The following is a 117,244-nucleotide window of genomic DNA, read 5'->3' as shown; positions in this document are numbered from 1 at the left end:
TATCTTTTCCTAGGAGATATTTCCTGTCTGTTTCCTTCTCTGAAATTATATATTTCTATTGGCCACACCCTCCTGACACTTTCAGTTTGCTCAGTGAGAATTGCCTGCCTCAAACTATCCATTTCTATCTGTTATTTCCAAAGCATAGGCAGTTTTCTGATTGCAATGTCCATCTTCCATTCAGAACACAATGCTCACTGTGGAAAATGTACCCCAATGTAGTGGGTCAGCACAAGTTATATGGATATACTCTATGTCACAAACTCATGGCTTATTCACTAGTTAAGTCTTACCATGGCTTCTGAAGAACCCCTTCTTGTGAAAGTTTAAGTGGGACTGATTAAATGCATATGCATTGTAGTATTACCCCCTCCACACACTTTGGGGTGAAGTTCACCTAATTTGATTAGCAAAAAGGAGGAAATTATTACTATGATGTCATCACTGGAGACAGTTGGTAAAATAACATCACAGAAAGCAGGTTCAGCAGTTAAAGCAACATCATTGGAGACGGGTGAAAATAATGGAAGAGCTGATGAAATAACCATTGCAAAGACTCTAAAAATTGCATTCTCCCTAGGCAGCAAAAAATGACGGGGAAAAACATCCAAACTGGGACTGCCAAAAATGTCTTGGCATTCATACATTGCCACGATGCCCTTCAAAATTAAATCAGGAAAAACTGTTCTTTTTCGTGTTTGTGATGCAGCATGAATCATCAGCCTTATTCTTTGTTTAAAAAATTAAATGAAAACTCAGAGAAGATAAAAAGCTCTGAATAGAGGAGAGAAAATGGTATTTGTGCCCCACTCTGAGGATTTTGAGAGAGGTATTATTTCAGGGTGGTGGTGGCTGTTGTTTTTTAAACACTTTTTAGGTATAACTTCTCCATTATCTAATTTTTTTTTCTCCTGATCTCGTCTTCCAATGTATCAGTCTGTCAGCAACAACAGCTTCCTCCAGAGTTACACCCGAAGAGAAATCCAGTAACATTAGCCCTTTCAAAAGGCACTGGCCTGATGCCACATTTTATTTGAGGGCTGTAGCTTAGTTGTTTGGGACAGTAATTGACTGATGAGTACATTAGTTTCTGTATTGTTTTTAAAGAGATCAATGTTTCTGTCTTATGGAACCCATAATGACTGACCTCAGGAATTGTTTTATGAAGGTCTTTTTCTGTTGAAAGGAGGCAAAAATAGAGGTTACTGACTGACTTTTTAGATTAAAAGATGTTTTACCATAGGGAATGACAATTTATCTCCAACAGGAATAGTAACTTCTTAAGATACTATCTACACTACAGTTGAAAGACATTTGTGCCCTCATTTGGCTACAACACAGATCCATTGTATAGTAGTCACAACGCATCCAAAGCATTTACTTGTTTACAGAACATCTCCACTAAAAATTGCAATGGTTAACATATTTCTGTAATATCAAGTTAGGTTTATGTGGTACTTGAGATAAATTCTTCTGAACACTGACTAACTTCTAAATTGATTCCAGAACATTGGGAGAGAGAGAGAAGCAGAGAAGAGGAGGAAAATGACAGCGGGATATGCAAAATAAGGCTCAGGTTATTTGGGCAGTACAATTGCAGTGCTCTAGGTCCTAAGTTTTGGTTTGTTCAGGGTTTCTTAATTTTCTTTGATCCACAACCCCCTTCTGACAACAAAAATTAATACATAATCCCAGGAGGGGGACCTGAAGCCTGACTCTGCCAGTTTCTCACTGTCCCAGGTCAGCAAGTCAAAGCCCCAGAGCCACGTAGAGATCAAAGCTGAAGCCTAAGGGCTGCAGCCCTAGCCAGAGGACGTGAGCTTGCTGCCCAGGGCTTTGAATTCTGGGCACTGGGGCTTGGGCTGCCTGACGACTCTATTAAAATGGGGTCCTGACCCACAGTATAAGAACCACTAGTTTAGTATAACTTTTAAAATTGCTTAAAGGGACATAATTAGATAATAAATTGAGAGATTGTGGAAAAAAGTAAATATTGGGGCAAGAGGTTGCATGCCATACAGGACTGAGAAGGTTGTTCGTATCTTCAAAGCTATCATCTTTGAAAAATCATGGAAGTCAGGAGAGATTCCAGAAGACTGGAAAAGGGTAAATCTAGTGCCTATCTATAAAAAGGGAAATAAGGACAACCCAGGAAACTACAGACCAGTCAGTTTAATTTCTATGCCAGGGAAGATAAAGGAGCAAGTAATTAAGGAATTCATCTGCAAACATTTGGGCTATATCTAAACTGCCCCCTCTTGTGCAGGAGAATATGCAAATGAGGAAAAGCAGTGAATATTGCAGTGCCTCATTTGCACAGTTAATAAGCCACCATTTTGCGCAAGGAGCTTTTGCGCAAAAAGGAGCAGTCTACATGGCTCCTTTTTGAGCAAAAACCCGCTCCTGCACAAGAGCCATTCTTCCTGAAAAAAAGCGGCAGAACGGCTTATCCATAACAAGTCTTGTAGATAAAGGAGAAGCGGTGGACGTGGTATACTTGACTTTAGTAAGGCATTTGACACCGTCCCGCATGACTTTCTTATCCATAAACTAGGGAAATACAACCTAGATGGGGCTACTATAAAGAGGGTGCATAACTGGCTGGATAACCATTTTCAGAGAGTAGTTATTAACAGTTCACAATCATGCTGGAAGGGCATAAGAAGTGGGGTTCTGCAGGGATCTGTTTTGCAGACGGTTCTGTTCAATATCTTCATCAATGATTTACATGATGGCATAGATATTATGATTGTTAAGTTTGCAGATACCACCAACCTGGTGGGGATTGCAAGTGCTTTGGAGCATAGGGTCAAAATTCAAAATGATCTGAACAAACTAGAGAAATGGTCTGAGGTAAACAGGATGAAGTTTAATAAGGACCAATGCAAAGTGCTCCACTTAGGAAGGAACAATCAGTTTCACACATACAGAATGGGAAGTGATTGGCTAGGAAGGAGCACTGCTGAAAGGAATGTAGAGGTCATAGTGGATAAGTTAAACATGAGTCAGCGTGATACTGTGGCAAAAAAGCAAACAATTCTGAGATGCATTAACAGGATCTGGGTGCTGGTGCATCCTTGCGCTGGTGACCGGGGACTTTTTCTAGTAGTTTCTGCCACGCCATGCATGCGCCACTGTGCCCTCTAGTGCCGTTGGAGTCTGTTGGACATGTGTGCGGTGCGGCCACCTCCATTCCTTCTCTACCCAACTTGAGATAGCAACTTGAAGTAGGCTCTAAGCAGGGGAAGAAGGGAGGGTAGTGGAACATCCACGGGGACACATCTCGAAGAACCACCAGTACTGCAGAAGGTGAGTAACTCCTCCTTCTTCGAGTGGTCCCCGTGGGTGCTCCACTCTGGGTGACTACAGAGTGGTTGTCGACTCGTGGAGGTGGGTTTGGAGCCGCGTGGTAGTCACTGTAGATAGAACTGCGTGTCCAACTGCCATAGAGGAGTGTGGCACATGGGTGGCGCTGGCACTGGGCACACGGCGTAGGGTGCACCCCTGGGTGCACAGCGCAAGGCCTGTGCCGGCACCAGGCATACTGTGTATGGGCAGGCCCTGCCCCCAGGCGCACAGCACATGGGTGATACTGGCTCCTGGGCGTGCGGCTCCGGAGCAGCGCCGGTCCTGGGAGTGCAGCGCATGTGTGGCACCAGCACTGGGCACGCAGCGTATGGGTGGCCCAGCCCCTGGGTGCCCTGCGCGTGAGTGGCCCTGCCCCCGGCAACCTCAAAAGGTTGGGGACCACTGCCTTAAGCACACTTAATACAAGGCACCTTGTTAAGAGCAACATTAATTACTGTTATATTGCTGTCTGGCCATTCACAAAGTTGTTTTTCAAAGCTTCTGATTTGCAATGGCCCTATATGTGCTCTCCTGATGTCTGGCTGCTCATGAGTAGTCGCTGGGTGCTGTGTTTTCACCCCTCTACCCAGGCAGAACATTTTTTCCCTTACTTTCACAGATACTATGGACCACACAGCAGGCTGCCAGAACAATAGGAATGTTGCTTTCCCTGCAGTGTAACTTAGTCAAACTGCAAAACCTTTTCTTTAAGCGTCCAAAAGCACCTTCTGCACTTGCTCAGCCTGTAGTTGAACTGCTCCCTACTGTGTACGTCATGCACCTTTCCTGATCATCCCATTTTTACCATATAATTATAAAATAGATGATTTGGAACATGAATATTGTACCCACATTTCATGACATGCCGTCATTCTGTATGAATTTTTTTTGCTTGTACTGAATTCGCTAGTGTTTTTATGTACCGTGTTTTAAAATTAAGAAAACATCTAGATGAGCTGATGTACCCTATAGAAGACCTCTGCATACCCCCAAGGCTACATGTACTCCTGGTGGATAACCACTGATACAAGCCAAGGCCATAGAATTTCCCCAAAATAATTCCTAGACTGGATTTTTTTTTCCTAAAAGATCTAATTTTGATTTAAAAAGTCAGTAATGGAGAATCCACCATAACTGTTGGTAAGTAGTTCCAATGCTTAATTACTCTCACTGTTAAAAACTGATGCCTTATCTCCATGCATGATGCCATGAGTGCTGCAGGTTATTGGTATTAGTTCCAGCTGAACATCCAGTTTGATGGTCTCTAACCCATCTTTCAAAAATACTGGGATGCTTTCCTAACAGCGCTAATGTTATAATAACAATACTGCTTTTCAGTTGACAAGTATGCATATCTCTTACGTGTGCTTTGGATTGGAAGCCATGTTACTGTGAAAAACTAAGTGACTAGAACCTTTCATAATTTTTTCATGGAGGCAGAGGAAGGGAGATTGAAATTTTATTTCATGGTTCAGGCAGGTTGCAAAGTGAAATTGCTTTCCTGTTGCCACTTTGAAAACCAAAATGCATCTCTTCTTTGGGCTTCAGTTCTCCCGTCTGAAGCCAAGAGTGCTATGGCGGTAGCCTCAGACAATATTTAAGGAAACATTTCTAGGAGTCTCAACTCAGCCTCTAGCTTCATCCATGTAGATCAGCAAGTTTAATAAACTCATTTACAGACACAGCCTTTGAGAGTGAAAATGGTATTTGTAACCATATTCAGAGGCTGGCCTAGAAGACACGTGGGAAAGTATTTGTTTTGGTATAAGAAGTTCTAAAAAGAGAAGGCAACGAGATAAGTATCAAGCAGATATTCTTCGCACACGCATAGTGCTTAAGCATAAACGTTCCTTATCCATCTTGGAATTCTGCTTCTTTGAAGAGATCATCTCACAGGATTCTGTATCAAACCACCAGGAAGAGACCAGCCCGTGCCTCTCAAGACCCAAGAGAAAGAACACTGGTCAGATGGCATCATTAAGGAAGGGAAAAGAGGAAGTGACTCACCTTGTGCAGTAACGATGGTTCCTCGAGATGCGTGTCCCTATGGATACTCCACTGTGGGTGTACAGGGGCCCCTATGCCTCTAATCGGCGATTTTTGGTAACAGTGCCTATTAAGCCCACACATGTTCTCTCCCTCCCTAGTGATGTACCTCAAGGCTAACTAGCACTGCATGGGGAAAAGCGTCTCACTTCCTTCTCTACTGCAGAGCCCTATATAGAACTCCAAAGTAGAGGGGAAAAGAGCAGGTTGTGGAGTACCCACAGGGACACTCCTCCCTTACCCCACCCCCGCAGAACTCTTGTTACTGCACAGGGTAACTTGCTTTTCTTTTTTAAGTAGTGTCCCTATGGTGCTCCATTATAGGTGACTCCAAGCAGTACTCGCCACTGGAGGCTGGGACTTCGGAGTGGAGCCTGTTACTACATAGACTACTATGGAGTTGAAGATGGGGCTGAATCCTCCGTGATCACATAACGATCTGAGTGTATGTGGGCAGAGGCCCAGGGCACTGCTCCATAGGTTACTGCAGGCCTGCACAACATGCGGCCCACAGGGGCTTATTGTGCGGCCCGAGCTGACTACGGGTGGCGAAGCCCCATCCGATCTGCCAGGCGGGCAGAGGAGTGGAGCGCCACTGGGGAGAAGGAAGTGCGGTGATTCTTGCTGCTGGGCTGCCTGCGTGCAGCTCCAGGGCAAGGAGGCAGGGCACGATCCAGAGGGTGGGATGCTGGCAGATGCCAGGATGCTGGTATGACGTGGCGTCATGATGTCACGGTCAGCAACTGCCGGATTAAAAAAGGCTCCGGCAGCCCCACAAACTCGAAGGCAGAAGCCAGGTAGGGGAAGGGGAAGGGGCTTGTGCTGAGAGGAGGGAGGCAGGTCAGGAGAAAGGGGAAGGCACCAAGGGGGCAGGAGAGACAAATGCCAGGGGGCCAAGTGGAGACACGCATGTTTTTTTTTTTTTTGCTGGATAAAAATTTTTAGCCCGCATGTTCGGTATTTTTTGGGAGAGCATCACTACTTGCGGCCTGCAGCTGTTTTCTTTGGAGTAATATGGCCCTCGCTGCTTTCCGAGTTGTGCAGGCCTGGGTTACTGAGATAGGAATATTTGTGAGGAATGTAACCAAGGTAGAAACTGACCTCATGGAGTGCTTCCAATCAGAGTCCATATGCACACTGTGCCCTTTGATAATGATTCATGCACCCAGAGACCCATTTGGATAGTCTGAGCCAATATTGCAGAGCTTTGGGATCTTTCTGTGAATACAAGGAAGAGTTTAAGGGGTTTCATAACTTCCTTAGTCTTCTACAAGTAGAATGCTAGTGGTCTTCTAACACCGGGGTTGGCAGCCTTTCAGAAGAGGCACGCCAAGATTTAACTCATTCATTTCTATTTATGGATCTGCATGCGGAGGGAAGGAGGGGTGAGGAGAGGGCAGGAGCAGGCTATGTACCGTGAACATATTTTCTGAACTGGCTGCAGCTAGGGAAGATGGTTTAAAATTATTAAACAGATTAAGTGTTTTAACTTTCTCATGCTAGTTTATCAAAATTCATTTTAAATAAAGAAAAATATTAATTTATGTCCAACACAAAAAGTTTCAATTTTTTTCTTTATTTATAGCAGAGGTGGGGAACTTTTTTGGGTCGGGGGCCACTGACCCACAGAAAAAAAAAATCAGTTGAGGACCACACAAGTGAGAAGCAAAAAAACTCCCTAAACCCCCAACCTTCACTGATGTGGCCCCCAACTGAGACACCTCACTCCTCTAGCCCTCCAGCCTCACGGGGTGAAGGGAAGGGACAGGGAGAACTGCACTGCTGTTCCCTCCGCCCCCCTCCCACAGGAGAGGAGAACAGAGCTCAGCCCCCACCCCATGCAACAGGGAGCCTGCGCAGTTGCGAGGCTGCAGCGCTAGCTCTGGCTTCCTGCTCAGAGGGCTGTGTCTGTGTGGAGAGAGAGGGGAAAGCCCCGACCTTCCCCACTCAACCCAGCTCGCGGTGGAGAGCAGCAGAGTGAGCAGCTCCATGTTCTGCCACCCCCCCCAAAGGGATTGGGAGGGACGGGGGGGGGGGGGGGAAGAGAGAGAAAGCAGCAGTGCACAAAGTGCACCTGCTGAGCCTGAGTGCACCTCACGCTGCAGTGCCCCAGCCCGTCTCTATGCAGCCCCTCCTAGGGCTGAAGCGACAGCTTAAACGTATTGAGGTCTGGGAACAGCTCTGTCGGGTTTTGCCTTAGACCTGACTGTGCCCTCCCCCCAGCAGCAGCTGCTGCTGTAACACCTGGAGATCGAGGAGGAGGCAGCACAGCCAACTAGGGCCCCATGTGGCAGAGGCAGTCCTGTGGGGGGGAAGAAAGGGGCTGTACTGTGCACAGTGATGGGGCAGCCACATTGGGTGGCAGGGGCTTGCTGGAATGCAAATAATGCTCTGGACTCTGGAAATGGTGCGCCACCGGAAGCTGCCCTGCCTGTCTGCCAGCAAAGTGTCCAGAGTGCCTACATTCTCTGTCTGTGTGTGGGGGGGAAGGCAGGGATGCCGTTGCTTCTGCGTCGCACTAGCGTGAGCCTATCCTATCCCGGGGAGAGGAAATAGCAACGCATAAAGCCAGGGTGAGCCAGTGTTCCCCACCCACCAGATCAGGTGAGGAAGCTCGCATGCCAGTGAAAATTATGTACTGTAGGTTGCTGACCCCTGTTCATAGTATATATAGGTTGCTGACCCATATATAGTATATGTAGAATGGTCCTCCTATCGTTGTGAAGAGGAAAAACAGGGAGATTAATCTATTGATTCATACGAAAAAAGCAGACAGTAGGGAGAAACTGGAAATATGGCCCTAGAGTTAATTTGTCTTCAAAAAGGAATTGACCATCTCTCGTACATGTGACTATGTACACATGTACAAGAGAGCAAATAGCCATGGACTCAAAGAAAGGTCGAGTCCAAGCCCTGAGAACTAGGTTAAGATCTCAGGCTGGAGCAGGTGGTGTCAAATGTTGGAAGGGATTCCCGGTGCCTTTAAGGAACGTACACATCAGCAGTACTGAGTATTTGTCTACCTGGTTGTGGAAGGATGAAGAATGTTTTCACAGCAGGATGCACCTTTATGGAGTTGAGTGAGTTTTGACCTCTTGAGGTCTAAAATGTAGTGTAAAATCAGAGGGAGGGAAGATGAGATTGGGTCTATGTTTAGATTAACAACAACTTGAAATAATTTTCATTTTGTGGGTAAGTATATTGAGCGTGGAATTGGTAGAGGAGGAACAGAAGGGTTTACAGGCACCTGTGTCACGTAAAGGAGTCAGACTTGTGTTGGCCAAAAGGTGCAGTCAGAATAACTCCCACTTTTGTTGAATTATCAACTGGGCCTGTGCCAGAAGAGGAAACTGGGAGAAGGCATACAAGAGGTTACTGTGCCATGGGAGGATGAGGGCACTTCCCCATGAATGTTTCCCCAGGCCAGGCCTCGGGCAGCAATGAGGGACATTGCTTGTTCTAGTAAACAAAGAAGAGATCTGTAGATAAAGTTACCCAGAGGGTGAATATACGGCAAGGAACATTCGAGTTCAATTCCCATTTGGGGTCGTGACAGAAATTCTGACTGTTGGTTGTCATGCTCTGAATCTCTGGCAGATAGATAGCTGGGATAAATACGTTGTGAGGGATGCACCATTTCCACAGTCTGAGTGCTTCCTTGAAGAGCAAGGGCGACCTGTCACTCTTGGGGATTTATGTAAAATGTATGTAATTTTAAGTCCATCAAGACCTTCACATGGGTGTTCTTGATGTAAGGCAGAAAGTGCTACAGGCATCCCTACCATCAGTTAGTTCTGAAAAAGTAACACGTAGGATCACTTCTGCAGAAAGCTATTTGCCCTGGACCTTGTGGTTGTGGTGGTGAATTCCCCAGCCTGTTAGGAAGGCATCTGTCCCAAGACGGTGACTCTGTGCACTGCATTGCAGGTGGAGTTGGGAACTGCAGTCACTGTACTGGGGTTAGTGCTCCAGTTCAATGAGAACTACGGTGAATAACCTGGGCAGAGCAGTCTTTACTGATAATGGTCTTGCCCTAAGGTAAAATGTTGGAAATCATTGGCTGTTAAGTGTGACCATCTGCATCTTCCCCTATTTGTCTAATACCCTAAGATCTAGAGTGGGAATTCAATCTCCTTTCATTTTGAGGATCAGGAAATAAGAGTAGACCCCTTGCTCCTGAGTTGCAGCAGGAACAACAAATGATATATTTCCTGATGAAATAGGTTCTCATGAGAAGAGTCCCTAAAGGGGGACAAGGAAGGAAGGTTGTAGTGGGTAAGGAACATGAATAGTGTAACTTTCTGAAATAATTCCCAGGATCCATCTGTCAGAGGTGATGCAGTTGCTGGGAAATAGAACCAGGTGATATCTGAGGGGTCTGACAGGTGAGCGAATGGCAGCTGACGTCGTAAGATACCAGGTTCTCAACCAACCTATGAAAAGTGCTTAGAATAGGTAGTTTGAGAAGTAGCAGATTGGGATGCAGACTGCTTCCCCTTTTGAGCCCTGGTCCTCTAACCATATAGCTCATAACAGAGCGGCTAGTGGGTATTGTGTGGCTGAGAAGTATATCTCCTTTATTGACTTGCCGTTTAGATGCCTAGGGAGTGTAATGTGATCCAGGAATCCAGGACTGGGGAGGAGAATCTGTCTACTCTGTGAAAGAGTCTGTCTACTACAACAATCTGGGCAACCCAGAAAGATGTAGTCCAGAGGCCTGCTTCAGTACCAGTCATGAAAAAGCAGGTAGGCCATTGTATCAGCTATATAGAATGCTGCCAGTAGCATCAATCTGGTTATTAACTGATCCTCTTTAAGAATGGCCTGAAATTGTTACCAAAAATCTCCTATTAGAGGCCTAGTGGTGCACATACACTCATAGTGGAGCACCACAGGAACACTACTTGAAGGAGTCTTGTGCTGTCTAGAGCTCACTGTGGAGAAACAAGATCCAATAGCTGAGGAATCTGTGATAAGTGTTATTTTCACTTTACATTAGGACATGTGTCAGAGAGGTTGACTTGCCCAAGGTGATACTGAGTGAAGGTCTCTAAAAATAAAACCCAGGGCACCCCGACTCCCAGGTCAAGGCTCATTCTACCACAACTGCCCCTTTAAAAAAGGTCACTTAAAAAAATCAGATAAAGTAGCAGTTTGTTTTAAAATTGGCATCTCTGATGGGATTTTCAGGATTGGTCAGTGTTGGCCTAACACAGTGCTGGGCAATCTGAGGCTTGCAGGCACATGCAGCCCAATGGGGCTTCATGTTCGGCTCATGAACCTTCTGGCTGTCCCCCTTGTACCTTGTGCCCTAGGACACCAAAGCCCTGCACTTCCCACACCTCCACCTCCTTCCCAGAACTTTTGGGGGAGCCACAAATCGCCTGATTTGCGCTCCGTCCCAGCTCCTCCTCCTCCCTCACAGAGCTGGAACAGGGTCAGCAGCTGGGGAATGGGGAGCAGACAGAGGCTACAGGTGGAATCCCAGTAAGCCACAGGCTATAGCAGCCCACTGGGGTGAAGGAGTCACTCATGCGGCTCACCCACTACTCATGGTTGCCCATCTCTAGCCAAACGTGTCTGTTAAATCAATAAGCGTTTTATCACCGATGTCAATGGAAGCAAAACTCAGCCCCTGGTGAGTGTTTTGAAAAGCCTTGGCCATACTATTACAGCAAGGGTCAAACCGATCGCTTCTTCCTTCATAATTTGCATGATTGGATCTACAATATACAGAGGAGGCTGCTTCTCCAAATTTCAGCCTCCTGCTTCTTCTGTATTTCAGCTCCAGCTGTGCATAGCAAAGGAGGGATCAACTGCTTTGATCCAACTGGATTGTTCCTCATTTGAAGACTCTTTATTTGGAATTTTAGCTTATACTATTTCTCTTACATGCTTATTAAGAGACTACTAGCTTACAACTGTGTTGCAACCAATCCCAGATGAAGAGGACACTGTTTCAAGTGCTAATGACATCTGCGCTAAATATAATATAATTTTCTTACCTTCTTCTGTCCAGTACACTAAGAGTGCTGAACTTTCAAAAAGCTTTTATGCTTTATTTGCTGATTTCCTTAATTCTATGTCTTTTTGAAATATTTGGCATTGTTTTCTCAAACCACAATTATTTCCTTTGGCTGCTTTTCCTCGATGAGTTATCACTGATATCCATGGTAGTTCTGCAGTATAATGCACTACTTCAGATTCTCCAGGTCAAATTCTGATCTTAATTACACTAGTAAAAAGCCAAATCAACCACAGTATATTACTTTGTGTTTATAGCCTGCAAGTCCTCCAACAATTATACACATCACACGAGGGATGTAAAAGTTTAACCGTTTAAACAGTTAATTTATGTGGCAGAGTCAATCCCACTCCTGGGCCCCTAGCCCCTGGTCAGGCCTCTGTCCCACAATTTAGGAGTCACAGTATAAGATTCACTCACCTTGTTTTGATGTTTGGCATCTCCCTGCAGCCTTTAACAGGGCTGCTGCTACTCTACTTGGCTCCTCCTGTCTCCTTATCAGGTTTCTTTCTCCACACTCTAAACCTCTCCTTCACTCTACAAACTCATCAATGCTCCAAACTCCTTCCCAACACTCCCTCTCCTCCACCCTCAGGGAGGGTTTTTAAAAAAGGCCTCTCGACAGCCCCAATCAGCTTCACCTGGACCTTAATTGATTTGCAGCCACCCTGTCTCAGCTGCCCCTAATTAGCCAGGATTGCTGCCTCTTTCTGCCTCTCTCCCCTTCCACCAAGACCTTTAACCTGCTCTATCCCACCTGCCCTGTCACACTAATAAGCATCAGTTTATCAGTTTCCATTACAGTTAAAACTCCTATTCTCCAGGAGTGGGCCCAGCAGTGGGGAGCCGGCCTTGCTGCATGCTGCGGAGCCTGTCAGAAGCAAGCCTGGCAGCCACTGCTGGGCCCACTCCTGGAGAATAGGCTTCACTGACAGCTCTGCAGTACAGAGCTTATATATAAACTTTACGCATGTGGCAGGCTCTGCAGCGTAACTGCTAGGATTTTTAGCCGTGATTCAGTTACATTTTTAAATGACTTTTTACATCCCTATACCACACCCCCTTCTCGCTGATAAACCTCATGGATTTTCCTCAGTGTGACTACACTAAAAGTGCTAGAACAGCACAGCTGCTGCAGTAGTGTAGACACTACAGCAATGGAAGAGGCTCTTCTGTTACCTTAATCAATCCACAACTTTGAGAGGCAGTGAGTAGATAAGCTTTTGGTGTCTACTTCACCAGGTCTTAGCTCTCCCCCAGCACCTTGTATCCCTCCCTTCATGTCTGCACACTGCATCTGTGGCCCTATGGAGTTGTAAGAGCTTCTAGTCAAGCTCCAGTGCTTGGCACTGGCCAAGATAGCCCTCTGTCACACCAGGAGGAAGCAGGCAGCAGAGGAGGAGAGGGAAGAATGGGGCACATTCTGTTCTGAGGCTATGGAGTCTATTTCTGGTCCCTTATCCCAATGGCTCTCAATCTTTCCAGACTACTGTACCCTTTTCAGCAGTTTGATTTGTCTTGTAGCCATGTAGTTAAAATGTAGCCTTATGCAATGTAATATGCCTTAATGTGTTCTGCCAGCCACCCATTCTGACTAGCAGAAAGAAACAGCTTAGTGCTGATGGTAAAGATGCATTTGACAGGCTGTTTGTATCTGTTATTGACGTTCAGGCAGGAACAGACCAGAAGGGTCCTTACGACTTACTATAACCACTCCTTTGACCCTTAGGACTGCTTTCTTCTTGCAAGTACTCCCAACGTGTAAAAACAACAAACCCCATCAAAACCAGGGTAGGGCAAAACCCCCAAAAAAATCAGCAGAAGACTAATGTTGCAAGGTGGCATTTTACAACATCATGCAGCAAAACTCAGACTTGTATAAGAATGAACTGCTATAAAAGATGGGGAGTCTTGTCATGTGACTTTGGGTTAATCCTGCCAAGCAATAGCCTCAGATTCGCAACTGACAGAACACAGATCTGCCACTCAGACTAGTCCAAGCCACAGATTGGTAACTGTAACAACTTTGGCAGGACCGTGTGTGTTGTGTATGTATATGCTAATTTCCACATTATATTTTCAATAAATGCGGTGTACTGCCTTTTCCCCTGAAAAAGGTCCCGTACGCTTCTTATAAGCATAACAGTCTTGCATACCTCCAAGTTTCACCTCGCACAAACTACTTGCTTACAAAAGTTAGAACAAAAATACAAAAGTGAACTATTAGTGGAAAATGACTTACTTTCTCATTTTTACCATATAATTATAAAATATGTGGATTGGAATATAAATATCATACTTACATCTCAGTGTAGCCTGTTGTAAAACTAGGAAATATCTAGATTAGTTGATGTATCCCATGGAAGATCTCTGTCTTGTCAGGGGTACACATACTCTTGGTTGAAATCCACTGCCTTATCAGATCACTCTTCTGGGGAGCGTCCACTGACTCCTTCGACACCTTTGAGGAGTAGCGGTTGCTGTCAGGGGTTCTTTGCTCTGTGTCCTCCTCTGGATCCTTGATTTTCAACCTTTGACATCACTCCTGTACTTCATTAGTTATCCCCAGTATACAGTTGCATCTTCAGTCCAATGGCCATCCCTTTGGTTGAGGGGGTGGATCTAGACATGCCTGTCCCACCACCCACAAATAGTACCAGGACTTAGGTGTCATCTTAATGTCATCACATAAGATATGAAATTTTTCACACCACTGTACAATGTAGTTAAGCCAACCTAACTTTGTAGTGTAGAATAGCCCTGTGTTCATTCCAAAGAGCCATTCTATTGATGCTTGGATGGGAAGATGTGGGAGAAAATATACATGCTTCATAATAACTATTTACATAGATTAATAAGTGAGATTTCCATCGTGCGTTCTCATTGAAAATGGTGGTCATATGATAACCCTTCAGCATTAGATTCCACTGTGGATCAATCTTTCATATTGAATACTGACAGTGATTAATTTGTAATGAAAGATGTCAGGGCTTAACCAATTATTTTACTATCATTACTGATGCAACAAATTCAGACGTGCTGGGGCTAAGAACAGTAAAGCCAAGAAGTGTCAGGGACCAGCCCTGGCAAAAATTAAGCCCTGAATACCATACTCATAATGAAAAAGCAGTGATAGATTTCTGCTCACTTACACAATAGAGCCCTCAGGGCCTAGACTAGATCTACTTGTAATTAAATGATGTATTCAACTCAGTCTCAATTTTTAATCTATGAAGAATGGATCCTCTTTCTTCCATTTGCACTTTCACATTTTAATCATCATCAGTCCCAGATCTGCATGGGATTGCTTATGGTTTCAGACATCCTTAATCCCAAAAGCAGGTGAGGCACAAGAGAGAAAAGACGAATGTATCCATGCAAACAACTAACTTGGAACAGCTGAATGGGAACTAAGAATTTTTCCATCTCTCCTTTCCTCAAACATGTTCAGAGCCTGGCAAGAGAAATGAGCACATTTGAGAGGGCACCAAGTTAAAACTATGAATATTTGGAAATAATGCATGAAAAACAAATAAGCACATTGCTGAATATGCCTCTTACAGCAAACTAATGAGGAATTAATTACTCTTTCAGGGCTTCTCTAATGTTTTAAAGACAGTGGTGCGCAACCTGTTTTCACTCGCGAATCCCATGGGGGTTGCCAAATCTGGTGGGGAAAAAAAAGAGAAGAAACAGCCCCTTTAATTGTCAGGCCACAGCCGCTCTCCTGCCACTCTCCCCACCCCTGCTGCATGTACGTCAGACGCCAAGCCAAGAAGCCAGGAAAAGTGGCCAGCTGGATCCAAGTGTTGCAACCCCCAGGAAGGCAGCCGCAACCCCCAAGGGGATAGTGACACGTGGGTTGCATACCGCTGTTTTAAATGATAAACTTTTTATAATTAGAGGTCTTCCCTATTGCAGGTAGTGAGATTAATCAATGTTTATATACAGAAAAATTAATTAGGCCTTATCTTTACAAAAAATGAGTTTGTAAAAGGGATATTCCTTACTTAACACGACAGTTATGGCAGAATCAAAAAAGCCATGACCAAGAGCAATGGTAAATGCTCCTTCAAGGGTAGCTTTTTTGTGTGCACCTGTTTTGTTTTTAAAGCGCTCAGTGTCAAAAGTTACAGGTAAGTCAACCAAGTGGTGATAGAAAAGACAATCATCCACACATCCCAAGATTCTCCATCTCACTAGCAATACAAAGAAACACTCCTTCACATTTTTCTTTTTCTAAACTTAACCCTCATCTCCCCAAGGTTTGCACTGTGGCTGACTGAACAGGCTGAATAAGCCTCTGTTCTGGAGTCTCTTTACCTCACTCTCTAATCAGCTGTGTATCTAGTGAAATGTCCTGTGGCTCTCACAGCTAAGAAAAACAGCATTAGCTTGAAGGCCCCACAAGAGGAGAATCTGCATTAGTGTTTATGCAGCTTTTCATGTCTAATTGCTTTTCTCTGGAACCTTATATCGATTATGAGCAAGATTTCCAACAGCAAAATAGGCCATTCCCACCCTTTCCCCTCCTTCAACGAGTCACTGAAAGATGGGGAGACATAGAAGGTTCCTTGTGAATGTGTATCACCATTTATTTTAGTTCAAGAGTCAGGAACTGAACAGAGGACACTGTCAGCGAAAAAACAAAAGAAAACTTTTTTTTACAGGCTTAATTTTAAAACACTGCGGTTTCAAATCCTTTTTAAAAAGGAAATTCAAGTATCGTAAGCAGGGGGCAGTAATACAAAAATGTTTTGTGGTTTTTTTTTTGTTCGTTTTTCAGTTTTTTTTTAAAAAATGTAATTCTACATTTCCTGCACCCTTTTTGCTTTGGTAAGGCCAAGCCATGGATACAAACTGGTATGCAACATAAAAATGACCCCACCCCAAATTACAGGCTCCAAGAATAAAAGGATCTGCCCTCCGGAGACAAACTAACGGCTCAGAACTGTCACTTAGCATACTATGTCTCCGGCTTTAAAAGAATTTATTTATTTATTTTAAGTCCTGGCATTCCCAAACACCTCCTTGGTAGCAGCTGTTTCAACATGTTCTATCATAAGGCTTTTCAAAAATACCAGAGCATCAAGATTCTATTTAACACAAAGAAAAGGGACATCTCAAAGAACTTAAAATTCTTGTGTCAAAAATTTTTTAAATTATTATTCTTGTGTCATCTAACACCAATTAAAAAACAAATATGCGAATATGTATAATATAAAAATACCATCCCAAGATTAACACTTTGTTGCAGGCACAATTATCTCACAGAATATGTTTTCTTGGGGAGACGGGAAGGACGATTTTCACTGGGGAGTTTTGTTTGTGTTTGCATTACAAACAAACAAACAAAAAAAGACAGCAGTGCAGGTGGGGGAAAGGGGAAGTTATTTTAGCAGCAAAGTGTCCAAGGTTTTAACCACAATCAAATTAATTAATATCTGACTGTAAAAAATAAAGTTGAAGGGATGCTGCCCTGATCTGTTCATTTTTGCTAAAATAATTCAGCTGTAAAAACCCCTAATTGTGACACATTGAAGGACATTGTTTTGTAACATTAGAAACTTCCAATTTGTCCTCCACACTATTGACCACTGTTATCACTTAAATATATGTACAAGAATTAAGCTGCTTTTCTTCTCGTCCACATGCTTCTGGTCACTACTACATGGCGGTGGGCACCCTGAATGCTAATCCCATCTCCATCTTCCAATGGATTATATGCACCATCATCACTACACCAATCCATGCCCTGCTCTTCTCATTGACCTTGACGTGCACTGCAAAGGAGTTTTTAATGGTCAGTGTTCTGCTTGTCTCTCATCCAGGCTTGAATTTGCTCTTTCAGTTCTGGCACTAGGAATGAAGAGAGAAAAAACCCCCACTTAAATGGTTAATGCACTATTAGTGAAGTTACAGAAATGTTCAACTGAGAAACCACTATGGGACAAGTAGTGCTGTCTTTTGGTTAGGACAGAGAATGAAGAGGGAACCCCTGAGTTCTGTTTTCTGTGCACGAAATGGATTTGCCATGTGGCTTCAGGCAAATCACTTAATCTCTCTACAACGTGAACATAATATTCACCTGCCATTAGGATGCATTAGTCTAAGTGGTAGGAGCTCTAGACTCATTCAGATAAAGAAGGGGAAAATACAAGGACTGACGTATGGAATAAAATCTAGAATTTTCGGATTGACTTGGGGCCCACACAGAGTGGGGAGGGCAGAACAGGACTGCTGCTCTATCCAGACTCTGACACAACCCTTTCAGAAGCCCGAGAGATACTTCAGGGCACATCCCTCCATCAACACAGCAAAGACAGAGCTACCTGGTTCTAGCATGTTTTCTGTCAGTGTCTGCCGATTGAAGGGGTCAGTGGAGGAGTTTAGCAGGTGTCGCAGGATGATTGATCTGTCCATGATTGTTCCAGATGGTAGCCTCACTGGGTCCGTCATAAGAGTGTCCATGAGTGGATCTGAAGAGACAGAAAAAGCTTATGTCATTAAATTAAAGAAACAGAAGAAAAAAATAAATTCTTTCCTGATACCTCATAGCACACAAATGACCTGGAGAATCTTTATGGATCACTGAGGACCAGATACATTACTGAAATGACACAAGGCACCTCAAAGGGAGGAAAAAGCAGCCCTCTTATATGTCTTCTGCCAACTGATCCAGAATTGCAGTGAAGGTAGCATCAGATTAGCTCTCATACAGGTGGGCAACTGCTGCTGGAAATGAGGAATTGCTGGGATTACGGCTTCCCTAATGCAGAACTGGTCATTCACTTAAACTTCGGAAGAAGAAGTATAACGTTCAAGCATTTCATTAGGCTCTGAGATCTTGTATGGCTTTATAACCCACATCATAGACAGTGCTTGGTCCTACCATGAGGGCAGGGGACTGGACTCGATGACCTCTCGAGGTCCCTTCCAGTTCTATGATTCTATGTTTGCAAAGCTGGTCTAAACAAACACATGGCTAGATATGGACAATGCAGTCCCTGAACAACTTTGCTCTCTTCACTCGAACCCGAACTGTTTCACTCAACTGGTGGAAGATTCAGGACCCAAGAGAACACTAGGCTGTTTCCATTAGAAATCACAAGTCTAAATAACACATACCTTATACATATTTTAAGCAATGGCACTCCCCCACAAAAATTAATATAAAAAAATCAACCTGCCTCTGAATTCATCTGGAGCATCGCTATAATCGATTTCTGCACGGGCATTCTTGGCAACAATTTCCTCCACTTTCTCTGCCAGCAGCTTGAATTTTTCTATTGCTATTGTGGACTTGATTCCAGCCTTCCTCATCTTTGAAATAACCTCCTCAAATAGGTCTTTGCTGTAGGACCTCTGCAAGCAAGCAAAATAAGGTGAAAATATGAACTAGTGACAACGTTGCTCAGCTATAGCATATTTTATCGAAGGCTTAATTAAGCTGCGACACTAATGTGAAGCAGGCAAGAGGTATACAGAAATCACTTCACTGAGCACTGAAACAGCCAACTCTGGGGTGGAGTGCTGTAGCTGCATCAGTGTGCATCTATGTAGGATAGGAAATGAAGAGCACTATACCCAATTGGAGTTGCATCAGAGTTTATGGAGGCTGAATTTAATTGTCAAAGTTGGAGTAACCGCCCTTAGATTTGTGACAAGGACCACAAACACAAGTGGTATATTTTGTATTTCTTCTAAAAGGACAGCAGCTGCACAGGTTCCTCTACTGCCTCTTTTGCAGGGAAGAATGTCAACTACTGAATCACCATCGCTATCACCCAATCATTTCTTTCAGATATCCTTCCAATAACTGAATCATCCCAACCCTGATTTGCTTGGGAGATGATCATGGCACAAGGGGATGCAGATGCAGAGAGTTTCAGAATCCCATATTGGTTTATTTAGCACTGCACAAATGAATCCCACTATTGTCCCTCTGCCCGGTAAGGGTCAAGTGGCATAGTTCCCTTAGGAACACATCCCTGAAAAGCTCCCCTCTATCTTGCACTTGAAAGAGACTGACTGTTCCAGTGTAACCAAAATGTTACGATCCAGCTCTTTCATATCAGCAGTTGGATCTTCCCCCTTTCCCGAGTAAGAAGGAATAGCAGTGCCCAAACTTCCCAACCTGCCTTGAAATCGTGACGTAACTGCTTAGGACAGGGTCATCCTTTTTCACAAGGCACAGAAATGAATTGGCACATATTGATGGAAACATCACCCACAGTAGGGCTTCTCTGAATTATTAACTGCTATAAATATCGTCCAGAGTAGTTTGATGCCAGGCAAGTGTTGAGAAGTGGGAATCATGACAATACTGGGGAAATCTAGAAAACAAGGAGCACAGCACAGAGGCTCTAACCCACCCACCAGCAGGATACTAATAATCAGGTGCATTGGAAAACAAAAATAGTGAATTCACCATCTAAAAATGGGCAAGCAATTGCTATTGGGGATAGGCTGATGATTTGTTCACCTCTGTGACTAAATGGAAGACAATTCAGGGAAATCTCCTTCTTCTGTCCTTTAACGGCAAAAACAACAACTGCAGCAAAAAACAGCTACTGAAAAAATTAGCAAGATGTCTCAGTGAGGAAGCTGGTACCTGCTGGAAGCCTGCCAGATCGATGCACCATGCAGCACGCTGCAGGAACAGCAGCACTCTGCGTCTAGAACTGTGCAGCGATACCAGCGACAGGCAGAGCATGTACTTTCCAGCTTCAACTGACTTACGCATCAGCTTAATCAGAATTTAAGAATAAAGCGATATACAAGAACTTTGCAAACTGCTTATGTATTGGAGATTATAAAGCCACCCATGCTTATCTTCCGAGAGCTGGGTTTTGACATAACCCTTGTAAAGTTTATTTGTAGCATTTCAAATCCCTCTTAATAAATACCTATTTAAACGACACAGTATGAGACTTAGTAAAGCAACAAATAATTTAAAATACTGGGTTTTACAAGTTCATTTTCTCTAAATGTTCCAAATATAATAGTAATTCTCTAATCTGTATTGTAGATCTCACTGAAGCATTGTATTCAGTGCTCAGGACACTGTGCCCACTCAAACATCATGCCAATCTGGAGGGGAGAACACAACAATGGCACTGTACCTTGTGCCTGCCAAAAGGTCTTTACATTTTTTCTACTACATGCTCAGATTTGCATATCAGAGATCCATCAAAATTAGAGCTGTCAACCGATGTGCGTTAATGCCCGCGATTAACACAGGGAAGGATTAACGCATTAATTTTTTAACCCATTAATCACAGGCATTAATGCTGCACTGCTCCTTTGAAGTGCCACTCCAGCACTTCAAAGGGGCAGCGCATTAGGAGCCAAGAATCAGCTGGAGTGCCCAGCTGATCCCCAGCTCCACGTTGCGCTGCCCCTTTGAAGTGCTGGTTCAGAGTTTCAAAGGGGCAGCGTTGCATGGAGCCTGGGGTCAGCTGGGCACTCTAGCTAATCCCTGGCTCCTAATGTGCTGCCCCTTTCAGGCGCCGCTCTGGTGCTTCAAAGGGGCCACGCTGCACAGAGCCTAGGGTCACAGCTGGGGACTCCAGCAGGCCCCAAGATCCCGTGGTATTGCCCGTTGGAAATGCCGGGGTGGCCTTTCTAAGGGGCAGCTGCACTGAGCCTGGGGTCAGCTGAGGACTCCAGCTGATCCTGGGCTTCTGCAGCGCTGCCCCTTTGAAACTTCGCCACAGCATTTCAAAGGGGGCAGTGCACGCGATTAATGGTTGATAGCCCTAATCAAAATGCTTTAGAACATCTCTGCCATACACAAGCAACATTTTAGAACATACTTTTTACCCACTTGTTATTAAAGCATCAATAGGGGGCTGCGCCCTGCTCACCAATCCCTCTCTCCCTGGCTACTTTCATGGCCAGAGAGCCTAATGACATCATTCTGTCACAGGGCAGGATAAAACGTTGTTATATAGATATAGATATATAGAGAGAGAGATGTGTTTTCTTGGATTTTCGTTCCTGTCATTGCCAATTATCAAGACACTAGTCACTCTTCCCCCCCCCACCTTTTTTTCCCCCTTATGAAAGGCCTCTGTGTGTTATCCAACATTAACCGATTTGTACTAGATATTACAACTCAAATGCTCCACTGCAATGTGGAGACAAACTAAAACAAGCATACTGGTGTGGGAACTGGCATAATGTTGGAGACACTGTCCATTTATACAGAGCTAACAAAAGGCATCTTTTTACCAACATTACTGACACCACGCAAGATCAGCAGAATGGAAAAAGTTTAAAAATCTAATTTACTTCTCTATTTATGCTGTTTGTTTCCTGTATTTCTCAGCCTAGTCAAAGGAGGGGGCGGAGGAATTAACCAAGCTAGTTTCACAGTTCTTCAGATTGGAGATGTAAACACGGGCATAAGGAAATATTCCTCTTTTCATCAAAATTCTAAACAGCCATGGATACATTTCCATTGTTCTTTGGATTCTGAAAACTTGGTTCTGTACGAAACTGAACACTGGGCCAACATCTGTCTTTTCTACTCTCAACAACAGAAGGAAACAAGGTGACAGATGAGACATAGCTCACGTATATGCATGTGTACACATGCGCAGAGGGTCAGAATCACTCTTGTGCCTTGGTTTCCCCTCTGTAAAGTGGTGATGCTAGCATTACTTCTACCATCTCATAGGGAGGCTCTGCAGGTAACACTTAATGTTTGTAAAATGCTCTGCATATGTAAAGCGCTACAACTATTTATATAGCACTATCGGTTTGCAAAGCACTTTATAAACATGCCTGTCTAAAAGGAGCAGCGAGTGCCAAAGCAGAGATTAATCATGAAAAATAAACTGAAGATGCATTAGAAGGAAGTTGGCTGACAGTGCACAGATAGTGAGAGAGCTTTTCCAGGAGTGATACTGCAAAGCTCTGCCAGTTCTGTTTGTCTATGCCAGCACCATACCCACCTCTCTTTCTGGCGCTCACCTGGTCGTCAGCAATTGCTTTAGCAAAACGAGCACAATCTAGCTGCAGGTAAATATCAGTCAGTTGGTCCAATAGCTTCTTTGGTTCAAATCCATATTTTTCAGGGTTTTCTACTTTCAGGTCACGGCACTTGGGACCACACAATTGTTGAAGGTTAAAGTTCAGCATAGCAGCCAGTCGTGGTCCAAGTTCCTAGAAGGCCAAAATAAAGTACAAATGAAAAGAGGAGGCACTAGGGAAGGGATTGCACTTTAGGTCCAAATGCATCAGGCTCTAAGGGTTTTTTCTTTAGGAAGATTGCCACTGATTTCATAAGTTTCACACAGTGAACCTTTCCTCACTGCTATCTCCAAACTTATATCCACAACTCCGGAGGTGAGCATTTGAAGTAGGAAACAATTCAACATGTGCCCAAGGACACAGATTTTAAAAAAGTATAGGCAATATTACTCCTAGAGGGGTTTCTGCTGGTGCCAACGTGAAAACTTGACACACCTATGTTCCTCTTCAGATTGCAACAATCATGGTGACTTTTCTTGGGCTGGAAAGACAGAAATAGTCTCCACAAAGGTAGATCCTAGAATGCCCTTCCTACCATCCAATCTTGACATCATTGCAACATGCCTGTTATAATCCAGACACAAAGAGAATCCGGGACATGTCTAAAAGCACCATTAATATCTCAAAGACTAAGGAAATGCCTTTTATTGCACCAAATCATTGCTATGTACACTTAAAATTCAATTTCAATACACTGTGGATAACATTACAGCTTACCTCCAAGATTATTATTATTTTTTTTTTTTTTACTGGATAAAGACAGCCAACCTGTGGAGTAAAGAAGCTGGAAACCAGCCGGGCAATTAGGAATACAAGAGAAAAACAGTTTATACTTACAGGTCTGAGGAAAGGCTTCTGAACCTGTTTGGTAAGGATATGAAACATATCAACAGTTTCTGTTGCCAGGGCAAGATACGAGCGAGACACACGCTCATCCTGAGCAAGCTGAGACTGCCGAGCCTGTTGCTGGTCCTAGAAAATTAACATTCCACAATTACAATTCCTTATAACTCCCTACTCAATAGTTAAACAGACATGTGCTAGGTATGTCAAAGTGTATTTGAGTACGCAATTAACCAATAAGCCTGGGCTTATGGGTTATCTTACAGACTACAGACATTCCTTTCCCCTCCCCGGCTGCCTCTGTATCAGATCCACTGAGCCACCTGCACCCCAAGCCCAGTGCTGCTACCTCTGATAGAGAGGCAGCAGCATGGAGGTCAGGGGCGGCGGGGGAAGGGAAGAGAGGCAGGAGGCAGTACACTGAGGAAAACAGCATTCAAGCTAGCTCCCTGCACTTAATTGGCTCACACGAGGCTGTCTGTCTCCCCCCTGCACCATGCTGCTGCCTCTGTATGGAATGCCACAGTGTGGGGAGGCAGGTAGGGGCTGGTTTGAGTGGGGAGCTGGTTTTTAAACCAGCTCTCTTTGTGGACCAGCTCCCATCTGTCACTACAGCCTCTGATACAGAAGCAGCAGTGTGGAATGGCAAGAGACTCCCCGGGAGTGCACTGGAGGCTGGTCCTGCCTCCAGAGACCATAGAATTGTTGTGTGATAATATGTTGTGCAGTTACACAACTATTCAATTAATCACTATCTAACATCCCTAACATGAGCCTAACAATCTTTTTGCAGGGAGTAGTGACAGCCTGTGGTTCAAGTTATAAGACACAGCTCTTTTATTGTAGATATAGCTCCCCTTCACGAGCATGTCCTAGACAAAAGTCTGGTGTGGTGGAGTGATATAAAAGCGGACAGTATAAGGACTGCAAAATGCTCTATCAATCCAAAAAATGACTGCACAAATGGTGTTGCAGGGCTCCCATGTTTAGTGTGTCTCACCTATTCCGTCACCAGTTTGATCAACATACAGTTAAAAGGATGGATTGGCCTTCCCCTCCACTACAAATACCAGCACTACCGAGTCACTGTTGGAGCTGAGAGTCAGTCTGGGTTCTCTCTGCCTTGTTCATTAACACAAGAAATAAAGCTTCTAAAATTGGGACAATTCTATAGATGTGTCAGTTCAGTCTGCTGCGTAATGGTTCTGCCATGCTAACAGGAGTAAGCTGCCAAAGGATTCAGAAGAGCAAACCTACTGACTACACAAAATGTGACTGGGCAACAACATGGCAAATGAAATTTAATGTGGATAAAGTAATGCACATTGCAAAAAATAACCCCAACTATACATACAATATGATGGGGGCTAATTTAGCTACATCTAATCAGGAAAGAGATCTTGGAGTCATCATGGCTAGTTCTTTGAAGATGTCCACGCAGTGTGCAGAGGCAGTCAAAAAAGCAAACAGGATGTTAGGAATCATTAAAAAGGGGACAGAGAATAAGATGAAGAATATCTTATTGCCTTTATATAAATCCATGGTACGCCCACATCTGGAATACTGCGTACAGATGTGGTCTCCTCATCTCAAAAAAGATATACTGGCATTAGAAAAGGTTCAGAGAAAGGCAACTAAAATGATTAGGGGTTTGGAACGGGTCCCATATGAGGAGAGATTAAAGAGACTGGGACTTTTCATCTTGGAAAAGAGGAGACTAAGGGGGGATATGATAGAGGTCTATAAAATCATGAGTGGTGTGGACAAAGTGAATAAGTTATTTACTTGTTCCCATAATATAAGAACTAGGGGCCACGAAATGAAATTAATGGGGAGGAGGTTTAAAACGAATAAAAGGAAGTTCTCCTTCACACAGCGCTCAGTCAATCTGTGGAATGCCTTGCTTGAGGAGGTTGTGAAAGCTAGGACTATAACAGGGTTTAAAAGAGAACTAGATAAATTAATGGAGGTTAGGGCCATAAATTAGCCAGTATGGATAAGGAATGGTGTCCCTAGCCTGTTTGTCAGAGGGTGGAGATGGATGGCAGGAGAGACATTGTTTGATCATTACCTGTTCGATTCATTCCCTCTGGGGTACCTGGCATTGGCCACTGTTGGCAGACAGGGTACTGGGCTGGATGGACCTTTGGTCTGACCCAGTATGACCATTGTTATGTTCTTATGTACACACATGAAGCAGAAGCAGTGAAGTAAAAATGTGATTTTTTGAGAGAGTCACTTTGCTGACCAGAACTGCATTCTAAAACTTTTTTTTCTAAATTACTTTTGTGGGTTCCTGGAAATCCAAACATCTTTCAAAGATAAATCACAGAGAGTAAACATGGATGACTTACTGCGCATCTTTCAGCTCTGAACAAATAGCAGCAAGCTCCTATAAGACTGTCAAGTGTCAAGGTCATACGGTTTATCTAGCTTTGAAACAGGACTCTCAACCTCTGTATCAAAACTTAAAGATCTCCAAAACTTATATTAAAACTAGATTTGACAAAAGTGCTGGAGAATACATGACAGAAAACCATTCTACCCTAACTGGGAGTGGACAGGAGGACATAAACAGGACTTTTCTAATTCTAATTCCATACACATTGTATGGTAGAATGTTATCTACAATTACACACTCAGAAGAACTCCAATCATTAACTTTTAGCTTATCAATATGGAATATATATGTTCCTCACATGGGGAGCTACATTAGCTGACAACAAATGTGAGGCTGATACAAGGGATGTAAAGGTTTAACCAGTAAGACTCACCCTTAATGGGTAAAGGCTTACTGGTCAGGTTTAACTGGTAGGGCTGGAGCAGCTCCCTACCTGTTGCGGGCAGGGGCCCAAATCCTCGACCCCCTTCCTGTCCCCATAACCGCTCCCAGATCCAGCACCCCAATCCCCTACCCCAAAGGGCCTGCTGTAGACCCGGGTTGCTCCAGTGCAGCCCCTGCCTGTGGTGGGCCTAAGTGCCCCCGCAGGCAGGGGCTGCTCTGGCCAGGATGTTGGAGTAGCCCCTGTTTGCAGAGCACCCTGTCCTGTTGCAGGTAGGGGCTGCTCTGGCTGGGTAGGAGCAGCCCCGGCCTCTGGAGGAAGCGGGAACATTACAGCTCGGTGGCACGTGGGGGGGCCGCTTCAGCTAGCTGAGTAGGAGCGGCCACTCCGCTGGCCCTCCTTTAATCGGTTAACTGGTTAAATAATGTTTAACCAGTTAGCTGATTAAACAGGATTTTACATCTCAAGGTGATACTAAGTATGTGAAGTCCAGAAAGAAAGTTTGGTCTAAAATGAGGAACAGTGAGAATCGGACTTTGAGACCTTCACCAGCCAGGGAGCTGTCCCTTCTTGCCAGGGCCTAGATCAGCCTCAGCTGATCCCAAAGCATGAGAGAGTTCTAAATGTTAATTCTCTACAGCAAGCCTGGGCAAAATACAGCCTGTGGACCAAATGCAGCCCGCCATGTCACTGGATCCGGCCTGCAGACACTGCAGGGAGCCACTTGTCTTTCCCTACCCACACACTGCTCAAACGTGGCTGCAGGGCTGTTTCACTTTAAAAACTGAGCCCGGAGGGAAGCGGGGGAAGCTTTAGGAGCTGCTCCCACTTCTAGCACAATCCCATTGGCCAGCTTCTGGCCAGAAACTGGCCAGTGGGAGCTGTCTGTTTCAATAACAGGCAGCCAGGAAGCACAAGGGGCTTGTAGTTATTCACAGGGCACATGGCTGCAGCCTGTGCAGGGGAAGGGAAGGCAGGGAGGCTAATTCAGGAACGGGCTGCTGGCTGGTAAGTCTCCCAGTCCCTCCTTTCCCCAACCCTCTGCTCCCCACTCCTGCCCCCCCATAGGGTTGCAAGATGGTTTCAGAAAAGAAAAAAAAATACAGAAAAAAGACCCCCAAGAGTTAAGAAAAACAAAACAAAACCCAAAACAAACCACCAAACCACAACAGCGAAGCCCCTTTAAGAATTGCATAGTGAGGCTTTTTGTCCCTAACACGCTGCCAGTGGTCGCCCACCATCTTGCCTCCCTGCGCCAGGCCGGACAGCTCCTCGGTAAGCACTAAGGTTGCCCAGGCTGCCTCTGTATTGAAGCAGCCTAGGATTTTTGCCTCCTGGCCGGGGAAACAATCAGACAGTACCAGACATTGTAGGTGTCTGGTATTTTCTGAATTTTTTTTTTTTTTTTTTTTTTTTTTTTACTAGACAGGAGGCAAAAATACCGAATTGTCCGGTTCAATACCGGACACCTGGCAACCCTACCCCCCTATTCCACATACCCAAATCCTCTGGCCCCTTTCTGCCCCCATACTCCCTCCCAGATCTGGCACCCCAATCCCCTGCCCCATACCACAGTTCCCTCCTGCCCTAGCTCACAACCCAAATCCCTGCATCCCCTCCTATATACCAATTCACTGCCCTAAGTCACAATCCAACCCCCTGCACCCAGTCCAGTGCCCCAGGTCACAACTGCTTCCTTCACCCAAACTCCCTCCCTTACCCCAAGCTCCCTTCTGCACCCAACCTCCATCCCAGACCCCACACCTATAATGGAAGAGTGCAGCCCTCAACCATTTTCCAAATTCTTGGAGTGGCCGCCCATCAAAAATTATTGCCCACCCCTGCTCTACAGGGTGCTGTGTAGGAGCCACTTCTAAATGGAAACTAAGATGAAGTAATTTTAATCAACACTAATGTTATAAAAATAGCACAAGAGATGACCAAGAAATGGTCTTCATTTCTGAACCCATCAGCTTTTACATTATCTTTGTAATGTTTACATACTAAAGTTGCACTCTTTACAGTCCCTTTGTGTACCATTGTTCATATTTTAGAGCTATTGCTTTATAAACAGATAATAACGCTGCTAACTGCAGCTGTCAGTTTAATATTTGGTAAATCTTCCAGCAGGGAATTTTACCATGCACCTATCAATGGACTGGACACTAATTTAAAAGGTATTTTCTATCTTGTTTAAACATACTAAATTTGTATTTTACCGTGATAAACATTATAGACATTAACATGCCTGCAATTAGATAATCCATTACAACTACAGAGTGGAACTTCAACCTGCTTCACATGCACACACATTCAGCTACCTAAGCACCAAAGAATACAACAAGACAAAGTATTTCTCCAGCTGTATGTTAAGTGACTCCCAGGACAACTGTATGTAGTCATTTACTGTCCCAGTATATTTTAAGTTTATCCATGACTATTTCAGAAGAGAATAATCCAGGTGCCTACTTTACATTGGGCTTTTAATGTTCTATTCTTTGCCACCACTGTTTGCACTGTAAGGAATATTCACTTCCAAGATTTGTACTGATGTGTTGAGAGCCAGCTGTCCACATTCCAGGTACATAAAAGTTTTAGGGCAGCTAACATTTATCTGTATCTAATCAATGAGAAGTTCTGTGGGCCCTTAAAGACTAGCAAGTTTATAAGGGCATAAGCTTTCCTGGGCTGCAGCTCACTTCAGATGCATGAAGTGAAAACTTCAATTGGCAGGGATTTATACAGAGATGAGAGTGTTATGAAGCTAATTCAATCAGGGTGGATATGAGGTCCACTTCCAGGAGTTGATAAGATGAGAATACCTAAAAAAAGCTTTCACTGCATGCATCTGAGAAAGTGAACTATAGGCCATGAAAACGTATGCCCCTAATAAACTTGTTAGTCTTTAAGGTGCCACAGGATTCCCTGTTGCTGAAACAGTCTAAAACGGCTACTTCTCTGAAACTTATCTGAACTGAGAGGAGGAAATAACACTGTAGAGAAAATACAGAGTTTAGAACATTCTCCTCTGAAAGGAACTTGGCAAAATAGATCTTCCTTTTTTATTTAGCTTTTTCATTTCAGACTATTTTTGAAATCAATAACCTCAATATAAAAATATCTGACACTGGTGGCTGAATCCGGACAATTATGGTATAATGACATTCAATCCCGGAATTTATTCTCTTCCTTTCCATGCCAAAGCCTGCTTCAACCTCAATACCTTAAGAAAACAGATGGTCTTTGCTGGGACAGTTCTTTGAAGTGAACTCAGCTGGTGGGCATCTCCCAGAACTTTCCCTCAATTTCTCCACTTAACATTTTAAATTCACAATCTCTTAAAAGCCTTATACATTCTCTCCCCAACGCTAGCCCTGATGTAGCTCTGCAGACTGGGTTCTCTTTCAGGAAGTAACGCCAGAAATTACCCTGGCCATGGAAGCAGCAAGCAACACTGCCCCCAGGGGCTGCGCTTTAGAGCAGCAATTTGGTTCTACCCTTAACCAAAGAAAGCGTAGCACAAAAGAAAGCATAGCACAAAAAAGGAAGGGGCACTGTGGGGGGAAAAAACCCCATGCTCACCCTAGGCAACAGGTCCCACTGTTCTTTGTTCTTCATCTCTTCTTGAACTTCATGGATACGTTTTAGGGATTCCAGACTCTCATCCAGCAAAAAAGTTGTGTCATTTATCAGCATGTTGATATAGCGAACAAATTGCTTTCCAGAGCTGGAAAACATTGAAGTGCATTTATCATGGCACAGTACAGCAGGAGCATTCAGTCCAGTATGCGGCTCTTAATCTAGAGCACCAGTAACATTCCCTCTTCATATCACAATTTGAATAATTAATTCCTCCACTTCACATGCCTTCACAGTCCAGAGCCCACACACTCCCTACATTCCTGTGTTCAGAGTGGTTGTAGAGGAAAGGCCTAATTATATAAACTATGACTGGTCAAAAGCAGTATCTCCCTTTTCCTGACAGTAATGGCAAAGTGAGAGCCCAACAACACTAGAACAAAATGAGAGAAAATCTCTCTTTAATGAATAAAGCAGCTTTTGCTGGCCAATAATCGAATCATTGTCAAATATCTAAGAACTCACAGGAGAGGCCCAAATAAAGGTTACCAGGGATTGGAAATGGAATCTGGGACAGACTAGCAGGTGGAGTAGAAGAATGAAAGGGATAATTCCTATCTGCACACTTGGACTATAACACAGAATAGACATTAACAAGTGGAAATGAACTTAAGTATGCTCAGAAAAACACACTGAGGTTCCCAACTAGGATCCTCATGAGGAGCCCAGGAAAACGCTCACAAGAAACAGAGCAACTGCTAACAAAGACTAAAGGCAAAGCATTTCCACAGTATTTTTTGGCACAACAATGGCCAAGGCAGGGGGAAGAGTGAAGCTGTTCCCTCCTTCCCTCCACCATAACAGAGAAGCAAATATGCACAGAAACACAGGCAGGCATATTTGAAAATAAAGATTGGAGGAGTTTTCCTTTTGCAACTCCAGGACTGGTACATTTTTTTTTCTTGTTCTGAAGCTAAATATCTTTGAGTAATCTGGCTCTTTGGCTATCTATCCTAGTTGGAGGGATCAGCCTCAGATCCTTATTCCAGTGGTCTTCACACTTCAGAAACCCAAAGCAAACATCTGGGACATTACCTGTAACATTTTCAACATTTTACTCACTTGAACTCTTCCATGAAAGTGCCATGATGAGCAATATTCTGCCAAAGGCTTTTGAAAATGGTGCTGATGTGGTAGCGGATTGTAAATTTGTCATAGAACTCACTGGTAGCTCCAGTGTGCTCAACATCTGAGAAGAAAGTAGAAGACCCCAGTAATAAAACTAGACCCCATCATCAACATTTCCTGCCAGTATGCTGTGCTCATTACAAGGAACCCATATACCACACTCCTTCCCAAACCTACCTGATCAGGTACAGCTGAAAGCTGAAAAATATTAAATCAAATACACGCAGCTGTAAAACTCCAACCTGGTTTCCATTTTAAAGGGGCCTTATTTTTCTGAATCAACCCTCCTTTCAAAGGAAAGCAAGTCTCACAATGCTGCATCTTTGATGGAGGAAAATACCTTATATCGGGGTGGGCAAAAGGGCTTCCACGGACTGGATACAGCCTGCGGAGGCCCTGCTGCTTCCCTGCCCCATGGCACACAATGCCTCCTCTCGTCCTGCCAGGAGCACATGGTGCTTTTAAGCACTGCACGCTGCTCACAGGGCGGGAACAGAGCAGAGGAAACTTTGCGTGCTCCCCCGCCCCTAGGCCCTGATTGACCTGGGGGTGGGAGAGCGTGGGAAGTCTCCTCCCAGCCAGGGGCACGGGCACCTAGTGGAAAGGGGTGGCGGGTGGGCAAAGATGCTCTCCCACGCCCAGATCAATCACAGTCTGGGGGTGGGGAACCCAGAAATATCCCGGCCCCGCTCCTTCTGTTCAAGGCCCCACCCTTTCCAGGGTGGCCCAGACCAAAAAATTTTCAGGTGGGCCCCACCAAAAATTATTGCCCTCCCCTGCCTTACATACTACTTTCAATCCATGTTAAAAACCCACACAGATGTTTGAGATGCTAAAGATAAATAACTTAAGTGAATAGAGGCCCCCCTAAAAAACTGGATTACTGAGTACAAAAAAAACTCTGCTACCTCAACATTATGCTGAATCAACCTGCTCCCCCTCCAAAATCAGGAAATTCTGTTCTTTCTACATCAACTATAATTCAAACCTCTTTCATATGTGTAGTAATATGATTTAAGAATATCCAAATATCTCAGTGTTTAATATTTATGCTCATCATCATAGCCCATGTAACATTAATAGCAATAATTAATTCTTTAGTGTACCTCATGGAGTCTCTGGTTCTTTTCCCTTTTTGAGGTACTGCTTTTAGTTTTGATTTTTTAGATTTTAATAATTTGTTTGGGGTTTTCATTTAGATTGATACAGTTTTTCAGGGGAAATAATATGGTTACTAAAGGCTGAAAACATGTGCAATTCAGTCAATAAACGCACACTAACTGGGAGATTATACCAGAGTAAGTGTAGCTGTACAAAAGTGACAGTCATGTTAACATAGAACTAGGCAGAAAGAGGTAGTAAAAAAATGAAATAAAGCAAGACAAAAGAAAACTGAAAAACAGATGAAGCCAGAATACTTAAAAGAATTAACTTTTGAGCATTTAAAATATTACCATATTGTATTAATGTAGGGTGTGGGTTGCGTTGTATGTGTTGTTGTTGTTTTTGTTTTTTAAGAAAGAAAAATAGCATGTGTGTGCATGCTTTCCTGACCTATTCAGTTTAACTTCTATATGTTCTACAACTCTGTGTGCCACATGGAATAAAGCCAGAAGACCATGATACAGCTGAAGCCGAGAGAGCTGAAAAGCAATTTAGACTCACTGGGTCCCCAGGATGTATGTTTGACAACCAAAAGGCAGGTAGGAGAGATGGGACATCAGAGTATACTGAAAAGGATTGACGACTTCCCGGGACAGAGCCCTAAAGGGCTATCCAAGGTTTACGTGGCTATTGGGATACTTACAAGCTCATGCACACAAAACAATTCAGCTTGAAGTATCCCCAAAAAACACACTTTCCTGCCTTGGAGTTGAAATCCCACTTCAGCAATGGCAGAGTCAGGCTACATACCACTCTTAACTATGCAAAGAAAGTCAGAAAGCAATAAGGGCAAGCATCATCTAAGCTCTGTACCAAAAACTGATCCTCATCTTTTTAGAACCTAAGCAGACTAACAGAGCCTCTTGCCTTGCAAAGTTTTCACCAGGCACTATGTCAATCAATACTGTGCTAACACAACTCACCTGTATAAAACTTCATCAGTGAGGGGACTAACAATTTAGTGGAGAGAGGATGATTCTCAATCATTTCAAAGAACTTCTGTGTCCGTGGTTGAACAGCTGGGTTTGTCATGAACATCACCTCCACCAGCTTTGCTACCAGATATGGGTTTCGGATGTAATTCTGGTTGCACAGCATCACAACAAGGAACATCGCAATGTCCTGAGTGCATGGCTCATAAAGCACCTGGGGAGAGTATCTAAAGATTGGGAGGAGGGGGAGGGGAAGAGAGCAAAACATGTAAAGGATGCAACTACCTATTTGTCAGACTCAGGTCAGACTACCTGTTAGAACTTGCAAAAGTTTAAGTCACTATGGAAACTAAATTCTGATTAAGTTACATTAGGCCATCTTGCCAATAATAGTTTCCTGGGACCACCTTTGAAGCACCATGTTTTATTGCACTTTGTACTGAGTTTGACATTACTCTCAAGTGCCACTTCAAGGGCACCTCCTAGGCATGCAGGGACAACTGCTGCCTTTTTTTGAAGCACCATGAGAAAGAGACAGCAGCTGGATGTGGGACTGAAGGAGGAAAATGACTGAGATAGCTTGAATTCTATGATCACCAGTGGACACCTCCCTCCCTCCTCCCCACTCTGAGGGAACAGCCATATTCAGCTTTAATGAGGTAAATCGTAGAAGTTAATATGACTCTGGCAAATGTACAAATTAAAATACATTTGTTGGTTTATTATTGTGTGATTTCCTATCTTTAATACTGCTCTAAAGATGGCTAATACCCCAGACCTTATTATACTATCTGGTTTTCTATTCCATTTTTAATAGTCTAGGAAACCATTTCCAATCCTAGAGGGCAGAGTCACTGGTGAGCCCTCTACAGATGATTCTAAGAGAGACATGGGCAGCAAAGGAGATTGTCTTATTCCAGCTCTGTCCCAATCTCCATGGCAAAACTGTTCTCAGGACTGTGGGGTAAAGCAGTAATTGGCTCCTTCAAAGCCATGTATAGCCTCATTTCTCTTTTCTGCAGTGACCAATAAAGGCAGCTCACACATAGCAGGCTGCATGCAACGGCAACAAGCCTGCCACAAGCTTCTCTTCTTGACTCTCATAGTGCACAGTTTTGTGCAACAGCAAACCAGCCCACTCCTACAAAGTCTGCAACCGATGCTTAGCCCAGCTGCCCAAGTTTGCATGCAGCCTTCTAGTTCAATGGATAGAGGGACAGAGATTCACAAAAGCAAGAAAAAAATTAGAAGAAATGAAAGATTAGATAACCCCTCACCCCCCCACCAAAGTAGGAAAAGACCACAGACAAAGGCTGTAAAAATCCACAACTAAAGCCAACTCTGGAGCTACCCTCAGATACACATGATGGGGAGGGATCCAATCTCTAGGCAACTGCTATTCACCATGGTTTGCTTCCCCTAACCCTTCTTTTTCTGGGGGGTTTTCCCTCCAGAGAAATCTCTGATCACAGAATATTTTCTTATCAGTCCTGCCTCTCCCCCCACTTTGCACTGGAACTGATATAGCTCAGAGTCCTGACTAGTATTCAGAGAAGGAAGCCCACAGACAATTACAAGAACACCATCTGTGACGTACGGCTGGGAAACATAATAGTTTGCCTCAAGCATAATTTTACTTACTGTACAATAAAAAATAAAAATTCAGCAACATCTTCCACATAAAACTCAGGCAGTGCTGCAAATACCTTCGGGACATCAGGATTTAAAGGCAGTATTATGCTGTGGAATAGAAAAGATAGTGACAGGGTTAAAAGAGAATAGTGGAATAGCAGGGGTAAGTAATATTTTCTGCATTCTCCTACGGAATTGCACAATGGCCCTTTACAGATATCTTCATAAATATTTAAAGTTTTAAAATCCAATCTCAGCCCTTCCAATTAGCAAAACATAACTTAGGCCTTTACAGCTGTAACCAGAATTACTACATAAATCAGTCTCAAAATAGTAATTCAATGACAAGAGCCAACTAGAATTGGAGTCCCAGTAGGCGGTAACATTGAAGTAGTGACAGCTGGTATCAGATATTTCAAATAGTGATTTAAACACCCAGCCCTGAAACTCACTTGGGGTAGGCAGGGTCGAGGATTCGAAGCAACAGCTGAATCACCATGCCATAAAAATTCAGACACCTCCTCAGAAAGTTTTCATCTAGCAAGCCAGCATCTGCGCAAGCCTTGCATCGTACCAGTTTCTGGAGGAAGAAGAGAAGATGCACAGAAAAAGCTAATCAAGGGCAAGATACAAGAAACACAAATTTATCTCAGCCACTCCACTCAATACTCCCAACAATTAAGACAATTCTGCCTCTCCCTCTGCACAAAATATTTTATTCTCCAAAGAACAGAACATTTAAAAAAATCCAATATATTAACAGAGATAGACAAGTACAATTCAACTAGATCCACAAGGACAAATCCGTCATTAACTTATAGTTAAGAAGAAATACTCTAACAGTGGTGAAAATGGGAGAGGGGAAATTGTCAAAGCTGTCTACACGATAGAGTAGAATATTCCCAACAATTTACCGTTGCAACAATTTAAGTATATTGATGTAATGAATTATTCCAGTGAATCCTCTTTAGAGAAATTTTAGGACTTAGAATCAGGTGTTCTGGAGTCCTAAACCCTGTTTAAATAGCAATTGCATTAGCCTATGAGCCAGTCACTCATCTTCTTTGCCACTATTTCTTCATCTGAGAAATGGAAACAGCAACACCTTAATTCCTCAGAAGTGCATTGCAAGGATTGATTTTTGTAACCTGCTTTTACATTTAAAATTGCTATACACGTGTTAAGAGTTCTCATCCTTTATTATATTGTACATGTTATATAGTGTTCTTAAGTCAACAGGTAGCAAGCTACACTGTAATATATTGTCAACAAACTTCCTATGTACCCAAGACATTTTCAAACTTATGAAAACATGGATGCTAGCACACCTTTTCCATTGGGGAAAAACCTACTACTAACACCACTACCCACAAATTGGTTGACAGAGCTGTTTTGTTGTATTCCTAACTAGTTACAAACCTTAAGTTGTGTTTTACAGCGTTTTAGCATTTCTCTATGTCTGGTTGCTAGAGGAGACTCCTTCCATTGACTTTCATTGTTTTTCAGATCTTCCACAGTCCTGTAAACCACATGAAATCACGGGTGACTACAGTAAAGGGAACATATGCTGACAGAAAGTAAAACATTTACTCTGCCTGATTTCAAATGACAATGGAAAGAAATTTGGGAAGAAAAAAAGTGAAATTACAAAAATTCATCATCTTAATAAAAACTGTCCCTCGCATTCACCATAAGTTACTCTAGCACCTTTTGAAATGAAAGACAAACATCTTCAAGGGCAAATGTCAGGATACATTAAATGCACTAGTTCAACAACTGATGAAACCATTAAGCAAACAAGAACCACAGCAAAAGATTATTACTGGAGGAACAGCGGGGAAAGGATTTTCTCTCTGGATACATTCATCATTATATCATTATATTTTAAATACTTGGTTTGTTCCAGATTCACAATCTCTATAAAAAGCAGAGTTAAAATCATGTCATTAAGAATGGTAATCCTGTATTAGAGTAAGGCTGATTGAGAATATCTAAAAGGCAGGCAAGCAAAAGCCGTATCTTATTCACTCCTACAAATAAGAGCAGAAAGAGGACGAAAAGTAGAAGCCGCTAGCTAGAGGAAGATGAGAATATCTAAAAGGCAGGCAAGCAAAAGCCGTATCTTATTCACTCCTACAAATAAGAGCAGAAAGAGGACGAAAAGTAGAAGCCGCTAGCTAGAGGAAGATGTGAAGTTTGTTACCAGGAATGGTTCAAAATACCATCTTTTCCTTTGTAGGACAGATACAAATGCACTCGCAGCACTATTCTATCAACCTCCTTCTAGAAAAGATTTTTCTTACCACACCTCTTCTCTCCTTCCCCATGCACAACCCCCAGTGTAATTCAAGCTTGTGGGGAAGGAGCACAAGCCATGGGAGAGTGGCTCATGCTCCCCCATTCAGTGTAATAAAAAGACTGAGTTTTACTCCCAACACCCTGGTCATAATCAACCTAGACCTAACGTGGGATAGAAGTTAAGTTCAATTACTAATGTCATGCAACCAGGCAAATTAAACAAACTATTCAAGTCTCATCATCTGGGCCAATTTTCCCTCTAATCTTTTCCATCCATGTGCAAATTTTTTCCGTCCATGTGAAGTACACATTTTTATGTGCATTGAGGCATGTACAAATGTGCAGTACCAGTAGAAACAAAAAAAACTTAGCTGTGGGTGTTCTGTTAATCAGCTGGGCAGCATTTGAATCTCTCCTAAGTGGCCACACAGGTGCACAGCTTACAAGGAATACTGATTTGGACTCATTTCATTTAAAAAGTAGCAATTGATTCATATGTTATGTTGTTCTAATCTTAATATACTTGATATTTTATGTTCTGCACTATTATGGTTCTATTTCCTACCTCCCCTGAATGTAAACTAGCCTGTCTCCACACTCTAGTGTCCATCTGCTGCAAATCGTTATCTGACCTTAATTCTTTCATTAGTGACATCAAAATATATGACCTGAATTTACAAAGGGATAAGTGTTTTGTGGCAAATGCTGAGCATGCATGGAAGTAACTAGTGATTGACTATATTCCAAAACAGCTACAAGAGTGATTCCTTTTTAAAATCCGGGACCTGTTTATTTGAAAATACTTGTATGTGTAAAACATGTGTTGACTGTTCACACAGAGATCTACAGTTTTCCTAGCCCTTTTCATGTGTACACTGTAAATAAATTTTAAACCCCTTCCAACAAATTTGCCATCTTAACATAAAACTTTTTTTTACTAAATGAATGCAATTATTAACAGTGCAAAAAACTGATGCCATGCAATCTGCTCTTATTTATTTTAATTGAGACATTTCCTTGAGGTTTAGAGATCCAACATCCATAAAAGTTTATTTGAATTCATTTCTGTAAGGAAAGAACAAAAGCACCTATGTGTCAGAGTCAGAACTTGAGCTTAAAAAAAATTATAAACCAATAGTTGAATTACATATGAGGTACCTTAGAATTCACTTAAATGAGAAGTCTTAGGTCTTTAAGTCATTAAATGTGGCACCTTAAAAGGCTACCCCTTTGAGACTAAGAATTTACTGTGGAAGCTTTTATATAATGAAGGAGATTGTTCAATATCCACTACCACCACAGTAGCCATGAAGACAAGATAAACATCTCTTTTACAAGGGGTTACACAATATCCCTGTCAGAGAAGATATAGAAGAAATGGTGGACGTGGTATACCTAGACTTTAGTAAAGCACTGGATAGTTTCACAGGACTCCCTTATTAATAAATTAGGGAAATACAACATAGAAGGGGCTGGTATAAGGGGGGTGTATAACTGGTTCAATAACCATTCTCAGAGAGTAGTTATTCATGGTTCACAGTCAGGTTCCACGGGGATTAATTTTGGGACCTGTTCTATTCAATATCTTCATCAACGATTTAGATAATGGCATAGAGAGTACAATTTTAAAGTCTGTGGATAATACCAAGCTGGCAGGGGTTGCAAGTGCTTTGGAGAATAGGGTCATAAATTCAAAATGATCTGGACAAACTGGAGAAACGGTTTGAAGTAAATAGGATGAAGTTCAGTAAGGACAAGCGCAAAGTACTCCACTTAGGAAGGAACTATGAATTTCACACATACAAAACGGGAAGGAGTACTACAGACAAGTATCTAGGGGTCATAATGGATCACAAGCTAAATATGAGTCAACTGTGTGACACTGTCACGGAGTGTGAGGGAGTCACTGGGCCCTGCACCCCCTTCTGCGGCCAGACATGTGTCTCAGCCAGTGAGTAGAAGAGAAGGTTTATTGGTTCTCAGGGACACAGGGTAGCTCAGACTTCTGGTTACAGGAATCAGGAACATTCAGTATAATCCATCTTGGGGATGGGGGAGCCCAGAGCCCCAGCTCTGGGCCCCTGTCCCAGCCCAGGAGGCCAGCTAGGCTCCCTTCTCCCGCAACCCGGCCAAAACTAACTCTCACCCACAGTCACTGCTCACAGCCCTCCAGGCTGCCCCATCCCCTCCTTTGTTCAGATTCCCTGGCAAAGTGTCACCTGACTGAATCCTCCACCAGGCTCAGATGTCAGGCTGGCTCGGGCCATTCCCTATGTGCCTCCCCTCAAGAGTTTTCTCCCAGAAATCCCATCCCTCGCTGGGCACCACACACACATTCACTGCAGAGCAGCACAGGACAGTAGGAATCACATAGAGCACAACAAAGCAAACAGCGAATGCAACAAGAGCGAACATCATGGCTACAAAAGTGAACACAGTCCCCACTGTTGCATAAAAAAGCAAACACCATTCTGGGATGCATTAACAGGAGTGTTGTGAGCAAGACTTGAGAACTAATTATTCCATTCTACTCTGCTTTGATTAGACCTCAACTGGAGTAGTGTGTCCAGTTCTAAGCACAACATTTCAGGAAAAATGTGGTCAAATTGGAGAAAGTCCAGAGAAAAGCCACACAAGTGAATAAAAGGTCTAGAAAACATGATGGGTGTGGGAAGACTGAAAGAACTAGGTTTGTTTAGTTTGGAAAAGAGAAGACGGAGTGGGAACATGATAATGGCTTTTTACATGAAGGAGAGAGGCTGTTACAAAGAGGAGGAAGAAAAATTATTCTCTTCAACCTCAGATGAAAGGACAAGATGTAATGGCTTAAATTACAGTAAGGGAAGTTTAAGTTGGACATTAGGAAAACAACTTCCTGTCAGGGTGGTTAAACACTGGAATAAACTGCCTAGGGAGGCTGCAGAATCTCCATCACTGGAAATATTTAAGATCAGGTTAGATAAACACCTGTCAGGGATGCTCAAGATGATGCTTGGTCCTGCCATGAGGGCAGGTGGACTGGACTGGACTTGATGACTTCAAGGTCCCTTCCCAGTTCTAGTATTCTATGATTCTATATGCTGCTTGTCAAAAAAATACTAAAATGACCCACATGTCAGAGACATGTGCACTAAGGATGTTAAATATCACGCAATTCACTAATTGAATAGTTGATGCATTTTTGCATCGACTATTTGACTAATTGATAGGGCAACACTGCCCCTTTGAAACGCTGCTGCAGTGTTTCACAGGGGCATCACCGCACAGCTGAGCCTGGGCTTTGTGCAGTGCTGCCACTTTGAAGTACTCCCTTCTTCCCCCCCCCCCCACTGCCTCTATTTGGTAGGCAGCAAGGGGGGGGAGGTGGGGAGAGACTAGTCCTTAACATCCCTAATGTGTACATTCCCCATTGCAATGCAGAAGACTTTAAGCACTAACATCACAAACCATATAATTATAATAATATAGTTATATTCATGGAGTTTACCATAAAACTATGCAACTCTGTATGCCCTAGGACAGTGGTTCCCAACCACCAGTCTGCAGATCAGTGGCAGGCCGCGGCACTCTGCCAGGCCATGTCCCCAGCTGCTAATGAGCCCCACCCTTATGCACATTAAAAATTTTCCTCCCACTGTGAGTGGTGTTGCGGAAGACCCCCATGTGCTGCTGCTGGAGCTGGGCCATGGCGAGGCTGTCTCTACTGGGGCAGCCTCACCAGGACTCTGGCTTCAGCTCTGGTGGCAGCCACAAGGCCCAGCCCTGTGGGGCTGATGGAGGGCAGCTGCCCTGTGTCCTTTCCATTGTAGGCAATGTGTTCGGAACCAAGGAGTGGAGCCTTCGCAGCCACGAGTGTCCTGGCCTTTATCAATATTACCAAACAGGATCAGGTTAGAGGCCCCGGGGGGCCCCCCTGCTGGCTCAGGCCTGCATCATATGTCTGGGGCGAGGTGCACATGGGCTGAGTGATCCTACATCTCTAGGCAGTGCAGAGCTAGGTGAGGGGGTGGGGCTAGTGATGGGTGGGTTCTAGGGGTGGGAAGCTCTAAGAGGCATGGGGCTGGCACTTGGAGGCTCTGTGAACAGGGCTAATAGTGGCTGGGGGCTGGCACGGGGGAGGCTCTGGTGGGGTTGGGTGCAGTGGGGCTCTGGAAACAGAAGACTGGCACTGGGGAGCTCTGGGGGCGGGAGGCTGGCTCTGGGGGGAGGGAGGTGGGCTTGGTGCAGGGGACTCTGATGTCAGTGGTTGGCACTGGGAAGTAGTGGAGAAGCTCTATGTATAAAGGATGGCACCAGGGGACTCTGGAGGCTGGGGCTTTTGGCAGATCGGTAACATGCTATATGAATATTTGCATATTCATTATGTAAATAATGAATATGAAAATATTACCAGCCCATCAAAAGTCTGTGAATGAGTTTTCCGATCAGTTATCAAAAAGGTTGGGAACCACGGCCCTAGGATGCTTTCAAGAACTACCTAGTGCTCTCTAGGACTAACCATAGAGCTTGAGTTCCGATCTAAAAACATCCTTTCCCCCAGTATTGTTTGAAGTCATGATGGAAGCCATTGCACATCAGCACAACAAGAACCTGCAGGTACAAAATACTCTGCATCAACTTTCAAAGCAGCAGACTGACCAATCAACAAAATTTCCAAACACTCCACAGCAGGGATTTACTTAAGTTGCAGTTTTAATTTCCATCAAAGTTGAAAGAACCATAATCATACATAAGGCGGCACCTACAATTGAAGATGGAAGGAAAAACTGAGGAACACATGCTAGGTAACTAACACAACTTCTGACCTGTTAAGCTCTCTGATGGCCCGCAGTCTACGGATGTAGCGGCGGCAGCTTGGCAGGATGGAGAGGTGATGGGCATGCAGGGTTAGGAAGAAGCATTCCGTTGGGAATTTTGGTTCAGAACAAGGAGACTGATCCCTGGCTACAAAAAAAAAAAAAAAAAAGAACAAAACAGGATGAAGGATAGTAAGCAAAAAGCCACCTGCATTAGTGCTCAGATTTTCAATAACTCGCACTTCTCTGCAGTCTTAAAACAAGCTATCAAAGCAAGAGCAAGTCACAAGCAAACATTTAGGACACTGACTAGTTGGTGATATCCCTAACACCAAATAAAAGGATAGAGATAAAATGTAGAAAATGCAAGCTCTGTACCAGCAATGAGCAACCAAGACTAGTGAGTGGGCTCCATGAGTGGCCTTCCATCAAAGTGGGCTGCCTGATTGCCAGTGATAGGCAACCTGCGGCCTGCAGCCCACTGGGGTTCCACCTGCAGCCCACACACTCCATTTCTGCCTCCTTCTCCCATGTGCCTCTCCACTGAGGTATTGGAGCCCTGCACTTTCTACTCCTCCCCCTCCCCCCCCAGCACTCGCAGAGTAAGGATGTTAAAGAGCGGTTATTTCACCAATTGTGTAGTCGATACAATTTGTATCAGCCACACAATTAGTCGATAAGAGGAGCCACTCTGCGGGCCTGGCTCGTGCCGGCTCTCGACTGCTGCAGCTCCACATTTTAAATACAGTAAGAGTCCAGCAGCTCTTACTACTTTTAAAATGCAGAGCTACAGTGCAGGAGGCTCTCAGAGCCAGTGTGAGCCAGGACCAAGCAGTCTCAGTTCACTCCATTCCAGGATAGTTGCACCTCTGTATTTTAAATGTAGTAAGAGCTTCTAGACTTTTACTACCTTTAAAATGTAGAGGTGCAGCTCTGTCCCGGACTGGAGTGAGCTGAGACTGCTCGGTCCTGGCTCGCATTGGGTCCAGCAGCCCGTTCATGGCTGCTAGAGCTGGCTGCAGACAGGGGCCAGCCCAGGCCACCACAGACTAGGGCTGCTTTGTGACAGCAGCCCCCATCTGCGGGGGGAGGGAGTCAGCAACACCAGCTCCTTTTAAACCAGGTCTCTCCCCCCCGCCCTCCACTGGCTCCTGTTCCCCCCCACTGCCTCTCATTAGAGGCGGGGGGGGGGGGGGGAGGGGGGAAGCAAGTTGTCATGTACTTAATTCCACTTAGCCTTATCAGGCTGTTAAGTACTTGACAACTCGCTTACATCCCTATTTCAGAGCTCTACAAATCCACTGATTCAGGCTCCAAACCCGCTCCTGCCCCTCTCCCTCTCATGCCCCTCTCCCTCTCAGAGCATGAACAGTCATGAACAGCTGATTCGTGGTGTTCAAGGTCTGAGTGGAACAAGGAGGAGCAGGGATGGAGCATGAATCAGAGAATTCATGGCACTTCCAAAGTGCTGGGAGGGGGAATGATTAGGATGTGCAGGGCTATAGTGCTCCAGTGTGCGAGAGGTGCATGGGGGAGGGGGATATACAGCAGGTCTGCGGGCCGCAGGTGGAACCCCCAGTGGACCATACGAGGCCCCTGGGCCACAGGATGCCCTCCACTGCTCTGTACTCACGAAGTTCAGCCATCCAGCCTGTTACATCCTCCATTGTTGCTTTCACTCTTGTCTCATCCATTGGGACAGTGATTCGACATCTGGGATGGAATATATAGGTGGGATCAACTGTTTCTAGCTTGATCTTTGTGCTTAGCTGCTGCAGCACCCAGAGGAAGTTGAGCATAAAACCGTCCGTAGACACCATTCGATCATCAGTCTGCAAGATAAGGGACAAAAACTGAATGCTAGAAGATGCCAGCTTTGAAGAAAGCAGCAGGCAACAGACTGCTGCATTTAGTAGGCCAGGGATTCCAATATCCATTGCTAGAGCACAATGCATGGACAAACAAAAAAAAGCATCTGGACCCCTAAGGCTAACTAAAATGTGAACAACTCAACTATTAACAGTGTTTCCCTGCCCTGTATGTGTCCAACACCAGTCATTTTTATGAGCACTAAATATATATATTTAGAGGAGAGAAAAGAAAGGGAAAGGGTCTCAAGATGCTTCTTCAAAACTTTTTAGCATAGGGTCAGTCAGAAACAAGGAGGATTCATAAAGGAGCTAAGCTTCAGGTCTTAATTTTTACTATATGAGCAACATTTCCAGTATTTCTTTGTTTTAATTTTCAGAAAGCAGTTCTGCAGATAGGTTCAAAATGTTTGCATCAACGGAAAATGGGGACTTCAAGACACTAATGTCTCAAATGACGCACGTTTAAGATTCACTATCGGGTTATGCCAAAGCAAAAATCATCTGACCAACAGGCTTACTCAAATTTGCAACCGACACAAATAAAGTGAGTACTGGACAATTTATTAACTGGGGGACAGAACAGGTCTTAATTGCAGCTAGTTGGTGGAAGCTGCCAGAAAGAGCATACCTCAGTAAAAAGGCACAAACTTGAGCCAAGAAGGGTTGAATACAAACAAATTTAGGTATTTCAGTATTCAGAGAGGATTGAGCAAACAAAGCAAAATAGATTCTTTTAAGAAAAGATGTACAGAAAAGTAATATTGAAAGAATAACCTAGTCGGATTTCCTAGTTGCTTCAGGACCTAGAACATCTGTTGTCTTCTGTTAAAACTTCCACTGCATCAGCTGCCTAGAGCTATTTGTGCTAAATAGATCCATGAGTCAGAGGAAGAGAGTTCAGTCTTTACCTGCATCTGTGCTTTCTTCATGTTGGCATCAACAACAGCTGCCATGTAACTGAGAGCTGCCTCTCGAGTTTCACCATTCAGCAAAATACTGTGTAGAGTCTTAAACAGCTCTTGCTGAAATTTAAAAAGAAAATTATATCACCTGACAGCAAGATCATGAAAAAACAGCTGACACACATATACATATTCCAAAGCAGTACTACTCTGTTGTAGTCTTGCTGTAAAGAACACAGCTATTCCAGGTATGAAAAATATGTATATTACAGAAAAATATTATCTACCTATGATTATAGCTTAAAAATCACGGCCAGACTAGCACTATGGAAATGTCTTCTTTACTCAGCCATCCACAAGAATTGAACTTTGAGATAGACATTTGTGAGTCATCAATAGTTTGTGATTACACTTTTATGGCGCTATCATTAAATTCCTCCTGCTGGGTTCCCTCTCTGTCTTAATTTATTGTTTAGTGCCTGGGGTATATTTTATAAAACACTCTTGGTCAATGTTATGGAGAACCAACCAAAAATCCTCTGGCAGCAATTATGCATCAGGAGTCTTACCCTTGCAGATTCCAAGTAATGCTGCAATGACTGGCTAACAACGCGGGTGTTTTCAAGAGTAATGGCAGGCCCTGAGAAATATTTTTCAACCACTTTAGTCTGAAAGAAAAAAAAGCGGCAAGAAATACAAATGCACCTTTTGGGTTTATTTCCAGAAGAGAGACTGCAAACAGCCACACAGAATACTTACATCATCTTCAGCAAAGACAGAGAGACTGAAGAAAGCTCCAAGGTAAGAGAGTCTTTGCAACTCTCGCCCTGCACCTGGGCTTATAGGTTTAGGCAACCACAAGGGCAAAGATACGACCTAGAAAGGGGGGGGGGAGAGGGGGAAGAGGAAGGAAGAATAGGAAGACATTGACAGGACAGCCAAACCACTGACATTTTTCTACTTACACTGCCTTTTCCCATTATTTGCATTTCACCCTGTTGTGTTGATTCTCTATCATCCCATCAGCAAAATGATGAAGTCTGTAGTACATCAAAAAGCTAAGCAAGCAATCTTTATTTTAGGTCTCTCTCAACTTCAGTTATTTCTCTTCTCAAGGGGAGGCAACTCAATTTCTTCATGTACTTCTTCCTTGGACATACCTTAAGTATCGCTTACTATTAAATAATACTGTAATTCCCAAGAGCCCCCCAACTAGGATGAGGACCTGATTATAAAAGATACTCATAGTAAGAGTCGCTGGCTCGAATAACCTACTGAAGAAATCTAGATGGTCCATTAGGACTAGACTGGTATTGCCCAAAATATAAAGGATAAACCATGCCATCAGAAAGAACTGCAAGTAAATTAGAGAAGAGGTAATTCTAACAGATTAGACATGAGATCAGAAACCTTCCCTTCATGGCTTCCAATCCTACAAGCCACTAATTTTTTGTATTTCTTTGGGGGGGGGGGGGGGGGGGGGGGGGGGGGGGGGGGGGGGGGAAAAGACAATTCTTTGCGCTTCAGTTTCTTAACTGAATACCACCTACTAGGGATCTAAAATCTTATTTAATTGATTAATTGGCTGGGCTGGAGTGGCCCCATGCCATAGGCAGGGGCTGCTCCATCCCAGCCGTAGCAGCCCCTGCCTTCAACGTATCTGGCCTGTTGTGGACAGAGGCAGGACCTGTCCATGGCAGGCTCTATGAAGCTCAAACAGCCCCCCCTGCCTACAGCAGGCAGGGAGCTGCTCCAGGCCCCACCAGTTAATCCGTACACATCACCTGTTAACTACTGCCTACCTAAATTTTAAGTGTATTGTGAGACTAACTAATGTTAGCACAGTGTTTTGAAAACAAAAATGTTATGCAAATGCCAAGTATTATGCAGTAGTAATCAGTGAGTGAGTAAGTGAGGCCACTTACCAAATTGCATATAGGGTGCGTTTTCCCAAACTTGATTTCACACAGTTCACCTAATGCCTGTAAGAAAAACCCAACAGTTTGTTCAGTTGCAGTTCCCAGAGCACACTGGCTACCAATAAAAAGAGAAACCTACCAGAATGCTTAAGAAGCCTGGTAAGTCAATAGTAAAACATTCACTGACTACAAAGGGAACAGGATCTAAATGTGCTGACGCACACCGTGTAACTCTCTCAGCTTTTGTGTCTTTTTAAGTTGCCTCAAGAAAGCCAAATATCACACTTTAAAAAAAATTAGCTGTGCAAGTTATTTGCTTGTTCAATACATAATGATCCCATTGCTGGACTCCTAAACTGCCATACACAAGTCAGTAAGAGTAAAAAAAATAGGGCTATTGTTCTACACACCAAGGCCTTTGTCTTCTGTCCCAAAGCAGAACACTGTCAGATGAATGCAGAGGCCTGAAACAAAGAATCCTATCTACAGTCTATCTCAAGCTACACTGCAGAAAAGGAAATACAGCAGCTATAAAGGAAAATTCTGAAAATGCAAAATCATAAGATTTTACGTTTTCCACTTCTTGTATTATATGTTCTCAAACTTGAATTACAGTGTATCAAGTTAACTACTATTCCACTCTGTGCTGCTCCAGCAAGTGTTGTTAGCCTATGCTGCAGCTGACAGTTGAATTTCACAAGAGGTTTAATTATTTAAGATTGGGATAGCCTGAAGATAGGGGAACATGGAACAAGCTGAGAAAGTGTTATTTAAAAATGTGGATCAGTGAGATCAAATTTGTTTTGTTTTCAAAAGTCCCAAAGTGGCTTAAGCTAATTGGCAGAACTGCAAACTCAATTCAAATCTAAAGCAGTCTTCTTTCTGGTTTAAGCATCATCAGTAAAAGATCCTGCAATCTGATTTTATCTACAATACATGGGATAGAAGGGAATCCTGTTTGCTCTCTTGTATATGTATTTGGCTTAGCAATGTTGTCTACAGAAATGCAAGTTTGGGTTCTGGGGGTTAATCAGCAATGCTGCCTCAAACATGCTGGAATTGATCCATGGAGTAAAATAAGTGCTTTTTTAAAGTTAATTTTCAGTGGGTAGGCTGTCGTGAATTTCCTGCAGCAGATAGCCATGCATTGATTCATTTCGTTTACAGAATAATGGACATTAATTGGCTAAGCTGACAGCAATACAAAAACTAATACAAGTAAATAGCGGAAAGTATATTACATATTTAATTTTTTCCATTTCTGATCAGTTAAGATTTTTAACAAGTAAGGTATTTTTAAACACATTATGGGAACTAATGGGTAAGGCCACATCTCTCACCTGTGCCATCATCAAGATGAAAACATTTGGACCAACTGCTGCATAAAGTGTTCTGCATATTATGAGCCCTACAGATTCCACCCCATTATTACCCTTCATTAGTCATCTCAGAACGTTTTCAATGATCAACATGAGGTCAATGTTCAATAAGACATCTAAAGCAAGCCAATCAAGTTAATTTAAGTTACCCAGTATTTAATGCAGACTCTGTTCAAAGTATCTTAAAGCAAGAGCTGCTAAAAAGCATTTGTTCTTACCATAAGGGGGTATTTGAAATTGTCGCTATCAAGGGAGCACTCTTTTGAAGCAAGAGCCAGGCCTTGTAAGATAGGGATAAAGATCTGTAAAAACAAAAATACATTACTTGAAATATACTTCAAGAATGGGAAGCATTAAGACACAGGTGAAACCACAATCCCAGACACCATGAAATCCATGCTCACATCTAAAATACTAATACACCCGCATAAGGAAACAAAATAAAGTTTGTCCTTTTAGTTTACATACATTATTTCAAAAGAAACAGTCATGTTTAAGTTGAAAAAGAGTAGCAAACCTAGAAGCACAACCTGAATCCAGTTCCAGTGCTTTATGCATTAAGAAGTTCAGCCAACGAGACCACTTTTTTTTTTTAAACATGCGGAGAAGAGGCATCAGAATCTTCAATGCATCCATATATGGTGTAAATCGTAATCAACTTGATGTCTGTACAAGGGAATTCTCTAGCACCAACTAGTAAATATTCCAAATGTGGGAGCACTTGAAAAGTTTTCCTGGTTGCATTCTATCTTCTAAAGGACATGAACTTCCAAAATAGTCTAAAAGATTGTAGAATTGCAAACAACATGCTCATCTGGGCTTGGTCACAGTGCTAGGTGGAACACACACTACAGCTAATCAACTAAAGCTACAACAGGATTAGAAGTCTGATTTAGCAAATTCTCCAGAGGTTGAATTCATGTATAAAAATACAAGAGAGATTAGTGCCAAGAAGAAACGGTCTAGGGCTTTCTTTAACAACTTGATAGTCTAGCCTTGTAGTACTCTAGTGCAGTGTTTCCCAATTTTATTTGGCTGAGGAACCCTTTTCAGCTTTTCAAAATTTCAAGGAACCCCTAGGTTTGTCAAGCAAAAAAAAGGGGGGGGGGCAGGGGAGGAGAAAGGGACCCACCAATTCATGCAATTCACATTCCTTCCCCAAGACCCCCCCCCATCTCCCTTCTGTGAGGCCTCATCCGCTCTGTTCCCCTCCTCTCCATCACTTGCTATACCCAGCCCTTATACCTGTCTCAACCTAGTGAGAATGAGGTGTGGGGTGGGAATGAGGGATTTGGGTGTGGGAAGGGGTGAGAAGTACAAGCTCTAGGAGGGAATTTGGATGCGGGAGAAGGGGCTGTTGACTCAGGGAGGGGGTTCTAGGCTGGGGAGTGTTGGGTTCAAGTGGAAGATTGGGGTGCTGAGCAAGCCAGGGCTTGTGGATGTGAGGGTGCAGGAGCTTAGGCTGGATATGTGAGGGATTCAGGGCAAGGAGGCTGTGAGAATGATGGGCTCAGGATACAGATTTGTGATGTGTGGATGGTGGAGGAATATTGTGGCAGAAGACTGAGGATGTGGGGATGCAGGAGTGTGGGGATGTAACAGGCTCAGGACAGGGGGTTCCAGTGTATGATAGGCTCAGATTTGGGGTCAGGTGGTATAGGAGTGTTATGATGCTGCAGTGAAATGGGGGTTTGGTCCCAATTGGGGGCTTGTTGGCCTGGCTTCATTTTTAAATAAAATATGTCAAACTCAAAAGGTTTTAGCATTGTCTTTATATATGAGAGGGGTGAGGAACCTGTTTTGAGTCAAAGGTCACTGACCCACAGAAAATTCAGTTGGGGCCACACAAGTGAGATGCAAAAAAAAACAAAAAAAGCTCCTCCAAAAAACCCCAAGCCTCACTAATGTGGTCCCAAATGTGCTGGTGGGGGTAGGGGACAGCGTGCTAGTGGGTGCTGGGGCTGGGGAGAGGGTGCTGCTGGGTGGAAGGATGCTGGATCAGGTGGCAGGATGCTGGGGCAGGGTGCTAGGACAGGCAGGTGGCAGGGTGCTGGGGTCAGGGACATGGTCCTGCTGGGCACTAGGGTGACTGGCAGGGTGCTGGGACAAGGAACAGGGTACTGCTGGGTGCTAGCGTGGATGCGGGATGCTGGGGCCAGTGCCAAGGTGGTGCTGAGTCCTGGGGTGTAAGGCAAGGTGCTGGGGCCAGGGCGGTGCTAGGGTGGATGGCAGGGCTGCCAAGGAGCGGGATAGGGATAGGATGCAGGATCTGGGAGGGAGCTGGGGGGCAGAAGGGGACAAGGTCTGGGTGGTAGGTAGGGTACAGAAGCAGGCTAGATGAAGGGTATCTGGCTACGAGGGAGGGTGCTAGGAGGGGACTTGGGTAGGAGTTAGACCTCCCTGATCTGGCACCCTCTAGACCTGACTGGTCCCAGATGAGGAATTTTTGGACCAGGGGAGGTCATTTCAGGGCTCCTGGTTTCCCCCCACCCTTCCCCACTAGGGTTCTTTGCACCTCTATCCCCTGCAACCAAACTAAGCCGCCCACCCCTGCTGGTTCCCTGCACTTCCCCCAAAACCATCCCTCACAATCCAAGGGAGTGCAGCACCAGTTCCCTGCAGCCCCTCACAGCCCAGCTGAGCTGCCCATCTGTTCTGTATACCCTCCCCCATCCACCTCAGCTCAGCTGAGCCCTGCACTGGTTCCCTGCATGCCTCCCCCACAGCACAACTGATCCCCGTTTCCCTGCACCTCCTCCAATCCCCACAAAACTGCTGAGCCAAGAGCCAATTCCCTGTCCCTCCCTCCCCTTGAGTCTAGCCCCGGTTCCGGGCACCTCCCTCCGACTGCAGTCAAACCAAGCTCTGAGCTCCACACACACACACCCTCCACCCCACAGCCCAGCCCCCCAGACCTCTCCACTCTGCAACCCAGCTGAGCTCAATTTCTCTGCACCTTCCCCCAAACCATGTAGACATGCTGAGCCAGTGCTGATTCCCTGCCCCTGCCTTCCTCCCTCCCCTTGGCTGTGTCTACACTGGCACGATCTTGCGCCAAAGCGGCTGCTCTTGCGCAAAAATTTGCTGCCTGTCTACACTGGCCATGTGTTCTTGCGCAAGTACACTAACGTTCTCATGTACGAAATCAGGGCTTCTTCCGCAAGAACTACGATGCTCCCACTCAGGAATAAGCCCTTCTGAGCAACTATTCTTGCGCAAGAGGCCAGTGTAGATAGGCAACATGAATTTCTTGAGCAAGAAAGCCCTATGGCTAAAATGGCCATTGGCACTTTCTTGGGCAAGAGAGTGTCCACACTGCCATAGATGCTCTTGTGCAAAAGCACAGCTCGCACATAGAAGAGTGGATGTGTTTTTGCACAAGAAACAACCAGTGTAGACATAGCCTAAGAGTTTCCTCACATGAGCAAAATGAATTTTGTGTTGTGCACCAGTATTGAGTTCATGTGGATTGTTTGGATGTGCCACCCAAATTATTAATAAATATTTTTAAACCTCTACCTTTTCCCTCTGCTGCCCCGACTCCTCACCCTCCTCTGCTGTCCTGACTCCTGCTCTTCTCACTGTCCTTAACCCTCCTGCAACCTGCCCCCCTCCACCAGCCCTTCTCTCCTCCCTGTGCCCACTTCTCCAGTAGCCCCACTCTGATCATGTGAGCTACCCCTCCTCATCCCCTCTTCTAACACCTCCCTCTACATACCTGCCCTGCGTCTCTCCTCTGATGGTGGTCGTCCCTCCACTGGGCAGGTGTCTGCCCAGAATCCCCTGGCACCTGCACCTTCTCTTACCCCTGCACCCTCCTGGTGCCTCCCCCTTCCCTCACTTCCCCTGCCCCCTTTGCTCCATTTTTCCCTGATGCCCACCCCTCACCACCCTCTGCCCCCATTCCCTTCATGCCCCTGTGCCCTCTCACATGACTTGCTCCATCCCAGCCTTCCTCATGCCCACCCCTTCTTTCAAGCCTTCTCCCAACACCTCCCCTTACCCCTGTAGCCCCCAATGCACTTACCTTCTCCCCTCCCAGCATCACCCTGTCCCCCTGCCACTGATACCTCTCCTCCTGCCCTTTTCCTCATTGTCTGCGCTTGGCCCCCTGCCATTTGTCTCTCCTCCACCCCTGTCCCTTTGGTGCCTTCCCCTCCGCCTCCGCACAAGCACCTTCCTCTCCCAGCCCTTCCCCTTTCCATCTGCACAAGCCCCTTCCCTTCCCCCTCCCCCTCCCGTACCTTCTGCCTTCCACTTTGCAGGGCCGGAGTCTGCGCTCTGTCCCCGGACTCCGAACCCGCAACTCAGCCATGCGGTGCAACGCAGCGCCCAGCAAGTTTAAAATCCTGGGCTATGACGTTCTGTCATGTCTGGGCGTCTCTCCACCCACTGGTTTGAGCCTGTGGCGCAGGGCAGCAGCAGCCAGCGAGGGGGAGCTCAGGGAAGGTTGCGCATGGCAGGGACAGGTCCAGGGACGGGGGAGAGACGCTCTGGGGCCAGGCTGGGAGGACGCTCGCGCGCCGGGGGGGGGGGTCGGGGTCAGCTCCAGCTCCAGCTCCAAATATTGCGGGAGCATGGGCACCACAAGCCCACTGTGACCGCCTCGGGGGTGCGATCACCCCCTCCCATCCGGGAGGGGGGTTCAGCGAACACTGTCAACAGCCCTCGGTCTGTTGGTCCCGGAGTTTAGTCGATATTGGCGTCTTTGGGCACGATCACCCCACTCGGCCGAGTCCAGAGGATCTGCGAACCCAGGGGTCACCTGTCCCCTTCTGCGGGGCTTCTCCCCACGGTCTCCATTGGAGGTTCCCCCTCGCCGGCGTTGGAGCAACTTTCACCCCTGATGATGGCAGGGAGGGAGGAGGGGGACCCGGGCCCACCCTCTCCACTGGGTCCCAGCCCGGGGCCCTAAGCACAGGGGTCCGCTTGCTCCCTGTGCGATGGACGTGGGATGCCTTCCCGAAACGCGCCCACCCACGGGCGCAAAAGGGCCCTGCCCCAGGCTGCTTCCTCCCTCCTACGGACCCCGTTGCCCTGCCCGTGGGGTCCCCGTGGCCTACCGGTTCGGCCGCTCAGCACGGGAGGAGTCCGTTCTCCATCATAGGGTCCGGGTCTGGCGACAGCCCGTGGCTGCGGGTATCTTCGAACTCCCGGCTCTTGGGGTCCCCGTCGGGGGCTCCGGGCTTCCTGGAGGTGGCACTGCCCCCTCCCGAGCCCCCCGCTCTTCGGGAGCCAGCCTCCACAACCGCCCCCCCCTTCCTTGCTGGCGGGCCCTTTTTGAATGGCCCGCCGGAAGTGACATGCTCCCGCCGCACCCTGCCCCGCCCTCGGCAGACATGCGCCGCCTGACAGGCTGGCCACAGCTTGGCTTTGCAGCCGCGGAGGGAGTCTCCACAGCCGGCATCTGCCGCGTGCCGGCTCCCCCCAGCCGGGCGCCGCGGTAGAGGACCCCGCCTCTCCCTGTCCCCCTTCAGGCTCCTCAGTGCGGGCCGCTCTCGGCCCGTCACACCCACACAACTCACCGCCCATGCCTCAGCTGGCAAGCCGGCTCTCTCTCTCTCTTTTTCAGAGGGGGCGGGGGAGCGCCGGCTCCTCGCGGAACCGCTCATTGTGCTCCACAGAACCCCAGGGTTCCACGGAGCACTAATTGGGAAACACTGCTCTAGTGACCCATTTACCCGGAGTGAATAGCGATTATATACAGCAGCACAGTATTTTCATTATCATAACAGCCAAGCAGATTTTGTGCCTGAGTTGCCAAGTTTTTAATACAGTGATAGGCATAAACAAAACAGCACCAGTCACTGAGACTGTAAGGGAGGAAGTCAGAAGGGCGGAGATGATTAAACCAAGAAGCAACATCCACCCAATTACCAAGGCCCAATCAAACATTGATTAGTTTTTCCTTTTGGAATAAAAATTAAATATTGGTTTTACAAAATACAGGAGTGACCACTGGAACTCAAATAGAACGATAGTGGGTCTCTTGGAGAAAGATATAGAAATATCAACAACCATATTAGGGAACCTCCTTAACAACAAGGCTGTTCCTTAATCCACTTAGGGGCATGGTCCCAATCTTGATCTTAACTGTGTTCCAGAGCCATTCCATGACAGGGTATGTCTACATAGCAGCTAGTGTGCCTCCCAAACTGGGTAGACAGATATCATGCATCTCTGTTTGATCAACCATGCTAAAAATAGCCTCGACTGGTCACCCAAGTATAAGCCCACCCAATCCTTGGGTCTGAATTTGGGCAGTGATGAGTACAGTTAACACATGAGAGTCTACCCAGCAGTGTTGGATTAAGGGATAAAGATTATAACTACAGTTTAGGGCCTCACCATATGAGGAACATCTAAATTTAAAAAAAAAAAAAAAAAAAGGGAAAACTGACAATTCCAATTTTTATCAAAATCAGTTAATAAATAAAGGCGACATGGGGAAAAGAAGAGTCTCTCTCTAGACTTTTTTGTTCAAAAATGACAAATCTATGCACATCTGACTACATAAATACCCTTACCCTGCCCTTACCCTTCACTAATTGTTCACTATTGATAGGCAGGAAGCCAGGGCTGAGAAAAAAATATAATTGCACTTGTAAAGTATTTCCTATGAGTAAGTTTGCAATCAGTCTCCTGAGGCAGCATTTTGCTAGTCAGCTGCTACTGGTAAAATTCTGACTATGCCCTGATAACTTATTTAAATAAATCTTCTCACTGCTGATAAAACTGGAAAAATGTGAGATCAAAAATGGCAGTGCAACAAGGCAACCCTGTGCTAAACTTGGATGGGACTAGTCCTAGCAGTGACATCATAGTATCCCGTTGGTTGGTAATAGTTAATGGGCTGCAATATTTTGTTTACATCCTAGTACTCAGTCATATAGTGCCCTCACTCCTGTTAGTGTTAAGTGTTAGTATGTTCTTTCTTCTTTAGATCTATACATACACACAATTGTGTATTTCAGTGCATACACTGCTTTCTGCTTCACATACTATCCATGCTTCATGTGAATGAGTTTGTAGGTGAGAGTTTTATGGGAATGGGTTAAGCGGATCTTCAGAAGCATGAATTTGTGGTGGCTTCGCTCTTTCAGAAAACTTTGTATTTGGTTAAACTTTGTATTTCCCGAACAAAATTTATCAACTGTTTTTCATTTATTCATATGAAAAGGATAATTTTCCTTATTTGTGGTGAAAAAAAAAGTTACATATGTTCTCTTGTTTTCGTGTGAGCATATAGACGAAATAGCTCTAACTTTCACAGAAATATCCTGGTAAAATATCACAAGTTTTTGATATTGACCTATTAATAGAATATTACTTGTTGAATAGATATATAAGTCTCAATATTTATAATCTAAGGTTTCAATAAAAACTTTCCGCTGCTATTTCTGTTACCAATATTTTGTAATTCAGCATAACTCTCTGTAAAAACAGAAGAAATACATTTTTGGAAAAATATAACCTGCATAAAATTATGCAGATAAAAGGATATTTAAGCCACCAGGACCTTTATCAAATCATCCAAGATAGGATTCAGTTGGCATTCCCTACTATATAAATAATTTTTTGGCTTTTTTTTAGTCTGATGGTGTTTTAGTTAGATTATGATTCTATTTTTACAACTTTGCCTTTGCGTATATCCAAATATAAAGTCTTATGTTTATATATTCAGTGTCAGGATATATATTCAGCAAGGATAGGTAGGAATGGTATCCCTAGCCTCTGTTTCTCTGGAGGTGGGTAACAGGGGAGGGATCACATGAGGATTACCTGTTGTGATCCCTCCCTCTGGGGCATCTTGTATTGGCCACTGTTGGCAGACAGGATACTGAGCTAGATGGACCTTTGGTCTGACCCAGTATGGCCGTTCTTATGTCCTTTCTGTGAAAATAATAAACTCTTTTTAATTGTATGAGGCCTCTTACATTTGATATATTTTAGGTCTCAGAATATCCATAATCCTGTTCTCCAACCCAGGCTCCTAGCTACAGTGTATACATACCACGGTACCTCCGATACATTCTACATTCTAAGCACTCTGATAAGAAACCAACTAAGAGTTAACATGGATATTAAGTGACCATTTAATTGCAAAAATAGATATTTAATCTCAGATAGGAATGATAATATTCCTTCTGAACTCTTATTCAGAGGAGTATGTTAATTAAAAACAGAGGAGTTTGTAGTGATCAAATACTTCTTTCCACCAGCCAGTTCCTATTAGTGTGGATGCATTTGCCCCTCACTCAGACACATCGGTATAATTTTCAGGAGTTAAGACAGGATAAGAACTTCTTTAAATTTTCTAAACCTGTGGCATGCAAACTCTTCCTGTCATTCCCCTCCTTACCAATAACACAATCTGTTTGCGTCCACCCTCTGTTATGGGACAACTGAAACTTCCTTAGCAGCAGAACCTTGGCTGAAAGCAGAGCTGGTGGAGCACCTGGGCTTGCAAGCAGATTGGAACCTGGGGCTTAAAGTGTGGCACTCTCTCCGCAGGTCTATGGAAGCTGGCCCTAATAAAGGGGCCACTTCAAAAATTTCTGAAGTAGCCCCCGGGCCACCCTGGAAGGGGCAGGGTCTAAATGGAAAGGGGTGGGGCTACCCCACCCCCTGACCATGAGTGGTCTGGGGGTGGAGGAGTCCCTTTACCCCCCCTTCCCACTAGGCACCCATGCCCTGGAAGAGGCTTGGCACACTCCCCCACCCCCAGGCCAATCAAGGCCTGGGGGCAGGGAAGCACAGAAAGCCTCCCGCAGCCCTGCGAGGAGCACGTGGCACTCTAAAGTGCCGCGAGCTCCTCGCAGAGCCCAGGGCAGGGTGAAGAAAGCTTCACGCCGCTCCCAGGCCCTAATTGGCCTGGGGGCGGGAGAGCGCGAGAAGCCTCTTCTGCTCTCTCCCCCAGCCCTGTGAGCAGCGCTTCAAAGCGCCACGTGCTCCTGGCAGGGCAGGAGAAAGCTCTGCGTGCTCTCCACCCCCAGGGGGCTTTTGAAGCGTCACATGCTGTTTGCAGGGTCTGGGGAGCAGTAGGGCCTCTGCGGGCCGGATCCACCTGCTTGGCGGGCCTCACCCTGCCCACGTAGGCCCTTTTGCCCACCCCTGCCCTAACCCCACTGCGTACCTCTCCAAACGTTCCTCTCTGCACAGAACCACGTTCTAAAGATAGTAAAGTTTTTACAGCATTTGAATGCTGCTTTGCTGTAAGTCATGTCATAGCATGCTGGTGTGTGCTAATTAGAGCCAATAACAACCTGACATACTCTGGCATTAAATCGTCAGGTAGACATATGGCCTAGCAATTAAAGCACAAGACTCAGAATCAGGAGAAACTGATACCAATTTCTGTCTCTCCCACTGACCCACCCTGCTAGCTAGGTCAACTTTTTATTCTCTCTCAGCATCTCAATGTCTTTTATGGTATGTCTCAGCATCTCTCTGTTTTTACTCAATCTTTCATTACAGATGAAGACAAATAGCGGTTCCCTACGTTAGAGGGGTGTTGTGAGGCCTTAATGAATTAATGTTTGTAAAGTGGTTATAAACCCATGGGGTGATAGTGTTATAGATGCAAACTATTATATTAACTAGAAGATGCACCCAGTGTTCCTCAGGTCCTTAAATCAAAAAATGTTTGTTTTTCTTTATGTAAATCATTCCTCTGCGCTGGGCAATGAGGGGTTCAGTACACATGCTACCCCAAGGACAGAGGGCTACCACAACCCCTCTCTCTCTGTAGCAGCCAGAGAAGAAATGTCCCTCCATGGCTGCTGTGGCTCCAGCAGGTACAGATGGGGGAGCTGTACATATCCCCCAGCTGGGGCAGGTCCAGTTTGCCTGGTTCCTGCACTCCCCAGCCAGAGTGAGGAAAGCAGCAAAGGATAACAGTCAGCAATGTTCCCGTACAAATCGGGAGGTTGGGGGGGGTTTCGGTCTCCCCTGATCTTCCTAAAAGAGAGTGTGGGGGTGGGAGGCTCAAGGCTGGAGCAGTCCCGCATGGGGAGCAGAAGGGAAGGGGAGGACCCATTCAGCCCCTTTCACCTGCTAGTGATTCTGTCTCTTTCCTGTATGGTTTTGTGAGAAGCATTCCCATTCTAGGCACACCCCATTTTCCTGACACAATCAAACTTTGCTTTAAGTCATGGTAAGAGGAAGCTATATATTGAATTTGGTGGTCCCAGGTTTTACTATTTAGGAGTTCTAGAACAGACAGACAGATTCATAAATCTCAAATATATCATAGATCTACTCTGTCCTTGCAAGATGGACAAAAACTAACATTTCTAAATATGTGATTTAGGAAGTTCGCCATTTTATGGATCAGGGAAATGGATAGTATGATCAGGAAAGTGATAGTCGAAGACAAAGTCTTGCAATAGGATATTACTGTATGCAAAAGAATTCTGGTAGTATGCTTCCATGTTTCATAACAAGTGCTCCTTATTAAGGCATCTTCTTTACCCAACATTTTAGTATATAGATTTAAAAATGTGCTTACTTGCAGGAAAACTTCATACAGAGTTCAGTATTATCTTTGAATCCCTTTAACAAGTGAAATAAGAGAGATGGAAGACTCCCTCAGTTGCTTAAGTATTTGCCTCTCCCTGGAGCAATGGTTCTCAAATTGTGGTCTCAAAATGTGGTCAGAAGAACAAAGGGTTGGATAGCTACTCCCTTGGATAGTTCAGGCACTAAGGCCTAGTCTACACCACTGATCTAAGTTACTCAACTTCAGCTACATGAACAACATAGGTGAAGTCTTCAGAGCAGTAGCTGAAGTCAACATACTTAGATCTACTGAATGCATGGTCTTCACTGCCATGAGTTGATGGCAGATGCTCTCCCATTGACTCCGCCTATGCTTCTCATTCTCGTGGAGTGCCGGAGTTAACGGGAGAGCACTCGGTGGTCAATTTATTGAGCATAGATGTGATAAATCGACCCGCCCCCCCCCCAGATCAATCACTGTTGGTCACAGCTAGTGTAGACATACCCTAATTTGAAGAATATATTAATGCCTCCGACTTTAAAAAGCTTCTTACCTGTTTAAACATCTCTTCATCTTGGTGAGTTGTTCTCACCAATTCTTGGATAAAGCCAAATGGAAGATTCCTACACAGCATGTATGGTACCAACAGAGACTGCTGCTGCAAAGACCTTAATTCAAGACACACACAAAAAAAGGAAGGGGGGGATGTCTTTCAGAAAAAACAAGTGGCCTCACATTTACAGACACATCCAAATATGGAATGTTGTAACTGTGATACAATTACTTCTTTCAGAAGCAACTAACCAAATCTTGCCACGTCCTTGTCTAAAGGTAATCCTGCAGGGGATGTTGCTGCCAAAACCACATAGTGGTCTAACGTGGTTGGAAGAAAACGATAAACTTATTGGTTCTCCCCCCTACCATGATCTACTGAAAAGAGTATGTGTTTGGCCCATCCTACTGAAGCAACAGCATTAGGTTTGTTCCAATAATCTCAATCTGTTTATTTTTCCAACTTTAAGGAAAGGACTGAGTCATATTTTCCAAATTAACACTTTTTTGTAAATACACTGTGAACTTAAAACACACAGTTACCTTTTACACTATTGCACACAAAACCATGGTTGTTACTCTAGGGTTCATCCATATCGGTGAGCGGCTCACATTAATTTTGAGAAGCTTATTGAAGGATTTGTTTTGACTAGATATACCTAGATTACTTGGATTTTAGTCAATGGGAAAATATTCAGGTCAATGTTTTAGTGTGACACTGTGTCCATTTCAAAACTTAGGGTTTGTCTATACCAATATAAATCCCTATGTGGATATACTTAATCCAGAGTATATGTGATTTTTTCAGTTAAACTGCTTTCAGAGTGACAAACTGAACTAAAAAAAGTCACCCCTATGCTGGAATTAGTGTCCACATTAGGATTACACTAGTAAATTTACATCACTAAGTTCACACCTTAGTTTATATTGGTATATGTTCTAATCTAGATAAACAGAGAGACACTGGAATGGTATATACTGCGCTATATTGAATGAAAAGGTGTCCCATTCTCAAGCTGATTTTACACAATTTGTATCCATTTTTTATATAAAGACGCATCTAATGCACAATTTGTGTATTTCATGACCCATATCAACTTTGCTCACCTTGGTTGTGTTAAAGATCCCTGTAGCACCAAAGCAGCATGCGAAATGCACTGTGACCGGATGTTGCTCAGTAACTGGCTAACTGCTGGCTGGCTACACATCTAAATACAAAAAAAATGTAATGCAGAATGAAAACATTTCTAGATTGAACACATAGGAAATGCAGTTCACTTCAGTACTTACGCAATCTAAAGAAACTGATAACATCTTTCCAGTTAAAGATTTTTCAGACACTGTTGAATGAGCTGAACTACTTATTTTCCATTCTACTGCTATCTACAAGCGACAAATTTTGGTTTACATTAACAGCAAAGGCTGCTGATGATAGAGGTGTAATTCCTTGTGGAATAAACAATATAAAGCAAATTCAAGGGTATGATGGATGGGGAGGAGTACTACCCTTTTCTAGACATCCCAACCATTCAGTTAGCTGAACTCTAAAGGGTTAAACCCAGAGGTGGTGGCAGGGAGCCTGGAGAGCCAATGGGAAAAGAGTGAGAAATATGAATCAAAACAGGTCCTGCCTGCTTTTGTCTTTTGTATAGGTTCAGGGCAAGAGCTGGGGAAGAGATGGACTGAGCCATGAATAAGGCATTATTTTCCAGCGATATCCATGCCTAAGGAAAACAAACCGTAAACCTTGCAAAAGATGCAAGTAGAATAGGGAATGTTTAGTTAGATGTGCTCATTCTCTGTGTTTTAATTTGCCTTTTTTTCAGTCACTCTGTAACACCTAGTAATGAAGTATGTTTTACCAATTATCTTTTTTTTTAATAAAATAATCTTTTTAAGACTATGATCTAATTCCCATGTCCTAGAAAGTAGGATGTTCTGTGTGCACTTGTCTGAGACTGAAGGTCAGCTATTAAGAAATCACAGTTTATTTTCAAGCTGTTTAATGAGGAAGGGTCCAAGAGTTTAGGGTTACACTTAGGAATTTCTTCCTATGGGGTATCATCCTGGGTTCTCAAGGGGTTTTTGCATTTGGGTAGTAGCAGCATATCACCCAAGGTCAGGGGGTCTGTGACCTTGGGCAGTTTTTTTTAAAAAAGAAACCTTTAGTGGTACGATATTTTTATGGGTGCCACCTTTTGCAATGTGCCAGAGTGGGGAACAGCCTTGACAAAAGGAACAGATAGATGCATGTCAGTCCTCTGCAAAATACTGTATTAATTTTAGAGATAGGAAAGAGAAGGGGGTTCTGAATACAAATTGAAAAAGACCAAATAGGAATCTCAGTAATGAACACTTCTAAAACAAAACTTCCTTACATATCATCTATTGCAAACCGTCTTTCCTCTGTAGGCAAGGTTAAGTAACAGAAGACAACCTGAGCATCAGTGCAGTTGGAAATATTACATTACTCTTCTCTACAATACCTTTGGTGCTTTTCTCTCCTCTATCCCAACTCTGTCAAAACACTCAATGAGGTAGTTCAGCATCTCTGTCTCCTTACAAGTTTCAATGCTGAAATGGTCGCTGCAGGAATCACAAGCACTTGCTCCAGTAGAGCCACCCACACTTTAAAAAGAAAGGAGAAAAAGAAAATTGGAATGTATTTCCTTGTCCTTCCAATGTCTTGCATGTGCACAATTTTGTTTGACAATTAACTTCTTGGTAGCAAAAAACCCCAACCCAACACAGCACACTCATGCAAACAAGACCTGTAAAAGTTTAGATTTTTGTGACCTGTGTACAAGCTGCCAAATGTTTTGTCCATATCTTGTGATAGAACCTATTCCCACATGATTCACTTTCTCTGCTTGCAAACCAAGCAGCCAGATGTTATTCCTAAAAAAGGAGCAAGATGGACCAGATGTTTGACAGATGATAAAAAGCATGTAAAGGGCCTCTATAAAAGTGTCTCTCATATTGTGGGTTACAGAGGTGAAGCAGTCATCAGTCTTCCAGCAGTGATGCTTCTAGCCAGTTGTACCCTACTTGGATTCCAAGTTATTGGACCAACACCACTGGAAAAAGTAATATTCCCCCGCCCCTCCCATGCAACAGCTTCACATTCTCTCTTATGCATCTACTATAAATTCAACCATCATCATACATTATTTGGAGTATAAATTTTCACTCCGATTTTTTGAGCACACACATGTAGTTAATATAGCACATCACAGAAGCCATGTTAATTTCTTCCTATCATATCAGGCAATAGAATTCTGTTTTAAAATTGGATTTCACATAATTTGGCTGGGACTGAAACAACATTTACTGGACTGTAATTCTCCAAAATATAAAAACATAGGGCTTGAAAAGACCTCAAAAAGCCACTTACTCGTTTCCTCCTCCCTGTCCCCATGCATTAAAATCATGACCACTTCTGATAGGTGGGTGTTTTGTTTTTTTAAGATAGGTTCCACATTTGCTTCCATCCAGGTCTCCAATACAGCAGCTCACTTTAGGAAACTGGGTGTTTCATTAGCAGCTCAGCCACTGCATTCTTTTGTTCTGTCACAAATATTTGGATGTATCACCTTGTTGTGATAACGTGTGGGTGCTTTTGGTTATAAACTAATACCAGCACCTCCCTTTTGATATTTCTGTCTCAGGCAGTATTTCAAATGTATTACCTTATAAAGCCCTGGCCTTCCTGATAACCCTGCCCCCTGGCTAGCCCCTCCCCTCTATTTTACAGACATGAAAATGAGAGATGAAATGATTTCTCCGGGCTTACACAGGAAATCGTTGACAGACACAGGAACAGAACCTAATTCTCCTGGATTCCTGTCTATGCCTCTATCCCAAGTCTCTCTCTCCAATTTAAACCTAGCAATTTCATGTAATGTGCACATCTCTGTTTATAAAAGTGGTTTATAGCTATAGCTACTGCATGTAACAAGTTAAAAACAAAAAACCCGAAGTGAGCCAGCATGGAAGATCTAACAGCTGTTCTTCACAAGACCATTTCTTAGGGTCTCTGGTTATGTCTACAGAAGATAGAAAAATTCACAGCTGGCCATGAACTCTGGGTGCATGGCTGTTTCGCTGCTGTGTATATATACCCCGAAACCCAGGACTTGAGGTAGAGCCTAGGCTCTAAATCCCTGGTGGATGAGAGGGTCTCAGAGCTCCAGTGCAGAAGTCCACACAGTAACCTGGCTCTTAACTCCATTCAAAAAGCCAAGGTGCAGCAGAGGACCAGGTGCAAGCCAGCAATCAGCTGTCCTGGCTCACGCCTGGTCCTCCACTGTACCTCCCCGCAGAGATGGTGCTGGGGGAACCGGCTTTTAAGCACTGGCAGAGGTAGCCAGGGGGGTAGCAACTAGTTAAGCAGTGACTTGACTACCTGATAAACATATATTTATTGGGTAGTCGACTACTCGCTTACATCCCTACCTGCAAGCCTGAGTCAGCTGGCATGCAACAGCTGTGGTTTTATTTGCTGTGTAGCCATACCGTCTGTCTCTTTATGCTAACATCTCCACCCCAATCACCAGTTTAAATTCACATTTTTTCTCTCCATGTAGTCTATGTCCCATGCTGGAATTTCTCACTTTCCTTCTAAAGACCATCCCCTTTATTTGAAGAATATCAACTTCTTTTCATAGAAGGTTATTCATGCCAAGGTTAGTTACTTGGTAGGCAGCTCCATTTTAGCAATGTCTGAAATTATTCCTATACACAGCTGTATATGTTTATTACATAAGCTAAGTGCTTTGGAATCTTTCAAAATGAAAGTCATTGCATAAAAATTAGATTGTCATGTTCATACTCTAAACTAATATTCCACTGCAATTAGAACATCAGGACAATATACCTGCACATCTGCCTGCAGTGTGGCAGCCCACAAATTAATTACACTGGACGGTGTTAACACTTGGGCTATGTTTTCAATAGCACAGGAGTAAGATTTGAAATTAAAGCAAACAATTTCCTATACACAAAATGCAAAACTTTAATCTGAAGAAAATATTTCTCCTGAAATTACTCCATGCGGATTGAGAGATCAGAGTTTATTCTCTGACAACCTTCCAACAATGATTTAATTAAATACAGCATACAGCTTTTAACTTTGTCACAATAATTAGGTTCTAATGTTCCACCATGGACAACAACAGAAATAAGAGCTGGAAAGGTCTTACAGGATTCTCATCCACTCTTGTCCAGGACTGGATTTTCCCCTACACAGAACTTTCCAGTTTTGTCTAGTTTAGTTTTAGAAGCCCCAAGCGATGTTGCTCCACCCACTTTGAGAGGATGTGTCAAATCCTGATTTCCCTAATTTAGGAATTTTTAAAAAGTAATATTCAGCCTAAATTCTCCTTTTAAAAAGTCTCATTGCTCTTCCTTATACTCAGAAATAAGCACTTTAACTGCAATACACGAGACAATGAGCATGATGTTATAAGCATGAAGATTAGATTGTTATTGTGATGACAGTACCTTTATAGTATCCTAAAATGGTGGCTGGCCTCTATCGGCCTGGATCAGGGGACTAGAGAAGGTTTTAACAAAGTCTTAAATATTCTAGAAATGTTATAGAGCTATCGTTTCCCCAAAAATCTTCCCTCTTCTCCAAAGGACATGTTTCCTAGATACTATTTTCCATAGTCATCTCCTAATTTGGTTAAGTGCAAAGAAAAGAATAGATGCCAAAAATGTTTTTTGAAGATTTTTTAATGGGGTTACTGGAACTAATATCACCAGTGGCCAGACTAGGAACACAAACCACTTAACATTGACCAACACAAATTAAGGCAGTTTTTTCATTTCAGAAGTTGCAGGGAGGCTGGCAGACTGATACACATTCAAGCCATTTGCTGCTGTTGTTCTTCAGCTGCACACATTGATACAGAAGATCCTGCCTCTCACTGTCATTCCTAGAGACATCTCTTGCCTGGTCCATCCAATGTTCAACAAAGCTTATTATATTTACAAGGCTAATAAGCTAACCTCCACCTGCAGTAAATGTATCCATCCTCTTTTTGTCATGTATTTCAGTGCCATACCAACAGATCTTAATGTGCCAAATGTATCAGCCTTCACGACACCCTGTCTCCAGTGGCCACTAATTTGCACTTGGGCATTTGAGAATCAGGTAACCTGCTTCACATATTAGAGAACAGATGCTCAGCTAGAGTAAATTGCTGTACTTTATTAACTTCAATGGAATGGAACCAGTTTACATCAGTTGAGGATCTGGCTGTCTTCCTCCTCCTGAACTAACCTCTGTGCTCATTTTCAAGTGTTCAGTAGAAGTGCTTCTGCAAAAGGTAGCACTGAATTTAAAGGATGTTGTTTTTGATGAACAACATTCCACATATCATATATTCAGTAAGGAGTTCCACTTACATGTCATTTTATGGTCATTAAACCTGAAGGGCAAGATAACTATCATTTCCTTTATTCTGAGTCATTGATGTTTAACAAGTATTGGCCAATAAGGACTCACTGGACATGTTTATTTATCATCTCCTATTAAGACCTGTCCAAGCTATTTACTTCTTTACTCATTTCCAGAGTTCCCTTGAAGAATGCTTACAGCTCCCCAAACTGTTAGTTCCTAAAGCACCCAAACATGCACATTACATTCTATTTCTCCAATACCTGGACCCAAATTGGACACAAGAAAAATCATCATCTTCGTTTTCTTCATCACTACTGTCCCCAGACACATCAGAAACGCCAAGGAAGAGGAGGGAGAAAGGGTTGTCGTATATACTACCACAACAAAAGCGAAAAAGATCATCAGAGAACAACACAGATTTTAAAATGAAAAGATAGCAGGAAAAGTAAAACTGCTATAGCGTTCCATTCTAAGAAATCCGTTAAAAATCTTCTTCCTAAACATGCAGCGAATAACGCTTAATGCAGTCCATGACAGAAAAATAAAAATTAAGCTAACATGCCTCATGACACTACTGCCTGAATAATTCACATACCAACATATTAAACATTTATACACAACTAATGAAGTAAACAATGAGAGTCTTTAGAAAAATTACAGCATAAATAGAAGCCCTTCAATCTCAGAGCTCTAAACTGCTCAACTGAACCACAGCATTTGCAGAGTAAAATGGGAGAATGCAAAAGGCTGTTTGATGGTTTCTCCTGCAGAGGCTGGGGGATCCTGGAAACTGCTAGAGGAGAGACAGCATAGCTGTACCTGTCTTTGCTGACAAAAAGAAGCTAATCTATCATTTAAATCTATACAAAAAGGAGTCAAATCTGACACATTTTGGCAAGCAAGAGCATTTAACAAACCAACTGAAGAGCTACACCAAGTTAATTACAAAGCAGAAAACATGTTTGAAAGACTATCCAGCAAGAATGACTGAACTGCAATTTAAACAGAAGGAAGACAGGTTAATTAGGAAGGAGGGACCTTTACGTCAATTACATTCAACACAGGCAGAAAAAGGTTTAGTACTTCAGCAACCAGGGCTTGTTAGCAAGTCAACATATTAGCTCAAAACAAATAGAAAAATCAACTCTTGGTAAGTAAAGTGAGCTCACTACAGAGACAAGTTCTTCTAAACAGCATCACTGCACCACACCCTGCACTGCACATGTAAGAGACAACATTTGTGGTTATGAATTACCTAGAAGGCATCCTGCTTAGGAAAGAGGAACGCCTACTCAAGGTACCGGACAAAGCAGTAAACAAAGGTGGACCCACTGTTGTGGCCCTCTGTCTGGACGAGCTGACTGGCACAGCTTGAGGACTGGTAGCCATGACTGGAGGACTTGAGCTAGCTGGGATGGAGATATTCAAGGAGCGTGGGATATGAGAAGCTGAAAAGCCCAAAGGGTGGGTGACAGTATATGGGCGGTACCTCGGAGAGGAGGGCTGGACTCCAGAAGGACTTGCTGTTGTGAGGTATGGGCTGACAGAAATAGAAGGCAAAGATGTGGTGGCAAGTGAACTGGCTGGTGGGGTAACAGATGAACCAGTCATTGGCACATGGCTTGAGAAATTGTTACTAGAAGCTGGACTAGTCCCATAGAGACTAAACCAATTAAGGGGGAAAAAGGAAAAAAAAAGTCATTTAGGATACATACCAGAAGGGTGAGAGAGACAATATGAACAAAAGGAACATCCCACTGCTATTAACCATTCTATAGATGTATATTCCACGTAACAAATCACATACCATGCTTTTACTACTGATTCTCATTTTCAGCTATTTATAACATTTAATGACTACATCAATTTCATTGCTTGGATCATACATTTAAAAGTAAAGAGCTAGCTCCTCAGCTGGGTTAAATCAGCAAGGCTCCAATTACTTGATAGATTTTAAGGTCTGAAGGGACAATCATGATCATGTAGTCTGACCATCCCATTGTAGGCCATGGATCCTCACCCACCCACTCCTGTAATAGGCCCATGATGTCTGGCCCAGTTATTAACCTCATTAAATCATGATGTAAAGTCTTCACAGAGAATGCACCATTTATACTCATTTAAACCTCAAAGTGATGAATGCCCCATATATACTGCAGATCTGCCAATCTGACATGGGGGAAAATTACTTCCTGGCCCCACATATGGTGATCAGTTGGACCCCGAGCATGTGGGAACGATCTACTAACTAGATAGCTGGAAAAAAATTCTCTTTAGTAACTCAGAACCCTCCTCTTACAGTGTCCCATCACCAGCTGTTTCAGTTATTGACTGCCATGTAGCTAATCTGTTGCATTGTAGCCAGTCCCATCAGACCTCCCCCTTCACAAACTTAAAGATCAGTCTTCAAGCCAGTTAATTTTTTTGCCCCTTCTACTCCCCTTAGAAGGCTGTTCCAGAACTTCACTTCTCCAATGGTTTGAACCTTCACCTAACTTCAAGCCTAATTAATTACCAAATGTGTATTTAATCATGGAAGGCCAGTCAGGAAGGGGAAAGAACATACTGGTGCAGCAGGATGAAGTTTTTTTTAATCCTGTATATTTACTACTTGTTTGACATTTCTAAGACTGTATGAAGCAGAATGCATTAAATGCAAGAATTCAGGGTTTGTTTATTCGACAGAAGCTATAAGGGCATAAGTATGGCATTGTAAATTTGGCATTGTAACCTCATAGGTTAGACACTACAGCAACTGAAGGGGTTCTTTTTGATACTGTAGTAACCCTACCTCTTTGCAGTAGTGAGGTTGACAGAAGCAGTCTCCTGTTGAGCTAGCAATTTATACATGAGGGGTTAAGTTGACATGGCTACGTAACACTTGTCATGTGTCACACTTTGAACTACATAGTCATCCTCCTTCTAAGTGCAAACTAGACCTAAGTCTCAACCTTACCCCAACTATAAAACAAGCAATTTAGTACACCCAAAGTTACCTGGACAGGGAACTGGAACCAAAGGAGCCCACGTTACAGAATATAGGACTCGTTCCTGGGTTGGAGCCAGTGTTTAGAATCAGATTTCTGTCAGGTGACCGGGCAGCTGCTGCAATTGGCTGAGATGTGGCTGTCAGACTGGCAAATGGGTTTTCATCCCTTGACTGAGTGGACATCATCAGAACTTCCATTAAAATCTGGCCAATCAAGTCCTTAAAATCTGAGAATACTGAAAACAGCAAGAAAATTAGGAGCCACTATGACAATGCTGATTCTCTTGAGGGACCCCTGAGGTTAACCCAACCAAGTTCTTTCTTCTATTTCACTAAATTAAATGTTATTTTTGCCAATAGACTAGGCTATTTCAAACAAAAATTCCTTTGGTATTTATCATCTAGGGTTTTAAAAGTACAGCAATATGTAAACTCCAGATTTGTGGAGAAAATTGTGTGAGGTCTAATGTCATTATTGTGGACATTACAGATAATTTTCTATTGTATTTTCCTTCCTTTGATAGAGTTAGGTCATAGAATGTCACAAGAATCAACACACACAAATATAAATTATCAATGAAGGTTTTGTTATCTAGTAATCTGTTATTTATATCTGACAAAATGGTGATGAACCCTAAGACAGGTAGCAGAACTCAGTTTTATCAAATGAACAATAGCCATTTCTATTAAGACACAATATCGAATACTTCAATTAAAACATTTTTAAACAGTGCAAAAGCATAGCAACACTAGCACAATAGTTTGCTAATAATGGATTGATACATTTTGTTAAGGCAGTTGACTTCAATGGGAGTTGCTGATGCTCAGCATCTTGCATGATATGCCCTTCGTCCATATACTGTGGGCTCACTGTAAAGGCATCTACTGATGGCAAATGTGTTTTGTGCTCAATAAACAACATCTGCATCGAGCAAAGAACACAACTAGAAAAGCTCAAGCATCAATACAACATCAGTTTAATGACTCCAGCCAATTTAAAAGCTAGAAATGAAGCTGGACAACAAGCCAGCCATACAAACTTAATGTCTGAAAACAATTACATGAATCCTCCAATTTGTTAGCATGATGGGAACAGCTTAAGTTTCTACCTTCTTTTGGGTTCTGCTTAAATTGCTCAGAAAACCAAGCGAGGAAGATGACGTCTCTGTCTCGATCCTTCCACGATACTCTGAAGATCTTACAGACCAGCTGTAAGGCCTGCTCCTCGGACACTTCAGATCCTGAGGGAGGCTCCTTGTGAAGGGAAGAGGAAAACATTTTTTGCAATAATTTTGGTTTGGCTTATGAAAGTCAAAGTTTCAACAGACACAATCAGCTCTGGTGGCCAAAAACCAACAGAACAAACAAAACCCAACGCATATTATCTATTGATACTGTAAAGAAAATGTTCTGCAAGGCTTCTTGCATGTCAGTTTAATGGCTACAACTTGACTTTGATAGCAGATTCTGGGTGTTTATGAAAGGACAGTGATACAAGTATCAAAATATTTCAAAAAGAAAAATTATTCAAAGAGGAGTTATGGGGAAAATGAAATTATGATATCATACAACAATGTGGTGCTGAGCAACTGGCAAACATACTAAAAAACAGCATGGAAGGAAGAAAAATGTTAGGCTGGATACCAGCACAACTCTCTACCCTTACAAGGAGTTCCATGTGGATTTTAGTTGTATTTAATGTCCACTCAGAGCAGACAGGACTTCTGTTTTTTTAAAGAATTCATCTCAAAGTGAAAACCTCCAGATTTCCCCCGCTCTTTTTAATCCTAATCTTTGTTTTGCCAAAAAGAGACCAACAAAAATAACTGCGTCCATACACAGTTAAAAAACACTTTCCAGTTATCTGGCTTGCAGAATGTTAAATATAGAGCAGGGTTTCCCAACCTATGGGTCAGGACCCAAATATGAGTCACTATTACATTTCAAAAGGGTCGCCAAGTGTCTCCCCAGGTGGCTATGCCCCTTCTCCTCCCCCCGTTTCTGAATTGCCTTGCGTCACCAAGTCTTCCTGAATTGTCCAATTGGAAAAGGTTGGGAACCGCTGAGAGGAATGTTCTTTATTCATGGTCCTATCCATCTCCATTCAATGGGAGTAGGCACAGTGTCATGGCACAAGGAAGTCTCTCTTCTAAAACTGAACTCTTCACAGAAGTTTCACTGTAAATGAAATTGCAGCTTGCACACTGTGATATCTGGAAGCAACTGGGGTTTTCCAGTTGCTACATGAGAACACAATGAATGTAAAAAGGCTTCAGTACAGTTAATAAGCATGTTGTGAAAGGGTGCGTCTACACTGCAGGGCTTAATTCAAAGTAAGCTACACAAATTGAGCTACATCAATTGCGTACCTTATTTCGAAATAGCTTATTTCAAAATAGGGAACATCGACACAGCACTTATTTCAAAATAGAGTACTCTTCCTCCAACTTCCCTTATTCCTTGTACAATGAGGGTTACAGGTGTCAGGGTAAGAAGTCCTCCAGCGTGACAGTATTTCGCAATTTCAAAATAACTGCCTGCTGTGTAGACGCAGACTAAGTTATTTCGGAATAGCGGTAGTTAATTCAAAATAGTGTTGCAGTGTAGATGTATCCAAAGATAGAATACAAAAAAAAAAAAAAAAAAAAAAAACCGAGAAAATTAATTCTGATACCAAGTGAAAACTTGCAATCATAACACTTGGGTAGAATCGTTACAAACCACCCAACTTGAAAGCTTTGCTTCCCTCAGAAAGAGGGAAGAGCAGGACAAACCACTCAAGAGCAACTGCCTCATTCCTCTCCTCCCTTTCCTTAGTAAAACCATGTTAATTCTATTGAATTCTAAAGGCAAAACAAACTTCTTTGCAGTTCCTTCTCTCAACAAGTTGTCTCTAAGCAATTGCTAATACAAGGAGTGAATGACAGTGGACTTACAAAGGTGATGCCACATTTTAGGGGGAATAGGTGGAAAAGTAGTAGATCAAGGGAGTTAGGAATCAAGTTTCAAATAATCATCATCTGCAAAGATGGAGAGATTGACAGTGTTTAAAAACCTTTGCAGAAGATAAATGTAACCAGTAATGTTTGTTCTTCGTTACAGCTAGCAACAATAACTGTAATTAGAAGACTCACACAAGAACAGCATTTGATGCATACGGTCAGTTGTTTCTTATTTTTTATAAATTATGTTTTCTTTTCCTCTCCTGCATTTCCCAGAAAAAACAATGCACTTGGAGCTCTATGATGTAGGGCACATTCCACCAGTTGCCAAACACCTTTTGTTGAAACACATTGGTGACTGGATCATCCTCACCTCACTCTTCCTTATTCCGTCACACCACAGCTCATCTTTTCTATTCTCTTACCTTCCTGTCGGCAAATGCTGACTTTTTAATGGCAACAACTGCAGCTACTGACCTAAAATACACTATCCACCTAAGCTGGTACACGTTGGAATAGCTTCAAACCACGTGCCCTTGCTCTCACTTTACAGCGCAGTTTCTAATACATGCTCAAGTCATCGATTACACAAAGTAAAAGGGGCAGATCGCACCGCAATGACAAAAACTCAGCAAATGTGATTTTAAGCCACAGCAGTTTAGAGATGGAAAAAGCCTGTTGGATTAAAGCCCATCCTCCTGGAAGAGTACAGCACAGTTATCAGATAGAACAAATCAAGTATTCAGCGGATACTGAACTTTTTTAGAATCATCAGGACAAGTCAAGTATCTTCTGAAAAACAAAATCTCTCTTAAAAAAGAAAGGGGAAAAATGCAAATTGGAAAAAATAAAGCAGAAATAAAAAAAATAAAAACAATTAAAAAATTGGACTCTGGTTAGCATTCAAAGGGTAACTCCAGTTACAGGAGAGATTGCCACTTCCATTAAAGTTATCTACCACTATTATTTCCTAGAGAGTGAGCTTCAGCAAAAAACGAGTCACAAAAAACGAGTCACGTTGGCTGAACCGAGCGAAAAGGGTAAAAAAGGGTTAAAAAACTAAAACGTTACAGTATACTGTATGTACAGTAAAAAGGGATAAAAACACTTTATATACAGTTATACTGTATACAGTATATATATAAAACCAGTTTATAGTACCTCCTGATAGTCTGACATATCCGATAATCTGGCACCACCTAGGTCCCAAAGGTTCCAGATTATCGGAAGTCTACTGTACTTCTTTCACACAGCATTACAATGGAAGCTGTCTGACTGCCTGGCTTGCAACCAGCAGCGATTGCTCAGAAAAATAAGTTCTGCAGCAGGGTTATTGCAACATGGCTCAGAGCCAGACTTTCACCAACTGAGCTTGTTGCTGAATTTGCAGACGTAAACAAAGGCTTAGAAGAAACACTGCAAAAATGGTGGTGGAAGCTTTTCCACATTCACATTAAGGCTGCATTTCTACCATTGGACCCAGAATCAAGTCATAACTTTGGCGTGAATCTGAGCTTTGGGTCTGGATTTCCCCCTGCTCTACTCTATTGCTTGTGTAGATGGGTACTCTTTTTCTCTTTTGTAGTAGTAACACCACCACCTAATGCATATAGTGTTTTTAATTAGAAAATCTGAAGGTACTTTAAAAAGGAGGAAGGACCTGGTCTTTAAAATTCTCTCAATAATTTCCCATAACAATTGTTTACTTTGATCTAATCCACACTGGGGAGAAAAAAAACAAAAAAACAAAAACAAAACGAGATTTTGAGGGTTAAACTCATTTTATTGCAAGGCACAATTTCCCTCCTTACATCTCTTGAGACCATTTTTCCAGAGTCCATCAACTAGATTGTTGAAGTTATTGTGCAGAAAATACTCTGAGACCATACAGTTGCTTACTACACAAATTCATTATCTCACAAGTTCTGTCTGTTTTTTTAAGTTAACCAGGAAATGAGGAAGGAAGGGTAGTTAGATGAAGACTGGATGCTTCCCCTCAAAAACATCTATGCATACATAAAGGTGAGAGGAGACAGGTTAAAAGCAATATTGTATATTGCTCTTTCACTAGTCTGTAGTGAGGTAAAATCCCATTTAAGATGTGGTGAGCCCAGCTGCGGTAGGCCAGACCCCTGCCTGTGGCATGCTGTGGGAGGGTCGCTGCTCCAGCTGGGCTGGGGTGCTGGTTAACTGGTTACCCCTTTGTATTCCTACTAGTCTGACTATTCTTCCACTTCAGACACATCCTTCTAGGAGGGCCAACCAAAGTATGATTCTGACTAGGGACATTTTTCTAAGTCTGATTTAACCCTCTGGCAAGCAACTTATCTGCATGGAAAAATTCAAGAGAGCAAAGCCAGCATCATAATGCTAATCTATTAGTTCATCTGCTTCACTAATATAAGCAAAAGGCAAGAGACCAACTAAGCCAAAGTCTTCATAAAACAAATTTAATACTTTATCAAACAGCAGCATGAATTATGTTAAGCAACAAAAGAATGGTGCCTTAAATTTAAACATTAAATTGCATAATCCAAGTAAGGCTGCTTATAAAGTGCAAGAGCTATAGATCACAATACAGAGTTTCTACACCTAGCCTGAAATCAAACAGACTCCAGGACTAACCAACCTTATCAGACAGGCTCCTCTTCTCTCTGCGATCATTCTCATCGACCTCCATGTTTTCTATTCCTGAATCTACGTCCACTTGGGACATACTGTAAAAGGAAAGAACAGAAAAGACCATTAACTGCTAGAAACCCAAAGAATTCGTTATCAAGATGCTGACTGAAGGACTGTTCTCTTAAATGGAAACTGCTCAGGAAATAGGACCGATGCATGGCAATAGCCAGATCCATAAATATGGCAATTAAAAGTTACTAGCCAGTAAATGGGTCTTTTGGGTTTGCCTCTCATATTATGGTTGCTTTAAATACAAGAAGGACACTGATTTTAAGCAGGCAAAGAAAAATGTACAGATATTCCATCCTACAATTTATTTATAATACAGTTATTAACGCATGCCCTTCAGCCTGCTGGTCACCTGTAATGTCTAGGATGATTCCGTGTTGTAACCATTTAGGAAAAGTAGACTCCATTAAAAAAGACTGGACAAATCACAAGGTTATGCACTGTAGGAAATAACATTTTAAACTTGTCCTTTTACATGGTTGGGAGTGGAAGTAAAGAGTGTATTTTCTTCAGACATACAGTATTTAGATGGCTTGTAGTGCAATACCTGCCTGGTAGCTTAAGCAGTGCTTTTTACCTTTTCTCACAGGAGACACTATCAATATCCATGCTCTGGGACCGGGAAAGAGATTGAGATTGTGTTTCAAGGCTGTTAGATGGGGAACTGCTGAGCGAACTCACTCCTTCACTGCTCTGGCTTCGGTGGGCTACTCCTAAAGAAAAGCAACAACCAGATTAGTGCTGCAGAAATGGGAAGCCATTGCATAATTATCCACTGAAGTCAATATGGGGTTTTTTTTTTTTGCATAATTTCTCAAGCCAGCTATTAAGGATTCTCAGTAATGCTTTACCAAAATTGTTGCCACTGAATGGCCTCATGAAAATTTGTCTGTCTGTACTTCCTCTTTGTGCTATGTGCATCTGAGTGATGCTGTAATTATCTATGTTTTAACTGTACCAAAGTTTAATTATCAAGATATACATGTTTGGCAGTGATTTACACCAGAACACAAGAGGGCAACAGGAATTTTTCCACCTTTTCCAAACTGCTCAGGTGAGAAATGTGGGTATACCAAATACACTTACCCAGTCCAATAACACCTCCCTGCCACCCCAAACTGCACTGAATGCAAATGCCTGAAGCGATCAGTGAAAGAGCAAGAAAGGTAATCCATACTGGGGCTTTGATCCAATTTCCCTACAGCTTTGTGAGGTCAGCCAGTTTTTAAAAATTAAATCTAAACCAAATAAATAATGTACATGATGTTAATAGATGTTAATAGACAAAAAACAAACCTTGAGCAGCAGAAAGTGACTGACCAAATCAGAAGAAGTGCCTCACAGCAAGTTGTTGCCAAGTTTTAAAGTTCAAGTCATTTTATAGACATATTATTAAATGTGTATGTATCACTGTGTCCCCATTGTTCTGAACCCAATCCTTAATGTAGGCAGATCACCCCCACAAACACACTCACACAAACTAACACTTTGCACCAAAACCAGTTGAAATACAAATCCATTTTTGCCTTTGTGGGTTAGTCTGGACGGAAAAAAAATTTTTCCCTCCATAAGCCTCCTGTCTGCAATGACTAAACACTCCTGCCTGAGACTGACTGGGTACAACTACCTCTGGGTCCTCTCAGTGCAAGCCCAGTGTCCACCTTTCTGAGCAAGGAAGAAATGAACTAAGCCAGTGGTCTCCAAACTTTTTACACTCAAGATTCCTTTTTAAATGTCAGGGCAAGCCAGCATCTACCCCATCCCTTCCCTGAGACCCCATGCCTTTCTGGAGGACCCACCCTCTCCAGACCTTTCTGTGGACACCTGCTGCTAATGGAAACTCACTGTTAATTAATTACATAATTACACCTGAGCCATTTTGCTAGTGCTGCAACTGGGGAGAATAATAATTTAAATTAAACCAATCAGATTAAGCGTTTTTAACTTTTTCATGTTAGTTGATCAAACTTCATTTTAAATAAAGTAAAACATTTTGTCCCCCCCCCCCCCAAAAAAAAGGTTTCAATGTTTTCGTTATTTATGGCGGGGGGATAGGGGGAGCGGAGAACCTATTTTGGGTCAGGGGCCACTGACCCATAGAAAAAAAAAATCAGATGGGGACCACACAAGTGAGAAGCAAAAAAACTCCTCCCAAAACCCCCAACCCTCACTGATGTGGCCCCCAACTGAGACACCTAACTCTTCTGGCACTCCAGCCTCCACAGAGCAAAGGGAAGGAGCAGGAAGGACTGAGGTTCAGGGCATCTCATAGGCCAGATTTACTTTTCTGGGGTTCCAGAGAGTTAGTGGATTTTGTGGACCCCCTTAGGCTCTAGGGTGGGAACAAAAATGAGGGGCTAGATGTGCGGGGCAGGGCTGCCAGTGAGAGGGAGAGGGATGCAGGATCTGGGTGGGAGGTGGGGTGCAGGGTCTGGAAGGGAGTTTAGAGGTAGGAGAGGTGGAGGTACAAGTGGGAGTTTGGGGCAATAATGCAGAAAAAGGTGAAAGGCTGAGAACACAGCCAAATAGCTAGTTGGGGAAGGTGACGAAGAAGTGGGGAGTAAAGGAAAGTGCAGCTTCTGCAAAATAAAACTGTATCTCTCCCCCCCCCCCGACATCTTCCCTCAGCTCTAATCTCAGCCCCATGATTCCTGCCAACCTGATCCCCTGCATCATCCCATGCCCCTCAGTGCAACCCCTGCCTCATCCCATCCTGCCCCCACAGCCTGATCCCCTAAATCGCCCCATGCCCCTCAGTGCAACCTCTGCCCCTGCATCCTCTTTCACCCACACTCCTGCCCCTACATCCCTGTGCCCACAGCGCACTCACCGGCAGGACAGCAATACTGGGACTTGCAGCGTCCAGGGATCTGTACAGGGGCGAGGAGGGAGAGGTGGCAGAGTAGCTTCCCTGCCTGGCCTGGCCCTCTGCCTGCAGGCAGCGGCCCTGGGGCTGGGGCTGGGGCAGGCAGAGCCTGGGGCAACCCAGGACTGGCTTCCACTGGGCCAGGGCCACACGCAGCCCAGCGAGGTGCAGCGGGGCACTGGAGTAGACGGCTCTCTGACAAAACCTACGGGGAATAGTGTGGGGTAGTCCTGTTCCCAGTGTGCCACTTGTGCTAACCGCCCAGCCTCCTTCAGGAGCAGGAGGCAAGAGGGGGGACACATGCATGTGCACCTCTTCCCCTTCCCTGTTGGCAAGTTAACAAAGAGGGGAAGCCACCCAGCCAGCTGGCCATGGCATTCAGCCTGCCGAGGCTGAGCTGCGCTCCAGCTGGGCAGGATCAAAGAGAAGCAGCCTCCTGGTCAGCTGGCCACAGCAATCAACCCCTAGGGGCACTACAATCGACCAGTTGATCACAATCGACCCGTTGGTGACCACTGAACTACGCTCACTCTCAGGGAATGTCTTTGCTATGGGCTGGATTGACAGGCAATGATCAACCCAGTGGGGGGCCGATTCTTTGCATTTAGTATAGGTGCGATAAATCGACCGCCAAGTGCTATTCTGTCAAAACAGAATGAAAAGAGTAAGCAGAATTTATGGGAGAGCATCAGTTGTCGATTTACTGCAGCGAAGATACTGCAGTAATCAGAAGTACATCGACTTTAGCTGCAGTAGTTATGTAGTTGAAATTGCTTAACTTAGGTCGATGGCCTGCAGTATTGTAGACCAGGTCTTGGACTCTGATCATCTGTAAGGTAGCGCTATATGCTGCCAAGTCATTCCAACCCCATCTGTTTATCTGTCTTCCGATGAACACAAAAGTTATTGCCTTTGCTGCAAAGTTAATCTCATCTGTGATCTGAATATGCCCATAAACTGGTTCTCCACACCCTAAAACCTCCAACCTGAGCTCAGTAGTGCTTTCAAACTAAGCTAGCTAGCCAGTCCTGGAATATATTGTGTAAACCCCAAGTGCGGCTTGCACTTGGGTGGTATCCTGCTTACTTTGCAGTGATGATGCAGGCTAAGCCCATTCAAAATACTGATAGTTTTCCAATGGTTTCCCATGATTGCTTCCAAATACCCAGAAGGGCAAACAGGTTCTCCCACAATTCAGTGGGGAAAAAATGAGCATGGCTCAACTTACTAAAGCACAAAGAACCACGGGAAATGTCCCAGATATTCTAGAGATGAAGACAGATGAATGTAGCACCAGTAAGGATAAAATAATTGAAGCGTAGCTATGCAATATGGCTAGGCTAACCTGGCTGCCAATCAGCCAAGTCAACTGGGATGTGAAGACATGCACACCAGCATTTTAGGATGTAGAGAGAAATACACATGCAAAATTCATACTAACAAAGAATAAACTTTGGATTTGAATTAATGAAAGCAGATCGAGTGCTGCTAACCTCCATGAAGAGGTCAGTGCTGAAGTGCAGCACACTCCTAAAATTCCTGCTTTGTGATACTGAGTCAGGGAGAGGGATGTTAGGTCAAGTCTTGCCTCGTAATAAAATTATATTAAATTGCAAGCTGTGACTGTAGCAGTTCCACAGTATAATACTTGTGTGCTGATAACTGGGCTCTTTGAAGACCAAGCAAAGAAAAAGCTATTGTTAGTGTGCTTGTTTAATATAAGAGCTGCAGTGAATTCCATTCCAACGGGATTTTCCTTCCATTATTTTCAAGACATTCCCCAAATAGTATTAATTTTCAGGTAAAAAGTGTAAAATCAGATTGACAACCTATTTTTAAATGCCAGCTTTGGGTCTGTTCCAGCATTACTACTAAAATCTGTGGCAGCTTCTCCTGTGCTTTGTGACAGAACCACATTTTAAAGTTAACAGCATGGATAGTGAAGTAGAACAGATTTTGCTGCAATTGGTTTGTTAGAAGTTTCTTCACAAAATATTTGAAAATCTTGACACAAATTTCCACTTCATGAGGATATCTAAACTGCAAAAGTAAAATCAGGCTGCAGAAGAATACAATTTGAAAAAAAAAAATTGTGCTTCATTTGGTCAAAAAGAAGAATAAATTAAGTAAAACCACTTTCTCACTAATAAAACAATTTCTTGTTGTGTCCACATTTTATAATAAATGATGTTTGCAACAACTATTTAAATGGGATTAGGCTAGATTCTCCTACTATATATGAGTGTACATCTGAAGTAATTACATTGACTGTAAAACTAGTGCAAGTGAAAAGTGATTCAAACGCTCTTGTTTCTAGCAGTTTTTGTCCAATACAAACAAAGGGCTTTTGCATTTTTAAATCCATGTTATAAACATGGTACAGGAGACAGTATGCACTGTGGCATAATCTGACTAGATTGTCAGAAAAAAATCCCTATTCAACTTGGTCTAAGGACCTAAACTGGAAACAACCAAATGCTTATTATTAGAGAAGATTCAGCGGCAATGTAGAGATGATGCCAATAAATTAGCTCCACTCATACCTACACACAAAAAAAGTACTGAGTTAGAGGAATCAAGTTATAATATAACATGGTCCATCTAACAGAATTTGCAGGGGGTACTATTGCATCTTAACGTGATTAAAATATGCACAGTAAATCTAAACATTAGAAGAGGTAGTCAAAGATAGGACAATTCTGAAAAGGGTTAAAGTTGTGTCTTCATAGCACCCCTTCGCAATGTGTATGAGCTTTTTCTTTGGGTTTTCTGGGTTTCCAGGTGGCGGCTTTGCTCGGGTGTCCCTGGTCTGCTGGGGGGGTCCAGCAGTTTTGCTGGACCCCCCCAGCAGACCAGGGGGACAGGAGCAAAGCCGCCCAGGCGGCGGGAGTCCCGCTGCCTGGGCGGCTTTGCTCCGGGACAAACGAGCAAAGCCACCCAGGCAGCGGGACTCCTGCCGCCTGGGCAGCTTTGCTCAGGTGTCCCTGGTCTGCTGGGGGAGTCCAGCGGATTTGCTGGATCCTCCCAGAAGACCAGGAGAAGCTTTTCTCGCCCCGGAGGACACGGGTGGCGACCCGCCGCCCGTGAGCTCCGGGGCGAGAAAAGCCCCGTTCGTAAGTGCAGATCCAATGTAAGTCGGATCCGCGTAAGTCGGGGACTGCCTGTATTAGAGTTCTAACTGTTCTCTTCTGAAAAGCATGGTAGATTCATGCAGCAAGTTGCAGCTGGAATACCCATCGTTCTGTATGGTCAACCATCATTTTGGATTCCATCCACTTACGGGGAATCCCTATACAAACTTATAGTTTTAAAAATTACAAACTAAAACACAGACAAGCCAAGAAGGAACAGAACAAACGCTTTGTTTTAATGAGTATGATTTGCAGTGGCGGATTTAGAGTTAGTGGGGCCCTGCACTCAGCTTCCTTTTTGGGGCTCCCCTGGGGACCCAGCCAAGAAAAAGAACATTCTCTTCCTGCCACTCCCATTTTTCATTCTTTTTTCTTCATCCTCTTTCTAAATAAGTAATATAAAGTAAATGAAAAAAGTGAGGTGCCCTGATTGTTTTGGTAGTCTAACTTTTTTCCCCCCCACAGACCACTTGAAAATTGCTGAGGGTCTCAGTGGACCACTTCATGATCTTTCCAAATATTGTTTATACCATTAGCTAACTATTTTCAAGTGCTTTGGATAAGGGTGCTTTATACAAAAAATAAAAATAATAAAAAAAATAACAATGAATCTCCATAGCTGTGGAGGACAGCTTCAGGTGCCCCAGTGGCCCTGCATTGGCTGGCCCGGAGATGTGAGCAGACCCCTACATGTGCTCTACCTAAAGGTGAGAGGGTTCCTTCCACTGACCACCTGAGTGCACTGGGCTTTCCATCCTCCGGCCGCTTTCCCCATCACCTGTGGACAGCTGTCACTCACCAGGTGGCAGCCAGCACCACGAACATGGGCTGGAAGGCTTCAGAGGAGCACGGGGTAGCCGCACAGCCGGCGGACAGAGAGAGGCGGCAGCACTTTCTTGCTTCAAAGTGCCACTTTTCTCTGGCCAGCTGTGTGGTTGCCCTGTACTCCTCTGAAGCTTTCCAGCCTGTGCTCACACTGCTTGCCGCCTCCTACCAGCTCTTCTGAGGCTGCAGCCTGCAGGTGAGCCTCCCTCTTCTGCCGCCCCCCACAGAGGTACTGCCCCCCCCCCACATCCACAGAGCAGTCACCCCATGTGTGGGAGGAGGTGCTGGACTGCCCAGCTCTGGGGGCCCCATGTCATTGGGGAGGGGGGGCACCCCGTGCCAGGGCACCACATGTTTCATTGTAAATCTTCTGACAGCTTGACCAGTGTGTCCAAACCCTGCTTAGCTAAAGGACAGTGACCTCAAAACGGGGCCTTCTAGAAAAGTCACATAGCCACTCTCTCATGAGAAGAGGAAAAAGCAAACCTGCATAGGGTGGGAATGCAACCAAATGGGCCAGAACATAGTACCAGAAGCCAAGATTATTCCTGACCTCTCCTTCCCATGTGGGAAAAATGGATACAATACTCAACTTCCTCACTCAAGTTGTGTGTCTGGAGTGCTTTTTGAGATCATTAGACCAATGGCACAATATACAGTATGTGCAAGGTACTATTAAACACCATGTATATGAGAAATACAATTGAACTAAGATTAACAAAACATCCCAGTTCTATGGCTGAAATGACAAGTGCATTGTGTAGATTGATATGAAAGAATAGGTAACCCAGACCTGCCACAATTTACAACTGTTACACTTACCATGCACGCGCACAAGCGCACACACACGGGGGGAGGGGAGGAAACGTAGCAAATGTACATTAGCGGTCTATGTTGGGCTGAAGCTGACAATTAGCAGAGTCATTTTAACAGAATTCTCAGCTAACTAAGCATTCTGTAAAAACGAGGAGGAAAAATGGGAATTGTGATCTGCTAACACAAGTTAGATTTTGCTGAAATGCCCATTTACCAATATTACGTATTCACAAATTATTCCACTTCATGGATGAGAAAAAATAAATCCTTCTGAAAGTAGAGAGATGACGGAATACGTGCTGCAGCCAGGACCCTGCAAGTCCTTGCAAGGTGGACAAATCTGTTGCAATCCAGCATAAAAGATAGCTAAATGGATAGCTCAAGGAAGCATTAGTGTCAGGTATATCCCTCGCACCAAGCTGAACATACATAAGGCCATATCTATATAGCAACAGTGTAACTACTTTGACATAGTTAACCCATCACGAATCCTTCCTGTAAATATGCTGCACCAATTTAAAGCAGGTCACATTACTGTGTGGCTGGTTTAAGGTAGAGATGTGAAACAGTTAACCAATAAGCTTGGGCTCATCAGTTAACGTTCATGATTGCATGCAAGCCCCCTCCGTCCTCAAGTTGTTGCTGCTGTATCATAAGCAACAGCACAGGGGGACAGGTAGGAGCCAGTGCATATGGGGAGCCAGCTTTTAAGACAACTGCCCGCATGTACTGGCTCTCGCAGAGCTGCCTGTCTCCCTACCACACTGCCTCTGATATAGAGGCAGCAGCGCGAGGGGGGCCAAGCAGGCACCTGTCGATGCTTGCAGTGTCCTGGTGTAACCCCTACTTTATTTCAGTCAAATGCCTGTGCAAAACAATCACCAGTTAGTGACTTCAATGTAAATGTCCTTAATGTAGACAAGACCCAACGGCACCAGTGCACCTAATTCATTATCTACAGATAATGCAGGGAGAGAGAGAAAAAAACATGTGAGCAGAAAATGGAGGGGATAAGCACAATCCTCCATCATTCTCATGAGGTACAAAGCTCTACATGTTTCGCACAGCATTGCTCCTGCTACTAGAAAAAACACTTTGGTGGCCACACTGCAATACTCAATATAGGATCAGGGTCCCATAAGCTCTGTGTCCTTCCTGGCACTTTCTATCTTCAGATAATTTGCACAAACCCCATATCTGCATTATGCTGGAACACGTTCTCTATCAAATATTTGACCTTCAAAAAATCAGTCTCTTTTTAAAATAAAAGAATGTAAATGGAAACACTATAATACAGTAATTCCTCATTTAACACTATAGATGTTTCAGAAAATGATCGTATTAAGTGAAAATGTGTTATGCGGGTCAATTTTTCCATTGAAAATAATGGAAAAGGTGGGGGTTGCATTTCAAGCGGTGGTGTCTGTTGGGACCGGGACATAAGATTGGGGAAGAAAGGGGGTTATAGCAGGGAGAGGAGGTGTTTGGGTAAGGGAAGGGGAAGAGAGAGGAGGGGGATTGGGTTGGGAGTATGCCCCGTGACAAGTCTGTCGGGACCCGCACTGCGTCTGGCGAGGGGGGTGGGAGGAGTTGCCGGGGAACAGCACGGCAAGCAGCGAACCCTCCACCACTTTGCAGGGAGGCGGGGGAAGCCCCACGCAGCCACTGGCAACAGGCCGGCTGGGGAAATCGTGTTATTTCGGGGACAGTCGTGTCATTCAAAAAACGTTCCCTAAAAAAAAATCGTGCTATCGCAAAAACATGTTAAGCGGGCACGTGTTAAATGAAGAATTACTGTACATACTGATGTGCACTGAGCATAAAGAACACATGTTGCGTATGTCTTGCTCCCTTACTTTATTTTCTATTTCCAGGGTCTAATATCTACACCTCAGATCTACTATATACTTGAGAGAGTATGTCTCTGTTCAAGAATTCCTCCAAAATAGTAAGAGCTAGGACCACCAAATTCAGTAAAGAGCTTCCTCTTATCGTAACTTAAAGCAACATAAGGGTTTGGTTGTGCCAGGAAAATTAGATGTGCCTGGAATGGGATTGCTTTCTCATAAAAACCATACAGAAGACAGACAGAATCACCACTCAGGTAAAAGAGGCATGCCTCCACCTATCCAGGACTGTCCCAGCCATGAGCTGCCCACTCCCAGGTGCCCTTTAGGAAGGGAACTTTGCTGGCGGTTCCCCTTTGTCAGGCAGTAATGGGAAAAGTGCACAGTTTGTTGCATTCCTCACTCTGGCTGGGGAGTGCAAAGGACAGACAAATCTGGACCTGCCCTAGCTGGGGGACATGCACTCCTCCCCGGCTATGCCTGCTGAAGCACAGCAGTCATGGAGAGGCACTTATCACCTGGCCATAAGCTGTTGTGTTCAGAGAGGGCTGGAGTAGTCTTCCCTTCCTGAGGCAGCCTGAATACTGAACATCCCATCCCCAACCCCACCACAGATCAATGATTCAAATGAAGCATGGACATCTTTTTTTTTTTTTTGGAAAATAAAATTAACACCCAAAATTAGTTAAGGACCTGAGCAACAAGTAAATCTTCTAGTAGGAATATAATTAACAAGCATCTTTTCCACCAAATGGATCATGTGCTCTGACCTCACCAGTGTATAAAACTCACACACACAGGGACACTTGCAAGAACTTTTTTTTTTTGCTGGAGCTGCTCTCCCTTCACATTTAAGTGTATTAAAATCCTCTAAAGTCATTTTAATCTAGCGGGAATCCCTTAGGAGTGCTAACTGTAGAGCTTAAAATGAATTTCTGTTCATGTGAAACGTGTACAACGGCTGCTCAGCACTGAACACCACTAATCGCCACCAATTTTCCAGTTTATCTACCCCTCCCCACCCTACCCATTCTGGCCTGAAAAAAACTGAACATGGTTTCAATTACCAAAACAATGGGAAGTGGACACAGTACTTTAACTATTGATTTTGTCCTTCTGAGCATGACAAACCAACCACTCTCATACCCAAGGTATGGATGTTTCGTACAGACAAATATATTTGTCACACTGACCTTTCCAAGTAAACAAACTGTGACCCATGAATCTCTCCATACCAACTGGTAAGAGGGTTACAAGAATATCCTAATTCCAGTATGTATATTCTGGTTCACTAAAGAATGTCATGTGAGTTCTTAAATATAAACCAGGGCCATACTGGTCATTAATATAATTGAGAAACCTAGGTACAAATACTATGTAGAGAGTTATGTCTGTATAATGAAAACATGTTTTCAAGTCTGCATCAGGGCAGAGTTACAAAGGCAAACAAGTAACAAGATTTGTCTGTATGGCATGAAATTAAGCAAAGTAAACTAACACAATGGGGAATCATTTACACAGAAATCTGGGGAAGGGGGAGAAGTATTAGTGAAATCAACAAGGCGGCAGCATAAATAAGTTATGACTGGAAACCTTGACTCTGGGTACAGAATGAATTTCGGAAGAAAGAAAGAGAAAGCAAGACAGATACCGAAGGAAGCATACCTTTATCCTTCACCTAGGAAATAACATTACTGAAAAACAGAATCTCTGCTTACTTTGGTGAAAAACACTGCAGATTTCAGGTGAGACAAGAATTCTTTAGACAGGAAATTAGCTTGCTAAGTTAAGTCAGTACTATAGCAAGGAGTCAGAGGTTTTTTTTAGCCAGTCCTGAGAGAGGACTGTATGTAATAAAAGAGGAGGTTCCCAGCCTTCTAGCTTGACTCTGATGAATGCAAAGAATGGTCATAATGGGTTACACCAAAGATCCATCTAGCCCGTTCTCATGTATTCTGCAATCACAGAATCATAGAGCTGGAAGAGACCTCAGGAGGTCATCAAGTCCAACCCCCTGCCCAAGGCAGGACCAATCCCAACTAAATCAACCCAGCCAGGCCTTTGTCAAGTTGAGACTTAAAAACCATTCCACCACCTCCCTAGGTAACCCATTCCAGTGCTTCACCACCCTCCTAGTGAAATAGTTTTTCCTAATATCCAACCTAGACCTTTCCCACCACAACTTGAGACCATTGCTCCTTGTTCTGCCTCTCTCCATTCTCTTTGGAACCTTCCTTCAGGAAGTTGAAGGCTGCTATCAAATCCTCCCTCACTCTCCTCTTCTGTAGACTAAACCAACGCAAATCCCTCAGTCTCTCCTCATAGGTCATGCACTCCAGCCCCCTAATCATTTTGGTCACCCTCCACTGAACCCTTTACAATGTGTCCACATCCCTTCTATAGTGGGGGGCCCAGAACTGGATGCAGTACTCCAGATGTGGCCTCACCAGAGCCGAATAAAGGGAAATAATCATTTATCTGGATCTGCTGGCAATGCTTCTCCTAATTCACACTAATATGCCATTAGCCTTCTTGGCTACAAGGGAACACTGTTTGCTCATATCCAGCTTCTCATCCACGGTAATCCCCAGGTCCTTTTCTACTGAACTGCTACTTAGCCTGCCAGTCCCCAGCCTGTAACAATGCTTGGGATTCTTCCGTCCCAAGTGCAGGACTCTGCACTTGTCCTTGTTGAACCTCATCAGATTTCTTTTCGCCCAATCCTCTAATCTGTCCAGGTCACTCTGGCAAGTGCCAGGTGCCCCAGAGAGGATGAATAGAACAGGTAAACATCAAGTGATCCATCCCCCCTCACTCATTCCCAGCTTCTGACAAAGAGAGGCTAGGGACATCATCTCTACCCATCCTGGCTAAAAGCCATTAATATATTTATCCTCCATGAATTTATCTAGGTCTTTTTTTAATCTTATTATAGTTTCAGCCTTCACAACAAACATCCTCTGGCAAGGAGTTCCACAGTTTGACCATGGGATGTGTGAGGAAATACTTCCTTTTGTTTGCTTTAAACCTGCTGCCTATTAATTTCATTTGGTGACCCCTAGTTCTTGTGCTATGAGGAGTAAATAGCACTTCCTTATCTACTTTCTCTATACAGGTTATAATTTTATAGAGCTAAGTACATCTCCCCTTAGTTCCTCTTTTTTTCCAAGCTAGGGTTGCCAGGTGTCTGGTATTCAACCAGACAGTCCCGTTTTTGGGCCCTCTGTCCGGTAAAATAATTCAGAAAATACGAGACATGTGCAATGTCTGGTATTTTCTGGTTTTCCGGCTAGGCGCCCGATGGAAGCTTGGCGGGAGCTCAATCAATGCTGGGAGCCTCTGGTTGTGTCTGATGTAGGAGTGACGCCTTGGGGAGGAGGAGAAGCTCTATCCGTGCTCCTGAGTGCTGTTCAAGCGCGTTGTAGAGCGGTAGCTGGACTCGCTTGTGCTTCGCCGGGACCATGTGCGGGACAGGCAGCGCCCTGGGATCTGCATGTGCCCGGGTCAGTCCCGCTCCCTGCTGGCCGATTCTCTTCTGCCCCTCTGCCCCCTTGGCCAGCCCCACTCCCCCCCGACCAGCCCCATTCCCCCTGGCCCCCCTCCCAGCCAGCCCTGCTTCCTGCCGGCCAGTTCTCCTCCTCCCGATCTCCTCCAGCCAGCCCCACTTCCCTGACCCCCACTCCCGGCCAGCCCTGCTTCCCGCCAGCCAGCCCCGCTGCCCCCTGATGTTCCCCAGCCAGCCCCGCTTCCTCGCCCCTCTCCTCCCCCCCCCAGCCAGCCCCACTCCCCTCCTGGCCGGTTCCCCGGGTGCGTCTGGTATTTTTTCTGAAGCTACATGGTAACCCTATTCCAAGCTGAAAAAATCCCAATTTTATTATCTTTCCTCATACAGAACTCATTCCATACTTCTAATATACTTGTTGCCCTTTTCTGAAACTTTTCCAATTCTAATTCTTTTTTGGGACAGGGTAAGCATATCTGCACACGGTATTTAAGATGTTCAGTCAATGCATGTTCCAAAAGACATAACCATAAACTCAACACATGAGACAAAGGCTCACAATGCAAGTCAGTCACTAGCTAGCTTGATCCGCACCTTTCTACAGAGGCATAGACAAACACTTTTTCTTTTGCCCCAAATATGTAAAATCTCCCTGACATTTAATATTAGTTTGATAAAAATAGCAACTCCCTACCTTTGAAATACTATTTTTTTAAAACCTCAGTTTAGCGCTTCTGATTTCTTAATTATATGAAAGGATATGTCTACATTGCATTCGTCTTTCGAGAGAGGAATGCAAATGCAGACCAACAAAATTGCAAATGAAGCATGAATTGTAATTTCCCATGCTTCATCTGCATAATCACGGCCAGGCGCTATTTCGAAATACCCTATTTCAAAAAAAGAAATGCTGTGTAGATGCGATTATTTAAAAAAAAACCTTCTTTTGCAATAACCCTTACTCCTTATAAAATAACTGCGTCTACACAGCATTTCTTTTTTTGAAATAGGGTATTTCGAAATAGCGCCTAGACGCGATTATGCAAATGAAGCACGGGAAATTCAAATCGCACTTCATTTGCAATTCCGTTCATCTGCATTTGCATTCCTCTCTCTAAAAAGGAATGCAATGTAGACATACTGTAAACTTTATATGTAATTCCAAAGTATATTTGGGTATCTGGCAAGTGTGTCAACTTGTTCTAGTATCAACCACCAACACAAATTATATGTAAAAATTGCCTGTCTCAACAAACAAAATTGTCCTCTTCTCATTCTGATCTTCTCATTTAAAGAAAAAAAATATTAGGTTGGCTTGGACATTTTCCAAGCCTTCTGGCTCCTAGATCCACAAGAATAATAACTAATGGAGATTCTACCATTATCCTCCAGAAATGTGAGAAGACTGTTTTCACCTCTGTTTATTTACTTTATATATCTTGTTCCTATAGACAATACAGAAACACCACATGTAGCATTCAAACAAACTTAACACTAGTAACACAACATCTGAAACAAAGCTGGACTTTGGAGTGTTGAAGTCCAGCTAGAAGCCAATCAATAAAAAAGTTACTTACAATCTCTGATCATCTAAAAGGCATAAGGGGGAAAAAAACTTTTTTTGTTCAGATTATTCTGCAGATGTAAGCACATACATTATATACCTCTCACTACACCATTTTTAACTCTGAGTAAACTATGTTTTAGGATCATCTGGAACTCCTGCTCTCCAAAAAAATTACGCTGAAGACTTCTCTCCTTTACAGGTTCCCAATAGAAAATTTAAGTAATTTAAAATACGTTAATTAGCACTATTGAGTAATCTCAGTAAACTCATGTGATTAACTCACAAAAAATTATTCACAATTAACAAATTCATCTTAATCAATCACAGTTTTAAACTATGAAACTGAAACAACTTACATTAATTAAATATTTTGGATGTTTTTCTACATTTTCAAGTAACTACACTCAAATAAAAATGTAAAACTTTACAGCTTTCATATCATGTCCATTCAGTCCTACTTTTTGTTCAGCCAACCACCAAGCAAACAAGTTTGTTTACATTTGTGGGAGATAATGCTACCCACTTTTTAGTACGTCACCTGAAAACATCTGCGTGTGAGTTTTGTAGCCAGCATTGCCAGTTATTTACATGCCTGGTATACTAAACTCTAGCTATGTTAAAATAAGTTTATTTTTGTAAACATGTAACTGATTAAGTTTTCAGCAGTTACACCTTTACACACGAGGCATGGGAGGAGGCGGGAGCCAGTGCTCACATGGAGCCTGTGCTGCTGCCTGTTTGGCGGGTGTCAGTATGGAGAGTTGGCTTCAAAGCTGGCTCCCCATGCATACTGGCTCCCACCTGTCCCGTCCTTGCCCTGCACTGGTGCCTCTATCTCTGCGGGGGGAGGGGGGGGGGGACGACTCCCTGGGAGTGGGGCCAGGAGCAAAAGCGCTGCCATCCCTCCAGGAGCCATCGAATAGTCGATCAACCACTAAGATTTCATGCAGTTACACATCTATTCAGTTATATGATATCTAACATCCCTAACGGGGATGTGTGTATCCTTGCATACAACCAACCAACAAATATGGGCTCATCAGTTAATCTCAATGGTTATACGCATCTCCTCCACTTGACGCAGCAAGAGCCAGCACCTGTGGGGAGCCATCTGCTCCCCCTTGCCTCCCACAGAGTAACAAAAGCTTAAAAGCTGATTCCCAATGAGCAATGGCTCCTGCCTGCCCCCTGCGTGTAAAAATGTAACTGCTAAAAAAATTCAGCAGTTACGCATTTATACAAATAAATGATTTTGAACATCCGTAGCTAATGGCACTTAAAAAAAAAATAATGCATTAATTAAATTTGAGATTGAACATGTGGGGGAAAATTGTAGGCCTCCGGCTGTTTCATCCATTCTGCCATATATTTCATACTATTCACTCAGCACTTTGTTCATTTTGAGAACACTTTCACTGCAGGCTTCACAAAATGCAAAGAAGGTACCAATGTGAGATTTCTAAAGATAGCTGCAGTACTCAACACAAAGTTTAAGAATCTGAAATGCCTTCCAAAACCTAAGAGGAATGAGGTTTAGAGCAAGCTTTCAGATATCTTAAAAAGAGCAACACTCTGATACGGCAACTCCAGAACCCAAAACAGAAAAAAGAAAATCAACCTTCTGCTGGTGACATCTGATTCAAATTATGAAAATAAACATGTGCTGGACCACACTGCTTTGGACTGTTATCAAACAGAACCCATCCAATATGGATGCATGTTCTCTGGAATGATGGTTGAAGCATTAAGTAACATATGGATCTTTAGCACCTCTGGCATGTAAATATCTTGCAATGCTATCTACAACAGAACCATGTGAACACCTGTTCAGAATGTCATCTGAAAGTGAGAACAAGAGGCAGGCAACATTAGCTCCTGCAAATGTAAACAAACTTGTTTGTCTGAGGCTATGTCTACACTACAGTGATCTATCAGAAAAAGGTACGCAAACTGCGCTCCGCAATTTGCATACCTTTTTCCAATAGTTTTTTTGGAAGAGGATTTTCCAAAATTTGGCCTGTCTACACTGGGCCTAATTTTGGAAAAGTCTCCTCTTTCAGAAGAGCCCTTTGTCCTCATAGGAGGAGGAAGACAGGGGTTCCGAAAGAGCACGTCTGCTCTTCTGCCCTTTTTTTTGGGGGGGGGGGGGGAGAATAGCAGGCAGGTCCTCTGGATGCGGCTGAGTTTTTCCAGGATACTCCAGTAACACCAAAAAACCTCGTAGTGTAGACATAGCCTGAGTGAGTAGCTGAATAACAAATAGTACGGAGTGGAGTTGTTGGCACTAAAGTTTTACATTGTTTTATTTTTGATAAATAATTCCACATTTGTAAGTTCAACTGTCATGATAAGGAGTTACACTACAGTACTTGTATTAGGTAAACTGAAAAATACTATTTCTTTTGTTTTTTACAGTAACCAAAAATAAACAAAGTGAGCACTGTAGACTTTGTATTCTGAGTTGTAATTTAAATATATTTGAAAATGCAGAAAACATGTAAAATATTCAATTAAATGGTATTCTATTATTGTTTAACAATGTTATTAATCATATGATTAATCAGGATTCATTTTAATCATGAAATTAATTATAATTAATTTAATCACTTGACAATCCTTATGTTATTGCAATCACCTAAACAACAGCATATAGCTTCCAGCAAAATAATTAAATATATTCAACATAAGAAAGTGTCCATTTTCCTGAACTCCTTTCAAATTATACCAGAAGAACATGGTAGCACTTATCTTGTAGGTTTAAAAAGTTAAAACAGAATAATCACAACCACCACAACAAAATAATTCTTCAGTAATTAAGTTGCAGCCTACCTGATGCGCCAATTGGAGAGGTAGCTGGGGTCATGCTATGGACATTCAGGCCAAAATTGTGGGATGGACCTGGGGCTGGCACTACTACAGGTGGTCCAGGTGGGTTCTCTCTTTGTGGAGAGGTAAGTGGGGTGGTGGGCTGGGAAGATGGTCCACCTGCAAGCCGAGCAAGGCGCCTTCGACGGATCTGTGCAAAGGAAGTAAAAGTAGATCAAGTACGCACAAAATTTCACAAACAATGGTCCTTCCAAGCAGTATGCATATCAACCTCTGCCAGAGGGCCCCACCAAAAACCATAATAATACAGTATGACCCTAGCTATAAAGAGAAATCTGCATTAAATATCACATCTAATAAGCAATCCTCTCTTAAGGGACCATTTTAAAATACCCCTATTTTCCGATACATGTTTAATATCTTTGAAGACTGCCCACTGTGTGTGAATTCCTTGAGTGAACATTAAAGACAGGCTTCACTGTCTATTGTATATTTATGTAACAATTCCCTTCCTCTATTTTAGCATTTGAAGGAATAAACTATATTCTTCTGTTAAAGGGACCTTAACATAAATGTTGCCTAAATTTCCTAACATATAGGACAAACAAAAACTTAAAAATTTTTTATAGTGAACATAGTTATCTTTACTCAAAAGATCATTACTCCACAGTGTTTGAAACCCAAACATGAAGACCCTACAAGAGAATTTTTTCATCCAAACAAAAAGTAAACAAAGAGGGCAGTGTCCTGCATGTAGGAGCAGGAAACGAGCATAAACTGACAGGTGAATTGGATTTTTAAAATTCTATGCCTTCATGTGTTGTTAAAAACACAAGTAAGGAAATGTATTTGCTTACAACATGAGATGGGTTGCTAATAACCTTTTAATTTCTAAAATTTAGTACCACCGTGAGCAGATTGGCTTCATAAATGGGGAAATAAATGAATAATAGGAAAGTATCTATAGAATTTTTAGAACAAGAAAACTTAAAAAAAACCTCAAGGTTAAATATTACCAAGAACTACTTCCCTAGCACCAACAGTGTCCAATTGACTGAACCATTTCTCACTTTTGCCTATAATACTCAAGCATGTGAAACAGTGCAATAAAAGATGTGTCAAGTGACTTATACCATGTTTTTATAAAAAAAAGTAGTCCTGCAGCACCTTAGAGACTAACAAAAATATATATAATATCATACGTTTTTGTGGGCAAAACCAGTTCTTCAGATAAGCCTGAGCCATTAAATGGTCCGCCAAACCTTCCTCAATAGAAAAAGAAGATGAACAGATTGAATCAAACCAGACTTGAAAAACCTATTGGAGAAGTTTCTGGAGCAACATCTTTTTCATGACTTTGATGTCACCATATGAGTATGGAAGGTAGAAAGAAAACCTTTATTTTTTGAGGGGGAAAGGTAGCAAAAAGGGCTTTGATCACACTTAATCACACTCTTTATAAATTCAATTTGATGTGTTTATATTAAAGCAAGACAAAGCAGAACTCACTCATGCAGCTATAAATTGTTCTTACTGGGGTCTTAACAGAAAATATTTAATAAAACAAAACTCACATTTTTCCACAAATTTGTTTTGCAGAGATTATGAAAGCTGAAGATTTTATATCTTATATAGCCACTTGCATACCAATTTTCTGTGGGGTACTGCTGCTCCAAGCACTAGGCAGCTACTGCATGTTGAACCTCTATGATCCGGGACACTCTGGTCTAGCCATTATTTTAAAATGCCAGCCCTGAAAAAATGTATGCAAGTGCTGAACTCTAAACAAATGTAGCCCCATAAACTACAACAGGATTACTCAAATGTGTAATGTTCATGAGTCTGTAGGACAGACTCAAATCTCCATAAAAAAGGTATAATTTGTATGCATCTCTCTGCAACTGGTGATGTGGGTAGTTTAAAGTTATTCATTGCCACAGATGTCACAGGGAGATAAGAGTATTTACTTGTCTCTTTGTATTGCTACATGGAGGAATATTGAGATGAAGAAAGCCCGGAAAGCACTAAGTCCTAAGGCTTTTGATGCAAGTTCCAAAATTAGAACATAAATTAAAGCAAAGCTAAATTTACATCACTTTGCAATTAGCTGGAAAGTTTCCAGATAACAGTGAAAACACAGCTTGGTCTCAAGTTGATTTGGTCACAAAAATCTCTGAAAATTAATTTGGCCATATTTAAATCAGCCTATCAAATAAACTTACATAAGAATGGGCACACAAGGTCAGGCCAACAGGCCATGCAGCTTAGTATCCTATCTTCCAAATCCCAATGCAAGATAGGGAACGAACAGAATAGGGCAATTATCAAGTGATCCACTTCCAGTTTATGACAATCAGAAGTTTATCGACTCCCAGAGAACGAACATAAGAACATCCATACTGGGTCAGACCAAAGATCCATCTAGCCTAGTATCCTGTCTGCTGACAGTGGCCAATACCAGATGCCCCAGAGGGAGGGAACACAACAGGTAATCCTCATGTGATCCCTCTCCTGTCATCCATTTCCAGACAAGTAGGCTGTGTCTACACTGGCATCCCTTTCCGGAAAAGGGATGCTAATGAGACACTTCAGAATTGCAAATCCACGGGGGATTTAAATATCCCCCACAGCATTTGCATGGCTGCCGCTTTTTTCCGGCTCGGGGTTTTTGCCGGAGGAAAGCGCCAGTGTAGACGCGATTTTCCGGAAAATAAGCCCTTTTCCGGGAGATCCCTTAAAGTAGGAATAAGGGATCTCCCAGAAAAGGGCTTATTTTCCGGAAAATCGCGTCTACAATGGCGCTTTTCTCCGGCAAAAACCCCAAGCCGGAAAAAAGCGGCAGCCATGCAAATGCAAATGCCGCAGGGGATATTTAAATCCCCCGCGGATTTGCAATTCCAAAGTGTCTCATTAGCATCCCTTTTCCGGAAAGGGATGCCAATGTAGACACAGCCATAGAGGCTAGGGACACCATTCCTACCCATTCTGGCTAATAGTCATTGATAGACCTAACTTCCATGAATCTATCGAGCTCTTTTTTGAACATGTTAAAGTTCTAGCCTTCATAACATCCTCTGGCAAAGAGTTCCAAAGGTTGACTGTGCGCTGAATGAAGAAAAACATTATTTTGTTTGTTTTAAACCTGCTGCCTATTAATTTCATTAGGTGACCCCTAGTTGTTATATTGTGGGAATAAGTAAATAACTTTTCCTTATTCACTTTCCACATTGTCATGATTTTATAGACCTCTATCATATCTCCCCCCGTCTCCTCTTTTCTAAGATGAATGGGGTTGATTTCCTCAACATCTTTGCCAACAGCCATTGATAGACCTATTCTCCATGAACTTCTCTAATTCTCTTTTGAACCCAATTATACTTTTGGCCTTCACAACATCCTTTGGCAACAAGTTCTACAAGTTGACTATATGTTGTGTAAAAAGTATTTTCTTATGTTTATTCTAAATCTCCTGCCTATTAATATCATTGGGTGATCCCAGTTCTTGTATTACGTAAAGGGATAAATAAACGCTCACTCGCTCTCTCCATGCAATTCTATATTTTATAGTCCTCTATCATATCTCCTAAGTCACCTCTTTTTTTATGCAACAGTCCAAGCCTTTTTAGTCTTGCCTCATACTAAATTTGTTCCATGCTCTTAATCATTTTTGTTGTTCCCTTTGTAAGTTTTCCAGTCCTAATGTATCTTTTTTAAAATGGGGAGACCAAAGTTGTATGCAGTATTCCAAAGGTGGGTGCATCATGGATTTATATAGAAGCTATATATTAGCTGTCTTATCTATTCCTTTCCTCATGGTTCCTAACATTGGTAGCTTTTTTTGACTGCTGCTGCATATTGAGCAGATGTTTTCATAGAACTATCCACAATGATGTCATAATCTCTTTAAGTGCTAACTATTTAGACCCCATCATTTGTATATATTGTTCAGATTATGTTTTCGAATATGCATTACACAACACTGAATTTCAGCTGTCATTTTGTTGCCCAGTCATCCAACTTTGTAAAATCCTTTTGTAACTCTTTACAGGATATGTCTAAAGAAAAAAAATCTGGGCTCTGGGACCCTGGAAGGAGGGAACACCCCAGAACCTGAGCTCCAGCCTGAGCCCAGAAATCTACACAGCAGTGTAACTTTCCCACAGCCTAAGCCCCCTCAACCTGTCTTAGGTGGAACAGGCCAGCCATAGGTTTTTCCTTGCTCTATAGGAAAGCAAGGAAAAACATACCCACAGTCAACTCTGGATTTAACTATCGTCTGTAATTTTGTATTATCTGCAGACTTTGTCAGTTCACAGTTTACCTTCCTTTCCCAGATTATTTATGAATATGCTGAACAACATTGGTGCCAGTAAAAGATCCTTGGGGAAACCTGCTATTTACCTGTCTCCATTGTGGAAACTGACCATTTATTCCTATCCTTTGTTTCCTATCTTTTAACCAGTTACTGATCCATATGAGGACCTACCCCCTTATCCCACATCTATTTACTTCGCTTAAGCGCCTTTGGTGAGGGCTCTTTTAAAGGCTTGGGGAGCGATCACTCTCATTCAAACTAATGCAAGTGGACTAAACAAAAACAAACTTTATTAGCAAGATCTGATAGGCTTGAAGACTAACCACTCCATTTGAATTAATATCCAGCAGAATAGATGAAAAAAAAATGATTGAGAAGTTACAGATAAGTAGAGTGATGATGAAATGTCACACAACTCAGCTAATGTTATCTGGAAAATGAAAAGTCATCCCCTGACACACTGATGCATAGCTAAGGAAATGTCAACCACATGTCCTCACTTAGGTTTTTCCATTTCCCAAGTCCACCTGTACCAACACTCCTACAGCCAGACCAAATTAAGCAAGCTTTGCTCACAAATAGAAGTTGTGTAAAGGAGGATAATTAATAATACAAGACTGCTGATTTTATAAATGTAATTGGAAATTGCATTAGGGTTTAAAAATAATCTATTTCCCCATCATTCAACTCATATTGACAGCATGCTTTTCAAATAAACAGTAAGCAGAATGGAGGAAAAAAGTGGGTGGGAAATGGGAAGGAGAAACACAGTGAGTCAGTTATTGGTATGACTGGGAGGAAAGGAATTAAGAGGAGGAAAACAAGGAAAAAAGGAAGACATCAAATACATACAAGAAAAATCATTCAAACATAATGGGAAAATAAAATAAGTTTTTATGTCAGACTTTTCCACCATTATTCAAGAACATTTTCTGCCTTGCTAGCTTTTACCTTTGCAGCAGACAACTAAATTTGGGGTCAAGTGGGGAAACAACAGAGGAGAGAGGCAAGGACACACATCCTGAAACATTAACAATGGATCAGCATGTTTACCAATTTATCCTCAAATATAATCAAACTTTAATTTTCCAAAACTAGAAGACTTACCCATTGTTGCCTGGGTCCTTCAGGCGGTGTGGAGGGTGCATGAGTCAGGGCAAAGCATTAGGGATGTGTGGGACTCAGGATAGGACACTGGGAGTGTGGGGGATGCAGCAGTCAAGGTGGAGGGTTGAGGAGGGGCTCAGGGCAGGGGAAGTGGGGCAGTGCAAGAATCAGGACTGGGGAATTAGTAGAAGGGGGAGCTCTGGTAAGGGGGGGGCTCAGGGCAGGCAGCAGGTTCTTTCTCCCTGCCCCATCCCCCGCCTGGTCGGGGGGGGGGGCAGCAGTGCGGGTTTTCTCCCTCCCCACTCTCGTGCTGCAATCAAGGGAGAAGGGATGGGATTTGACACAGGGAGGCCATTTACCCAGTCCGGTGGCCAGCCATGTGGAGCCTTATCCCCAGTTAGCCACTCCCTTGGTGGTGCAACAGCCTCCAGTGGTCATTCTGCATATCTCCTCTGATCAGACCCCTCCCTTTCCATGTTATGGAAAACAGTCCCATTCCAGGCAGATTCCATTTTCCTGGCATAACCAAACCATGACCCTGCTTTAAGTTAGGAGAAGAAGATGCATACCAAATTTAGTGGCCCTAGCTCATATTGTTTAGAGAGAGTTTTTGAAAAACAGACTCACAGACAGACAGATGCACATTCGTAAAATGTATAGACAGACAAGGTCATGTCTGGCACACAACTTGTATTAATTGCACAGAAAATCACCTTTGATATTCATTATTTCTCATCACACCAGTATTAAGTGGATAATCAAGATCTGAGTACACACTTTTGTCACTTTATATCTCCCCCAACTACATAAAGTGATAGATCCAAACAACAGTTAACTCAGAAGTTCTACGGAGAACAGTCATAACCATTGCTTGCAACAACAGAGCACATGCAATCCTTAGGTTTGCCTCATTCACAACTTACATTTTTATGCCTTTGACATTCTATTGGGCCAACCACCACCTGCCTTTCTAGGGATTCACCATTTCAGCTTGTAAACTGTCATGAAGAAACTTTTCAAACAGCAGTGACCCAAAAAGAGCAACAATACAAAAGCACAGTGTTGTTTACTACTCCTAGGCTCAGATAGGTCACTATATTTTAAAACAAATGAAAGTTTCTTTCAAATGTTTAAAGAATGCCTCATATTTTCATTTTGTAACCATGAATATTTTTTTTCCAGAAATCTTGCTTCCACCATTTAGCTGAAGCCTAATGTGAGTAAGGCACCTAGGCACATTTGAATTTGAAAAGCTTGGCACGTACCCATCTTCATGCTGAGGCCCTAAATACATTTAAAGATCTGGCCCTAAGTTCTGTAGGGCAGGGACTGACGCTTCTTGCAGTGCTCGACACGAGACCCCGACTCTCGAGTCACAAATGTATTAAGACTGTGCTTAAGTTCCCACAGCTCTTCTCTAAATTATCACCCCGTTTACATTCACCTGTTGGACAGAACTCAGTTTTACCAAAGCATGAAGAAACAAGGTAATATTTTGAAACATTTTACTAAGAAAGGACCACTGTTTACCTTACAGTAACCCTGCACTATACACATATTATGTATGGTTTCAACAGCATCGCATACATAATAAGCAAGTTATTATGTACCATTCTTTATATGAACCATCAAGAATGACCTTCCCTCTATTACATAATTTGTTGATATTGTATAAAAGGTTAATGCAAAAAAAAAAAAATCTAAGCAGACCCATCAAACTGTTGCACTGGTTCCTATGAGTTCACTTAGCACTAGATGTATGTAGGCTCTTTCTGGAAATTAGCTTTCAGAAATACATTTTTAATCTTAATGGACTTGTATAAAGCTGTCAGTTGGATATTCAACAACACAAAAGATAAATAGCTGTATCACTAAAAATAGCAAACTGAGGACTTTGTACAACAGACCAATAAAGATACAACCAAGGCAACTAGTCTTTCATTTTCATATACCTTTGACCACCAAAAACTGAAGTGATTTTTATTCATACCTATTTTGAAGCATCAGTACTAGATCAGCTGAGCTTCTAAGCAAACATTTATTTTTCCTTGAAAGAGCAGTTTAAAAATTGCATGATGCCAAAAGAAGAAGTACTATTAACTCCCAGGCCCTAACATATCAATTTATTTCTCTATGAGATATCAGCTCCAGCATGCTAAGCAAGTTTAAGAAGTATTTCATCTTCTGAAGGCACTTGTTCACTGAAAAACTTGATGGAAGTTATTTAGCCCATTTTCAAATAAGGATATATTAAGAAATTACAGCTCGCTACACTGTGTCAAATTAGGCCACATTTTTCCATCCCCAATTTTTGTTCTTGTTTTTGCATGCAAATTGTTTGCTTTGTCTTATCTGCAACTCATCCAGTTCTAGACTGATTCGTCCCACCTAGCTCTCATACTCTCCTGATGCTTCTGCTTCTCTTTTGTGTCTCCATGCTCTTGTAGACCATCTTCTCACAATCTTCTTTAAGTGCTACGGGCCTTATTGTTTTGAAACTGTGCTTTATTATAGCACCATGAAAAGTTGCATCAGCATGCAGCTTTAGCGCTATAAAAGTGAACATTTTGCTATGCAATTAGTGAGGTATGCGAAACAGATGCTAGCCCTTACCCTGAAAAGCATACAATATAGAGGCACAAGCATTGATAGTAATTTTCAAGTGACTGCTATGGACTGGTCCTTTTGGTTTCCAAACATCCACTAAAGTGAATGGAAGGCCATTGACTTCAATGGAAGTTTAATCTGTCAGGAAGTGTGAAAACTCTTTGTGGAACAAAGTGTTAGAGTTCATAAGAGAATCTAAATCAGAACCTATTAATATCCTTTTTTAAAAGACTAGCCATATTTTTCTATGAAGTGGAGCCAATTCCTCCTCCCTGCTGCTGCCTCTGATACATAAAACACATCAGCAGGGGTGGTGGGGGGGAACAGGAAGGGGCCAGTATGCACAGGTATCCAGCTTTTAAGCTGGCTCCCCACACATACTGGGAGCCTGCGTGTAATCGTGCACGCTAACTGATGAGCCCAGGCTCCCTATCACACAAGCTCCCGCCTGCCTGTCCCCCCACATGTAACCATGTAACTGCTTAACTTTTCAGTGGTTACATGATTATTTAACTAAACACATTAACATTCTTAATACAAATTAAGTCAAAAACAATATATTTAGAAAACTCCAAGAGATTTAACTGCTAAAGAAGGAAAGGAATGCATAAGGGGAAAAGACATCTAGGGTTGCCAGGTGTCCAGTATTTGAGCTGGAAAGTCCAGTATTTGAGCTTTCTGTCTGGGAAATAAATTGAGAAAATACAAATGTCCAGTATTTTCTAAATAAGATGTAATGTAGATTGTGATGTAATGTCAAGTGAGTCCAGTATTTTTGTTGAAACCATCTGGCAACCTTAAAGACACCCCAAAATATTATAAGACACTAGTAAATTCACCAAGACCATTATTCTGCCATATTTCTTTCAGTTTTCGTTTGTTGGGCTCACTCATTTCTGACAGAAAAATCCATCCATTTCTTTTACTAAATATTGTGATGATATTTCTGTCTGGCAATATCCCATCCTATGTCCATGATAATATGGAAACCTCACAATATTCAGCAGAACCTTGTTGGCTTTCCCTTTGCTATGCTACATACCTTAGATTTAAGACTGAGCTGTATTTCACTCTCTCTTTAAGACTTCAGTTCTTTTACAATATATACCTCAGAACATTTACTACTATCCACAAATACATCACAAAGCTTTGATTTTCTTCATTTGAAATAAATTCTACATATCCCTTTAACTTTAAGGTAGTTCAGGCTAGGGATGTGAAGGACTAGTTGACTATCCAAGAAACAAATGCTTATCAGATAGTCAACAAGCTTGCCAACTAGTCGCTCCCCATCTTTGCTACTTCAATCAGAAAGAGGCAACAAGGGGGGGTGGAGTACAGGGGTACTTCAAAGCAGCAGTGCCACGTGGAGCCAGGCACCACACCCCGGGCTCCACCTGGCGCTGCTGCTTTGAAACGCCGCCGCAGGACCCCAGCATCAGGCCCCACAGACCCCAGACTCTGTGTGGCACTGCCGCTTTGAAATGCAGCGAGGAGCCTGATTCCGGGCTCCTGTGGCGGCGTTTCAAAGCGGCAGCGCTGCACGGAGTCCAGGGTCAGTAGGGAGTCCCCATATGACTCCAGGCTCCATGTGGCGCTTTCACCTTTCAAGTGTAGCAACAGCACTAAGGCTGTTGCTACACATCAAAGGCAGAAATGGCTTATCGACTAGTCAAATAGTCAATGAAAAATCCATTGACTATTCAATTAGTCAGTTACCCGCAATTTAACATCCCTAGTTCAGGCCTTAACATATAATTTTGTAGTGTTCAGGCTTGCATTTTTAAAGTTGTGTTTCTTTATTTACCCACTAATCTGCAAAACTCAATAACGTGCCATGGATCTCACAGACATTAGCACAAATCAGCCAGGTTCTACTGTACTTAAATTATATTTTGACATTAGAAGAGAATCCTTCCCAAGACTCTATTTTCAGTCACTGGGAATGCTCAGCATATGACGTTTCTACTGAAAAGCATTCTCTTCTCAGATCCATCCAATTTAACAAAAGGAAATATAGTCATTTTAAAAACATCTATAACCTCCAATAATAGCCATCTCAGATTCAGGACTCGCTGCAAAGAGTGGCAGCAAAAAGGGGAAGTTGGGGGGAAAAAATTGACTTGATTCTGAAAAAGGTCTTATCCAGTTAAAAGAGAGTGTGTGCGCTAACAAAACACGATGGCATTACTCCCTTAAAAAAACATATAAAGCTTGCCTCAAGAAACCAGCCAAAGGACCAACCAGCTGAGATCTTTAATTGTACTAGAAAGCTTGTAGAAGACTTTAGGAAGTTGCTTAAGGGAGAGTCAGAGATTTTCCCTCATGAAGGACTCGTATATTCTGCAATCTCAGGTCCATGTTGCTGCAGTTCTGATATCAGCAACAGTGACATAACCAGGTTTCTATGGGTGGTCTAAAATCTAACAAAATGCTTCATAAACACAGTTGAGAAGTATGATTAAAGGATTACAGATATAAAAATATTGCTCATGAAACATACCTACTAAATTATAGGTTGTCCACCACAATACGAACTGCATTACTAGTATTCCCCCACCCAATGCCATATGGGAAATGTAGTCTCTGTACCACCACAGCATATGAAGCCCCTTCCCAGCCACATACCTATGAAGCACTTTTTCCTAACTCCTATTGTGACTAGCAATGTTAGATACTGGGTAATTGAATAGTTGTGTAACTGCATGAATTCTTATCAGTTACTTGACTATTCTATAGTCTCCAGGAGCAGGGCCAGCAGCCAGTGCAATATGGCCCCACTCCTGGGGAGCCCCCTGACACCCTATGTTGCTACCTCTGTATCACAGGATGCAGTGCAGAGTGCAGGTGGGAGCCAGTCTGTGAGGCGAGTCAGTTTAAAAACCAGCTGCCTGTGCAGACCAGCTGCCTGCCACCCTGCGCTGCTGCCTCTGATACAGAAGCAGCAGCGAGGAGTGGTAGCTGCCCCTGTCAGGGGTGGGGGGGGGGGGTCTGAGCTCCCCATGAGCAGAGGCTGCTGTGGGGGGAAAGATAGATGGGGTGGGGGAGCCTGCTACCGGGGGGATGGGGTGGGGGAGCTTGGATCCTCGCCCCCCCCCCCCCCCCCAGCTCACCATGGACAAAGGCTGTTCAACAGCATGCAGAGCATCCTCTATCTACAGGGAGCTCAGACCACCCACGGACAGGGGCTGCAGCTGCAAAGCAGCTTCTACCTAGTGGCGGGGCCAGGCTTGCCACAGACAGAGGCTGCTTCACAGCAGTCTCCCATGTCCCCCCAACACACACTGCTGCCTCTGATAGAGGCAACAGCACAGGGGGATGGGGTGGGCAGCACTGCAGAGCCAACACTCGGGGGAACCAGCTTTTAAATTATGGGTTAATCATATAGTTGACTACTCATTTACATCCCTAATTGCGACACATTAAGACTACTAAATCATAACTTACAACATGATCAAAAACTTCACTGATGTTGCAATACAAACCTAAACAGCAGCAGCAGCCTTGTTTTAAAAGCTGGACACCAAGTATGACACAGAATAAAAGCCATTTATCACCACTATATACTAACTCTAGAGAGTAAGTTTGCAATAAACCTAGTAGTACACCAGCTGAATCTGATGCACTAGATCAGTGGTTTTCAAACTTTATTTCTCATAAGCCAGTTGAAGAAAATTGTTGATGCTTGAGACCCAACATAATTTGACTAGAGTATGGGTGGGGTGAGGCTAAGGATAATAGCATTGGGGTACAGGAGGGGGCTCTGGCTTTGGGGGAGAGGCTTACTTTAAGTGGTGCTAAGGCAGGCTCTCTGCCTTTCCTGGCACCATAGACCATGCTGCGCCCCAGAAGCATCCAGCAGCAGATTCCCAACCAATGGGAGTGCAGAGCTAGTGCTCAGGGCAGGCCGCTTCTAAGGCACATCGCAGTCTGCAGTGCCAGGACAGGCAGGTAGCCTGCCTCAGCAACACCACTGGTCACCTGATCACCCTGCAGCAATGAGACCCAGTGCCTGACATTTCACAACTCAATACTGGGTTGCCACCCCTAATTTGAAAACCTACCATTATGTTGTAGCAGTATAGAAAATGTGTGTCAGGGAAGGGGGAGAGGGCAGGTTTGAAGTTGTATATGAATTGGATGCTCAGGCAGCTGGAGGTTACCCAGAGGCTGGAAAACTTTAATATCCAAAGCAGCAAAATTTCAAAAGTAAAATAATCTTTCTTTAAACTAAAAATAAAACAGCAAATCCTGAGAGTACATAAGGGTCCATTTAACAGGAAGAAACAGAAGCAGTTTACAAATTATTTGCTCCACATATTGCCCTCCACACAAAATAACCTACAACTTTAACTGGAAGAATAAGAGAGAAGGAGAAATTAAAGCAATCTAAGCCAGACAGAGAAAAAAGATTAACCTATTCCAACATGAGCTAACTTGAGTTCTTCATACTAGTTGTGAAAAAAAAATCCTGTTAAATATGAAATCAAACATACACTTTAGCTGTCTCAAGCATTAACAAGGGGAAGAATTTTGAATGATATTTTAAATCTCATTTAAAAATAAAGGTAAAAATTCCAATAATGAGATTAAAAAAAAACCCAACAACTCCTAAAAGTTAACAGAAAAAGTCATTTTCCAACTGAACAGGACTTGGCAAGTACAAACATACAAATAAACAATTAACCACAAGAAAAAGAATTCAACTTCCTCCCTCAAACAAGATAATTACAAGCAAGAAAAAACACACTGAGGTGCTACAAGGGCAGATTAGTGAACAAATAAACAAAAAAACCAACACTTGACAACCACATTATTTGCTGTATTTTTCTTAAATCCAAGTTTTCCCTTCGGATACATGAATCCCCCAGAGCTAGTGCCTCCTCCTTCTCCACATCAATAAAACGAATAGCTTTACCCAGTACCCTAGATGTAACCCTCGATTTCAAGATACCCTCACAATCCCATTCTCACCTAGAAAGTACTAGATACTGTCAGATCCACCCTAATGCCAAGATTCCCTTTGATTTACCATTCTCCCTCCCAGCACCCAACCTTTCCCCAAGATCCCTCGCCCTGACTCACCTCATCAGCGCTCAGCTCCTCCATCGTTTTCCTCTTAATGGTGAAAGTAGTTTGGGGCTCTTTGCTTCTCTGTGGGATGGGAGCTTCAGGGGAGTTCGGTCCTGCTGCCTCTGGCCCCAAGGGTGCCTCAGAATTGCATAGTCAGAGGTTAAGCACAATACAGAACGCACCCTCTCTCGGCTTGCCACTCAGGCGGGGAGCAGCAAACCCCTCTGCCAACTGCAGCTTCAGGTCCTCTCAGTGGCGGCGGCTGCCCCTCCTGCGCCCCAGCTGCGACTGCTGTACCCTGCCCCAGTCCCAGGCGCCTCCTATGCCCCAGCCCCTGCTCCCCTTTCTCCTGTGCCCTAGCTCAGATGCCTCAGTTCCTGCTCCCCCCCTTCTCCCGCTGCCGCCTTGCCCTGTTGCTCCCGTTCCTGCTGCCCGCCGGACCAGTGCCCGCCCGGCTCAGCCCTGCCCGCTCAGTGCCCCGCCCGGCTGCCCCTCCGGCCGCTGCCCGGCTCCCTGCCCCTGCCCCACACAGAGATTATTCATCAAAACAAGAAGGCGCGGCGGCCATCTTGGGGAGAGATCACGTGAGCCCGCCCGGCTGCTCTGAGCGAGTTGAGCACGCCGAGGCCAGCTCCGAGGCGGCCAATAGCGGCAGGAGGAGGCGGCGGCGGCGGCCAGGGCCGCTCAGGGCGGGGGGAGCGCGCCAGCCGCGGCACGGCGAGGGGAGGGCCCGGCCGCCGCGCCATAGCAACAGGGGCGGGACAGTGGAGGGGCGCGCGGGGGGGGGGAGTGAGAGAAGGGCGTGGGGCCGGAGGAGGAGAGACTGGGAGGGACTGAAAGGTGTGAGGTGAGCAGGATTGAGAAGGAAGGGGGGCAGGTGGCTGGGAAGATGGGAGGAGTGGGGAGGGTAGAGCGGGTCACCGGGAGGGTGGAGTGCAAGGGGGACGGGTGGGGAGGACAGAGATGCAAGGGGGACGGGTGGGGAGGAAAAGAACAAGAGAAAAAGCTGTGAGAGAAAGGGACAAGGAGAATGAAAGGAATCAAGAATATTTTAAGCCACATGCGGATGTCTCCACAATTGGACGTAACAAGTAGGAGAGACTCAAGTAGGAGGGAGGGTGAGAGTTTCCATGTGACTCTTGTTTAACCTGGGAGAGAACAATGTTCCTGTCCTTGTGGGAGGAGCTGTTGGGAGGTGGCTAGGGAAATTCTCCAGAATGCTGAAGTGCTTGTTCCCTGAATCTGAACATTCAGTAACTTCCAAAGCCCAGACAACATTTCACACTCCTGCCAGTTTTGGGTGACCTGCTGGGTCAGTTGCTGAATACATATTTCCTGTGACCATAACCACAGGGGTATCATGGTAAATTTACCTTGGTGTGCAGCAGCTTGGCTGCTTTTGTGTGATTTTTTCCCCCCCTCCAGCCCTTTTCTGTTTATCAGAAAAATTCCCATTCATTATGGAGGACAATAAAACTATGCTACAACCTCACGAGAAGCTAATCTGTTTTAACCTATGACAATGGGTCTAATTTTGGTATGATCAGATCTCATGGAGTGCAATTCCAGTGCTTGGAAAATCCATGGCAGGTCTGCCATTGGGAGCAAGCCCTCATACCTCAGTGTATGGTAACACTGGGCAATGGAATTCATATTAATCTGTTAGCAGCAAGTGTTATTGCCATGCCCTAGTCAGGTTTCTAGAATTTGTATGAGGGTCTTTCAGCCATTTATTATCATTTAAATAGATTCCCATTTATCTAGCTTGTTTTATAGTATGAAGTCCTTTTGAAGAGCAAAAGGACTAAATATTGCTCACTTTTTGTTCCATAATTGTAGAGTTTTTCTATTAACTAATTATATGTCTTATGACAACTCATCTATCCATCAGGGATATCTCCATTGTATAGAGGGGGAAAACTAAGACACATATAGGTGAAGTGACTTGGTCTCAATAATGCAACAAGTTTAGTAGTGAAGCCAGAAGAGAACCATTGTTCTAACATGTGAAGAAAAGTGAGAGGACAGATAGACTACGTGTAGTCTGCAGTGCTTTTCCGGGATACCTCTAGTATCTTTGAAAAGCAATGCCGTGTCCACTTTTCTGGAAAAAAATAAAAGAAAAAAAGGACGTGCTCTTTTGCCATCCCTGTGTAAACTTCGTTCTACAAGGCATAAGGGATGTGTCGAAAGAGCAGGTTTTTCCAAAATTTGGAGCTGTGAACGCACGCCAAATTTCGGAAAAGCCTCTTTCAAAAGAAAATCAGAAAAAGATACACAATTTACGTACCACAAATTGCGTATCTTTTTCCGATTTAACTCTACAGTCTAGACGTAGCCATATTTGAGAGGCCCTTTAGTCATGATTCATTCTAGCCCAGTGTTGCTCCAAAGAGAAGGTTGTGCTGAGCCAAACAATGATACTGGTCTCTTGGAGTTAAATCCCAGGGGATTTCCAGAGTGCTTCTGAGAGAGATCCTCCCAAAGTGGAGGTGTCAATTGCATTGAAGCTTATGTAGGCTCAGAACCTTAAGTGGGATAAGGTCTTTTTTATGTGAGAAAAGAAAAAAGAGACTGCCCTCTAAAAACCAAGATAGAGTGGCAGAAGATTTGGCTTGTTTGTGTATAGCTTATTTTGGAGTTTATGGATTTAAACAGCATAAAGAGAATGCTATCAGATCTTATTTATAAGTTTTTGATTGCATAAAAACGTAAAATAAACTTGAAACCAGTGTGAGGGCTTTTTCTCAACTTTATGTGAAATGCCTGCAAAGTTTCTGTTGAGTAGCATGGATCGTGGTCTTGCCATGTCTATGCTGCCTCTTTTTTATATAAAACTAGAAAATTTATCCAATGTTGTTCAGGTTCTTAATGCAAAAAAGTTTTTTTTTCTTCATTTAAATCATTGTTTTGGGGTAGGGCTGGTGATGAGGCATTCACTATGCAGGCTGCCCTGGGGAGAGAAAACAACTCCAGCCCTCTTTCACTGCAGCCAGCATCTTCGGGCCACATGAGAAGTGCCTTTTCATGGCTGCTGCAGCTGTAGCAGGCACAGCTGGGGGAAGGGTGTGTGTCGCCCAGCTGGAAGACAGACACAAAAATAGACAAACTCTCTGAAATACACAGTAGATAGTAGGGATGTTAAATATCGGTTAATTGAATGGTCGATTAACCTCATGACTTATCGGTTACTCCGCTATTCTGTAGTCCCCGAGGTGGGGCCAGCAGCCAGTGTGCTCCTGCGCCACTCCCAAGGAGCCTCCTGCCACTCCGCTCTGCTATCAAAGGCAGCAGCGTGGGGTGCCTGGCAGGAGCTGGTCCGCAAGGGGAGCCAGTTTGAAAACCAACTCCCTTGGCAGACTGGCTCTCTGTTTCCCTGTGCTGCTGCCTCTGACACAGAGGCAACAGTGCAGAGTGGCAGCAGCCCATGTCCAGGGCAGGCAGGGGCAGGTCTGAGCTCCTGGATCTGGCGCAAGCCAGAAGTGAGCCCGGCTGCCTGCCCACCCAGCTCCTAATACACTTTAAATGCAGAGCCACAGCGTGGGTAGTTCTGGAACCCATCACAAGCCAGGACTGAGTTGGGCTGCTGGCCAGCCTGCTAAAAAAATTACTGGCAAGAGGGGTGGGAAATGCATGTAGTGCATAGTATTAACCTATAAGCTTTTGCTTATCTGTTAAATCAGTTGATCAACTACACTATTGCATCCCTAGTAGTTAGCTGTTCCTTTCTCCACTCCTGCCCGCTGCTGGCCCCATGGTGTTCTAGCTGTCCAAGTCTCTATCTCTGGTCCCTTGTTGCTACCCTGGGGTCATTCTGCAGTATAACTTTCCTTCTTGCCAGACCCCTCCCTTTTCATTTTATGAGAAACAATCAGATTCCAGGCACTTCCCATTACCCTGGCACAGCCAACTCCTTATCTTGCTTTAAGTTTGCGAACAGGAGTGGCTAATAGGGAGTTTGGAGAGGGAGTTCTCCAGGTAAAAGAGGAGTAAATACAGGACCCTTGTGGTAAGTGGCTGTCTGTAGTGTGTGTTTGGGGGGGGGGGGTTATTTGCTGTGTGCTGAGCTTGTGTGTGTGTGTGTGTGTTTGTTTGAAGGAGCTTCTAAAAGGTTTGAAGTCTAGAAGCCTCTGTTAATTGGCTGAGCCTCAGTCAGGGGGAGGGGCTACCAGAGCTATATAAGCCTGTGAGTCAGCGACCAGGGAGTTTGGAGAGCGAGTTTAGAGGGGGAGGTTAGAGGGTGCTAGTGATGCCTGACCTTCTTTAAACCTAACAGCTACATCTAGACTGGCATGATTTTCTGCAAATGCTTTTAACGGAAAAGTTTTCTGTTAAAAGCATTTGCGGAAAAGAGCATCTAGATTGGCACGGACGCTTTTCCGCAAAAGCACTTTTTTTTGGAAAAGCGTCTGTGCCAATCTAGACGCGCTTTTGCGCAAAAAAGCCCCAATCGCCATTTTCGCAATCGGGGCTTTTTTGTGCAAAACAAATCTTAGCTGTCTACACTGGCCCTTTTGCGTAAAAGCTTTTGCGCAAAAGGGCTTTTGCCTGAATGGGAGCAGCATAGTATTTCCACAAGAAGCACTGATTTCTTACATGAGATCGTCAGTGTTCTTGCGGAAATTCAAGCGGCCAGTGTAGACAACTGGCAAGTTTTTTCGCAAAAGCAGTTGCTTTTGTGGAAAAACTTGCCAGTCTAGAACAGCCAACTTGTATAATAATCTATATCCCAGAGATTTAATAAGCCCAGTTTATACTTAAATTTATTCATAACTAAAATGGAGACAGAAGCCTAGCAGCAGAGTAGGGACTATCCTGTTTATTGCGTCGAGTGTAACATGTATGATTACCTGCCCTGTGGGTGGGTGGCGTATGTGTGCACCCGTTGCAAGGAGCTCCTGGCCCTCAGAGACCGAGTTCGGGCTTTGGAGGCCAGGGTGGCTGAACTGGAGGAGCTAAGGGAGGTAGAGAGATATGTTGATGAGACTTTCCGGGACACTGTAGTACTGTCCCACCTCCGGTCTGAGAGCCCGAGTGCTCTTAAGGAGGATGAAAGTCTCAAGGGAACAGAGCATTCAATGGGAGCAGAGGGAAACCATCCCGTAGTTGGGACCCTCTTTCCAGAGGACGTTGTGGTATCCTCTCGCGCTGAGGATACCTCTGAGGGGGAGGGAATGCCAGCTGTTAGGAAGAGGCAGGTGTTAGTAGTGGGTGTAGAAGAACATAATTTGTTGGACAAAAGTCAACATGGTTTCTGTAAAATGAAATCCTGTCTTACTAATCTATTAGAGTTCTTTGAAGGGGTTAAGAAACATGCGGACAAGGGGGATCAGTAGATATACAGGCAGTCCCCGGGTTACGTACAAGATAGGGACTGTAGGTTTGTTCTTAAGTTGAATTTGTATGTAAGTCGGAACTGGTACATATTGTACCCCAGGTGTCCCCGATTCAGCCGCTGCTGAAACTGACCAGCGGCTGACTACAGGAAGCCCGAGGCAGAGCTGCTTTGCCCCGGGCTTCCTGGAATCAGTCGCTGATCAGTTTCAGCAGCAGCTGACTTGGGGACACCTGGGGTAGAGCAGCTGGGGTACTGCCAGGTTGGTCTGGTAGCGCCGACCCTTGGCGTGGCGGGACCAACCCAGCAGCACCCCAGCTGCTCTTGGGGACGCCTGGGGCAGAGCAGCTGGGGTGCTGCTGGGTTGGTCCCGCAGTGCCGCTCCTTGGCGCTACTGGACCAACCCGGCAGCACCCCAGCTGCTCTGCCCCAGGTGTCCCCAAGTCAGCCGCTGCTGAAACTGACCAGTGGCTGACTACAGGAAGCCTGAGGCAGAGCTGCTCTGCCCTGGGCTTCCTGGAATCAGCCGCTGATCAGTTTCAACAGCGACTGAATCTGGACGCCTGGGACAGAGCAGCTGGGGCGCTGCCGGGTAGGTCCCCGCAGCGCCGCACCTCGGCGCTGTGGGACCAACCCGGCAGCCCCCCAGCTGCTCTGCCCCAGGCAGAAACTGACCAGCGGCGAGAAAAGCCTGGTCTGCTGGGGGGGGGGGAGGCGTACTAGCTGCGCACCCCCCTCCAGCAGACCAGGCTTTTCTCGCCGCGGAGGACGGGAGCGGGGGGACCGCAGCGCGTCTCAGAGGTCCCCCCGCCCACGTCCTCTGCGGTTTGCTCCGCGTCTCCCTGGTCTGCTGGGGGAACTCCCCCCCAGCAGACCAGGGAGACACAGAGCGGCTTTTCTCGCCGCGGAGGACGCGGGCGGTGGGACCGCCGCGGCGCGTGTCGATGGTCTGCTGGGGGGGGGGGGCGCAGCTAGTTCGGGGTTCCCTCACCCCGTTCTTAAGTAGGGTTCCGACGTAAGTCGGATCCACGTAACCCGGGGACTGCCTGTAGTATACTCAGATTTTCAGAAAGCCTTTGACAAGGTCCCTCACCAAAGGCTCTTGTGTAAATTACATTGCCATGGGATAAGAGGGAAGGTCCTTTCATGGATTGAGAACTGGTTAAAACACAGAAAACAAAGGGTAGGAATAAATGGTAAATTTTCAGAATGGAGAGGGGTAACTAGTGGTGTCCCCCAAGGGTCAGTCCTGGGACCAGTCCTTTTCAACTTATTCATAAATGATCTGGAGAAAGGGGTAAGCAGTGAGGTGGTAAAGTTTGCGGATAATACCAAACTGTTTAGAATAGTCAAGACAGAAGCAGACTGTGAGGGACTCCGAAAAGATCTCACCAAGCTGAGTGATTGGGAAACAAAATGGCAAATGAAATTTAATGTGGATAAGTGTAAAGTAATGCACATCGGGAAAAATAACCCCAACTATACGTATAGTATGATGGGGGCTAATCTGGCTATGACAAATCAGGAAAGAGATCTTGGCGTTATCGTGGACAGTTCTCTGAAAACTTCCACACAGTGTGCAGCAGCGGTCAAAAAGGCAAATAGGATACTAGGAATTATTAAGAAAGGGATAGAAAATAAGACACAGATTATCTTACTGCCCCTGTATAAAACTATGGTATGCCCACATCTTGAATACTGTGTACAGATGTGGTCTCCTCACCTCAAAAAAGATATTTTGGCCTTGGAAAGGGTTCAGAAAAAGGCAACTAAAATGATTAGGGGTTTGGAACGGGTCCCATATGAGGAGAGGTTAAAGCGACTGGGACAGTTTAGAAAAGAGGAGACTGAGGGGGGATATGATAGAGGTATATAAAATCATGAGTGGTGTGGAGAGGGTAGATAAAGAAAAGTTATTTATTAGTTCCCATAAAAGAAGAACTAGAGGACGCCAAATGAAATTAATGGGTAGCAGGTTTAAAACTAATAAAAGAAAGTTCTTCACACAGCGTGTAGTCAACCTGTGGAACTCCTTGCCAGAGGAGGCTGTGAAGGCTAGGACTATAACAGAGTTTAAAGAGAAGCTAGATAAGGTTAGGTCCATAAAAGGCTATTAGTCAGGGGATAGAATTGGTGTCCCTGGCTTCTGTTTGTCAGAGACTGGAGAGGGATGGCAGGAGACAAATCGCTTGATCATTGTTTTCGGTCCACCCTCTCTGGGGCACCTGGTGCTGGCCACTGTCGGCAGACAGGCTACTGGGCTAGATGGATCTTTGGTCTGACCCGGTACAGTCGTTCTTATGTTCTTATGTTAAGTTATGGTGAGAGGATGCATGCTAAATTTGATAGTCCTAGCTCTTACCATTTAGGAGGAGTTCTTGAACAAATAGACTCACAGACATACAGAGAGTCGCACATTTCTAAAATATATACAGGCAGTCCCCAGGTTACAAGATAGGGACTGTAGGTTTGTTCTTAAGTTGAATTTGTATGTAAGTCGGAACTGGTACATATTGTAGGGGAAACGCTAGCCAAACATTTCTCCAGAGCTCAGTTTTATTCTCCCACCTCACTTCCCTCAGTCCTTTATTCTCAAGCTGAGGTGTCTGTTGAGAAAAGCCCCTCCGCGTCTCCCTGGTCTGCTGGCGGGGGGGCGCTAGCTTTGCGTCTCCCTGGTCTGCTGGGGGGAAGCAGCTAGTGCGGGGTTGCCTCACCCCGTTTGTAAGTAGGGATCCGATGTAAGTCGGATCCATGTAACCCGGGGACTGTCTGTAATCAGAAGACTGAAATAATCCCCATACTATGGCCACTAACTGGTCTGTCTGGGCTTTGTCTTTAGATGCATGCCATTAGTGTACTTCTAACTTGCTGATAAGTGGCATTTGTTTCAATAAAACATATCAGTGAGTTATATGTATATATACTCATTGATATTAAAATTATATAGTACTTAAATTTGAGATGTACAAACATATAATAAAATATATACATGCAGACAGTCATTTTTCACCTTTACCTTGTAATATAACTGGAAACAGCTATTCCCTTTTTGTCAAGGGGCCATGAGCTGTTTTTCCTAGTAGTCCCGTCAGTTTTCCTTTTTAAATATAGGCTAGTCTACATTAGAAGTGCCACTTTGGTGTAGCCTTACCCTTGTAGCTCATCTGGTGAGGCCACTCTATGCCAGTGGGAGAGAACTTTTCAGTCAGCATAATAAATCCACCTCCACAGAACGCAGTAGCTATATCGGTGGGAGAAGCTGTGTCATAGCACTGTCCACGCTAGCACTTATGTCGCATATTATGCATCACTCAAGGGAGTGGCTAATTGACTTCTCTGAGCAATATAAGATAAAGTAAAATAAGTTGTAATGTAGACTTGGCCTGATAGACCTTTCAGTGGTTGTCCCTGTTCTTTTTCCCTTGAGTAAGAATACACATTTACATAATCTCATCTATTAGCAGCTACTTAATCGCTCTGAATATCACCATAGGAAACATTCCTATTTTTCACCAATCTTTTTTATTTTTCCTGGCTTTGCATTTGAATAATTATACTTTATAATGAGAATAAACCACTCAGGGTCTGTCTCTGCACTGGGAAGCTGTGTTCATTTTCAGCTCTATAGCTAAAATGTCATTACTTTCCTAATCTACATACGTGGAAAAGTGGATCTTAAAAAAAAAAAAAAGAAAGACAAGAAAGAAAACAAGCTCTTTTTGAAAAGGACAATAGAAAGGGATCTTTGTGCTGACATTGTCTGCAGGTTGAACAGTCATGTTTAATAGAAAGCTGCTAGTAGCAGCCTAACCTGAGTCAACTGATGACAAAAGCTTATAAAAGGAGGACAACAGGATGGAACCTCCTGAGATAAAAGCAAGTAGGGCCACATGGACATAAAATAGAATTTAGCAAGAGTGCTATGAATAAATGAATAAAAATAATAAAAAATTGAAAACCCTAGAATTTTGTCAGATATAATGCCATACCAATGCTGCACCTGCAGGCCAATTCCATCATTCCTTACTGTGACTTTTTATTTTAAGAATGTTTAAGGCAAGTGCTTCTCCATGGAAACTGGTTTTTGTAGAAAATGCTGAGATCCTCTTTTAATAGTCACTACTGGCAACCTGAAGATAAAACTCAGGAAGCCAGTCAAGGACTGCCTTATGGTGGCAGAGATAGCAGGGTTTCAGTCTTCCGCCTGTATGTATCTAATCTGGTTAGCTACTACATCATCGTACTATCTAACGGACATTTATTATCTTTAACTTTATCATACAGATTGACATATCTATCTAGAATTGGAACTTGGGTTTGCTATTGAGGACTCTTAGTAGTTATTTTCAAGAGTGTTACTAAACATGGTAGGAAAAGGGATGATATATGCCAATGGGAGTTGAGTGCTAATATCCAGTACTGTAATATCAGTAGTTTCCTTGAAATAGAGAACCTCAGGTTGGGTCTATAACTCAATGAGTATGTTGTATTATATCCTCTTCAGAATTGGTTTATCGGTGCTTATTCAGCATTTATTTTTTAAGAAAGGAGTATCTTTTTTATTTTCTGCTGCCCTTTATGTAGGTCCTTTGCAAGAATCATAATCTTCATATAGTTATTGGTCATGCATGCTGCTTCATTCTATATCCCTTTTCTCCTTTGGATTATATTTTTCATTCTGCCTTTTGTATCTTAATCATTCAAATGTTACTTTTAGGATGTTTTCTTGAAGAACTGCAGTCAGAACTCTAGTTGTTTTACCTGATTTCACTTGACAGTTTGTTCCTATACTGATCTGAAATGGCTACCTCAGAGTTAGCAACATTTTATATAACAATGTATAGAGTATGCCAGAAAATATGAGTAAAGGGTGATGGATCATCCATCTTTGCACAATTAACACTGCTCGTTATATTTCGGATAGTACTGTATGTCTTCAAAAACAGCTAAGTAAGAATTAACCCAAAGGATACTCCTAAAAATGGCCAAGAAAAAAGTCACCTGTAGCTTATGGACCCTCTGCACAGTGAAGTGTTCAATTCTGGTCCTTTGTTTATAGGGGGTCTGTTTTCATTGCAAGGTCTGAAGGGCAGGGACCTTGTCTTCACATATCTGTATGTGATTGGTATATGTGTAAGTCATACAGTGGTCAGGTATGGCACTGACTTAGAAGCTGTTTATGTCTTGGGGTTGGTGTGAACATTTTGTAGCCACTTTACAATTATTTTAGAAAGACTGCTACAAAAAAAGAAAATTTACATCACCAAAATGACTGTCAGAAAATCTAAACAATCTACATTGTCTACAAGAGAGACTAATACTTTCACAATGGAGAGAAGTAAATGTGGGAGCCTGTTCAATGTGTTCATAAATTAACTTGGAAAAGGGTGAACAGTGAGGTAGCAAAATTTGCACACTATATAAAACTACTCATAAGAACAGCCAAACCAAAGGTCAGACCAAAGGTCCATCTAGCCCAGTATCCTGTCTTCCGACAGTGATCAATGACAGATGCCCCAGAGGGAGTGAACAGAAACTGGTAATCATCAAGTGATCCCTCTCCTGTCATTCATTTCCAGATCCTGACAAACAGAGGCTGGGGACACCATTCCTACCCCTTTTGGCTAATAAGTAATAATGGATCTAACCTCCATGTATTTATCTAGTTCTTTCTTGAACCCTGTTAAATTCCTGGTCTTCACAACCTCCTCTGGCAAGGAGTTCCACAGGTAGACTGTGCGCTGTGTGAAGAAAAACTTGCTTTTATTTGTTTTAAACCTGTTACCTATTATTTTCATTTAGTGACCCCTAGTTCTTATGTTATGGGAACAGGGAAATAACTTTTTCTTATTCACTTTCTCCACACCTGTCATGATTTTATAGACCTCAATTATATCCAGCCATTTGTCTCCTGTTTTCTAAGCTGAAAAATCCCAGTCTTTTTAGTCTCCTTTTAGGAACCTTTTATGAGTCTTTTTAGTCTCTCTTCATATGGCATGCTTTCCAAACACACTTTCCAAACTCATTTCCAAAATAATCATTTTTGTTGTCCTTTTATGAACCTTGTCTCAAAATAGTTTAAATCCAAAGCTGGGATCTCACAAAACTGGGTGACAAAATGGTCCATTAAATTCAATGCTGGTAAGTACAAAGTAATACATACTGGAAAAATAATCCCAACTATACATATAAAATTATGGGTTCTAAATGAGCTGTCACAACTCAAGAAAGAGGCCATGGTGTCACTATGGATAGTTCTCTGAAATATCTGCTCAATGCCCAATCGCAGTTAATGACCATTAGGAAGGGAATATGGTAGCTGACAATGACCACGAGGAAGGGAATGCAAAAACCAGAATAATATCATCATGCCATTACATTAATCCATGGTACCACGACACCTTGAATCAGGGGTGGGCAATAATTTTTGTAGGGGGGGCCACTTCACCAACTTTGGTAGTACTTCCCAGGCCAGCTCTGCCCCCGGAATGGGCAGGGTATCAGGTGGAAGAGACGGTGCCTAGGCTGAAGGGACGGTTCCCTCTAGGCACCATGTTTGGGGGAAGAGGGAGAGGAGACTTAGCGTGCTCTCCTGCAGGGTGGAGGAGCATGCGAAATCTCTCAGGCCCCGGCATTCCAGGGGCGCGCAGTGCCCAAAGGGAACCGCCAGCCATTTTGAACATTCCCTCTGGTGCCCTGCGCCCCTGGTGGGGGAGGAGACTTCTCATGTACCCCTGCCCCAAAGTCCCAATTGGCCTGGGGGTGGGGGTGCAACAAGGTGGGCCACAGGCTGGCCCACCAACCGTGTCTTGCCCACCTCTGCTTTGACTAGTGTGTGCAATTCTGGCCACCCCTGTCACATTATTGAATTTTAGTAGCAACATGCAGAGCAGTGTTGCACCCACTTGTAAGGTGGCCTATAGCCTATGGGTGCATCTAGACTGTCAAAAATTTGCCAGCTGTCTACACTGGCCGCTTGAATTTGCACAAGAGCACTGACTTTGTAATGTACAAAATCAGTGTTTCTTGTGCAAATACTTTCACGCTCCCGCAAGAGGGTCAGTGTTGACAGGGAAGAACTGTTTTGCGCAAAAAAGCCCCAATGGCTAAAATGGCGATCGGGGCTTTCTTGCGCAAAATCGCATTTAGACTGGCCACGGATGCTTTTGCGCAAAAGCACTTTTTGCACAAAAGCATCCATGCCAATCTAGACGCACTTTTGCAAAAATACTTTTAACGGAAAAACTTTTCTGTTAAAAGTATTTCCGCAAAATCATGTCAGTCTAGACGCAGCCTATGTGAAGTGTCTATTGAAAGCTTATTCTATGCTGATCCTGTCTATGCTACTCATATACTTGTATGATCTTTGTGTGTAAAGTTATGAATATCAGCTTTGTATTTATATTTTAAATGTTTTCTGTCTGGGAGGCAGCAGTAGACTTCAACCACCTACCGTGAAGGGTGGTTGCCCAATGCTGCATGGACAAGGGCACTTAAAGGTTGCCAATTGACATCTGGGGAACACACAATGGCTCCTTGCCTGAGAAGGACATACCTGGATACGCATGGCTCCTTGCCTAGAAAGGACATAGACTGGTTGG

General features: G+C 43.6%; 1 protein-coding gene across 3 annotated transcripts; it reads right to left on the bottom strand.

Moving 5' to 3' along the window:
• Positions 1 to 15,988: 15,988 nt before the first annotated feature.
• UBE4B (ubiquitination factor E4B) lies at positions 15,989 to 104,953 on the bottom strand. 3 transcript variants are annotated; one of them, XM_006127067.4, is made up of 29 exons: positions 104,321 to 104,953; positions 91,210 to 91,396; positions 74,404 to 74,539; positions 73,765 to 73,852; positions 69,303 to 69,447; positions 68,201 to 68,429; positions 66,460 to 66,867; positions 65,465 to 65,578; positions 61,285 to 61,426; positions 59,906 to 60,006; positions 58,800 to 58,914; positions 47,964 to 48,047; positions 46,373 to 46,429; positions 45,207 to 45,323; positions 45,017 to 45,115; positions 44,454 to 44,567; positions 43,308 to 43,506; positions 41,684 to 41,822; positions 36,000 to 36,099; positions 35,033 to 35,160; positions 34,590 to 34,688; positions 32,940 to 33,175; positions 30,787 to 30,913; positions 29,668 to 29,812; positions 23,297 to 23,431; positions 22,400 to 22,591; positions 18,610 to 18,784; positions 17,752 to 17,898; positions 15,989 to 17,278 (listed from the first exon to the last, which is right to left on the bottom strand). In XM_006127067.4, exons 1-29 carry the CDS (start codon positions 104,342 to 104,344, stop codon positions 17,217 to 17,219), a joined length of 4,044 nt encoding a protein of 1,347 aa, XP_006127129.1. In that variant the 5' UTR covers positions 104,345 to 104,953; the 3' UTR covers positions 15,989 to 17,216. The 3 variants fall into 3 exon arrangements, with proteins under 3 accessions (XP_006127129.1, XP_075762468.1, XP_006127131.1); XM_075906353.2 differs by lacking the exon at positions 66,460 to 66,867 and having other exon boundaries at positions 104,321 to 104,947; XM_006127069.4 differs by lacking the exons at positions 65,465 to 65,578; positions 66,460 to 66,867 and having other exon boundaries at positions 104,321 to 104,942.
• Positions 104,954 to 117,244: the final 12,291 nt, after the last annotated feature.

Source organism: Pelodiscus sinensis, chromosome 24 (assembly GCF_052426305.1).
Source record: "Pelodiscus sinensis isolate ZL-2025 chromosome 24, ASM5242630v1, whole genome shotgun sequence".
NCBI classification, from domain to species: domain Eukaryota; kingdom Metazoa; phylum Chordata; order Testudines; family Trionychidae; genus Pelodiscus; species Pelodiscus sinensis.
The sequence above is the reverse complement of the archived record's forward strand: the minus strand, read 5'-3'. Positions and strand labels throughout refer to the sequence as shown.

What these genes read in the sequence shown, in the direction of transcription:
- UBE4B (XM_006127067.4), bottom strand. Translation starts at nt 104,344, where the DNA reads ATGGAGGAGCTGAGCGCTGATGAG. An exon ending in TAAGCAGAACCCAAAAGAAG is followed by an intron (nt 68,430 to 69,302) that starts GTAGAAACTTAA and finishes TGCTGTTTTCAG; the next exon opens with TATTCTCAGATTTTAAGGAC. An exon ending in CTAAGCAGGATGCCTTCTAG is followed by an intron (nt 65,579 to 66,459) that starts GTAATTCATAAC and finishes TTGTTGTGGTAG; the next exon opens with TATATACGACAACCCTTTCT.